This window comes from Doryrhamphus excisus, chromosome 5 (genome assembly GCF_030265055.1).
Source record: "Doryrhamphus excisus isolate RoL2022-K1 chromosome 5, RoL_Dexc_1.0, whole genome shotgun sequence".
Taxonomy (NCBI): domain Eukaryota; kingdom Metazoa; phylum Chordata; class Actinopteri; order Syngnathiformes; family Syngnathidae; genus Doryrhamphus; species Doryrhamphus excisus.
The window spans coordinates 16,150,406-16,294,584 of record NC_080470.1 but is presented as its reverse complement, the minus strand read 5'-3'; the positions used below and the strand labels follow the sequence as shown (position 1 = coordinate 16,294,584).

Here is a 144,179-nt window from a genome sequence, read left to right as displayed (position 1 = left end):
TCAGCTCTCTTTTCACCATGACGGCCCAGTACAGCGACCGCATTGCTGCCGCGGCTGCGCCGATTCGTTTGTCGACCTCACGCTCCCACCTTCCCTCACTTGTGAACAAGACCCCAAGATACTTAAACTCCTCCACCTGCAGCAGGACCTCATTCCCAACCCAGAGGGAGTACGCCACCCTTTTTCCAACTGAGAACCATGGTCTCTGATTTGGAGGTACTGAGTCTCATCCCAGAAGCTTCACACTCAGATGCCAAAAGTCTAGGTAATCGCTGGAGGTTGCAGCCCGAAGAGGCCATAGGCACCACATCGTCTGCAAATAGCAGAGATGAGATTCTAAGGCCCCCAAACCGGACTCCCTCAACACCTTGGCTGCGCCGAGAAATTCTGTCCATGAAAATGGTGAACAGAATCGGTGACAAAGGACAGCCTTGGCGGAGGCAAACGTTCACCGGAAACAGGCTCGACTTACTACTGGCAATGCGAACCAGGCTCCTGACCCGTTTGTACAAGGACCGGATGGCACGTAGTAGCGCGCCACCAATCCTGTACTCCCGAAGCACCCCCCAGGGACACAGTCGAATGCCTTTTCCAAGTCTACAAAGCACATGTAGACTGGTTGGACAAACTCCCTTGCACCCTCAAGTACCCTCGTGAGAGTGTAGAGCTGGTCCAGTGTCGCGACCAGTACGAAAACCACATTGAACCTCTTGTAGCAAAGGCTCGACCAATGGTTGTACCCTTCTCTCCAGCACCCTGGAATAGACTTTCCCAGGGAGGCTGAGGAGTGTGATCCCCCTATAGTTGGAACACACCCTCTGGTCACCCTTCTTAAAGAGGGAGACCACCACCCCGGTCTGCCAATTCAAAGGTACTGTTCTCGACTTCCACGCAATGTTGAAGAGACATGCCTGCCAAGACAGTCCCTCAACATCCACAGCTTTGAGGAATTCTGGGTGGAACTCGTCCACCCCCGGAGCTTTGCCACTGAGGAGCGTTTTGACCACCCCAAATACCTCAGCCACGGTGATGGCACTGTCCACATATGTGTCCTCAGACTCTGCTTCTTCTATGGAAGGTATGTCAGTGGGATTGAGAAGAGCCTCAAAGTATTCTTCCACCGTCTGACTACATCCCCAGTTGAGGTCAGCAGGCCCCCATTTCCACTGTAAACAGTGTGGACTGGACACTGCTTCCCTTTTGTGAGGCGCCGGACGGTTTGCCAGAACGTTGTGCTCCATGGCCTCACCAAATTCCTCCCTCACACGAGTTTTTGCCTCGACAACTGCCGAAACCACATGCCGTTTGATGATTCACAGAGGATTAGTATTAGTTTTATATTTTTTAAAATATAAACACAACACTTTTTTATTAAAGCAAATGTTTTTCTTAAATTTTATAAATTATTTAGACAATACTGCCACTACTACTACGAATAATAACAATATAAACTATTGTTAATAATAAGAGGAGAAATATGATCTCAGGGGAGAACTAAATTGAAACACTTATATGCGAGGATAACGTTGAAAAGCCACAACATTTCAGTATGTGGAATCAAAATATGGAATGGATTGAGGAAGGACCTCAAACAATTCCCAATGATGAGCCAATTCAAGATACAATGCAAGCAGTTGATGTTTGCAAAATACAAGGATGAAGAGTCTTGAACCAGTCATGTTGTGTTAAATTGTTATTATAGATCACTATTTTGTTGGGTATGATGGTCCCCATTATATCACTATGTTACATCTATATGGCTATATGGTTAAGTAGAAGTATATACTGTATGTGTAAAAAAAAAAAGAACAAAAAAATCCAACTCAGAAGGTAGGAAGTGGAATAAATGCAACAGTAACAGATTGTAAGAGTAATGAAGGGGTAGGATTCAATAAGCTTTGCTTCTTCCTACTCCTTTTGGACATGTAGAACTGTGAATTGATTATGTGTTTTTTTCCAATAATAATTAGTGATAACTTGCCTATTTCAATTTGTGCAAAATATTATTTAATTTGATTTATTTATACTAATTCAATTTACGAAATTAAATTTACATTTACAAAGCTATTACGGTGCATGTCTTTACAGTCAATCTAAGGATTTAAGACTGTTTCCTATTGATACAGGATGTCACGCCACACCGTGGCACCAACTTACTACTCTTGGGAGCTGCCCACTGGTTTCTCCTCAGTTGTCTTTTGCTCTCTCTCTCTCTCCCGTCAGGCCCAATAGAGTCTTACCTTTTTATTTGCTACCATCTCCTGCCTGTGTGCATAATTTTGGGTCCAACCCTCTCCTCGATGATATCCTCATTTTCTCCCCCTCCGCGTCCACTCACTTTCAACACTCACTTTGCTCGGTGCTCCAGAGGCTCTGTCTGTTTGTTAAGGCCGTTTTTAGGGTTTATCGTGGAGAAGGGCCAACTCAGACCCGACCCCGCCAAGATCCAGGCGGTGGTCGAATGGCCTACTCCTACATTAAAGAAGCATTTGCAGAGGTTTCTGGGATTCGCTAATTTCTTTAGGCGCTTCATACAAGACTTTAGCAAGGTCGCGGAACCTCTGAACGAGCTCACATCCTCCAAGACACCCTTTGTATGGTCCGTCATCGCAGATCAGCCCCTGACTACAGGCCCGGTGAGAAGGTCTGGCTGTCGTCACGGGACCTCACACTGGCTGGCGAATAGGAAGATGTCCCCATTTGTCCAGGAGTCCGCCAGACTCAAACTCCCTTCATCCATCAAGAGATACCCAGTGTTTCATGTGTCCCTCCTGAAGCCAGTCCCCTCCTGACACCACCTTACTGCTCCTGGGAGCCGCCCACTGGTTTCACCTCAGTTGTCTTTTACCTCCTACTCATGCTCTCTCTCTCTCCCCTCAGGCCCTGGTTCACCCTGATGGAAGGAACTACCTGGCCAGCCACAGGTGTTCTCAATTACCTCTTCTCTCATTTAACCTGTGGCAGCAGGAGGGCATCATAGTATTGTTCCTTTTGGATGCACGCCACATGCTAGACAGACGTGTCTTTCTACCACCTTTTTCTGCTGTCACACTGTTTTTTCTCCTGCAGCTCGACGCACTCCCCCCAACCAGGTAGCTGCTCCCTACCTTCATTCATCGGTAGCTATTTTTCCAGTTTTGTAGGACCTTGCTAGCCTCGCTCGTGGTGCCTTTTCTGTTTTGTCACTTTGCACCATAGTTTTTTGTTGTCTCTATTCTACTTGCTTTTAGGAGCAATAAAGACCTTTTTATTTGCTACCACCTCCTGCCTGTGTGCATAATTTTGGGTCCAACCCTCTCCTCGCCATCACACAGGAGGCTTCAACCGCATTTCTCACTTGCCAAACCGGATAATCTGTCTGAATATTACTGATTTTATTATGACTTTATCCCATCCAGATGTTTTTTCATGATAGCTAGATGGATGGATGGATGGATAGATAGACTTCCTTTATTGTCATTGCACAATAACACAGCAGTGAAATTGCCAAAGAAATGTCGCTGCCTGGCTCCCATATAATAATAATAATAATAATAATAATAATAATAATAATAATAATAATAATAATAATAATAATAATAATAATAATAATAATAATAATAATGTGGAAAATAAATAGATGACATCAAATATGAACAACAATGTACAGCGTAACCCGTAAATTGCACAAATAATTGAAATAATTTTGAATAATTTAAAGTTTTGTGTGTGCGTGTGGGCACGTAGAAGGGCTTATTTGGCATTCAGCAGTCTGATGGCCAGGGGGAAGTAGCTGTCTCTATACCTGGTAGGTTTACAGCTGCAGAGCCTTCTCCTCGACGGCAGGCAAGAAAACAGTCCATGCTGGGGGTGTGTGGGGTCAGAATAGATCCGATGGGCTCTTGATACGCAGTGGCTGTTGGCTATGTCCTTAATGGGGGGAGCGGGGTCCCAATGATCTTCTCAGAGTCCTCACCACTCTCTGCAGTAACATCCAGTCCGAGGCCTTGCAGCTCCCAGACCAGACGGAGATGCAGCTGGTCAGCAGGCTCTCGATGGTCCCTCTATAGAAAGTGGTAAGGATAGAAGGGATGAGGGAGGCTCTTCTCATCCGCCGCAGGAAGTACAGTCGCTGCTGTGCCTTCTTTGCCAGAGAGGAGGCGTGGAGTGACCAGCCGAGGTTGTCTGTGATATGCACCACCAAGTACTTGGTTGCGCTCACAACTTCTACGGCTGTGTCGTTGATGCAGAGTGGAGTGTGGCTGGGTCTGGATCTCTTGAAGTCGACAATGATCTCTTTTGTTTTGTCACCATTCAGGACCAGGTTGTTCGCCTTGCACCAATCCACAAGGTGTTCTTCACTAAACTTGATCTCCGCAATGCTTACCACCTCGTCCACATCCGGAAGGGGGACGAGTGGAAGACCGCATTTAACACCCTAATTGGCCATTTCTAATATCTCGTCATGGCTTTTGGTCTCGCCTTATTAATGACGTGCTACGCGATATGCTTGGTCGCTTCGTTTTTGTCTATCTTGACGATATTTTGATTTTTTCTGACTCTCTTGAGGAACACACCCAGCAGGTGCGGCTGCCAACAAACTCTTTGTAAAGGCGGAGAAATGTACATTCCACGCTCCGTCTGTTTCTTGTCTGGGGTTCATTGTGGAGAAGGGGCAACTCCGAGCCGACCCTGCCAAGATCCAGGCTGTGGTCCAGTGGCCCCCTCCTACATCAAGGAAGGACCTTCAAAGGTGTCTGGGCTTTGCTAATTTTTACCGCCGCTATATTCAGGACTTCAGTCGGGTTGCAGAACCTTTGAACAGGCTCACATCCCCTAAGAGTTTGTGTGGACCCCAGATGCCAATGCCGCTTTTGAAGACCTTAAATCGCGTTTCACCTCGGCTCCTGTCCTTGCTCACCCTGACCCCCTGTCTCAATTTTTTGTTGAGGTTGATGCTTCTGACACCGGCATGGGGGCTGTCCTCTCCCAGCGCTCCACCACCGACCACAAGTTGCACCCCTGCGCCTTCTTCTCACGTCGCCTGACCCTGGCAGAGAGAAACTACGACATCGGCAAGCGGGAATTATTGGCCGTTGTCTTGGCACTGCAGGAATGGAGGCACTGGCTGGAGGGTTCTGAGGTCCCTTTTGTTGTACTCAAGGACCATAAAAAACTGGCCTATCTCCGTTCGGCTCACAGGCTCAACCACCGGCAGGCACGCTGGGCGCTTTTCCTAACCCGGTTTGACTTTTCCCTGACCTTCCGCCCTGGCACCAGAAATGGCAAGCCTGACGCCCTCTCCAGGATGTACTCCCCTCCCTCAGACGCATCTCCCAAAGAGACCATCCTTCCTCAGTCCCGTATCCTGGGGGGCTTCAGTGGGAGGTAGAGAAGCAGGTGATGGATGCCATGGAGGACTCCTCCTCCCGGAGGGACTGCCCGGCCAGGCGTCTGTTTGTGGTTCCGGGCCTTCGCTCTCAGGTCCTTCGCTGGGCGCACGAGTCCAAGCTCGCCTGCCACCCTGGAATTGCACGCACCATCTTCCTCCTGTCTCAGCGCTTCTGGTGGCCTTCCCTGCGTGCTGACGTCAGGGAGTTTGTGGCCGCCTGCACTACCTGCGCAAGAAATAAACCATCCCATCAGGCTCCAGCGGGTCTTCTGCGCCCTCTGCCCATCCCCACCCGGCCGTGGCTTTGGACTTTGTAACTGGTCTTCCCCCTTCCAACGGCAACACAGTCATCCTCACCATCGTCGACAGGTTCTCGAAGATGGCCCATTTTGTTGCCCTCCCCAAACTCCCCTCGGCGCTTGAGACAGCTCAACTCCTGGTCCGCCATGTCTTCAGGCTCCACAGCATCCCCCTCGATGTGGTCTCTGAGTCCCCAGTTTTCTTCGGCCGTTTGGAAGGCTTTTTGCAGGGCCATGGGGACTACCGCCAGCTTGTCGTCAGGCTACCACCCGCAGACAAACGGCCAGTCGGAGCGAGCTAACCAGGACTTGGAGGCTGCCATTAGCTGCGTTTGCCACCAGCAGCCCGCCTCATGGGCCATCAACCTGCCGTGGATCGAGTATGCCCGCAATTCCCTCGTCTGCTCTGCCACAGGCCTTTCGCCTTTCCACGGAGTGTATGGGAGAGTCTGCAGTCCCTGCCGTCTCTGCCCACCTACACTGTGCTCGCCTGGCTTGGCGAAACACCCGGAAGGCTCTGGCACGCACAGCCGAGCGCAACCAGCATCTGGTCAATCGCCACCGCTTGTCTGCCCCCGAATACAAACCTAGCCAGAGGGTATGGCTGTCGACTTGGGATTTGCCCCTCCACACTAACTCCAGGAAACTACAGCCCAGATTCATTGGTCCTTACCCTGTGGAATGGGTCATCTGCCCCTCTGTCCTGCTGCGCCTCCCAGATGCCCTGGGAGTACACCCCACCTTCCACGTCTCCCTCATTAAACCTGTCAGCGTCAGCGACCTCAGCCCTCCAGAGGTGCCTCCACCTCCTCCCACGCTAATAGACGGCCACCCGGCCTTCTCGGTCAAGGCCATTTTGGATGTGAGAAGAAGGGGCAGGGGTTTCCAGTACTTGGTCGACTGGGAGGGGTACAGCCCTGAGGACCGCTCATGGGTTTCTCGTGCCCTCATTCTGGATCCTAAACTGCTCTCTGACTTTTACAGCCGCTTCCCGGAGAAGCCAGGTTGGCCGCCAGGTGGCGCCCATCCTTAAGGGGGGGATACTGTCACGTCCGGTTGCCCTTGTTTTGTGCCTCTGTCTCCCTCCTGTCCTTTTCTGTTGCTCCAGATCTCTTGCACCTGGCTGGAGGTGGAGCTGTTGAACACACCTAAAGCTGATGACCCTGGTCCTGTACTTAAGCTCACCTCAAACAGCTGGCCATCGCTGGATTATTCTCTTCCGCCACCCGATGCTACCAAACCCTGTTGTTGTAGCTTATGCGTTCAGCGGCTCGAGCCTCCACCAGCCCTGCTCTGTGTATTTTGTTCCATGGTGGACCCTTTTCTGCACCATCGCCTTTTGTTACCTTTTGGACTCAATAAACTGTTTGACCGTACTCACCTGCCTCCTGCCTCCTGCCTCCGCGTTTGGGATCCTGGCCCAACCGAGCCGTGACAAGGTGTTTCACTCCCACAACCGTCCGCGTACTTCAGGATATGGTTGCTGCTGTATCTGGGGTGACAGTCATGGGTTATTATGGTAAACAACAAAAGACTCAGAACATATCCCTGGGGTGAGATGGTGTTCAGGGAGATGACACTGGATGTGTTGTTGCCTACTCTGACGTACTGGGTTCTATCTGTGAGGAAGTCAAGCAGCCAGTTGCACAGGGAGGTCTTGAGGCCCAGTGGCTCCAACTTGCATACCAGGTCCTGGGGGATGTTCGTGTTGAATGCTGCGCTGAAGTCCAGGAACAGCATCCGTACGTGGGTGTTTCTTTTCTCCAGGTGCTCCAGGCTCAGGTGGAGAACAGTGGAGATGACGTCCTCAGTGGAGCTGTTTGGCTGGTATGCAAATTGGAATGGGTCGAGTGATGGTGGAGTATGGCAGTGATATGGTCCTTAACCACCCTCTCGAAGCATTTCATAATGGTGGATGTGAGTGCAGTGGGCCAAAAGGGTATTCAAAAAAGGGTATTTTTTCTGCAATATTTCAACTTCATTCTTCTAAACTGTTATTTTCCTCATATTACATTGTTCTCGTAAAACTATGACTTTTTTCTATTAGACTACAACTTTGTTCTCTTAACATTTGGACTTTGTTCTTCGTAATATTACTGCTGGTTCTTCAAATTTTGCTTGTTTTTGTTTTCTTTTTACATTTGTCACGGCTTGGTTGGGCCAGGATCCCAGACGCGGAGGCAGGAGGCAGGTGAGTACAGTCTATACAGTTTATAGAGTCCAAAAGGGTAACAAAAGGCGATGGTGTAGAAAAGGGGTACACCATGGAAAAAGAATATATATATATAGAGCAGGGCTGGTGGAGGCTCGAGCCGCTGAACGCATAAACTAGAGTAACAGGGTTTGGTAGCATCGGGTGACGAAGGCGAATAATCCAGCGACGGCCAGCAGTTAGAGGTGAGCTTAAATACAGGACAGGGGTCATCAGCTTCAGGTGCGTTCAACGGCTCCGCCTCCAGCCAGGTGCAACGGATCTGGAGTAACAGAAAATGACAGGAGGGAGCAAGAAGCACAAACAAGGGCAACCGGACGTGACAGTATCCCCCCCTTAAGGATGGGCGCCACCTGGCGGCCAACCTGGCTTCTCCGGGAAGCGGCTGTAAAAGTCAGAGAGCAGTTTAGGATCCAAAATGAGGGCACGAGAAACCCATGAGCGGTCCTCGGGGCTGTACCCCTCCCAGTCGACCAAGTACTGGAAACCCCTGCCCCTTCTTCTCACATCCAAAATGGCCTTGACCGAGAAAGCCGGGTGGCCGTCTATTAGCCTGGGAGGAGGTGGAGGCACCTCCGGAGGGCTGAGGTCGCTGACGCTGACAGGTTTAATGAGGGAGACGTGGAAGGTGGGGTGTATTCCCAGGGCATCTGGGAGGCGCAGCAGGACAGAGGAGGGGCAGATGACCCGTTCCACAGGGTAAGGACCGATGAATCTGGGCTGTAGTTTCCTGGAGTTTGTGTGGAGGGGCAAGTCCCGAGTCGACAGCCATACCCTCTGGCCAGGCCCAAGAGGCGGGCTGCTGGTGGCAAACGCAGCGAATGGCGGCCTCTAAGTCCTGGTTAGCTCGCTCAGACTGGCCGTTCGTCTGCGGGTGGTAGCCTGGCGACAAGCTGGCGGTAGCCCCCATGGCCCTGCAAAAAGCCTTCCAAACTGCCGAAGAGAACTGGGGACCCCGGTCAGAGACCACATCGAGGGGGATGCCGTGGAGCCTGAAGACATGGTGGACCAAGAGTTGAGCTGTCTCGAGCGCCGAGGGGAGTTTGGGGAGGGCAACAAAATGGGCCATCTTCGAGAACCTGTCGACGATGGTGAGGATGACTGTGTTGCCATTGGAAGGGGGAAGACCAGTTACAAAGTCCAAAGCCACATGGGACCACGGCCGGGTGGGGATGGGCAGAGGGCGCAGAAGACCGGCTGGAGCCTGATGGGACAGTTTGTTTCTTGCACAGGTAGTACAGGCGGCCACAAACTTCCTGACGTCAGCCCGCAGGGAAGGCCACCAGAAGCGCTGAGACAGGAGGAAGATGGTGCGTGCAATTCCAGGGTGGCAGGCGAGCTTGGACTCGTGCGCCCAGCGAAGGACCTGAGAGCGAAGGCCCGGGACCACGAACAGACGCCCGGCCGGGCAGTCACTCGGGGGAGAGGAGTCCACCATGGCATCCATTACCTGCTTCTCTACCTCCCACTGAAGCCCCCCCAGGATACGGGACTGAGGAAGGATGGTCTCCTTGGGAGGAGCGTCCGAGGGTGGGGAGTACATCCGGGAGAGGGCGTCGGGCTTGCCGTTTCTGGAGCCAGGGCGGAAGGTCAGGGAAAAGTCAAAACGGGTTAGGAAAAGCGCCCATCGTGCCTGCCGGGGGTTGAGCCTGTGAGCCGAACGGAGATAGGCCAGGTTTTTATGGTCCGTGAGAACAACAAAAGGGACCTCAGAACCCTCCAGCCAGTGCCTCCACTCCTGCAGCGCCAAGACAACGGCCAATAATTCCCTATTGCCGATGTCGTAATTTCTCTCTGCCGGGGTCAGGCGACGTGAGAAGAAGGCGCAGGGGTGCAACTTGTGGTCGTTGGTGGAGCGCTGGGAGAGGACAGCCCCCACGCCGGTGTCGGACGCATCAACCTCGACAAAAAATTGAGACAAGGGGTCAGGGTGAGCCAGGACAGGAACCGAGGTGAAACGCAATTTAAGGTCTTCAAAAGCGGCATTGGCATCTGGGGTCCATACAAACGGACTCTTAGGGGATGTGAGACGGTTCAAAGGTTCTGCAACCCGACTGAAGTCCTGAATAAAGTGGCGGTAAAAATTAGCGAAGCCCAGAAACCTTTGAAGGTCCTTCCTTGATGTAGGAGGGGGCCACTGGACCACAGCCTGGATCTTGGCAGGGTCGGCCCGGAGTTGCCCCTTCTCCACAATGAACCCCAGAAAAGAAACAGAGGGAGCGTGGAAAGTACATTTCTCCGCCTTGACAAAAAGTCTGTTGGCAAGGAGCCTCTGTAATACCAGCCGCACCTGCTGGGTGTGTTCCTCAAGAGAGTCCGAATAAATCAAAATATCATCCAGATAAACAAAAATGAAGCGACCAAGCATATCGCGTAGTACGTCATTAATAAGACACTGAAAAACGGCGGGTGCATTGGTGAGACCAAAAGGCATGACGAGGTATTCAAAATGGCCAATGGGGGTGTTAAATGCGGTCTTCCACTCGTCCCCCTTCCGGATGCGGACGAGGTGGTAAGCGTTGCGGAGATCAAGTTTAGTGAAGAACTTAGCAGAACTGAGGGAATTAAATGCGGAATCCAATAATGGGAGTGGGTATTTGTTCTTGACCGTGATGTTATTGAGAGCGCGGTAATCAACACAAGGGCGGAGTGACTTATCCTTCTTCTCGACAAAAAAGAAACCGGCAGCTAACGGGGAGGAAGAAGGGCGAATGAGACCAGCGGCGAGCGAGGAAGATATGTAATCTTCGAGAGCCTCCCTCTCAGGCTTAGACACGTTATACAGCCGCGAGGAAGGGAGCGCGGCGCCGGGGTGGAGATTAGTGCAACAGTCGTACGGACGGTGCGGGGGGAGTGACATGGCTCTGTGCTTGCTGAAAACGTCTCGAAGGTCATGATAGACAGGAGGAACCGAAGTAAGGTCGATCCTCTCTGGTGCGGGGGCGCGAGTGTCTGAGGGACGGGGACACGCCCCCCTGAAACAGTGCGTGTGACAAAAAATGCTCCAGCTAGCGATAGCTGGTTTAGACCAGTCTATGTGGGGATTGTGCCTGCTCAACCAATTAAGCCCTAATACTACCGGGGCGGAGCGCGAGGGAATGATAAAAAAAGTCAAGTTCTCAATGTGATTGCCTGCCAGGCGGAGCGAAAGGGGGCGGGACTGGTGAGTGACGTTAGCCAGATGACGCCCATCCAGAGAACGAACAACTTTGGCAGAGGATAACGGTATCACAGGAATAGAAGAATTAACAACAAACGCCTCGTCGAGGAAACAGTCGTCCGAGCCAGAGTCAATAAATGCCGTGATATCAACACAGATATCCGACCAAGAGAGTGTACCTGGCAACTGTAGTCGATTGGTCGCTGGCGTGATCGCGGAAGTGGGCGTGGTCGGAGGCTCCACCGGCGAACCAGGAAGAAGCTTGGCCGACGCTTGGGAGCGTTGGCTGTCCGGGCGGACGGGACAGTGGGAGATCGTGTGGTCCGCATGGCCACAGTAGAGGCAGAGGTGGAGCCGCACCCGACGCTTCCTCTCGGCCGACGTGAGGCGATGACCACCAAGCTGCATGGGTTCCTCCAGCGCCAGCATAGGGGGCGTGCCCGAGGGAATGGATTGCCTGCCGTCGGAGGGGAGAACATCGAAGGAGCCCCGGGCGACGGGGGGGTCGGCACGTCGGAGCAGCCTGTCTTGCTCCCGGAAGTCCAGGCGCTTCTCGATGCGCACCGCCAGGGCGATCAGGTCGCCCAGCTCACCCGGCGTCTCCAGTGGAATCATATGGTCCCTTATCCGCTCAGCGAGCCCATCGGAAAAGACGTCCAGAAGGGCCGAAGGGTTCCAGTCGCTCTTTGCCGCGAGCGCGCGGAACTCGATGGCGTAATCGGATACGCGACGCCTGCCCTGGCGAAGCCTCAGGAGGGAGCGGCAGCCTCGCGGCCGGGAGGGTCTCGTTGGAAAACCTGCTCCAATGCCCTCGCAAAAGTGGAGAAGGAGGAGCAGATGGCTGAGCGTCGTGGCCCAGGCCCCCGCCTTGCCCGTGAGGTGGGAGGTGGCGAAGGCCACTCGGGCGCGCTCCGTAGGGTAAGCGGCAGCTTGGAGCTCGAAATGTAGCTCGCACTGGGTTAAAAAGGTGTGCACGTCACCTGAGTCCCCAGAGAATCGCTCCGGTCTTGAGAGCAGGGGACACGGGGCTGCCGGGCTGGAGACTGCGACCGAGGGAGGAGGAGGATCCGGCGCTTGTGGTGCTGTGAGAGCCGGGTGGACCTGAATGGCGGACAGCACGGCGCCGAGCTGAGCCTCGAGTGCGGCCATGCGGGCGTCTTGTCGCTCTGCTAGGTTGTGCATGCTAGCTCCAAGTACGCCGAACTGTTCCTCCTGCTGGGACAGGCGCAAGGCTTGGAGACGAAGGGATTCCTTGACGGGGTCCGCGTCGACGGGGTCCATTCTGTTGGCTGGATTATTCTGTCACGGCTTGGTTGGGCCAAGATCCCAGACGCGGAGGCAGGAGGCAGGTGAGTACAGTCAAACAGTTTATAGAGTCCAAAAGGGTAACAAAAGGCGATGGTGTAGAAAAGGGGTACACCATGGAAAAAGAATATATATATATAGAGCATGGCTGGTGGAGGCTCGAGCCGCTGAACGCATAAACTAGAGTAACAGGGTTTGGTAGCATCGGGTGACGAAGGCGAATAATCCAGCGACGGCCAGCAGTTAGAGGTGAGCTTAAATACAGGACAGGGGTCATCAGCTTCAGGTGCGTTAAACGGCTCCGCCTCCAGCCAGGTGCAACGGATCTGGAGTAACAGAAAATGACAGGAGGGAGCAAGAAGCACAAACAAGGGCAACCGGACGTGACAACATTATCTTTTTAAAACGTGTTGCGGGTACATAAAACAACAGCTATGAGCCACTTCATTCATTTTCTATCACTTCTATCACTGAAGAGGGTTGCTGGGTTGTTGGAGCCTATCCCAGCTGTGTTGGGGCGAGAGGTGGGGTCCACCCTGGACTGGTGTCCAGCCAATCACAGGGCACATATAGACAAACAACCATTCACACTCACATTCGTACCTATGGACAATTTGGAGTGGCCAATTAACCTAACATGTTTTTGGAATGGCGGAGGAAACTGGAGTACATACACAGGGAGAACATGCAAACTCCACACAGAGATGGCCGAGGGGGGAATTGAACTCGGATCTAGCTGTGAGGCCTGCGCACTAACCACTCGTGCCCCGTGCAGCCGTTATATATGTTGTGCGTGCTTATTCACTACAAACACAATACACATAATGATGCCTGTCTGACAGTGAATTTTCCACTACACTTTGCAGGTTTTAAAGGTTGTGATGGGTGTTGATGACAAAGCAGTAGCCATAAACGTGCTTTCTGAAAGCAGCGGATTGGCCAGGCAGAGAGATTTGCTTCATTGCGGTTCAACAATTAACCATTGCTCTTTGTGCACAATGGATCATTAACCTAGCTTGCTCATCATGTCATATGGGCACACGCAAGTTCATTAACCTCCATTAAATACATGGTGATTGAAAAGTAACCACATAATTTTACATTTTTCTAATTCACTCATATGTTGTAATGGTTTTCTTTTTGTTGTTTGTATGTTCCATGATGTATGGAATTAAATCTATGTTATTGTTTTCTTTTTACATTGATTATTTGATTTGAAATTTGTAAGCCTGACAAAAATGGCTGGACCTCTGACCCTACGCCAGCGCTTCTCAAATAGTGCGATCCCCCACTAGGACCCATATGAATAAATTATTTTAAATACTTTAAAATTGGGAGTTACTTTTCAATGTTACTTTTCATCTTTTTGTGCCAGACCAGAATGTTTTTTGTCAAAGAACTGGAGTGAAAGGGACGGCACACTTTGTTCTGTGCTGAGCAAACAGAAGCAAACATTTTTTTCCACCCGGTGAGGTAAGCTCTCCCACATGAAGCCTGAACAAACACTTTTCCTCATTTTACAGTTTCCTCTGCTGGCAAGGCAGGTGAATTCAGGTGTGTCCTGGCTTAACCATTAAACCTGCAGGGACACTCCACTGCTGACTACCAAGCTCACTGACACAGTGTCTGTCACCCGCTCCTGCAGTGAGGACAAAATGTCAGAGAAGTTGCTTTTCCTGCTGTTTGTGGCACATTCATCAGCCAAGCAGCTCTGCATACCAGGTAAGACCCTATCAAAACACTCATTCACTTCATGGTTATTTTCCTCTTGCTGCTACACCACAATGAAACATGTGAGAACAGCAGTTTTCACAAATCTGTTTGCAATGTTACACAACTTGGACATTTGTAAAATCAAGTCTGTGATGAATTCTAACTGATAAGGCAAGAACTTTAATGCCTCACTCACTTCTCTACCCTAAATATTGAAGAAATTACCGCAGATCTTATGCCGCAAAATAGTGCCTTTGGTCCCCATATATCATTGAATCAAGACAAAAGCTGTGATTGACCCACATACATAACAACTTAGGCTGTGAAAATGTAGTTTGGAAGTCAACAGAGTAGCCATTTACATTTTTTGACAACTGAAACGTCCAGGGAAGAAAGTAAAGTGTCATATTTGTAATGTGTATGCCTCACACTGCAGTGCAGCAGAATGCTTGGTATTCGTTTTCACCACACATGAACCACAGGAAATACCAACCGAGCTCGCTACCATCAATGACAGGAATGTTGCTCCAACATCCACTCCGTTTTAAAAAAAAAATACTGTAATGCTTTTTAGTATGATTTTGTTAGAATGCAGTGGCATTATCCATATTTTATTTGCGTTTATGTTTAAAATCAGTGAATCATATCATCTTTGTTGAAAAAAAGGACAACAGTTAACGTGACATGTAGTATTTCCAGGCACAAAAAAACAACATATGTCGGACAGTTAAATTTTACTGTAAATTAATTTTCCATATACCTTTTATCTTCTTCCATAGCTCCAGTCACGAAATTCCAGTCAAGAAATTGACTTAATGTAGTCAAAATATATCAATATCTCAATATCAATTCGATACAAAATGATGAAGAAATTAAAGTGCACCCAATATCATAAGAAACAAATACATTTTTAAGGACATCCGCACTGTAAGATTTATCCTATTGTCCTACTTCCTGTCATTAGCAATACCACCATCTTTTTTTCCTCCTTTTATTGCAAACATTAAGTGTGTTTTTACAACTAAAATTTACACTCAAATATTCATGTAAAGTGAATATTTACAACATAGATGAGAAGGTTATAAAACAATGGCATAGACATAGGACGAGGGAGGGTGCTTGCGTGTGTGCGTATTGAGTGGATGGGGTGTGTGCGTATGTCTGAGCTATTTTTATGTATTTATTGTTTTAAATACTTATATAATTATTAGTTTTATTATGATTATATGTATATATATATATATGTGTGTGTGTTTGTGTGTGTGTGTATATGTATAGCTATAGAGATATAATGGGGGTGGGCTCTCCGGGGGTCTGGCGCTGGGCGTTCCATCTCTGCCGCCCAGTCCTCCATGGGGCAGTGGTCCGGGCCTCTTCTGTCCTGGCCGGGGTGGTCCTGTGTCGGTGGTCGGGCCAGGGGTTACCTGGGGCGGGCCGGGTTCCACTATCTGGGGGTGTCTCCGGCCGTGAACGGGCTCCCTTCTGGTTGGCGGGGGCGCCCTTGTGCCCGCAGGTGTGTTGCCCTCGATGCCCTTTTGTCATTCTCAGTGGCAATTACACATTCATGCATACAAGCACACTTATGCACACATATATGAATATGCACACCAACAGAAGTACACACCTCCATATGGGCACTCACAGCACGGGGTGCTTCTCTACGCAATCTACCGTCTTATCCTTGATGTTTTTATGCTATAAACAGTATGCTATGGTATGCTATACAGTAATAATGATTTTAAGCAGTGAGATTTTAATTACTGCAACTGTATCGCTGTAATTCTGTTTTCTATCACGGTTCTTCATTGTTACTGTTGCCACTGGTTGGTTTGACTGTTTCATTTCAGTGATATCATCTCATTGTGACCCTTAGCCATCATTGGCATTTAACTGATGCAGTCCTATTTGACACTGTTGTTCTTATGGGAATTGTTGTTGCTGCTGTTTTTGTCTCTCTCTCTCTACTGTCTCTCTACAGAACTTTTGGAATGGTTAGAATGTCTACAGAACTTCTACAGAAATTTGGCTTTGGAGACTCATTTAGAACATGGATCAAAATCAAAATATTATATCGCACCCCAAAGGCCTCTGTTCGCACCAATAATCTGATCTCTCCACAATTCACTTTACAAAGAGGTACTAGGCAAGGTTGTCCACTCCCTCCCTCATTGTTTGCTATCTTCATTGAACCTCTTGCAGCTGCAATTCGACAACATGTAAATATTAAAGGGATCCACACAAAAAATGTTCATCATAAGATAAGCCTTTATGCTGATGATATTTTACTCTTCCTAAAAACTCACACTCCTCACTTCACCAAGCTAATCACTTCAACCTTTTTGGGACTACTCCATTAACTGGTGTAAATCCACAGTATTGCACATTAATTTTGTTTTCCAGAGCACCCCCTCTATACCACTGCGCTCAGGGAATATCAGGTATTTGGGTATCATTTCCTCCAATCTGTCAGACCTGATACGCTTGAAATTAATTTAGGATAATCTTGACCGTTGGAGAACCTTGCCGATCTCTCTTATGGGCAGAGTATCCACTGTGAAATTGATATTACAAAGGATTAATTATCTGTTCTCTATGATCCCAACCAAACCATGTATAACTTGGTTTAAGTCATTAGATTCATAAATAAATACATTTCTCTCTCTCTCTCTCTCTCTCTCTCTCTCTCTCTCTCTCTCTCTCTCTCTCTCTCTCCCTCTCTCTCGGTCTCTCTCTCGCTCTCTCTCTCTCTCTCTCTCTCTCTCTATACACACAGACACACACACACACATATATATATATATATATATATATATATATATATACAAAAGTCTAAAGAATGTGGTGGCTTAGAACTCCCAACTTTCTCCATTTACTTCCTGGCAAACAAGTTACAGTATATCTTAACATGGATCAAATGTAACCATTGTAATCATTTAGCCAAGAAATCCCCATTTGTGCGGTGCTGAGGCTTTGGTTGGGTGGATGTGGGGTTTGGCTGGCTGTGGGTGTGTGGGTGGTGTGGCTGGCTGTGGGAGGGGTGGTGCTCTGCGCATCGCTGGTCATGGGGGGCCTTGGCCGGGGGTTTGAGGGCGGTTCTGGCCAGGGGCTCACGAAATTTGAGCTCAATATTTTAGAAACTGTGGCATATGAAAACTTGCTGCACAATTTGAGTGAAATATTTAGACAAAAACAAATCGTACAAAAACTGGGGTGTTTGAAAGCTGGGGCAACCAGGCAAAAACCGAGACACAATTTTAGTGACAGCTAAATCGTTAAAATGTGGCGTACGAAAACTGAAGCTAGACTGTAGAGATTTTTTTTACAAGGCAAACAGCCAGAGGCGCATACGGAACTGAACCAAAGTGAGCATGTCTTGAGAATGTGAATGTGTTTTATGGTTCCAGATGCGTTAAATGGCTACAAAGTTCGACTCAGCATCCAAACAGCTCTGGGAGACAAGGCAGTATGCATCATTTTCTTATGTTTGCGTGTTACTTGCTGAGGACAAGGTCCACATGCATGATGTGCTCCTCCTTTTGTTTTATTGCAGTATGCTTGGAATGACAATGAAATGTTCCTCTTCCAAGCAACACTGGCTTTCGCCATGAGGAATCATTTTGACGGACAGAACTTCCAGTAAGGCAAACTGTAAAATAGTAATAATACAACCATTAAAGCCAATCAGTCGGATTTTGTTCTGCAGAGTGTCCAACATCATAGTTTGTGATGAGACGCCGCGAGTGTCCTTCTGGTTTGTGGTGACGTCACCAACTAACACTTCCCGCCTTATTGATAAAGAAGAGGTGGAGCTGGCTGTCAGGTGACCTCATCTTATGCTCTATTTTTCTTCCCCATTCAGTCCATCTTATCAAAGCTATCTTACCCAAGAATTTTGAGGAAGTCAATTTAAAAGCTTATATTTCTCTTTTTCAACCAGTTCATATCCAATATTCACACATCAAAAGAAGATTTGCATTAAGATAAAAGGTAGAATCAACTCAAAATAAATAATGCAATTAAATAAAATATGAATATACAGTACATGATGTAAGAAAAACCTTTACTAGCAAGAGCCACATAGTGATAAAACAGATTGAACATTGATATTTTGTAAAGCAAACCCATGTAGATATACTAAGAAGTTATATACTGTAGATAAAAATATCCATCCACCCATTTTCTATACTGCTTATCCTCAGTAGGGTTGCAACGGTATGCTGGAGCCTATCTCAACTGACTTTGGGCAAAGGGTGGAGTACACCCTGGACAGTGTTGGGCACGTTGGGCATTAGTTATAGTTACTAGTTACTGTTCCAAAAACTACTTACTACACCACAAAAGTAACTAGTTACCAGTAAAAGTAACTATTGCATTACTCGCCCCTACACCCCCCCATTAGGTTTCTGTAGGTTTGAGTTGCTCACTCAAGATGTGGAGAAGTTTTTTTTCAGGGACATAATGTACATTTTACCTTTGACATCAACAAGGTTAAAATAAAAGAGGTTAAAGTAAAGGAGATTCAAACATGGATCTTCCCGATCTCCTGACTGTGTGGCCAACATACTACCACTTCTCCACCATGTGGCCCATATAAAAGATATATTTATGAAATCGTAATGATCGTAAATGCTTCAATTAACGTCTCCATTCAATGGTTTACAAATGCAAATAACCACTGGGGTCTCCAATTAACTCCAGATCAAAAAACATTAGCATTAACAAGTGTGGCTGTAGGCAACTTCCTGTGTACTTTTTTCTGTGCTCTGCATGCGCTCTAAAGTGTTGCGCCTCATTTGTTGTATCACGTCCTCGTCATCATCCTGGTAGGAAGTCAAGGAACCGCATCAATAGCGCCTTCCTACTGACAGACAGAACACTGGAATTTCTGGGCATTGCGTCCACGCTGGCGGCACCACTCCAGCCTGAGACGCCACCGTGGCTCATCGCCTTTGGGGTGGTCATGGGTGCCGTGGGGGCCGCCTTTGTCATCCTGCTTGCCTCCTCCATTGTCCAGAAAAAACGGTAGGTCGACGCATGGTTGACAGGAAATGTTTGACTCGCGGATACTCCCCAGAGACTCTATTTTCACTGTATTTGGCGAAGACTCCAGTTTCACTGGCTCATGGATACACAACAAAGACTCTAGATTTATGGGTATTCGATGAAGACTCACATTTGACTGACTCATAGGTGCTCAACGGAGACTCAAGTCTCACTGACTAACTGGCGCATGACAAAAGTCAAGATTCGCTGATTCACTGACTCAAAAACTTGTTTCACTGTCTCATGTGCGCAAGAGAAATTCAAGTTTCACTGACTCACCGGTGCTCAACAAAGACTCGAGTTTTGCTGACTCAAGGTGCTCGTTTCACTGACTCACGGGTACTTGACCAAGACACAAGATTGTACTGACATGCAAGACTCAAGTTTCACTGACTCACCAATGCTCGACGAAGGCTTGCGTTTCTGTAACACTCAGGGGTTTGCGTTTCACTGACTCAAGTGCTCGATGAAAATACAAGATTCACCAATTCATGGGTGCTCAAAGGAGACTAGAGCTTCATTGACTCACGGGGGCTTGAGTCAAACTCCAGTTTCACTGACTGATGAATCATCATCAGGGAACATAAGATAAGAAGTGAAGTCAGAAAAATGAATGGTGTTTCCCATCCCGAGTGTGTTTTTTTTGAAGCAACATCACCACCAACTGGCATTACACTGGCTTGTCGTCTTGCAACATTTCCAATGTGTTCCTGTTTTGACTTGTACAGGAAGAAGAAGAATACGAAGGAGGAGGACACTGAGGACATTGAGGACAGCGATGGTGAGACACAGGCGACTGTGAAAAGGCTGGAAAATGGCAAAGCCGGCCAAGATTTAGGCGGTGTTTCAAATGTCTCCTTTTTGGATGACGAACGAGTCACGCAAATGTAATTATTTTTCTTCAAAATCACTGGATTTGGGGAAATCATATTCACATACATTTTGATGCATTATTATTATTATTATTGTTGTTGTTGTCGTTGTTTTGATCAGGGTGAAAGCTAATCTGAGCTAAGCCATTTAGCATACAATTAAAATGCAAGCATCATTTTCTATTTTGCAAAATGCAAATGAATGCTTATTTTGTGTGGATGTTTTCAAAAAAGGTAAAAAAAAAAGCTGTATTATGTGACTTTACTGTTAACTCTTAACTGTTAACCTTCGCCAATATATTCTTTTTAAACATGACTTTTTCCATCTTAAAAATGTGATACTGAAATAATGTAGTCATGATTAAAAATAGGCTGAATTATGAGCTGTATCGTGTTTATTAACCTGCATTTTTCTGAGTTATGAGGCAGATTTGGATGCAGTCCCTTCGTGTAAATAATTGAAATGCCTTCCAATGTTGTGTGAAAATCAAGCCATCCCTAAAGCTCCTCGCTGGCTTTCATCTGTTTGACGTTGCAGGCTAGAGAGTGACACTGCGGTGGCACTGGGATTAAAACAAAGCAAAGCAGTTTACACATCTGGAAAGCCCATTTGGCAACTTCGACAGTCCAAATGTGTCTAAGAAACAGAAACCATTCATTCATTCACATCTATCCATCAATTTTCTAAACCGCTTATCATATTGCAAATTGTATTTTGTGTTGGCATCTGAGAGGCAAAAGAATGTGCTGAGTGGATGATCTGCCCCAGGGGTGTTAAAAACTATTTCTACTTGCGAGGACCACATTGTGAAAAATGAAAGGATTCCACTTTGCTACTTCAATATTTTGTAATATGCCACGACAGTGGTTCCCAATTACGTTTTCAAATTGCTTGTTGAGCACGATAAATTTCTACATTATATATATATTTCAAGAAAAACGTTCATCTCAGGTAAAAAAGCCTATTATCAAGATGACATATTATGCTCATTTTCTGGCCCTTTGTATTGAGTTGTAGACTCCCATTGAGCAACTAACTAGCTAGCTAAGCTAAGAATCTTCACCCATTCCAGCTGCACTTCCTTGGCTTTCCAAAATGGTCTTTTTTAATTTATTCCACCCATGGCACGCCTCTAGGCACGCCCACTCCGCTGTGGCTACGAGTCAGTGTTTCGAGCTGTCAGAGCCATCCTAAACTTCTTTCAAGGCTCACTTCCAAATGCGCAAACCTCATTATCTGAATGTTTGGCATCTTTTCACACAAAAATTCAACTTGTTAACAATATTTATAAGTCAGAAAAGTGGAAAAGCATAATAGGTCCCTTTAACATTTCTTCCATTTAGAAACACTCAAAGTTCAAATCTCCATTCTAATGATGAACCTACTAGATTGGACACAAGAATTTATTGACACACATTTATTTTGTTCCTCTGGCCGTGTCTTTTTGTTGTACTGATGCCGTTCTGCTCTATGTTACCTTTTTCGATCTCGTTGTTGTTTTTCTTCCTTTCGTCCTCCTTCCGTAATGGCGCCCTAAATCCGCAACTTCTTCTCCTCCTTTGCCTTTTGTGGTATTGCAGGTGTCTTTAACCGAGCAGAACATCAACATTGTGGGTGTTGTTGTCAACACAATGTTGTAAACACAGAACACAAGGTGCGGACCAATCGGGACACAGACACAACATGTGGGTTCTCCCTTAGCCAATGAGAGCAGAGCACAATACACGGTCATATGCTGTTTACAGCATTTAAAAAAAAACTTCTGCCATTGCTTTTTACATTATCCCAACAATTCGTCTTGTACATTTTCTTGCTGTGATTATGATTCTCATAACCTTATTCCATTTTACTCAACCTCATTTTCCAAAAATGACAACTTCAGTCAATGTTTTGTTTTTGATTTTTAAAAATTATTGTCTTTCTTTAATAGTTCAACTTTATGCTCCTAAAATGACATTCTTGTAAAATAAAAACTTAATCTTGTTAGATACGACTTTTTTCTCTTTATATATTTGACTTTAGTCTTGATGTTGATTTTTCCATTTCTGCTGCTGTTGTGGGTTTTCTGTAGTTTTCATGTTAAATTATATTTTTCACATGTGCCGCAAGCCAATGAAAGGAGAAAAAAACATATCCGTCCAGACGTGACTCATCCAGCTTGTGTGTGTGTCCTTTGGTTCACGGTTCCATTCCTGACCCACAGGTGACGAGTGCGTGCTTGTTCTTTACATTCCTTGCACATTGTGAGTCATTAGTGCGTAGCATAACGGCTTGTTCCTTTTTAACATCAATAAATTTCTCTTCTCTCAAATTTGCCTTCCAAGAGCGTCAGTCAATTAGCAGCAAAATTGCCTTTGGCCGTGAGGAGAAAGAATAATTACATTTCAGCAGGCTTTGGTAAAGAAAAGAAAAAATGACACAGCCTAATCAGGCCTTGTGAAGTGCAATAGATTTTCAAAGCGGTGCAGGAGTGAGTCATCTTTTTGCTGCTTCCTCCACAATGCTTTTTGTATCCTAACCTGCTTTGCCTTTTCAAAAGATGGGATGCTGATTATTAAAAACATCAACTCGAAAGGCTCCCCCACCTTCATGTCTCTTTTTGGAATGGAATGTGTCTAAAAAGCTCTACTTTTGCAAGGAGGTGCTGTTCCACTCCAGGCCTACAGGTGGTAATAATGCGCGTTAGGAAACAGGTTCAAGGCTAGAGCAACATCAACGCCATCTGCTGGACCTTGTTGATTGCCGCCCCGTTGCATTTGAGTAGTAAAAAATCTAACATCAACTTGGATTTGCATCAAAAATGGGCACATTTTACTTGAATGCATCCTATTCCTACGTACCTCAACAGTGTTTGGCAACAAGCAGTGACGTCCTAATGGAGCCCATCTGTGGTCGAGTTTGTGAATGGAAACACTGGTCGAGGTCACTAACAACATGGAAGTTCGGACACATTACCTTTAATATTAAGCAAGAGTGTAGTGTATTGCCGCACTTCTGTCAGCATTGAACAGTCCATCTGTTCTTTGGCTTTTGCCACCACATTTCATAGTTAAGTTAAGATTGCTGTTTTCTGGGTTTCACCTTTTACGGTTAACACTGCTTATTTTCTTTATACACTTGTATGACAGTTAAGCAAGTCGAGAGTGAGTGTTTTCTGTTTTTTCGCACGATACTGTTACCAATTGCTCACTTCATTTTTGCACTTTACAAATACTTTGTCTTTTATTATTAACACCGCTTAACTTCTGTTTACTCACTTAGGACAGTTAAGCCAGTCAAGGCCTGGCATTTTCTGTTTTTTGCCTTTTCTGTTAATATGATATATTGTTTGTGTTGCAAGGTGTTCACTTAAAAGGGTTACATCTGTTTAAAATGTGGTTTAAAATGCACTTTGAATCAGTTAGTCGGGGATCGATTGTCTATGTCTGCTCAGGCCGAAAGTGGGAGCTCTTGGCCGCAGCACTCCATTCTGGATGAGGATGCCAGAGGGAGACATCGTGTCTGGCCATCCTTATTCACATATTTCCCCCTTTTCAGGTATGTCACGGGCATTATATGTACTTGTTGCTGTGCTGCAACATGAGCATTTTGAGCATGTATGGTGCATTTTGGGAACTGTTTGAGACAGCGTTTGGTACCACGTTTTAGATGCAACATGGTACTGTAAGCTAGCCCAGTGTTTTTCAAACTTTTTTGAACCACGGCACATTTTTTACATTGGAAAAATTTTGTGGCACACCACTAACCAAAAATATTACAAAATGACACTCTGCACAGTATATTTAATTACAATATAATTTCGTAATTTATTTGTACTCAGTGTGAAACCTGGGCCTGTTTAGATACAAACACAATGCGATATCTGGGCGGGAATGGAAGAAAGAAGCTCTTCTTCAACAGCTCTCAGACTCTTTCTGTTTTTAGTTTTTATAGCAGTTAGGCTTGAAAAGCTCAGCTCACACAGATATGTTGTGGAAAATGGGAGCAATGTCAGAACAGCTTTGTTGGCCAGAATGGGGAACTCCTTTGCAGCAGTCAACCAAAAACTGTCCACAGGAAGATCAGAAAATCTTAGTTTTAAACCATGATCCTGTTTCAGTTCAGTTAGTTCCTCCTGCTCTTGTAAAGTCATGTCCTTTCCAACAACTGATGCTGAGCTGTATGGGTCCCTAACCCAGTCAAAGCATTCAGTGGATGCTGAAGAGAAATAACTTCTCCTCAAGACTTTTCAAATGTTTACCCATTACCTCACACAGTGCAGCAGTGGCACTTTGCCGTTTCTCTGTCAGTGGGAACATCTCCAGGTTGGCACGTTGCACATGTTGTTGCCAGAGGTGCACCTTTAAACGGAATCCTTTTACTTTATCTGTGCTTGTAAGCAGGTTTTCATTTCGGCCCTGTATCCTTGTGTTCAGTTCATTCAGATGATGAAATATATCAGCCAGGTATGCCAGCTTTGCGCACCACTCATCACTTGCAAACAGATTTGAGTAATCAGACTTCTCATTTGTTAGAAACATTTTAAGTTCCTCTCGCAGCTCATACACACGGGTCAGCACCTTACCTCAAAAAGGAAAGGAAGTTATCTCTAATGGTATCTCCATCCACAAAACACACATTGGCCAAGAGCTGAGAATGTCCACCAATATCCGTAGACTCGTCCACTTGCAACGCAAATTTCCTACTGAATTTCTTTTCCAAAACATGGCTTTCGATGTCTGTCGACACGTCATCAATACGCCTGGCAATTGTGTTATCAGAGAGCAGGACTTTAGCTATGTCTTTAACCGCTTCAGGGCCGCGTTTTGTTGACAATGGCTTTACAGGCAGATAGTATTAATGTCTCTGCCACAGTGTGCGACTTTTTTGATTTAGCAACGAGTTTGACAACTAGGTAACTAGCTTTGAGCGCTTTCTCATTTGCCTTTGTGGTTTTTCTCATAAACGTTTCCTGTTTCTCTGTGTTTACGCGCAAGCGAACAAGATAGTCTATTGGCTTGTTTTGAAGCGACGGGTGTTTCGTTTGGCGATGGCGTTTAAGCTTGCTTGGCACCATGGCGTTGTTGGATAGCTTCTCGCCACACACCAGGCACAATGGAATCGGTGTTGTCTCATCCCTGGTGAAAGTAAATCCAAACGAAAGATAGCTTTCACTATATTGCCTTGAGCTCACCGTCTTTGCTTTCTTTTTCCCACCACTCATACTAGGGCCTTCCTCCGGGACAGAATCTTGTCCAGGGCCCAGTTCGGAGTTTGCAGTTGTCCTTTTTAAGGACTGTTACCATGACTTCTCAAGTGCATCACTAATTCTGTTGGAGGAACGAGCCAATCAGCTTCGAGTTGCCACATGGACGAATATTACATTACACTGCCAGTCTTTACAGCACGGACACTCGACAATGACATAGCATTTGTAGAAAATGATTAATAAATGTTAATTGAAAAAAAAAGTGATACTGGATAATTTCTCTCGGCACACCTGATGATCTCTCACGGCACACTAGTGTGCCACGACACAGTGGTTGAAAATCACTGAGCTAGCCAACTGACGTCTGTTAGAGGGTAATGGCACTGTTTATGTTTAATGTATGTATTTGTTTAGGTAGACATGTACAGTACGTATAGTTCAGTTCTTTGTTTTAATGTTAAAATAACATGCAAATGCTTTGTGTTGTATAAAATGTAAAAAGGGACATTATTTGTTGTTTTGTTAATTTGCTGTACGTCTGTAAGTCTATTTGGGGGAAACAAAATGGTTATTGTGTGCTTGACATATACATGTTTTTATTGTGTGTGTAAAATAATTTAAAAACATTCTGGATGAGGATGTCAGAGGGAGACATCGTGTGTGGCCATCCTTATGCACATATTTCCCCCTTTTCAGGGTCCCCCTTTACACTGTTACTGAACTTTTTACATGTGAATGAGCTAAATGTTTTTGCCTTTTACTGTTACCAATTGTCGACTTGACTTGTATGACAGAAGAGTCAAGACTGATAGTTTTTTCCCTTTCACTATTAACACCTATTCATTTCTCTTTACACTTCTTTAATATCACAGTTAAGCAAATTGCAAAACCTCAGAATATCACACTTCGATTATCACTCCTGTCACAGTTTTGCAATAGTGAATAAATGATCACTGTTCATAGTTGAATACTTAAAAAATGCAAATGTAAGCAAATTGTACTTATTTCTGGCCTAAATGAAGCATTTTAAAGCATAAAGTGGTGTAATGATCTAACTGAATGCACTAAAATCGAAATACAAGGAAGAAGACGCATTGTAATTGTAAATGTATTTAACATTTGCCACAAGGTGTCAGTGTTCTGTGAGACAAGCACTAGACTTCCCACTAAGGTTCCCTAGGGGACACATTTACTGTGACACTGCTTGAGCAGTAGTTATTATTTACTCTCATTCTGTCTCCCATAGTGGGTGATACAAGTGTAAAGCCATTTAAAGTAGCAAGGAAGTATGCTGTCCAGGAAAAGAACAACAAGGAACCTCAAACGTGTAAATCTGTTATCTTACTTGTCTGTTTTATTTTCTTTGATTATACCTACTATATTGGGTAATTTAAATATAAAGGTGACTATAGGGGTGCTATTCAATTCATATAATATAATAATAATATCAAATATTCTAATAATATCAAAAACTGTAAAAGTTTAAAATTGACTTATCATGGTTGGGTCTGGAATGGCCGTTAGGAGACTGAGCATTTATAGGTATAACTTCTTTTTACACTTGTATGAAATTCATTCATCCATTCATTTTCTACTGCATATCCTCACGAGGGTCCCACGACCATGCTGGAGCCTATCCCAGCAGTCTTCGGGCGAGAGGCGGGGTACACCCTGGACTGGTGGCTCGCCATTCACAGGGCACATACAGACAAACAACCATTCCCACCCACATCCATACCTGTGGACAATTTGGAGTGGCCAATTAACCTAGCATGTTTTTGGAATGGGGAAGGAAGCTGGAGTCCCCGGAGAAAACCCACGCATACACGGGGAGAACGTGCAATTTCCACACAGAGATGCTAAACTGTGACAAGCGTACGACGTATGGCTAATAAGGGTTCATTCAGTTTGATACTGGAACAGATGTATTGAGTTGACCCGACATGAAGAATAAGCAGTAAGGCAAGTGTTGCCATTTCCAAGAGTATACACCACAGGTGTGAGAGACAACCATCTTTTAATTCATGTGCTTCAAACCACCACCACCAGGGGACAGCAAAAACGTGGCGAGAGCAACAGCTGCACTCAGTGTGAACATTCCTGCCATTTTCTTGTCGTTTCAATATTAAATATCACTATTCCACTCAATATTAAATGAAGGTCTATTTCCAACAATTTCAATATTTGAATCCTTGTACATTTTTCATGGGTCTTGTATTGAAATCCCAAGTGCTCATGAATATTCATGTGTAGTTATTCATATTCATTAATAGCTGCTGTGTAAAGGATTCCCGTGCATTAGTGCAAAGTGACAGTGGAGGTGAAAGTGATGTACTGCGCACGGCTTGTCACCAGGGACATGCCCCCCCCCCCACTCCCTAAAAGTCCCACCTCTGCACCTCCTTCCCTTGGTCCCAGGTGGTCCTTGGAGGAGAATCATCTGCCTCCTTCTCCTGCTCCTTTCTGCTCTTCCTGTCCCTGATGAGCTCCAGCAGTCGCTTGAACTTGAACACATTTAACTCGTCCACCCCCCCAGCCACTTTCCCGCCCTCGTCCTTTCCGTCCTCATCCTTCCCGCCCTCGTCACTCCCCAGCGAGCTCAGCGACTCGGCCCGGGAGTTGCGGCCCTCAAACTCGTAAGTCTGCAACGAGTCGTAGGGTGGCTGCAACGGATCCAAGGTCACCTGACCCAGGCGGAAACTGAGCAGGTCCTCTATGCGTAAGGGTTGTGAGGTCCTCACAGACCCGGCTCCTGCACTCCAACCCGTGTTGAGGCCAAAGGCCGCCCCGGGGAACGGTCTGGACGAAGGGGACCGCATGTTGTTGAGCAGTTGTGAGCCGCTCACTCCAAGCTCACCGCGGGCGCTTCCGTTCAACGAGCCCACAATGCTGTAAGTGTCCGTTGGCGGGTATGCAGGAACCCTGGCAGGAGCGCTCTCAGCCCCGTTTGGGAAACTTTGCTCGGAAACGGACGGGAGTGAGGAGTCGGTGTCCATGTCATCAATGGTGCAGCTGGTGGCGCTGGTGCTGATCAGGGTCTGGTTCACAGTTGAGCTGCTTGGACTTTGGCAGGAAGAACAGGTTGGCTCAGAACAAGTCAGACTGGTGGGACCACCAAGCAGCATGGACTGGACCTCTGTTGGCTTTATCTGGAGAACAAAGGCATAAAGATGGCAAGAAAGGTCCAGAATAATATGACAGCATATCATGTACTGTCAATGTCAGAACCCGGAAAAAACCCACGCATGCATGGGGAGAACATGCAAACTCCACACAGAGATGGCAGAGGGTGGAATTGAACTCGGCTCTCCTAGCTGTGAGGCCTGCGCGCTAATCACTCTCCCGCCTTGCAGCCTCAAAGGGGAACATCTCTCTTCAATTCAGACTTGACAAATACTTTTGTATTTTTGGACAATAATTACACATTGTTCATTAGGAGCAAGTGGAAGCACCTGTGGTGTCCACTCCCAGCTTAAGGTCTGACTAATCAGCAGGGCTGGGCAGGCATATAAGGAGCATTTGCTGCTCAGTTTCTTTTTCTTTTTTGTGAGTGTGTGAGAGTCAACACCCTCAGTTGACGCTGTTGGTATTTGGAAGAATAAATATTTATTCCCCTGCCACCTTTTAGAACCCAAGACCCAGTTTTGATTTACATGCAGTTTAGGTTAGGGGCCATCCATAATTTTCAACATTTTCACAAGAGTACAAAGAGTACTCTTTTGAGCAACCCCCCCCCCCCCCCCCCCCCAAAAAAAAAAGAGTACAATCCCAAATGAAAAATGTTGATAGGTCCATGACCAACTGACCCAATACAGCCATGAAATTCCAATAGTCCAATAGTGTTCTCTGGCTGTATTTTGGGACTCTGGTCAATCAGTCACTGCCCATCAACATTGTATTGAACACAAACAAGATTAAAAATTATATCAAATGCCTCTTTTTTGTATTTTTCTTTCAAGAAAATACAAATGTATTACAAATTTGGTCTTTTTGTATTGTTCTTTCTATCAAATGATACATGTAGAAACGTCCTGATGCAACAACCGTTTTCCACAGGATTTTTTAAACAAGGGAATACTTCTTGTATACACACATGATTACTCAAGGAGCAGTAGAGTTGCCCATGGTTTCCAAAAGCCCGAGGAGATAAAATCTTCTTTGAAATGATGGACAGAACCCTTTACTCAACTCAATGCGAAGTATGCAATAGAGATGCCACAACTGTTTTGAAAAGGCTTAACAATCACACCTATAGTCTAGTCAGTGTATCACAGGAAGTGAAAATCACATTGATTGTTACTGCACTGTCCACAAAGTCACATTCACCACCACAGAGTCATTCAGAAAATGGCAATCACATCAGGTCCATGCCCAAATATAGAAAATAAACACAGAGCTGGCGAATAGATTCAGGATGGTCGGTTTAGTTTTGATCTTCTCCATTTTCGCAACGGCACTTCGGAACAAATCTGCCCTGCTCGATTCCTTCGATTTGGAACCTTTCCAAGCCGCCTGGCCAGCCGCTACAGCGTCTTTTCCGATTTTCTTTCCGAACGCACAAAGCAGTAAACATTGATGTATTGTTCGTATTTATTGCTCGGTGAGCGATGAATGACAGTAATTCTCTTTTTGATGAACGAAAATAGGTAATCGAAATCACCGGGGTCGGCCATTGTCTGATTGTTGTGTTGGAATGCGAAGCACGCAGAGCTACGTGGAGTATCGCGTGGACTGGTACGCTCTCGCGCTAGCATACGACGGCAGGGGACCAGTCTATTCGAGCTAAAATTTGACTGTGTCCCGCGGTTCGAACATACAGACATTTTCTGGTTTTCAAAAAAGCGTACGTTGAATAGCTACTAAATATTTCCTCTTAAATTAGATGTTCACCAGAGAAAAACTGGATTTTTTGTTTCTCATGGAAATGTTATTTTGAAAATTGTGAAAAATGTTTGAAAATTAATATGAACGTTCTCAACTTAAGGAGAACCTGTCGCAAAACTGAACGTCTTTGGAAATCCACTAAACTTGAGGTTCACAGACTTCATCTCAGAGATCTGATCACCTCTATAAACAAAACCACACAGGAGGCACAATCTAACTAGTTTCTACAACTGATACTTTCTACAACTCAAATAAGAAAAATCCACCATAAATTCTATTGTGTCCCCTTCCACCCCTTGTGCTCCTGTGCTCTGTAAGGCTTTCCGTAATGATTCCATGAGATCTTTCATCAATAAGATCAGGGACATAAAAGTCAAAGACAATCCCACGTGTTCAGTACAGTTAAAGTGATGCTGAACCTCCCTCCCAGTCCTGGACCTCTTTGCTCCAGTTCTGTAGATGTGCTGCCATTCAAGCTTCTTCCTTCTGTCTTTGACACAATTGGACCATGGGTGACCAAACTGTTCAATTTGTCAGTCTCTTCTGGTGTGTTTCCAAGTTCTTTCAAGCATCGTGGAACCCAAACTCAAGAAATTAAACTTGGACCAATCAGATCTGAAGAACTTCAGGCCTATGTGGTGTCCCCCAGGGTTCAGTTTTGGGCCCCATTCTGTTTTTCCTGTATGTCCTACCTCTCGGTCGGATAATACAGCAGTTCAGAGATGTTTCCTACCATCTTTGTGCCGATGATCTTCAACTGTACTGCTCATTTAAGCCATCTGAGACCCACAAACCGACCTCCTTAATGAACTGCTTGACGCAAGTGAAGCAGTGGTTCAATGAAAACAGTTTCCAATTGAACACTGAGAAAACAGAGACCCTTGTCATTGCCCCAGATTCTGCTGTCCCTACTGTTAAACAGCATTTAGGTGATCTGAGCCTCTCTGCTAAAACAAAACTGAGAAACCTGGGAGTGATCTTTGATAAGAACACGTCACTGGAACATCATTCTAGGCAGCTGGCAAAAAACTGTTTCTTTCCGTTGCGCAATTTAGCGAAAGTCAGGTCCATGGTTTCTAAAAGTGACCTTGAAATAATAATTCATGCATTTGTGTCCTCGCGGTAGGACGACTGTAACTGTCTCTTCATATGTCTCAACAAGAAGGACCTGGCTCGTCTGCAGGTAGTCCAAAATGCTGCAGCGAGGCTCCTGACTAGCACCAAAAGGAGGGCCCACATTACACTTGTGCTAAAATCCCTTCACTGGCTCCATGTTGTCTACCATGTCCAATATAAAATGTTGGTGCTTACTTTTGGAGCCTTCCATGGTCAGACCCCTGTATACTTTTGCCATCTTATCAGCCCAACACCTCAGCTTGCCATCTAAGGTAGTCTGGGCAGCATTTGTTAATGGTTCCACGAACTTCCTTTAAAACTCGAGGAGGTAGCTCATTCGAGGCAACTGCCGTGGCTTTGGAATTAACTTCCTCTCAACCTGCATTGTTTGGACTCAGTGGAGGCTTTTAAAAAGGACCTATTTGTTTAGACAAGCATTTTAACTTATACCGACTCATATTTGCTGATTTTATTTTATATGTGCATGATGTTTTTATGTTGTGAAGCGCTTTGTGACTTGTGAAAAACACTATAGAAATAAAGCTTACTTACTTACTTACTTACTTACTTGGGAGGGGAAACATAACACACACACATACACACAAACACACAAACACACACGCTGACCTTAGCCTGGTTCTGGGCCACATTAATTTCACCGCAGGCTAGACTCCTGACCGGCGATCTGCTCAGCTTGTGCATCGCCGCCAAAGTACCGGCACCCGTCTCTGGAGGGTGCTGACGCACCGGCTCCGAGGTGTCCTGGGCACTGTTGAAAGGACCTACGGTGTGCTGACCAAGCTGCACGCCGGCCTCCAGTGGCCCGGCGAGATCGTCCCTGAGCACGGGCAGCGTATGGATACTGTAGCAGAGGCGCCCATAGAGCGGCGCTGAACCAGGCCGATGCTGCCGCAGCTGAGGATCCGGGCACGGGTACAGGTTGCGACTCATGCTGTACGTTCTGGACCGCGGCGCTGTCTGTTGTGTGTACCATCTGCGGTCAAAGACAAACATTCATTAGAGCGAGCCCCAACGCCAAGGCTTCATTTTTTTAATTGGGGACAGAGCTCACATGTTCCTGCTCGCGTGCACGTGTTGCATTCTGTGCATGCTCTGCAGCGCCGCTATGTCAAAGGCCGCTGTGTCCGCCTCCCCTCCCCCCTCGTCGTCATAGGAGATGATGTTCTCCCTGACGTCATCCTCCTCCAAGGCCGAGTGGATGTCTTGCTTCTGATGGCGCAGCGACAGCGAGAGCGCACACACCACTAAAGGGCAAGAGAGCCGTGACTATGCGACTCATCACGTCCTGACACAAGTGCTCAGCGTCACACACGCGCACACAAACATGGCCGGCGTGACCTACCCAGAAGAGTGGAGACGCAGGCCAGCAAGGCCATCAAGGTGACCAGGCTGAAGACCAGTGAGGATGAGGTGGAGGGTGCCGGGCGACACACCGCCAGTCGTTCCCAACGCCGTTCCCGTGCTTTGGCTTCTGTCCGCATGCCCCCCCGCAGACACGGACAAATGGTCACCGTGACCGTGCCCGTGTTGGTGAGGCCTGAGGCTCCGTCACGCAGCACCACTGGCACATAGAGGGTGACCATAGACGAGGAGTATCCGGGGAGTGGCTCCAAGGCCGACCTGAGCACCAGGCTGGCTGTCACACCTCACAGCCACAAACCACATGAATGAGTGCGCCTTCGCCCAACCACCAGCCCGCCCGCCCTCGTCCTGCTTACCTCCGCTCTCCCTGATGGAGACATTGAGGGCAGAGCTGGACTCTGGGGGGATGCTGAAGTGAACTGGGCTGTCCTGGCCTCCTGGGTCCCGGTCGACAGCTCGGAGAACCTGAACGACCTGTGGGGCACAGACATCACATGACTAAGAGGCGGTAGGGGTCAGGGAAACAGAGGAAAACATAAACAAGCCTCCATTCATATTTGTCTCTAAGCTGAGTTATTTCCTTGCCTCCCTCGCCAAAGTAGCCCTTAACTTTAAATTCACTTTGAAATAATAACATAACAATTAACATACAATACGATTAACATGATGTTGTAAATAATTACTATATACATCACAATACATCAAATGATAATACGGTGGTGTGAAAAAGTGTTTGCCCCTTTCCTGATTTATTTTTTGTCACACTTAAATATTTGAGATCATTGAACATTGTTACGGGAGGAAAAAAAAATAAAATAAAAATTCAGGAAGGGGGCAAACACTTTTTCTACACCATTGTATATAATACAATAAATAATAAAAAACAACAGAAACAAGCACTTTGACAACAGAGGCGAAGAAAAACGTGCCTTGAGATGACGGTTCTGTTGTGAATTGGTGCTGTGAAGGTAAAATTTTTAAAAATATTTAAAAAATGTAATTAAAACAATCATAAATATATTAAAATACATAAACATGTATACTATTAATACATAAAATAAAACACGTTATATATAATTTGCAATAAAACCGGAATTAATAAAAACAACATAACATAGCATAATAATATTATATACCATAATATAATAATTAGGGCCGTCAATCCATTAAAATATTTGATCATAATTAATTAATTGATTTGATTTGTGTCCATAGTTAACTTGAAGTTAATTGCATTTAATCACCGATAGCAATACGTTTTTTATCTATAATAAGTTGGGGAAATCTCTTTGTGGTAAACGATTCGATGGGCAATGATATCAATTGGATATCAATTTGGGAACTTTGGGCCATTATTTTAAAAAATACAGTCAGCAAGCATAATTTTGCATTACTATTTATCTTTATTATTAGCATATTACCTCTTAAACTCGCTCACAAACATTCAGCAAATACAAAATGTGAGAGAGTGAGACCTCTCACACTAACATGTTTTTGTTTATTTGTGTCAGCTCAAAATAAGATTTGTTTATTTACAATACTGGTTTTAAAATGTTTGTGAGTAAAAAAGCTGATTTAAGAACATTCAGAAAGGATTATTTTTAAAGAATTGCTTCAATGCACCGTTCCTTCATGAAATGTACAAATGAAAATACCTAAAACAGGGCAATAGTCATAAAACATTTCATGCCAATTGCAAACTCAATGTAATTTTATTCCTCTCTTACACACATTTTGCGAAGACATTAAAATACATAGAAATTCATCATTGTATCTCAGTAAATATCATTTTATTACAATACTAATAATATTTCCAAAGTGTTTGAAAGTTTGTGATTTGCAAATTGTCCTATTTTTTCACTGAACGCCCCATCTACCGTTCTCCGATGCAAAGAGGGCTGTATGGATGTATTTGGATGTATTTTCCCCCCTTTTCTTTCATCTCATACTTACTCCCGAATGCTGATACGATGTGGGAATGCATAAAGGTAAGATTTGATGACTTTGTGCATCATTGTGGTAGTTCCATGCTAAATGGCGCGAGCAAAACACTGAACTTCAGCCACGGTCATTACATTGACAGCCCGTCAATAACAGCTGGAAGTCCAATTTAGCTGGCAGTTCAATGCCAAAATCATCAGAGAGATGTAAAAATGTCAAAAGCACTGGTTAGTTGGGCCACTCTTATGCCTAGGTAGCACTGCATATGACAATAAAAACAATACCTGCACTGCTCCAGTCTCTGGCATGCCATTCGGGAATAAGTCAAACACAGCGACAATAGATACAAATAACTTTGGTCTTGCTACAAGAGCCATCTCCCAGGGCTTTGAAGCTAACTTTACCAAACTAAATACTCTTTTCGTTCTCCATTTCCCATCAATATTTGTTCCAGCTTGTGGCTACAGAGTACCGTGCTTCAATCAAACTACGGTGGGGGCCGAGGGTGAAACAGGAGGAGCGCATGTTTGTCGCACATCAAAAGAATTACTGCTGTTAAAACAATGCACCATTAACACGCCATTAACACATCATTAACGCGTTAACTTTGACAGCCTTATTAATATTTTATACAACTCAACCTCACATAAACAAGCACCAGCCTTTGTAGAAATAAAATTCTGTTTTAAATTTACAATACATGATGAAATATAATACATACATATATAAATGCACAGTATTTGGGGGGGTCAAAGATCACGTGTTAACGCCGTTAACTAATTTATTTCATTAATTCTGTAAAATTGTTCCTGTAATTAACACATGCTCACTAGTGCAAGCACGCCTGGGGTCAGACGTCCAACACACAGTAGAGCACATAGTATGAAATGATGAATTGAAGCACAGTGCAGCATCCTCACACAGTCACACAGCGCCTGATACTGTTTTATAACTTAGCCTGTTATACTTATACTGTTTTATAACTTAAGTGTTACTTTTGACAGCACCAGAAATAATTAGTATGGGAATAAAGTCATATTATGAGAAGAAAATATGTCAGGATTATTCAAATATTTTGACAATTAAAATAACATAACAAATAGCTGAGAAAAAAAAGCTAAGTTCATAATATGGTATGCTTTTTCACATATGACATAGATAGATAGACTCCCTTTATTGTCATTGCACAAAAACACAGTAGTGAAATTGCCAACGAAATGTCGTTGCCTGGCTCCCATATAATAACCGACACAAAAGAAGATAAGTAATAAATAATAATAATAATAATAATAATAATGTGGAGAATAAATAGATAGAATAGACACCAAATATGAACAACATAATGTAAAGTGCAGCGTGAACAGTAAATTGCCCAAATAATTTAAATAATTTAAATAAATAATAATAATGTAAGTAAAGGTAGAGGGGCTTATTTGGCATTCAGCAGTCTGATGGCCAGGGGGAAGTAGCTGTCTCTGAACCTGGTCGTCCTACAGCGGATGCTGCAGAGCCTTCTCCCCGATGCCAGGCGAGAGAACAGTCCATGCTGGGGGTGTGTGGGGTCAGAGCAGATCCGATGGGCTCTAGATACACACCGGCTGTTTGCTATGTCCTTAATGGGGGGGAGCTGGGTCCCGATGATCTTCTCCGCTGTCCTCACCACTCTCTGCAGTAACATCCAGTCCGAGGCCTTGCAGCTCCCAGACCAGACGGAGATGGAGTTGGTCAGCAGGCTCTCGATGGTCCCTCTGTAGAAGGTGGTAAGGATAGGAGGGGAGAGGGAGGCTCTTCTCATCCGCCGCAGGAAGTGCAGTTGCTGCTGTGCCTTCTTCGCCAGAGCGGAGGTGTGGAGTGACCAGCCGAGGTTGTCCGCGAGATGCACCCCCAAGTACTTGGTTGTGTTCACAACTTCTACGGCTGTGTCGTTGATGCTGAGTGGAGTGTGGCTGGGTCTGGATCTCCTGAAGTCGACGATGATCTCCTTTGTTTTGTCAACATTCAGGATCAGGTTGTTCGCCTTGCACCAATCCACAAGGTGTCGCACTCCCTGTAAGCCAGTTCGTTGTTGTCCTGAATGAGGCCCACAACTGTTGTGTCGTCCGCGTACTTCAGGATATGGTTGCTGCTGTACTTGGGGCGACAGTCATGGGTCATTAGGGTAAACAACAGGGGGCTCAGAACACATCCCTGGGGTGAGCCGGTGTTCAGGGAGATGACACTGGATGTGTTGTTGCCCACTCTGACATACTGGGTTCTATCTGTGAGGAAGTCAAGCAGCCAGTTGCACAGGGAGGTCTTGAGGCCCAGTGGCTCCAACTTGCGTACCAGGTCCTGGGGGATGATCGTGTTGAATGCTGAGCTGAAGTCTAGGAACAGCATCCGTACATGGGTGTTTTTCTTCTCCAGGTGCTCCAGGCTCAGGTGGAGAGCAGTGGAGATGGCGTCTTCAGTGGAGCGGTTTGGCTGGTACGCGAATTGGAAAGGGTCAAGTGATGGAGGAGTATGGAGGTGATATGGTCCTTAACCACCCTCTCGAAACATTTCATAATGGTTGATGTGAGTGCAACGGGCCGAAAGTTGTTCAGACATGTAATAGATGGTTTCTTGGGCACTGGAATTATTGTGGCGGACTTGAAACACGGGGGAACTACAGCTTGGGCCAGTGAGGTGTTGAAGATGTCTGTGAGCACGTGGGCCAGCTGGTCTGCACATTCCTTGATCACCCGTCCTGGAATGGCGTCTGGGCCTGCAGCTTTCCGCACGTTGACCTTCCTCAGGACTCTCCACACAGCAGCAGTATCAAACTTGACTGCCTGTTCATCGGGGTGGGGGGTAGCCTTCCTCGCAGGGTTATTGTTCAGAGCCTCAAACCTTCCGAAGAAGTTATTTAGCTCATTGAGGAAGCTGATGTCATTCTGGCAGGGTGCAGGTCTGGCTTTGTAGTCAGTGACAGTCTGGATGCCCTGCCACAGTTGTCTGGTGTTGCCGGGGTCCTGGAAGAAGCTTTGGATCCTCCGGCTGTGGGCACGCTTTGCCACTCTGATGGCACGGTTCAGATTTGCCCTTGCTGATCTGAGTGCCATCACATCACCAGATTTAAACGCACCATTGCGTTCTCTTAGTCTTTTACGCACCTCCTGAGTCATCCAAGGTTTCTGGTTGGCCCGTGTGATGATCGTCTTGGTGACTGTAACCTCCTCCATGCACCACTGTATGAACATGTCCCATTCGGTGCAGTCAAAACAGTCTTGCAGTGCAGACATAGCTCCCTCTGGCCACACCCTCACCTTCTTCACAGCAGGCTTTCCCCTGGTGAGCAGGGGCTGGTATACTGGAATTAGCATAACAGATCTGTGATCTGAGGAGCCAATGTGTGGGCGGGGGACGGCTTTGAATGCTTCCTTGATGTTTGTGTAAGCCAAGTCCAAAGTATTCTCACCTCTAGTAGCAAAATCCACATGTTGGATTGGACAAAGCTGAGATGCACTTTTTCTTTGAAAAATTATTAGGCTTCCCTTATTTCTTCAGTTATTTGTTCTTTTTAATGCCTGGGACAAATAAAGGTAACTTTATTTGGACAAATATAATAACGACAAAAAAAGCTCATGAGTTGATTTTTTTTGGCAGTACAATGCTATAGCTATTGATGAGTGATTTTGCTTATTAAGAAAACAATGGAAGTTGTTAGATACAGTATCTTGCTAGATCACTCTTATGAGCTATTTTTGTTATCATCATTATCTATCCAAACAAATGTACCTTTAGTTGTACCGGGCATTAAAATGTGGTATGTAACTTCTTAGGAGGTCTCATATTAGCTACTGAGGAACGAGTGAGCAGTGGTGAAGGTTAGGCTGGAGCGTTACTCAATAACCACAAAACATTAAAGTTGCATCCTTTCACTTTTCACTATATGTGAATCACTTCATGATTGAAGGTGAATGCAAAGTGACTCATGAACAGTATTGGGCACGTTACTTACTTTAAAAAAGTAATTAGTTATAGTTACTAGTTACTTCTCCAAAAACGTAACTGAGTTATCAACTGAATTACTCCACTAGAAAAGTAGCTAGTTACCAGTAAAAGTAACTATTCCCACCCAAGTTCTCTGATTGGCTGAAGATTACTCGTTACTGAAAATAGTAACGGTGTTAATAACGCTGTTATTCCCATCACTTCTCATGAATATGGCTTCCATATTTAAAGAGCCCTGATTGCATTGTTACCATGGCTGCTGTCATTATGAATCATGGCTGGTGGGAAGATGACAAGGATGAAGAAGGAGACTTTCATGGACATACCATGCAGGTAAGACAAATAAATGTTGCCATTGAAGACATACCTGACATATGCAACCAAGAACTGTATTTCAGATAAACTGTCCAACGAAAAGCGCTGAGGACATGACAATATTTTCCTGATTATGAAATCAAATGGTGAAATATTGTGTGCTGGGTTGTTTTTGTCATGTATCGTTTAGTGTGGATGGAACACTGGTTCATACTTTGTATGAAACTTCAGGACTGATACCACGACTATAAATCTATTTGCAATCAGCCTATGCTGACCAGCACATTGATTTGATTGACAAATGGTGTACATCTGTGTCACGTAAAGCAGCAATGCTTTCCACAAATGTTTTAAGTCAGCATGGTGTTTACATGCAACCATGGACAAATCTTTATTGGCTACTATTGCATGTTTATATCCAACATATAGTTTCACTTCACCACTTAATATGTGTGTCACCTTTGTGCCATATCGCCAAAAAGTTGGTGCCCCAGCTACAAAAGTGATGGACCACTCTAGCACCAGGTTGTGTTTCTATAGATCACATATTTAGCATGGAAAATGCCATATGCAGCTTTTTGGCCCAGATTTATAGATGAGCGCCCTGGTCTATGAATTAAACGAGACAAAAATCAATCCACACCTGTCCCGGGGCACTGGAGTCGCACACAGATGTTGCATAATCTCTGTCCAGCTCAGGCGCGTTGTCATTCTGGTCCAGCGTCTCCACGGCAACCACCACCCTCGACACCAGATTGGGGTTGTCTAAACACAAAATGGAGACGTTCATCACGTCGACCTTGGAGTCATTCCATCGCTCACTTTGCAGGTGATGCCCGAGGGTGCTGCCCTGGCGACGCACCTCTTTGCGTGGCCATGACAGTAATGTTGTGCCACTGCTCCCGCTCGCGGTCCAGCTCCATCACTGCACTGATGAATCCTGTGTCAGAGGCGATGCGGAACAGAGCCTCTGGGTCCGACTGAGGATCGATGGAGTACCTGCGGGATGGAGGAAAAGTGAGCGAGCCTGGAGCTAGGCAGGGTGAGCAATGGCGCCATAATTACCTGATGTTGCCGCTCTGGCCCGTGTCAGGGTCCACGGCGTGCACTCGACCCACAGAGCAGATGGGGGGACAATTTTCCGACACATCCAGATGGTACCAAGCCTGGGAGAAGCGGGGCGGCTCATCGGCGTTAAGGACCATCACACGCACCATCGCCTGGTTCTTAAGGGGTCCTTTCTTCAGGTAGCGGGGGTCCACCAGCGGGTTGACCACCTCCACCGTGAAAGAGTAGGAATTACGAGTCTCATAATCTAGCAGCTGTTGGATGAAGAACAGCAAAACCAATGTCATTCAGGACACTTCATTAAAAACACACACGTACCCGCTCGTCTTATTAACCACCAATCACTGTGTGTGTTCAGTAGTGTCTGCTGTTTTACTTGTCCTTGTCTGCTTTTACATTTTTATTCTATATGCTGCTCTTTGTGTCCTTTAAATTGCCCCTTGGGGATAAATAAAATGTTTTGAATTTGAATCATCAATCACTTTTTATTCTCACTTTGTTCAGCACAATGATGGCCTCCCGTTCCTTGGAGCTGACGTTAAAGATTTGGGCCTCCTCGACGTCCAGGATGCTGAACTCCAGCAGTGCATTCTCCCCCACGTCGGCATCTGTAGCAGTGAGGCGGCCCACCTCCACCCCCGGAGCTGCCAGCTCTGACACGGAGAAGGACCACGCACCTGTAGGGACGCAACATGGTGTCGTCATGACCTTGAGGATACGGATAGCACTCATCCATCAGGGCGATTAACCCCCCCCCCCCCACAGGAAGCCAGTACTGCAGTTGGAGCAGCGCAGGAAGAAAAACATAATAATAATAATAATAATAATAATAATAATAATAAAAATATGTATTTGTGTTGAACCCATCCTCTTCAGGAGTAGTGGGCAGCGGTTAATAATAATACACAAGAATACATACATACATAATGATATACACAATAGAAATAATTCATTAGAATATGAACAATAGTTTTATAAGAGAGAGTAATAGAGAGAGGTTTATGTCAAAATTTGATGGATGGCCCCCTGGTGGAACCCAGTTGACCTTTTGACCCCTGTCAAAATCTGATGGATGACCGTGACGACCTTGTTTACCCTGTCAAAGTTTGATGGATGACCATGACAACTTTGTTGAGCCGATCAAAAGCGGGTATGTTTTTCCAACCCTGTCAAAATGACATTTATGACACCCCAGGGCACCCCATGGGCGGCATCGCATGTGATTTACGACCCCCAGGGGCGACATTGTTTCCTTTGCTGTATATATGACGCCATCGTCTTGCGATTTACGACCCCCCAGGGTAGCATCGCACCCACCACCGCCGCCGTATCAGGATATGACGTCATCACCCGGCAAAGGCCTAGAATCAAAAACACCGGAAATGGATCATGGGAATGGAAAGGATCATTAGGATTAAACATTGGAGTTGGCTTAATATATGCGTGTGTGTGTGTGCGTGTGGGTCTCTTGTCCCCCTTTACCCTCGTTTAAATTAAACAAATGAATATCAAAATTAAAAAATACATGATTGAATTAAAGAAATAATCCCTGCGTTGGGCCCTAGATCGACCATCCAGGGCCCAACGCAGTTGTAGGAGGGGTACCGCAGGACCCCCCTGATATATGAATAACATATTGTTGAAAAAACAACAACCATAGGCATTAGCGGTTTGACCCCCACCCACCACAGACTCAAGTCAGGATAAGGATGAGTCTCATAGGTGTAAAATACCGGTTGCCACAACTCACATTTTGTATATTAAAATGCATTTCTTTCTAGCAATCTTACATGAATAACCAGAAACCGAAAGAAAAGCCAGCCGAGGTCGTGCGGGCTACCTGCCCACGGGCACCACATTGGCGCCCCTCGATGTAAACGTTTGAAAACGACTTTAGATACAAAACAGTAAAGCTCTCAAAATATTTGCCGGTGAAGTCTATTCTATATTAGTGCTGCTATTATAGTGCTGCTACAAACTGGTGTCATTCCTTTGGTGTACTACGGTGCACTTACCGTAGTGTGCGGCATCACTTACAGGAATTTCAAGGCTTTTCAGTTATGCGGATTTTCATGATTTGAGGCAACAGGACGCTCCGTTTGTTGTATGAAGTATCATAATGTCAATTTCTCTATAGTAATGACGTGACCGATTTTTGTTGTACATTTCCATACACAAGGCAGTTTTACTGTAATTGTTCAAATACAAGAGTGTTCTTTCATCAGTCCATCCAAATATTTCATTGTTAAGGCATGGGATCTGCTTCTTAGACATCATTCAATGAACAATAGTGAGCGGGAATTATACTTCTAAAGCAGTAAAAAATGGTCCGCATAAAAAAAAACATGTATTTTCGGACCAGTTATACATGAATAATCAGTTCCAGGGTCAAACTGTTATCAGCATATATGACTTTTGAGACAAACTTAGTTGAATATCCCTGGGGTCCGATGACCCGTTGGGCCGAAGCTGTCATGGTGCGGCTTGAGAGTTGTAAGGTTCGACCCCAGGATGCAGAGATTAGGACCCAAATGCAGGTAAAAATGTATTTATTGTCGCTATGCAGCAGGATGGCGCACTAGCAAGACAAACTCAAACCAAAGACAATGAACCGACAACAAAGGGAGCATGCACCTGAACTAGGGGACAAGAGGAATCTGGGGAGTCACGCAGCTTGGCACGGGAGCCGGGGTTTGTGGAACCTTAAAGCCGCATGGCTTGGGCACAGGAGGAATCTGTGGCGTCATGCAGCTTGGCACGGGAGCCGGGCTTTGGGGAACCTTAAAGCTGCGTGGTTTGGGCACAGGAGGAATCTGGGGCGTCACGCAGCTTGGCACCGGAGCCGGGCTTTGGGGAACCTTGAAGCTGCGTGGCTTGGGCACAGGAGGGATCTGGGGCATCACGCAGCTTGGCACGGGAGCCGGGGTTTGGGAACCGTTGAGGCTGCGCGGCTTGGGCACAGGAGGGGAACCTGTGCTGCGCTCCTCTTCGTGTTGCGCGGGAGGCAACGGGGATTTGGAAGAGGGCGGCGAGAGATCGGCGTTCTTACACGGAGTGGGAGCCTTCTTGCACTTGATTGTAGGCCGGCACTCTGAAGCAGCGTGAGCGGGGGGGTGCACCCCGGCTTGGCGCGGAGGTGAGGGAGGAGACGGCTTCGCCCGCTGAAGCCTTGCTGGAGCTGGCCGCGATGGCGTCGTCGTCGGTGGGCTGGTGTGTCAGCGCTGTGTCCGGTGTACACCCACGCCATGGGGATAAGCGTGCCGTCCGGCCCCCACACCATGTCTTCCAGCTCCTCCCGAGTGATGGATCCATTTGCGCACTCCTCCTCCATCGCCTTAAAAATCTGCAGGGTCCAGAAATCCATCTCCGCGAGGTCATCATCTGGTCGGTTCATTCTGTCATGGTGCGGCTTGAGAGTTGTAAGGTTCGACCCCAGGATGCAGAGATTAGGACCCAAATGCAGGTAAAAATGTATTTATTGTCGCTATGCAGCAGGATGGCGCACTAGCAAGACAAACTCAAACCAAAGACAATGAACCGACAACGAAGGGAGCGTGCACCTGAACTAAATAGCAATCACAAATTGAAAACAGGTGCGTGAGAAAATGGAAAGGAACGGAAAACAGAACAGAGCAACACAGGAAGTGAATACAAAATAAGGGCACGGACGAGGAACAGAGAGGAAAGACGAAAACTAAGAAAGCTATCACGAGGGGGTGAAGCCCGATCGTGACAGAAGCAGTCATTCAACATAGTCCGCAACCTCAAAACCCTTATTTTTTCATTAAAAGACAAGAAATTCTTCGACTATCTCTGAGACGCACAAGTGCACCCATTCACTTCCTTAACCCATTTTTGGATCCCCTCTTGAAAGAGACAGTCGTCCGGATGGAGGTTTACGGCAGAGGCGAAGGAAAAGGAGATCATATTTGATCAAAAAAACAAAACATGTCCTGACTTGAAGGCCCCACCCTCTTTCACCAATACTCAAAACATCCTCGGCTGTACTCGCTACATTCTATCATCTTCAGGAACTTCACTGAAAGGAGGCGACTCTTCTTTCCGACCTCTTTTTAATTCATCATGCTGCAACAGAAGTCTTCAGGTAATTTTGTGTTTCGATAACTTTATTTATTTTATAACTTTATTCACCCATAATTTAACCAATATTTCACCGTATTCTCACCCCTTTTGTAAACTTTGAGTTATATCTGTTTAAAAAAAGCACTCTTTAGATAGATATGTAATATAGATTTTGTTTTAAACGCTGAAATTGTCATTGAAATAGTCTTGATACGGCCGTGCAGATTCTTAAGATGTGCAATCTACTGGTAAATAACAGGTGCATGGTCCATAGCAAAACATTTTCTCTTCAATACATTCAATTTTATAATTTGAAATCACATTTTCTTTGTATTGGTACAGGAATCACCGGGAGTCCGAACAATAAAACTGCCAATAGCACCAACCTCGATGCGGATTCTACAAATCGGAATTATGCCGACAATGAACTGACCTACGCCCCCGTTTACCAACACGATGATGCAACTGCCTCTGAAGAGATTGGACGGGAGACAAGATTCAGCACAGACATAATCAACCTCTTCCGAACTTTGCTGAAACAATGTCTGAATCACACAGCGTGGGAAATGACGCAGCATCCCAGTCGACTGCAATATTCATGTCTAACTGAACAAGGAAGCGTCATTCACACCAGCCACTACAGCAAGGTAGTTGAGAGCGTTTACCGACCTAGACTCAAAACCGCGCTTCAACAGCTCTCCCATGTCGAACCATGATGCGTTGTTGTAAGTACAGAGCGACTTCTCAGTGCTGCTGAGGCAATAATATATGACCTGATGGAGAAAGCATGCTTCGGTCGCACTCAGGATGACGACAAGGGGCAAGGAAATGCCACTTTTCAGAGAAAAATATTCATGGCTTTCTTTACATGGTTAAACTAAAAACCATGATCTTTACCAAGTCTCTTCTTTTGTTTTTATTCGCTTTATGTTCTGCTTCAATAAAACATACCCATTTTCACTTGGACGATTACATCGCTTGTATATTTGGACTTTCAATTAGCACAAGCTTCCTCTCAGTTACACTATAGATAGGACCATTTGTTTTGCTGGAAACTGGTCTGTGGGATACGTCTTACATAGATGGCGTGGAAGTCTTTGCAGCGGTATGAAAGAAACATCTTCTGTTTCTGTACTGTGTTACCGACGCTTACCAGTCCACTTACGAAATAAATACATTTTTAAACTAAATTATTACATTTTCATTACATGCCAGTGCTGCATGAACATGGGAGGTACATGAAATCGTGGAAGCTGAGCATCTCGTGGCTAAAAACATGAAGGTGCGAGTTTCATCGAAAAAAAATATAGTAAAAGTTCATTTGATAACCAAAGGGGACACCGCTGATATCGGTCTGTCTCGCCATCTCTCACAAAAACAAAGAAAAAGTCTAATCACCTTTTTGGATGGTGACAGCTTCTCACAATGACGTTGCAGTAGAGTTTACGCATGTAGGAAGAAGCAGAGCTTAAGTAATGCTGCCCCTTATGCATGAGCCACCGATAGTTGTTCACTTTCCAAGTTGAACATGTATCCGTTGTTTATTATATTATCCCAATTTGATTGAAAATGTTTAATGGTGCAGTTTTGCCAACTTGTGGATAACTCCTTTGGTGATTTATAACAGCAAAAATGAGACGATAATCAATTAACTAAAATGTAGGAAATCGAACCGCAACAATTTTGCACGGGATAAATAATAACCGACATAGCAATATACAGTATGAATAATTCAAGAGTACACAAATAATACGAATAAGTCAATAAATCAATGCATCTGATTTAGCATTGTATGGTGACTATATGGTTGTCTACTCCGGGTAAAACTGAACATTGGATAGTGAATGAATACATGAGACATTTATATGTTAACAGTCAAACCCACCTACAACATTTGTGTGTTATTTGTAAATGAACAAGATACAACAAAGCATTAGGAAAGATGACATCAGGTGTTGTGCTTCAGCATTACTTACACAGGTCCTTGTCGACATCATCTGCTTCTACTGTCTCCTAAATGGCTAATATTAGTGGATTTTTCCCCTTTGCTCCACTTCTTTGTTCTCTTGGTTCCATACACATATTAGTGAATTTCACAAAGTAGGACTCCGTATTTCTCAATCAGATGTTTTGGTAGTTGGAGAATACACTGTAAAAACTCAGGCAGACTATCTATTATAGTAAAACAAAAATACAAAAATAAAAATATATATATTAAATACACCCTTGCTAAGTAATATTTCTAATATATTGATTTCAATTAAACTACTATGTTGAAAACTTTATCATTGCGAGTTTTATTAACTTAATAATGCAGGTAATTGCATTAACTGAATATTTCCGCCGAACAAGCCCAGGCAAGTTTGAATCTGAACGATAACGAGTATTTTTAAGTGAGCCTCTTTTCATTTAGTAATATATTTTGCAACATACAGGTACATCTTATGATGGATTTATCTACAAACACACTAGTTGTAAGTAGTTCTACGAGTACATTCTCTACTCAATGAGGAAGCTAATGCTACTCTTTAGGGTTTTAGTATTACAACTGTCCAGTTAGTTTCTCTCACCACAAATATTAAAGAACTTCATTTAACACTACTTTTAACACTTATTCTGACATCTAAACGGCTTTCATTTGGTTGTAGTGATCATTGTACTGCAAAAAGGATGGATGTCATTTCACCCAGGAGAAACGGACAAACTAAGGATACTCAGGTGTGTTTACAGTACTGACGCACTGAGAAGTAGCTGTCTGCAGCCTGGTTGCCTTAGGACATTTGAATGTACTTCAATGGAAGTACTCCAAGTACAATAAAAATAGTACATACAAAGCAACTGTACACGAGAAAACACTAGCAACTGTAAAAAAATTGTGCCGTACTGTGTTAAGTTATGTTAAAAGTGGTGTAATGTTAAGTATGAGTTTCTTTTCATGTAAATTTTTGAATCTTAAACTGGTGCGAGTTTCATCGAAAAAAAATATAGTAAAAGTTCATTTGATAACCAAAGGGGACACCGCTGATATCGGTCTGTCTCGCCATCTCTCACAAAAACAAAGAAAAAGTCTAATCTGCAGAAGTAGCTGTCTGCAGCCTGGTTGCCTTAGGACATTTGAATGTACTTCAATGGAAGTACTCCAAGTACAATAAAAATAGTACATACAAAGCAACTGTACACGAGAAAACACTAGCAACTGTAAAAAAATTGTGCCGTACTGTGTTAAGTTATGTTAAAAGTGGTGTAATGTTAAGTATGAGTTTCTTTTCATGTAAATTTTTGAATCTTAAACTGTATTTGTTATTACATTTATCCCTTGTTTGCCCACTGAACAGGATTTTTGAAAATGCTTCCTTAAAAATATTGACACAGATCATGAATTTGTTCGTTGACACAGTGTATAGAAAACACTTGTTCAGAGCTTTCTACGTACCCGATTTACTTTACTAGAGCAATGAGACTTGAATTGACACCCCCTTTTACACTCCTATTACCCAATATATTAATATGATATGTACAACATACAACATAAACATAAATAAGACTTGTGGTAGTGTGTGTTTAAGTAAATGTCTAAATCAGATGCATTGATTTATTAACTTGTTTGTATTATTTGTATACTCTTGAATTATGCATACTGCATATTGCTTTGTCGGTTATTATTTATCGTCATTACAACGCAGCATCTATTATTTAATACCGTGCAAATACTTGTTGTTGCGGTTCTATTTCCTACATTTTAGTTAATTATCGGCTCATTTTTGCAGTTATAAATCACAGAAGGAGTTATCCACGAGCTGGTAAAACTGCACCATTAAACATTTTCACTCAAATTGGGAAAAATCGGTAAATATCGGATACATGTTCAATTCGGGAAAGTGAACAACTACCAGTGGCTCATGCAAAAGGTCAAGGGTCGGGATTACATAAGCTCTGCTTCTTCCTACATGCGTAAACTCTACTGCAACGTCATTGTGAGAAGCTGTCACCATCCAAAAATGTGATTAGACTTTTTCTTTGTTTTTGTGAGAGATGGTGAGACAGACCGATATCTGCGGTGTCCCCTTTGGTTATCTGGCGCCGCTCTGGTGGCAGCCTGCTACAGCAACTCTCGCTCTTTGTTGAGTTTTTTCTTCTTTATTCTGTCTTTTTCACTCTTTTTCTAAGTTATTCTTAAAGAGACTGCTTCGCAAATGCTCAGTTCAACTGTCCACCATAGTGATAGTGTTGAGCTGGCATTTCTCATATAATTTTTCAACGATGTTTTCGACCGCACGCCGAAGCCCTATTGTTTACAGTGGGGACCAGCTGTTGGCGCTCACAGTGGCGCTGCCCCACAAAAGGCTCGAGGTTCCCCGGGAGGTAAAGAGGAGAAAGCGGGGAAGCCGTGCCGGAGCCCAATGCCGCGACAATAGGAGGCGATACAGACCAGTTCTCCCGTCCATCATCATGAGGAACGTAAGATCTCTCCCCAACAAGATGGACGAGCTAGCAGCGCTGACCCGGCATCAGAAGCAGTACCGGGAGAGGTAGCGTCATGTTGTTTACGGAAACGTGGCTGGATAGACGGACCCCAGACACGATCGCTACACTACACGGATTCACACTACTGCGGGCGGACAGGACAAAGGAGAGCGGTAAGAGGAAAGGTGGCAGTGTTGATAGATGGTGTAACTCTGGGCACATCACTATTAAAGAGCAACTCTGCTGCAAAGACATTCAACTGTTAGCCGTTAGCATGAGACCGTACTATCTGCCGCGGGAATTCTCGCATGTTATCGCGATAGCGGTGTACATTCCCCCGGCGACGCGATCTGTGACGTCATCCACTCTGCCGTGGGCCGGCTACAGACACAACATCCGCAGGCTCTCCTTCTTCTCTCCGGTGATTTCAACCACGCCTCTCCATCCTCCACCCTGCCCACCTTCACCCAGTATGTCACCTGCGGCACCAGAGACAATAAAACACTGGACTTGTGTTATGCCAACACCAAGGAGGCATACACTTCAACAGCACTTCCTCCCCTGGGAAGATCAGACTACAAACCTGGTTCATCTCCAGCCTGTGTACAAACCTCTGGTACGCAGGCTGCCAGCTGTGTCCCGCACAGTGAAGAGATGGTCTGATGAAGCCCACGAGGCTCTGAAGGACTGTTTCAACACAACAGTGTGGGAGGAACTCTGCCATCCTCATGGGGACGACATAGACAGTCTCACTGACTGCGTCACAGACTACATAAAACACTGTACCCACCAGGACTGTATGGTGTTTCTCCAACAACAAACCGTGGATTAATCCGGACATAAAGTCTCTTCTAAAGGAGAAGAAGAGGGTCTTTAAGTCAGGAAATAGGGACGAGCTGAAGGCTGTGCAGAAGCAGCTGAGGAGGAAAATCAGGGAGCGGAAGGACTGCTGCAGGAAAAAGATGGAGGAAGAGCTGAAGCGTAACAACGTCAGAGGAGTCTGGAGAGGCCTGAAAACCATCTCTGGCCACAAGGGGCCCGACTCCCAGGCTGCTGGGGACCAGGCGTGGGCAAACGATCTGAACCTATTCTTCAACAGGTTCGATCAACCATCTGCCCATCCCCCGGCCTAGCACCTTCTGCCGAAACTCCCCCCATCGACACCTCGAGTGGACAGCCCTACCCCTACCTCCCCCTCCTGCACACAGCCATCCCCCACCACTTCTCACCTAATCAGCTCAACCTCTTCGCCAACCTCCCCCCGCACACAGCCCCCCTGCTCCCTTCTGACCCTCACAACATCCCAGGTGAGAAACCAGCTCCGAAAAACTAAGGCGAGGAAGGCGGCGGGACCAGACGGCATCAGCTTCAGGCTCCTGAAGTCCTGCGCGGACGAGCTGTGCAGGATTGTTGAGCACATCTTCAACCTGAGCCTGAAGCTGGGGAGGGTGCCACAGCTGTGGAAGACATCCTGCGTGGTTCCTGTCCCCAAGACGCCGCACCCCAAGGACCTCAGCAGCTACAGGCCGGTGGCACTTACATCACACCTGATGAAGACCCTGGAGCGGCTGATCCTTGACCATATCCGCCCCCTGGTGGGTCCTTTGATGGACCCGCTTCAGTTCGCCTATCAACCTGGCACTGGGGTGGACGACCCCGTCATCTTCCTCCAGCACAGAGCGCTCTCTCACCTGGAGAAACCTGGGAGCACTGTGAGAATCATGTTCTTTGATTTCTCCAGTGCGTTCAACACCATCCAGCCAGCACTTCTGAGGGACAAGCTGGAGCACACAGGGGTGGACCTGCACCTCACATCATGGATACTGGACTACCTCACCAACCGTCCACAGTATGTGAGGACACGGGACTGTGTGTCCGACACGGTTGTCTGCAGTACGGGGGCAGGAGGAGGCAGTGTAGAATGTCGACTCGTCAAAAGAAACCTCAAGCTGTAGAGAGTGTTCCAGCACAAGTTCAAGATGCTGAAAACCAGCAGGGGGCTGCAGTTGGGCCTCATCCAGAGAGTGGAAGCATTGCGGAACCCTCAATCCTTTTGCGGAGCTTGATGCAGCAGCAGGCGGACCGTGATGTACAGATGGAAGAGGAGCGCAACCGGCAAGAGGAAGGTGGAAGCACATCCAGTACAAGTTTGAGAAGCTGCAGCAGGAGGTGCGTCAAGACCACCAACGCCGGAGAGAAGATATGGCCACTCCTCAGGTACCATCCCGGGTGCAAACGGCACCAGCAGCTCACAAGTCAACAAGTCAAGACAGGCCCGAGTCGCAGATGGCTAATATGGGCTACAACCCCAATATGGTGAGGTTGTCCAGTTGCAAAGGCCACAAAAAGCAGCCCTACAATGAGAGTGAAGATATTGAACATTATTTGATCACCTTTGAAAGAATTGCTCATGCCTGTCAGTGGCCTAAAGCAGAGTGGGCTCTGCATTTAGCTCTCCTATTGACTGGTAAAGCCCGATCAGCATATGTGGCAATGGACAATGAACTATGAAAAAGTAAAGTGTGCAGTGTTGCAAAAATATGAAATCAGTGAAGAGACCTATCGGGTGAGATTTCGCTCCAGTGTGCCAGAGGATGGTGATGCCAAAGGAGCTGCAAGTTCGCCTGAAGGATTTGCATGAAAAATGGATGGGACCTAAGTTAAAGACTAAAGAGCAAATAGGTGACACAATTATTATGGAGCAATTTCTTAAGGTCCTGAATCCAGAACTTCGTACTTGGCTTAAAGAACGAAGTCCAACTACTTCCAAGGAAGCAGCTGGTTTGGCTGAATCTTTCCTGGCTGCTCGCCGCCCATCAAGAGAGTATCTTCCTTTCAAACCCCGCCTACCCATGCCATCAGTGGACCCAGGTGTATGAGTTTAGAGCAAGGAATTTAAGATCACAGGGCCCCGTGCAGTCAGGCAAATGGGAGACTCGGAGTAAAGCCGGGTTAGCATGTCATACTTGTGGTCAGACAGGGTGTTTTAAGGCAGATTGTCCAAATGTTTACAGTAATAAAAATTATGTGTTACGCTCCCCAGTCACAGTACCTTGAAACAAGGTGAAGACCTTACGGTGGGGGTATTAATTGAAGATAAACCCTGTGTGGCTCTTTTAGATTCAGGACGCAATCAGAGCCTAGTTAGGCAGAGTAGTTCTCCCCAAGAATGTCATTTTTTGTGGGGGAACAGTTGATATACTCTGTGTTCATGGTGACAAACTAGGCTATCCTGTTGCACAAGTGCCTATACAGGTGGAGGGTCAGTGCTACATTCTGACAGTGGGAGTGCTGCAGCAACTGCCTTATGAAGTTGTTTTAGGCAGTGATCTTCCTATCCTTGCGGAGTTGATTGCCAAGCAGTCTCAGATGAGGGCTTGTGCTAAGAGTGAATGTTTCTTGGCTGTGACGAGGTCTAAAGGCAGACAGCAACAAGGTTGTTTAACTGGGGGTTGGGAGGAGTTGCCTTTTGTAAATGAGGAAGTACTAGAGAATGAACAATTTAGACCAATTAGAATTAAAAAAAAAAAAAGCAAACGGCAGAGGAGACAGGACAGAGTGAAAGGAACAAAGATGGGGGAGAAGGTACGTATTTATGCCTTCGGAAGCAGATCTTGTGGCAATAGCGAGTGATGTTGCAAAGCTTCAGCGGGAGGATGTCACATTTGCTAGCTTATTTTCAAAATGTGTACCAGAGTTAACTCAAGTGAAGGGGACAGCTTTTGTGCTCAAAGGAGACAAGCTATATCGTCGTAGTCAGAGGGGAGACCGATTAGTTATTCCCCAAAGTTTGAGGTCCACAATCCTAAAACTTAGTCATTCCATCCCCTGCGCAGGACACTTGGGTCACTCAAAAAAACCTTTGCTAGAATGGCTCAACGATTTTACTGGCCCCAGCAGTATGATGATGTAGTGAAATATTGTAAGTCTTGTCCCCAGTGTCAGTTCACAGCTCCTTGCAAAAAAGGGGACAGGGCTCCCCTGGTTAATATGCCTATTATTGACACACCCTTTTCCCGCATTGCCATGGACATTGTTGGCCCTTTAGAAAGGAGTAGTGCAGGGCACAAGTACATTTTGGTAGTATGTGATTATGCCACAAGATATCCAGAAGCTTTTCCCTTGAAGAAGATCAAGGCACGCCAGATTGTAAATTGATTAATCCAGCTATTCTCCAGAGTTGGAATTCCCAGAGAGATAATTACTAACCAGGGTACCTATTTTACCTCAAGCCTGCTTAAACAAATGTACAGCATGCTGGGGATTCAAGGTGTGAAGACCAGCCCATATCATCCACAGACAGATGGCCTTGTGGAACGCTTTAACAAGACACTAAAGTCCATGTTGAGGAAATTTGTGAGTGACTCTGGGTCAGATTGGGATCAGTGGCTTCCATTCTTGTTGTTTGCATACAGAGAAGTACCACAGTCGTCAACTGGATTTTCACCATTCCAACTACTGTATGGACATTCAGTGAGAGGCCCAATGGATGTCTTAAAGGAGGCCTGGGAGAGTCCAATGGCACAACAGCGGTGCAGTGAACTCTCGTATGTAAACAATGTCGCCCCTGGGGGTCGTAAATCACATGCGATGCTGCCCATGGGGTGGGTGCCCTGGGGTGTCATAAATGTCATTTTGACAGGGTTGGAAAAACATACCCGCCTTTGATCGGGTCAACAAGGTTGTCACGGTCATCCATCAAACTTTGACAGGGTAAACAAGGTGTCACGGTCATGCATCAGATTTTGACAGTGGTCAAAAGGTTAACTGGGTTCCCCCAGGGGGCCATCCATCAAATTTTCAAATAAACCTCTCTCCATTACTCTCTTATAAGTAACAAAGACAATGCAAATAAAAACACTTTTATAACTTTTAAATAATTATAAAAGTATGACAATATGTGATGTGAAACGCTATTGTAATGTGCAAATAATGGCATAGTTTCCCAATCACAATCATTTTTAATAATTTAAAGCTTAATACATCACATTATCAATGCAATGGACGTCATGTATCCTATTTTTGTCTCTTATGATAAATGTGACATGATCTGTGTTTTGTCTCTCTTCTGCCACCTGCTGCCCTTTCATTGCAGCGCATTACCAGCAGCAGGGCAGGCCACGCCTGCACACACCTGAGCTCAATCATCCATTGGACTACTTAAGCCCTGCTCACAGCTGCACTAATTGCCAGATTGTCCCTCAACCTTCCACAGTCTTCGTCTGCTGCTCGCCTCACGCCATGTGCATGCTCCCATTGTTCCTTTGCTTTCTGGCTTTTAAGTATATGGTCATGAGTATTTACTGTCGTTTTCTGCCATAGTGTTTTCTGTTGTTACTTTTGTCCGCCGACCTTTTGTCAGCTGTGTTTTTCGTTCCTGTCCTTGTGTTTTATCTATATGCCTTTTTCTGCAGTGTTTTTTGTTACCGGGTTCTGGCTAGTGTTGTTTTTGCCTAGCAACCTCTGTTTATTTGCACTTTTACCTTGTATGGACTCTTTTGTTAAACATTTTTGTTTTACTTCCTGCCTCCGCATCTTGGGTTCCAGACTAGTTCATAGTTCTTGACAATATTAATACAGTAGCTCAGTATTGCATTATACAGTGTCACCATTTCTAGGACATATCAATATACAGTACCAGCGTCAACACACCGTCATTTTTCCAAGAGCGTTGAACTGAACACGAGGTAATTGTAAATAGCAAACTTGAACATGAAATTGTTCAGATTATGTGAGAATCCGCATCGTTTGGGTCCAGCTACTAACTGATGAGAGACATTTGCACTCCTATAGCATGTTAGTGTCACTGTCACGGGGTGTCAGGGGTTGGGCCCCAGATGCAGAGGAAGGCCAACAGGAGTTGCAGTTTAAGTCCTTTAATATGCAAAGTCCAAGAAAAAACTGCCCAGAGGGCAAAACAAGGTGGTGGCGAGGAAAGACACGGTGACAAACAAAAAATATCGCCACAGAGCACAGCTAACAGAAACTATCATATAGATCAGCGGGAGGCTGGCTGGACGGCTAGGGAGAGCTGGGTTGACCGAAGCACCAGTAGGTAAGCAGGATACAATTACAAGGAACCAGCGACTCCCGCTGCAAGCGGCGGCCTTAAATGGGCAGTTGATTAGATGGGCTTCAGGTGTGCCCAGTCCTCCCGCCTCCAGCCCGCTCCAGGACATCTGGAAAACATGGAAAAGCAAACCAGGAGGAGGCAGGAACTAGCAAGCTGGAGGCAGGAGCAGAACTGTGACAGTACCCCTCCCTCTAAAGGTCGCCACCTGGCGGCTTACCTGGCTTCTCGGGAAAACATTTATAGAAATCAGAAAGGAGGGTGGGATCAAGGATGAGGGAGCGGGAAATCCAAGAACGTTCCTCCTGCCCGTACCCCTCCCAGTCCACCAAATACTGGAAACCCCTGCCCCTTCTTCTCATGTCTAAAATGGCCTTGACAGTAAAAGCGGGGAGGCCATCGACCAGTCTGGGCGGAGGGGGAGGAACTTCCGGAGGGCTGAGGGTACTGGAGGCAACTGGCTTGAGGAGGGAGATGTGGAAGGCTGGGTGTATCCGGAGAGATTCAGGGAGACGGAGCTGCACAGAGGAAGGGCTAAAGACACGTACTATTGGGTATAGGCCGATGTACCTGGGTTGGAGCTTCTTTGAATCCGTGTGGAGCGGTAGGTCCCGAGACGAGAGCCACACCCTCTGTCCAATCTTGTACTCTGGAGCGGCCGAACGGTGGCGGTTGGCCAACCGCTGGTTCCGCTCGGAGGTGCGGCCCAGCGCGGCCCGGGTGTTGTGCCATGCCCGGCGAGCACGTCTAAGGTGGGCTGCCACTGAGGGGACAGCAGACTCTGACTCCAGTGAGGGGAAAGCCTGGGGTTGGTATCCGTACGCCACATGGAATGGTGAGAGTCCCGTTGCTGAGCTGACCAGCGAGTTGCGAGCGTATTCAATCCAAGAGAGATTAAAGGACCAGGAGGCAGGTTGCTGATGGCAGACGCAACGGATGGCTGCCTTCAGGTCCTGGTTGGCTCTCTCCGTTTGGCCGTTGGTCTTGGGGTGGCAACCCGAGGACAGGCTGGGTGAAGCACCAAGGGACTTGCAAAAAGCCTTCCAGACTGCTGAAGTAAATTGGGGGCCCCTGTCCGAGGCGATTTCCAAGGGGATACCATGCAGTCTGAAGGCATGGAGGACCAACAGATCAGCCGTCTCCAGGGCAGACGGGAGTTTGGGGAGGGCGACGAAATGAGCCATCTTCGAGAACCTGTCGATCAGCGTGAGTATGACCGTGTTGCCATTGGATGGAGGGAGGCCAGTGACGAAGTCCAGAGCCACATGGGACCACGGGCGGGAGGGAATGGGTAGTGGGTGCAGCAACCCAGCTGGAGGCTGGTGGGAGGCTGCCACAAACTCCCGTACGTCCGCTCGGAAGGAAGGCCACCAGAACCGCTGTGCCAAGAGGAAGGCGGTGCGCGACGCCCCCGGATGGCATGCCAGCTTGCACTCGTGTGCCCAGTGGAGGACCTCAGGTCGGAGTCCTGGGACGACGAACAGGCACCCCGACGGGCAGCCGTTGGGCGGGGTGACCTTCTCCATGGTGTCGCCCATTTGCCTCTCCACGTCCCACTGGAGGGCCCCCAGAATCCGGGATTGTGGGATGATGGTCTCCGGGGGGGACTCCTCCGAGGGTGAAGAGTGCAGTCTGGAGAGGGCGTCCGGCTTGCTGTTCTGTGAGCCTGGACGAAAAGTCAAGGTGAAATTGAACCGTGCGAGAAAGAGCGCCCACCGTGCCTGTCGGGGGTTGAGCCTCTGTGCAGAGCGGAGGTAGGCCAAGTTCTTATGGTCCGTGTGCACGATGAAAGGTGGTTCCACGCCCTCCAGCCAGTGCCTCCATTCCTGCAGAGCGAGTACAACGGCCAGCAATTCTCTGTTGCCGATGTCATAATTCTGTTCGGCCCCGGTCAGGCGACGAGAGAAGAAGGCGCAGGGGTGCAGTTTCTGGTCAGAGCGCTGGAAGAGGACCGCCCCAACGCCCGTATTAGAAGCGTCAACCTCGACAAAGAATTGGGCAGCAGGGTTGGGGTGAATGAGTACCGGAGCGGAGGTGAATAGACCCTTAAGCCGGTTGAAAGCTGACTCAGCCTCGGAGGTCCAACTAAACGACTCCTTCACCGATGTAAGCCTCGTGAGGGGTCCTGCGACCCGACTAAAATTCCTAATGAATCGCCTGTAGAAATTGGCGAAGCCCAGGAACCTTTGGAGGTGCTTCCTAGTTGTAGGAGCAGGCCAGTCGGCCACAGCCTCGATCTTGGCTGGGTCGGGTTTAATCTGACCACGCTCCACAATAAACCCCAGGAACGCGACTGAGGAGGTGTGAAAGGCACACTTCTCCGCTTTGATGAATAGCCTATTCTCTAGGAGTCTCTGGAGGACCAACCGGACTTGTTGCACATGTTCCGCGAGGGAGGAGGAGAAGATGAGTATGTCGTCCAGGTAAACGAAGACGAACCGACCCAACATGTCCCGCAGGACATCGTTTATCAAGTTCTGAAACACGGCCGGGGCATTGGTAAGGCCGAAGGGCATGACCAGGTACTCAAAATGCCCGAGGGGAGTATTGAACGCGGTCTTCCACTCATCACCCTCTCGTACGCGCACCAGGTGGTAAGCGCTACGCAGGTCAAGCTTAGAGAAAAAATTGGCGGAGTGAAGCAGGTTGAAAGCGGAGTCCATAAACGGCAGAGGGTACTTATTCTTCACCGTTATGTCATTGAGTGCGCGATAGTCTACACAGGGGCGGAGTGATTTATCCTTCTTTTCTATAAAAAAGAACCCAGCGGCTAACGGTGACGAGGAGGGCCGGATGAGACCAGACGCGAGGAAAGAGGAGATATACTGTTCAAGTGCCTCCCTCTCAGGCCGGGAGACATTGTACAGCCGTGACGACGACAGCACTGCTCCTGGGAGCAGATTAATGGCGCAATCATACGGCCGATGAGGTGGGAGAGATTGGGCTCGATCCTTGCTAAATATCTCCCGCAAATCGTGGTAGGCGTCAGGGATGGAGGAGAGGTCGATCTTCTCGGGAGGGGCAGTGTAGGAGGACGTGGTGCGAGGCCACGCTGATTTGAGGCAGTGTGTGTGGCAGAACACACTCCAGTTTAAGATGGAGGATTTGACCCAATCGATATGCGGGTTGTGCTTGAGTAACCAGGTAAGCCCTAATACGACAGGAGTGGAGCGTGACGGGAAAACAAAAAAACACATGGACTCGTGGTGGTTACCGGACACACGTAGTGAGAGAGGAGCGGTTTGGTGAGTAACCGTGGCCAGGTGACGCCCGTTGAGGGAGTGCACAACTTGTGCCGCAGACAATTTAATAACTGGAATGGCGAGGCGTTTAACAAATGACTCGTCCACAAAACTATCATCAGCTCCAGAATCAATAAAGGCTGAAATGTCAACGTGTCTGTCGCGGCAGGAGAGCGTACCTGGGAGTTGTAGTCTGCTGACTGCCGGGTCTGCTAGTGACGTCATCCCAGCAGGTTGTTCCATCGTTGCGCCACGAGGAGGCGATGCTTGAGAGTGTGGGCGATCTAGGCGGACCGGGCAGCGAGAGATATAGTGTGGCCCGCCTGACCACAGTAAATGCAGAGCCGCATCCTTCGACGACGGTCCCTCTCGGCCGGGGTGAGGCGACTTCCTCCCAGCTGCATGGGCTCGTCGTTTCTTGGTGCAGATGCCGGCTCGACGGCGGGAAGGGGCCGCAGCGACGACGACGGCGAGCGGTCCCCGTGCTCGCGGAGATAGCTGCCGGGAAGGAGGCGGTCCTCCTTGTGGTCTTTGCTGCGCCTCTCGATCCCGATGGCCAAGGCGATGAGCTCGTCGAAGTTGGATGGAGTCTGCAGAGGAATCATTCGTTCCCGGATGTTGTCCGACAGGCCCAGGAAGAAAGCGTCCGCGAGGGATGACGGGTTCCAGTCGCTCTCGGCCGCCAGAGCCCGGAACTCGATGGCGTAGTAGGACGCGCTGCGGCGTCCTTGGCGTAGCAGGAGGAGAGCCCGCAGGGTTCACTGGAAGTTCTGCTCCATGGCCTGGGAGAAGGCGGCTCCACTCAGCGGTGGCCCAAGCTCCAGCCCTTCCAGTCAAGTGGGACGTGACGAAAGCCACGTGCGCTCGCTCCAAGCGAAAAGCCGCTGCCTGCAGTTCAAAGTGTAACTCGCATTGGGTGAGGAACGGCCGTACCTCCCCAAAATCACCAGAGAACTTCTCCGGCTTGGAGAGCAGAGCGCCAAGAGCAGGTAAGGAGACGTCCAAAGTCGGCGGGGGGTCGGTGGGCTGCTCTGGGAGCGCCGGGGGGGTGGTGACGGGAACGTCACGCTGCAAGGCGGACACCAATGCGCTTAGTTGAGCCTCAAGTGCCTTCATCCGTGCGTCTTGCTGGTCGGCCAGGCTCTTAACGCAGGAGCCCAAGGCGTTGAGCTGCTCCTCCTGTTTACCCAGACGTTGAGCCTGGTGGCGTAGAGCCAACTTAATCGGCTCTGGCTCCGCGGGGTCCATATTTTTTGGCTGGTTCCTTCTGTCACGGGGTGTCAGGGGTTGGGCCCCAGATGCAGAGGAAGGCCAACAGGAGTTGCAGTTTAAGTCCTTTAATAGGCAAAGTCCAAGAAAAAACTGCTCAGAGGGCAAAACAAGGTGGTGGCAAGGAAAGACACGGTGACAAACAAAAAATCTCGCCACAGAGCACAGCTAACAGAAACTATCATATAGATCAGCGGGAGGCTGGCTGGACGGCTAGAGAGAGCTGGGTTGACCGAAGCACCAGTAGGTAAGCAGGATACAATTACGAGGAACCAGCGACTCCCGCTGCAAGCGGCGGCCTTAAATGGGCAGTTGATTAGATGGGCTTCAGGTGTGCCCAGTCCTCCCGCCTCCAGCCCGCTCCAGGACATCTGGAAAACATGGAAAAGCAAACCAGGAGAAGGCAGGAACTAGCAAGCTGGAGGCAGGAGCAGAACTGTGACAGTCACTGCCCACATTTTACCAGCGGCTGGCGCGTAACATGAAGTACTCGACTTCTTTCACACTGCATTAGCCACAAAGCATTGCGCACACTTATTAAAGGGGACCTATTATGCTGACTTCCGGTGCTTTGTATAGAGTTGTGGACTCAATATGTGTTGATAGAACAACAACACACAATAACCCGTACAGAAAGCTTTCAAGACCCTCCAGATTCTGCTCTTTCTGCAGTATTTCCATTGACTTCCTGCTTCTGACCCAAACATCTGTTTAATTTACTCCACCCTCTGGGTACGCCCACTCCACTGTGATTGGTCACACTCCCAAGAAAACTACTTTATATCCAACCTCGTTCTAAAATTTCATTCCCAGTTAAAAAGAAAATTAACTGAACTGAACTTTGAACTAGTGCAAAAGTCCATCTGTCCATTTTCTATGCCGCTTATCTTCACTATGAACACGAATATACTGGAGCCTATCCCAGCTGTCTTTGGGCGAGAGGTTAGGTACACCCTGGACTGGTGGCCAGCCAATCACAGAGCACATAGACAAACGACCATTCCCACCGACATTCATACTTATGGACAATTTGGAGTGGCCAATTAACCTAGCATGCGAGCCCGTTGTGGTGTAGTGGTTAATGCTCTGGACTTCGGGTTTGGGCTTGAATCTCAACTAGCAAGCATCATTGGTGTTCGTCTGGAAGGGCATCCGGAATATAAAGGGCTCAAGCCAAAAATCAGTATGTGGATAAAAAAGATCCGCTGTGGTGACTTCGTAATCAGGAAAAAGACGAAAGAAACAAACAATTAACCAAGCATATTTTTGGAATGTGGGAGGAAGCCGGAGTACCCGGAGAAAACCCATACACACATGCGGAGAACATGCAAACTCCACAGAGATGGCCGAGGCACTACATCACGGTCAAATATTGCTGTGATGTATTGTATAATCGTTGTCATGTGCCAGGGCCAACAGGTAGCACCAAATCCATTCATGATGGTCCAAACAGATTTGTGGCTGGCTGACACATATTAAATGATATTATCACAAATGCTTGCTAGATTTTGAAAGCTTTGGACTCACTGCAAAGGTGCTTCATATCAGCGTTCATTCAATCGATACTGTGATACATAAAGTCATCATTTCTTATGATACAGTAACGATACACACAGTCAAATGTCCATAAGGTGATGCATAACGTTGTAATTTTTTATGATGTAGTAATGCTACACCAGTGTCAAATGTTGATACTGTGGCCCAGAACATATTTTTTCAAGATACAGTAATGATACATGTGATACAAAACATAACATTATCTTTTCTAATACAGTATCCATACACCAGTATCAAAAACTAACGAAGTTTAAAGAACATTAATGGTGTCATGGGTGTCAAACACCGAATCTGTGATGTGATACAGTACTGATACACCAGGGTCAAATATTGATACTGTGATGCATATCCTCACAATAACCTATAATACAGTATTAATACAGAAGGATCAAATATCAATACGGGTGATGCATATCCTCATGACCACTTAGTATCGATACACCAGAGTGTGATGATATCCCCATGAACAGTTATGATTCAGTATCAATACACCAGGGTCAGGTATCTTTCAGTGAGTCATTTTCCAGTGGAGACGATGGCTTGCAAAGCCGTCAGTGTTCATCAGGTGAAGCATGTGTTTTAATGAACTTTTAACTCGGTTGCTAACTTGCTCTCTCTCTTGTTTAATGAGAATGATGCAGATGGTTAATGATTGGAAGCGAGGAAAAACAACAACCTCAAAGAGAACGCTTTAAGCGTGACCTGGGGGGAAGTTACGAGTGAATAAATAACGTGCGAGAGTGTCTCCATGGCGGAGCGGTACATCAGGTGGACAAGTGAGGCGGCGGCTTTAAATGGTGAATGATGATGATGAATGGCAGCAAATGGCAGCGAATAGCAGTGGGCAGGTCGTCTGATGATGGGCGGGGGGGGGGGGGGGTACACAAGGGGGTTGATGAATAGACGGATGCTGCATACATCTTGCGGGGTCCTTTTTGCACTGATTTTCACTGCCTATTCAAGTGAAAAGCACTGAACTTTAAGATGAAATATTAATAGTGCAAAAGAAGGGGGATGGAAAATGGACATTATATTTCTCTCTGGGACATAGCACCGTCCATTTCAGGCCCACCGAGCAAACACCAACACAGTTATGAACCTGAGAACAACCACGCCACCAAACATCATTATCAGCATCAAACCAGCCCTTATTGTATGCCCAAATACATTCCTGATCAAAATCTTACCACCAGTTGAAAAATTGCTAGAATATGCATATTTGCTTAATTAGGTTTTAAGTAGAGCTACAATTTGCAAAAGCAAGAAAGGGGAGATGCCCTTGGTGAAGCCATCTTCACCACTAACCAATGTTACCAATAGCCTCCTGGAAAAACTCACATCAAGCACGCCCAAACCAAGTTTTGAATCGATTAACAAGCTCGTTGGAGCTACTCATTACTGAGTCCTACTGAGACTTTTTTTATTGTTGTGGTTAGGAGAGATTTTTTGTCACTGTTTTCAGTGATGGTCTTAAACTTTTCATCAGCTGATACATATATTACATCAGTTCCATCAGTGCCAGAACATATAATCTCTTAAAGTGGACTGTTTTCTACTTTTCTGACCCATGAATGTTGCTAGAATGTTGTATTCTAAGGTTTAAAAAATGCCAAAGTTTCAGATAATGAGGTTTGCGCATTTGGAAGTGAACTCAGAAAGAAGTTTGGGATGGCTCGGAACGCTCGGTCTTCAACACCTATAATGTCACAGGAGCCAGACTTCCTTATATGGGCATATGCTTGCTCCCCTCCCCGCTCTGCTGCAGTCTTTTGAGGAAGATTTCACTGTGTTTGCACAGTGTTTATTTTGTGTAAGTAAGATAAATATGTTTGGGTGTGTTTAGAGGTAGGAGAAAATGGTTTCAGGTCAAAATGTCTGAAGGGTTATACAAAAGTAAAAAGTTTGGGAACCACTGTCAGTGATGATGATTGCAATAGATTGACATTACATTGCAATACGCTACATTGCAAGTGATAATTGACGCAGGAGTACTGTGGGCTGATGGGCTTGAATTTTGTGGAGCAAGGCGACAGGGCGTGTCGCAGCCCACACAGTGCTAATTTGGTGCAGTGTACGACTGTAATTTGGCAAATTGGAGTGCTCAGAGATGGATGTGGCGGTGTACAAGCGTCGGAGTCCACGTTTTCAGTTTGGCACTGACTATTTCGCGACAAAACAGCCTGCCAAAGATGCGGAGAAAGCTCGCCAGCTGTGACTTGGTTTATTCGGGGCACAGGTGAAGCGCAGCCTGCGTAATGGTAAATTGGATGACAGGCGCACAGTGCAGACACAACACCAAAACTTCACAGGCAAATTTTTCATAGTGTTACGCACATTTCAGTGGAAAAAAACAGTGACAGCAACCACTATTTAATGTAAATGTCTGAACCAGCATGTATACAACCCCCTCTAAATAAATGGGGTGTCCCCCGAAAACAACATTTTAGAAGTGAAAACTCCGCCAGACAAAAAGCACAACACTGCTCCACTCACATCTTCGTGGTTGTGCTGGAAACACGCCAGATGACCCCTCCTGCCCCTCCCTCAGCATGGACTTTGTGGAAACGGAGAAAGTGACCCATTAGATGACTAATAATTAACAACAACTAAAAACAACGACTACTATTAAGTTGGTTGTTAACAATCTGGCTTTAGTATATATTTTTTTACTGTTCATTTTTTCCTGAGGATGATGAGCAGGACATAACATGAATATACCATCAAAGGTTTTCCTATTTGGCCATGCAGAGCAGGAATGCTGGTGGAAAACAAGTAAGATGCTTGCATTAGCCTGCTGCTGTGTTTAATGCATTAGCCTGCTGTTGTGTTTAATGTAACTGTCAGGTACAGATGATGTGTCACACGTGTGGCGTATGTGGTGAATGATGTACATGGTGGTCTCTGATGTGCAAGCCAGTCCGGTGGATTTAAAGGCAATGAGAGTCGTTCATTTGATTGGTTAAGATTACACTAGGCTGTGTTAAACCCTCTTGTGGGTGCGTAGCATTGTGCCATACTGCGCTGCTCACGAAATATGCAAAGTGCGCTGACCACAACCCGTTTCTGCAGCGTGGCTGTGTCGCAATGCAAGTGCGCCACGCCTGCGATTGGTCTACAAAATTAGGCCCTGGTTTCTTAAAGGGGACCTATTATGGTCAATTTCGGCCCTTTGTATTGAGATGTGGACTCCTACAGAGCAGCTACACACAATAACCGGTAAAGAAATCTTTGTAGAGCTCCCGGAATCTGCACCTATTCCAGCTATATTTCCTTGGATTTCCAACAACGGTCTGTTTTAATTTATTCCACCCACGGCCCGCCTCCAAGCGCGCACATTTCTGTGATTGATCACACTCCCAAGCAATCCGGAGTACTTCTGAACTACTGCCGAGCCCCACTTTCTAATTTGGTCGGCGTAGGAGTTGGAAGAAGGCAATGCTCCTTGAGTGTGGTGCCTGGGGGTGGGGCATGCAGCTTGTGCTCTCACTGTCGGTGCACTGTGACATCACAAAGAGCTGGTGTTAGAAAAAACTGCCTGAAATTGAAATTGATTGATGAAGGTCAAACGGACAGAAATTTGAACACTTTGTTGGCTACGCCTGCTTTCTATGCACCTGTGAATCTTCAGGTGTGCTGAGACGCTGCATTCACTCTTTGTTCAATATTGAAATGTATCTTGCCACCTTATGTTGTATATTTGTAATATGAGGCTTCTAGCTCATATTTTCATCTATTGTGATCCCCAGAAATGTATTTTCATTCACCCTTTCAATGCAATATTTTTGACAACGAGCACACTGGCTTCCGGTCCTCCATTTAACTTAATGAAAATTTAGCAGTTGGCACTCCAAGTAGCTTGAATCTTTCCCTGCTTTCTTTTTTTTATTTATTTATTTTTGTCCCGTCCAGCCATTGGGGCAGATAGTATTGTTGATCTAAATGCCCTTACATGCTAAACAGATTTGCTCTGTGTCAGGAAAGGTGTTGGCTACAACTTCCCTGTACCATTAAATTTTATTTGCCGTTATTTGATGTTTTTGTTATGCGCATTTGTGACCGGACCGGAGCAAGAAGAAACACAGAAAAGAAGAAGAGAAAGGTGTGGGGGGGGCAGTAGAGAGAGAGACAAAAACAGCAGCAACAAGAATTCCCATAACAACAACAGTGACAAACAGAACAGTTAAATGTCAATGATGGCTAAGGGTCACAATGGAGATGATATCAGTGACATTAAACAGTCCAACTTACCAGTGGCAATAGTAACAATGAAGACATGAACCATGATAGTAAACACAATTACAGCCATACAGTTACAGTAATTAAAATCTCACTGCTTGACATCATTTTTACTGTAATAATAGCATATCAATAGCATATAGACATCAGGGATAAGATAGTAGATTGTGTAGAGAAGCACCCATGTGCTGTGAGTGTCCATATGGAGGTGTGTACTTCTGTGTATATATTCATATATTTGTGCGTAAGTGTGCTTGTGTATGTGAGTGCGAGTGTGTGAATGTGTAATTGTCACTGAGAATGACAAAAGGAGAGAGACTGCCTTCTACCACCCAGCAAACCCCGCCCCGCGCAGCCAGGCCAGGCCCCCACCGCCAGAGATCCTCCGGCCCCGTGGGTGTGGGCAAAACCAGGGCCAACTCCCCAAGACCCGCCCCCGAAGCAACTCCCCGAAGAGACCAGCAAGAGGCCATGGAGGAGCAATCCCAACCAGCAACAGAGCGCCAGCAGGCCACCCCGCCCGCCCCAGGTAACCCCAGGCCTGACCACCGACATAGGACCGCCCCGGCCAGGACAGAAGAGGCCCGGGCACACTGCCCCATTGAGGGCCGGGCAGTAGAGATGGAACGCCCTGCGCCAGACCCCCGCAGAGCCCCCCCCCCCCCCCCCCCCCCCCGTATATCTATATAGCCATATACACACACGCACACCCATATATATATATATATAATTAATTAGATATATATATATGTATATATATATATAATTAATTAGATATATATATATATATATATATATATATATATAATTATAATAAAACTAATCCTTATTAGCAGTGTGACAGACAACGGAGCGGGCGAGGGGAGGAGGCCCGCACATGAGCAAGCGGAGGGGGCGAGCAGGCGAGTGGTAAGGCCGACACCCGCCGGGCAGCTCACCCCCGTGAAGGAGAGCCATAGCTCCAAGTCATGTGGAGGCCAAGCACCAGAGCCGAGGAGTTAAGACCAGCGCAAGGCCACCGACGGACCCCACCATCCACCGGGAGGGCCGTCCTCCCCCCTGCCCCCAGAACCAGCAGCGCTCCACCCACGTACCGGAGAACCATCCCCGACGAGCCCTAAGGCAAGACTGGGGATGGGCAAAGACAGGGACAGCGATGCAGCAGAGCATAGGACCAGTGGCAGCAGACACCCAAACGCCCGGAAGAGCACCGTCCCCCCAGCAGGCCCCACTCCGAGGAGCATGCCCCCCATCCCCACACGCCACTTAGGCCCCCGTCCCCATGAGCACGTTGGTGCCTGCGACCCAGGACAGACCCAGGGAGGTAGCACCAACCATGACCCTAGGGCAAGCCTCGGCGTCAGCTGGTTCCAGCGAGACCCCCAGGAAGGCCAGGCAGACCAGACCAAAATATCCTGCAGCCCAGGGCACCCCGAGCGAGCCTCCAAGCCCCAGCAGCCAGCGGGCCAATTGCGGAGGTAGGCAGAAGGCTCTCCGGTCCAGCCCGCTACACCTGTGTGTGTGATGATGGTATTGTGTAGATTGTGCAATTAAAAATAGGCCTGCCCCATAGGGCTGACCTATGTGTGTGGTGTATGTGTATGTGTGTGTGTGGAGGGAAGCTGAGCAATGGTGGGTCCCATGCCTGCCCAGATCCCCCCCAGAACTGAGTGTCTAAGGTGCGGTTAAAATTGAAGGGTGACCAAGCCAGACGAATGCCGAGGACAAAAGGGCATCCGCAAGGAAACCTCTCGCCCCCGGCATAACCAGTTGCAGGACACCCCCCAAAGTCCTACATGTATGTGAGGTGGTGCAGTGCAGCAGGGAGGACCGGGGCCCCACACACGCCCACCCCGCACTACCGACCCTTTCCCTGCTTTCTAAGATCACGTGCTTTGTTCGCGATTTCAGCATTACGTTTTGGTCAGGTGGTCATTCATGTAGACATTTGTACCTTTCAGCTTCTTTCCTTGTTTTAGTACAGTGGTCTTGGATTTCCTGTTAGTGAACTTGACGATGACGACGGGTGTGGTTCTGTTCCTGCCATACAGTGGGATGCAAGTGTCGATGGATTCGATGTCAACATCTACCTCTTTAGAAGTTAAGAAATCCACTACTTGTTGCTCCGTTGAGGCGACATCCATTTCTTCTGCTTCCTCACTGTTCCTGACTGCCCTGGCATAAGACCTGGGTTTGATTTTCAGCCCCGTCACTATTATGTCGTTCATTCTTGTATTCTGATCCATGTCGTCGATTAAATTTTTCAGTTCCTGAATTACTTTGTCTTTCTCCTCATTTTCTTTTTTGATGTTGGTATGACTCTCTTCTAATTTTTCATATGTGTCTTTCAAATCTATAATCTCCTTCATCAGGGTTTAAACGTGCTCGTCCATCTTCTGTTCTGTTTTTTCCAACTTGAGAGCCACCTTTTGCAGTTCATCGCCATTTTTCGTAATTTCTTATCCATGTGATCCGTCCCCTGGGTTAAGTAATACACCTTATTTAGCAGCTTTGATAGCATCTCTAGTATGCTACTCTCCGTTAGCAGCTATCGCTTTCAGTGGGAATCGGTGGCGGATCTTTGAAGACTTTGTCCGTGTTTATAATTGTGCACTGTATAGTATATATACTATGGTACCCATTATGTAATTGTATGGTCATATCACCTTGTACTTCAGTATGTGGCAAAAAATAAAAATAAAATGTAAAAAAAAAAATTTAAAACTAAAATGTAAAAAAATTAAATAAAGTTAAAAAAACAACTTAAATTATATTAGGAAAGCAGGAAGTGAACAAATGTAAGTTACTGATTGTAAAAGTACCAGATGGAGGGGTAGGATTTAATAAGCTTTGCTTCTTCCTACTTTCTTTGGACATGTGGAACTGTGAATTGATTATGTGATGCACTCAATTGTAATCTGATGCATGTTCAAATGAAATAAAACCATGACCATTACCTTGTGATATTTTTGCACAAGGTTGTCACACTGTCAGAATCTCATGTCAGCCCATGCCTAACTGTGATACAATACGCTCACATCACCATCTCATCAAATATATGCTCCTAATATATGGTACCAATACATCTGCATCAAATATTGACATACTGCAATGTAATGTCAGACCAATACTGTATTGGTCTCTCTTGGCTTGGCTTTGCAAACAAAGATTTCATGAAGGAGGTTTCCCACGTCGACTGCAGGCACGCAGGTGGCTGGCAAGGCCAATGCAAGATAGACAGGTGCGGCCGCAGCGGCTGTAGTCAAAGGTCATGTCAGGTACGACTGCTGAGGTTTTGTGGGTTTTCCTCCTGCAGCGTTTATCTCTCAGGTTGTTTTTGCGGGAATCCTCGAAAGAGGAGGCAGTCTGGTGGATGATGTGGCGTCAGGTGTCGCGGTCAGCGCCAGAGCAGACCACTGGCTATGGTCAATGTGGCAGGTACCAAGGGACTTTGTAACGCTTCTTTGGAGCCCCTCTGTCACGATGGCCACTAGAACGCTCATCATACAGGACTATCTTGGGCAGGTGATGATCGTCCGTTCTGGAGACATGTCCTGCCCAGCGTCGCTGTGACTTCAGCAGCTGGTGATCTCTGCCTGTTCAAAAACCTCAACATTTGGGACATAGTCGCTCCAGTGAATGTTGAGGATAATGCGGAGACAGCGCTGATGGAAACGCTCCAGGAGTCGCAGGTGGTGACGGTACGTTACCCACGACTCAGAGCCGTACAGTAGGGTTGGTGAGTACGACGGCTCTGTACACGCTGATCTTAGTGCCCTTCTTCAGATGCTTGTTTTTCCAGACTCTGTTGCACAGTCTGCCGAAAGTGCTATTTGACTTGGCCAGTCTGTTGTCTACTTCCCTGTTGATCTTGGCGTCTGATGTGATTGTACACCCCAGGTAAGTGAACTGGTGAACGGTCTTCACAATCACACAGTCTCGCCAATGGTGATGTGAGGAAGGCGATACTGTTCTCGAGGTGCAGGCTGATGGAGGACTTCCGTCAAATATCAATATCATATCTGTATCAATAAACTATTGATACACCGTCAAATATCAATACTGTGATGAATCACATTGTTGTCTGGTCAGATATACGTAGAGATACTACTAATACACAGTATCAAAAGACCTGTATCAAATATTGGTATATGGTGATGTATCATCAGAGTTGCTAATCAGGTATAGTGGTTTTGTTGTTGTGCTGGGAGATTTGTGTGCTTATTTGGAGAAGTATATTTCAGATTGAAGTATAGATTACTTTTTAATTTTTGTTTTTTTGAAAAACAAGAATAAAGTCTCTATCAAGTTCATAAAAAGGGGGGTGGGGCCTTACTGCGTCTGAAGTGAGGCGGGTTGTCATTGACATCGCTCAGTCTCACAGTCACGGTGGTGGTCCCAGACAAGCCACCCAGGTGTCCACCCATGTCTTTGGCCTGGAGCACCACCAAGTATTCCTCCTGAGCCTCACGGTCCATGTTGGGCATGGCGGTCCTCAGGATGCCTGGCGGAAGAGCAGGCAGAAAGTGACACCGCGTCTCTCAAGAAGAACGTCAGGAAGGATGCAAATTGGGACAATGAGCATGACACAGAGGGATATCATCTGAGGTGGGGAGGGGCACTTCAGTTATGTGAGTGACGTGTAACACAGCAGACCTGTCTGAGGGTCCACGGAGAAATAGTTGTGTCCTTCAATGATGGTGTAGACCAGCTCGGCGCTGTTTCCATATGCGGGATCATCGGCATCTCTGGCTGTCACTTGGATGATGGACGTGCCTGTGCATGCATGAAGACGGGGTCAGGGGTCAGGTTCGAGTGACACAGTGGCACCCTTGCACTATGAAATGGATGGAGAGGATTAAGAGGATCATCTCGCTCCATCCATATGTTTGTGGGCTTACCGATATGAGCCATCTCGGGCACGGTGGCGATGTAGGGCTCGCTGGGGAAAATGGGAGGGTTGTCATTGATGTCCTGCACTCTGATGATGAATTCAGAGGACGGCTCCAGTGCCCGGCCCGTCAGGCGATCTGTGGCCGTGGCGATGAGACGGTACTGGTCCTTCTCCTCGCGGTCCAGAGATTTGGTTACGTGGATGTTGCCCGTGTTGCTGTCAATGACAAACACAGAGCCCACCCCCTCACCCTCCAGCGTGTACTTGGTGTGTCCATCCCCTCTGTCCATGTCCGTGTGCAGCTGGGGGACAAAAAAGACATCTTCTGACCTCATTATACAATCTTACGGCAAATAAGCAGCCACTCGTGAGTGGGCATACACAATATTGAAATTGTGCATTCATCTGAATTATGATACGTCACATACTATAATCTATATTATAGATTATACGGATATGTATATGTTCCATTTATATATAAGCTATATAAAAATATAAACACATATTGATACTGTGCTGTATCAATAAGAGGCATAACATCACAATGTCAGTATCAACGCTGTCAATACTGTGATGCATAATGTCATGACTGATCAACCAGTGTTAAATATGGGCAGTATCATTACACCTGCATCACATGTTGATAGTGATACATAATGCCACAATCCATTATGATATGGGATCGATAGACCAGTCAAAATTATCGATACTGTGATGACAACTGTGATGCCTACATCATGTCTTATGGTACAGTATCGATTCACATGCGTAACGTTACCATCTGTTCAGATACAGTATCGATACACCTGCTCCAAGTGTCGACGATGCCTCCATGACTAATACACCGGCATCAAATATTAATACATTTATGCTTAACCTCATGTCTGTGATACAGTATTGATATACTGTACTAGTGTGGAATAAATATACTGTGACACATAACGTAATGAAGTATTATAGTACCAATGCACTAGCGTTGAAGATGGATACTGAAATGTATAACGTCATGATCTCATAAGATACACTAGTGTCAAATACTGATACTGACGTGTCACAGGGTTTTTGTTGTCAATGTCGATGTGCAATGTCCTGCATGTGACTCATGGATCCATCCCAGAAAGACTGGGAGATGTTTTCCTGTCTTTCCGTCTCTTCGTCCATCTTCAACTTTCTGTTGCATATTTAACGGCAGGGAGGCTGTTGCTAGGTAAAAATGTGCACAGAAACGTGCCAGCCTGGCAACTTTTACCTGATAAAGCGGCCGCAATGTCTACAAGATTTTCATGGACATTTCTGCCTGCTCAGGATGTTGCACTCCTGCCCCCGTAGGTGGCGGTAATGATTAATGCTCCAATTCATTTCACTGTCTACAAAAACTTATAACCACCCGGGTCTACAACTAGTCGGATACAAACCATTTCAAGAATTTTGTTGTATTATATTGTATATATGTTATTGTTGTGTATATATATATATATATATATATATATATATATATATATATATATATATATATATATATATATATATATATATATATATATATATATATATATATATATATATATATATATATATCTTATTGTATCATCAAATATATTGTATTATATTGTAAACAAAAAAATATATATATTTAAAAAAATAGTAAAAATAATGTCTAAACAATGAAAAATATCTAAGTGTCTGTAGTAATAGTATTCAAAAGTCTATTTTTCAAAATTGGAAACACCAAACATTTTTCTAAACATATTTTGCCCGTCTTTCTTTCATATATACAAATATTACTTTTTTAAATTATACAATTGGGAATGTGTAGGTTCTAACTGGAGCCACAAAGCCCTCTATCCCATGTTCCACCGAAATGTGGGGCAGATGGAGGATTGAACTGAAAATGGACTTGTGTGTGAGCCAGTTTCAGTTTTAAGTCTGGTGCCATGGCCTGGAATGCACCTTGCAGCTCTGCCTCACCAACTTTGAAATTCGTACCACAATCAGAAGTTCAAATGGTTTGCCTTTGCGTGAGACAAATCTCCTGAAGGCCATTAAGAAGGTACACTTAAAGAAATTATTTGTGGGGTGAACGTAATAAAATTATGGAAAGAATTTCCACCTAATTAAAATGCTGTCATTTAATGGGACACAATTTTGTTGAACTGACTAATTTCAAATATGTTGAGTGAACATGTCTGTATTAAATATTGGTGTTACCATTACAATGTTTAAATCCAACTTAATTTGTATAGGTTGTTTTAACATATTTACTAAGGTAGAAGCTGACTTATTTTTGGTTACATTAACGTCTATATGATTATGGGTATCTCATTTTTACAGGGTAGGTGCAGCTACAATTTTAAAAGGTAAAACTAGAAAATTCCCGCGGAAATTTTGAGGCTTGCCACCTGTGCTGTGAACCTCGGGCCGGTGTCTGCCATGCCGCGCCGCCGAGCAATGCATTAGACGAGGAATTGAGCAACAAAGCTGACATGCTGAAATGCCAACATGCTAACAGTTAGCATTGTAGCGGCTAAAAAGAAAGCACAGAGTCTCAAAAGTGAAGAGTCAGTCCCATAGCGTCCCCACATCATGCCATGTGTGTATTTGCCTTTAGAGAGCGGCAAATTAGCTAAAATGCTAACATGCTGAGAGCAAGCTTGGTAGCATCTAGCAAGTAGGTACCATGTCCCAAAAGTGTTCAGGCGGTCCCATAGTGTCCCGACATGCCATGCGTGTATTTGGCTTTATAAATGAGTAAATTAGCCACAATGCTAACATGCTACAAGACAAAACACAAGAGTTTGTATGGTAGCATCTAGCAAGACAGCCTCAGGTCCCAAAAGTTTGCAGCAGTCCCATAGTGTCCCACATCATACAATGTGTGTATTTTCCTTTGGACATGAGTAAATTAGCTAAAATGTTAACATACTAGCACCTAACAAGAGAGCCTCAAGGTTAGAAAGTGCCAAGGTTGTCCTATAACCTCCCTGCATCATGCCATGTGTGTATTTGCCTTTAGACATGAGTAAATTAGCTTAAATGCTAACATGCTAACAGCTGCCATGATAGCACCTAGCAAGATAGCTTCAAATCCCAAAAGTGTTAAAGCAGTCACACAGTGTCCCCACATCACGACATGTGTGTAGTTGCCTTTAAACATGAGTAAATTAGCTTAAATGCTAACATGCTAGCAGTCATCATACTAGCACCTAGAAGAGAGCCTCAAGTTTAGAAAGTGCCAAAGTTGTCCTATAACTTCCCTACATAATGCCATCTAGGTATTTGCCTTGAGACATGAGTAAATTAGCTTAAATGCTAACATGCTAACACCTACCATGCTAGCACTTAGCAAGACAGCCTCAAGTTTAAAAAGTGCCAAGGTTGTCCTATAACTTCCTACATCATGCCATGTGTATTTTGCCTTTACACAATGAGTGAATTAGCTTAAATGCTAACATGCTAACGGCTACCATGCTAGCACCTAACAAGAGGGCCTTAAGTTTAGAAACTGCCAAGGTTGGCGGATAACCTCCCTGCATCATGCCATGTGTGTATATGCCTTTAGACATGAGTAAATTAGCTTGAATGCTAACGGCTACCATGATAGCACCTAGCAAGATAGCTTCAAGTCCCAAAAGTATTAAAGCAGTCCCACAGTGTATCCACATCATGCCATGTGTGTAGTTGCCTTTAGATATGAGGAAATTAGCTTAAATGCTGACATGCCAACAGTCATCATGCTAGTACCTCGCAAGAGAACCTCAAGTTTAGAAAGTGCCAGGGTTGTCCTATAACATCCCTGCATCATGCCATGTGTGTATTTGCCTTTACACATGACTAAATTAGCTTAAATTCTAACGGCTACCATGCTAGCACCTAGCAAGAGGGCCTTAAGTTTAGAAACTGCCAAGGTTGTCCTATAACCTCCCTGCATCATGCCATGTGTGTATTTGCCTTTAGACATGAGTAAATTAGCATAAATGCTAACATGCTAACAGTCATCATACTAGCACCTAGCAACATAGCATCAAGTCATGAAAGTTGCCAGGTACTGCTGTGGTGTACATGTCATGTGTTGTTTTCCAATTGAAAGCAGCACTTGCCTTGTCATGGAGCACTAAAGAGCAGAGAGTGTGTGACATGCGGGTCGATACTGAACTATCGATTCCTGACATGATGATAACACAGCTTATTGCTGTATCATGGATTCTATAAAAATGTTGATATTTTGATACTCTGGCCTTTGAGGTGCCTGGAGTCACTGTGCTTAATTAGAAAAATCTAACTTTTAAAATCCACACAATAAATGAGCTGTATGGTATCAGCTGGGAAGGGAATCATTGTAATCGCACATGTCGACACACGGTGGTTTTTGAAGGGAGGGGCTGTGATGAGGAGGAGGAGATGGTGGCCATGACAGAGAATCAGCGCACAGGACTGATAAGGCTGAATCGCTCATGTCGAACAGAAGCTTCTTACGGCCAAACGATTCGAGATATCGACACCACGAGACGACCGTGAGCGGCCTGAGGGTCGGGGCTTCGCATAGATCTGCTCGTTTTGCATATCCGTTGAGAAACGACCGCAAGAGGACGAGTCGAAAACATAGAAAATTAAAGATTTGGAAAAAAAAAAGACGGCATCTTAAACATGGGAGTGAATGGGAGAAATGTTTGCGCTCTTCTCGCTTCTGAGGGCCCAGAGGGCAATCCGTACATCTCTCAGACATACTAAGAGTGACATTTTTGGAAAGGGGACAAGAATTCCTATGTTTTCACCAAATTAAATCAAGCTAGCTAAAACGGTGTGGCCAGGAAGAGGAGTTGTTTGCAAAACAAAAAAGTTATCTTTTCGCCTCCCCTGCCAGAGTGGAAGTCAGAGTGGGAGATGATGGCCCTGCGCACACCTCCTTCTGACGAAGAGCAAAAAACTAAACATCCGACGAAAAAACTAATTAGCCACAGAGAGAGTTGAGAAGTTTATCTCAAAAATGAGCCATTAATCATGTTTCTACGTGGCCGTATGGCTGAGCTACAAGGCTGTGAAAAGTCTGTAAATTCTCGTTTTTTCACTGGCATGTGTTGTTCTAAAAATAGCACAAAGTGTACCTAATCTAGTGGCCCATTTTTGAACGTTTTGGTTAATAGTGTCGCCATGGTTACACAAAACGTTCCAAAACCTAAATACTGCTGTAGTCCCGAGCTCCACGTTTCCGGCGGTGTAACATGTAGGGGTCCTTCTTGCGGTTTTGGCCGCATTACGCGCGCAAAAATGGGAAGATTAAGACATACGGAATAATAACTAAACAGCAATAACAATATGGGCTTGCTCAGCATGCAAGCCCCATAGACTGCTGCTTTGCAGCTGTCTATGCGGCTTGTAGGCTGGGCAAGCCCATAATAACACCAGTTATTTAATCCTGACTTGACAAAACTGACTTGACAAAAAGTTAAACTGAGAAAAAACTTTTTAAAAGGAAAATAAACTCTAAAATAGTACTTATTTGGAAGAAGACCACAAAACAAACTTGATTTGTAAAATGACTGTATTTTTCAAAACAGGCAAACAATGACAAAAATGCATATCTTGATTTGATTGCCACTACATTTATGAACTTAAAGTACTCAGTCGTGAACCTGAGACTGGCTGATGACACGCTCTCTTTGCAGTAACTCTTTGGTTTAATGAAGCTGAAGAACCAGTCCCTTTCACAGGTGGATGCAGATGTAGGTAACAGAATACCCTTTTAGTTGGTGACACAGGACATCTTCATAGTATCAAGTGCCTGGGATAAATTGAGACAAGAGTGAGGACAGGTCAGCTTCGTTTGTGACGTGCACTTCAGCCTAACATGACCACTTTAGCTTCAATTGTTTTTAACCTCATCTGTAATTGAAGAGCTTGCAACCAAAAGGCGCTAAATCCAATTTTCACTAAGTTGCATGTTTTTCATGAGTTTAATAGACCTCTGTCATGTGTATCCAAATCACATATTTTGGTCTTGAAATCATTTTATAAGTATGAAAAAAAGTGATATGAAATTTATGCTTTCAACCAAAAGGCGCTATTTCCATTTCAGATTTCAACTAAAAGGAGCTAAATCCCTTTCTTTATTCTTTATTCTGATTGGCCCAAGTTTCCATCTATTGATAATCTGACCAATCAGAGAGAAGAATACAATTGGCACTGCACATACAGAAAGCCAGTATCAGTGCGCATCCTGTTTTGTTTGTGTACATTAAGTACACGTATGATAGTTACAGTATGTTATGCAATTCAGGACAACACAAATTGTGTTTTTACAGTATTTGGTTGCAAGCTCTTCAATTGACCAGTTAATTTTTACAGGCGTGTGAACAGCACATTGTCTTACAATAGTTCATTTTTCCACCTACCAATAAACATACTTTAGCTTGTCTAGTATGTGTTGTCTATGTGGTGTTTAACAATGGGCAGCAATTTAGTTTTAGCTAAAAGGTAACAACACAAAAACTAGCAGTTATAAGTATGTAAAATACAATAAAAACGAAAGAAAGAAAGATCACAGAATTAAAAGGGAAAGTGAACTTACCAATTGAGATCTTTCTCCATCAGGGATGATTTAACTTTTGATGGATGCAAGAAGATTGTCGTGAGGCACGTATAGGCTAGCTCCCCACTCTCTGCTATGGCGCTTCTCCACCGGAAGCTACCTTAGCTGATGAATAGGGCCTGTCACGTGTTACTGCCACCTTCTGCTCTGGAGAAGTATTGCAAATGGGATTCCAATCTGAACCCATTAGGTTGTGCTGACATAAAGCAATCAAGTAGTTTTAAGGATTTTGCTTGTCATGTTAAAACTACATGATTGAAAAATGTCTAACCACTAAACATGAATAAATATAGCAGAAACTACATGTTACACCTTTGTTGATAAAGCAGACACCCACGTTGCTTTTTTTGAGTGTATCTGAATCCATACTGTCAAGGAGTTCAAGGTTAGGCAACGTGTTGTTAAGCATTTGAAGATGATACCCCATCTTTTTTCTGTTTCGTGACCAATCTTAACGATGGAGGGTCCAAAACAGTCCATGCCTGTGGACTAGAGAAGGGGTTTAAACAGCCTAAGGCGGGCTAGAGGAAGGTCTGCCATTTTGGGAATAACTGGATTTGCTCTCCATTTCTGACACTCACGACACTGATGCTGATGTAGTACCTGCGTCTCATTTCTACTCGGACATGCTCAGGGCCTGGGTGGACAGGCTTCTCATCATAATGCTTAATAAGTTTGGTTATGGGATGATTAGGATTCAATATAATGGGATGGATGCTGTCATGGTCGAGGGACTCTGCCCTACGAAGCCGACCTCCCATTCTCATGAGGCCAAGTTCAGGGTCGTATTCAGGAGACGGGGGAGTCGTTTTTTGCAATTTTTTTTTTTTCTTTTTTGTGTCCCATCCAGCCATTGGGGCATAGTATTGTTGATCTAAATGCCCTCCTCCATCCAACCCTGTCTTCTACATCTGTCTCTCTCACACCAACTACCCTCATGTCCTCCTTCACTACATCCATAAACCTCCTCTTTGGTCTTCCTCTACGCCTCCTACCTGGGAGCATCCTTCTACCAATATATTCACTATCTCTCTTCTGGACATGTCCCAACCATCTCAGTCTGGCCTCTCTGACTTTATCTCCAAGGCCTCTAACATGTAATGTCCCTCTGATGGACTCCTTCCTGATCCTATCCATCCTGGTCACTCCCAATGAGAACCTCAGCATCCTCATCTCTGCTACCTCCAGTTCTGCTTCCTGTCGTTTTCTCAGTGGCACTGTCTCTAGACCAAATAACATGGCTTGTATCACCACAGTTTTGTATACTTTTTCTTTCATTTTAGCTGAAACTCTTCTATCACACATCACACCTGACACTTTTCTCCACCCCTTCCATCCTGCCTGCACATGCTTCTTATGCTGCATGTGTGGTGTGTTACAATGTTACTGAATGCAGCGGCAACTTGTGTCCAGGGATGCACCGTAATGCACCTGAATGTACCATTTTAGAAAAAGCTTGAGAAACACTGACAGCAGTTTGCTAGTTTTGATCCTGCTTGTTGAGTGTGAAGTGTCCATTATCTGACTGTAATGTTGTCCCAACTCTAAAAGAACCAATACTCCCTTCTTAAAGGGGACCTATTAATGTTCCCTATTGTGGTCCCCTATTATTATTTATTTTCCACTTTTCTGACCTATAAATGTAGTTAGAATGTTGTGTTGTTGGTGTTAAACGATTCCAAAGTTTCAGATAATGAGGTTTGTGCATTTGGAAGTGAGCCCGGAAAAAAGTTTGGGATGGCTCAAAATGCTCAGTTTCAGAAGGCTTGGTAAGACTGTCCATTTGTGATGTCACGTAGGAGCGGACTTCCTTATATGGGTGTGGCCATAAGCCAGATAAGCTCTCTGCCCTCCCCCCAACTCTGCTTCTGTGTTCCTTTGCTAGCAATGGCTCATCAGAAAAAACATTTGTTTCCGATTCCTAAAGACGACACCATCAGGCACAAGTGGTTGGAGTTCCTGATTCCCTACCAGCCAAAGAACTGCATTTTAATCTGTCAAGGGCATTTCACACTGGACTGTTTAGTGAACAAGGGCCACTATACAGCTGGACGAGTCCGCAAACTTGCTGAAGCCCGATGTCTTATCAGTGTTACTTGATCATGTAAAAGGGTCAGAAGGGAAAGCAGTAAGCAATTTATCATTGTGCTAACTGTGTTCATTTTGTGTAAGTCATGGAGCAAAAGCACCTGTCTGTGTAGCATTATTGAGTCGGCATACAGGGAGCGGGGTTGCTGGTAGCTGTTTCCCACACCAATTAGTGGCTGTAGAAAACGCTAAAATGGTAAAGCTACATACCATGTAGTAAGTAATGTTCTTTTCTTAAGAAAATATCACATTACATTCGAGATCCAACACATATGGCTGTATGTTAAAAGCAGACATTTTTAAAAGCTACATCGCTGTTTATTAGCAACGCCTATAAAGTTAGGTTTGCAGCTAGTGGCTGCAAGTCTTTTTAAGCACTTGTGAGTGTGACCAACCACAGTGGGTGTGCCTGGAGGCGGGCTGTGGGTGCAATACATTAAAACAGACCAATTTTGTGGGAAGCACAAAATCCAAATAAATACAGCTGGATAGGTGCAGGCTCTGGAAGAACTACAAAGCTTTCTGTGCTGGTTATAGTGTGTAGCTGTAACTCCAAGTAGCTCCACAACTCAATACAGAGGGCCGAAAAGGATCAGCATAATAGATCCCCTTAAAGGGATCCTTAAACATCTAAAATACAACAATACATACAGTAAATCCATCAATAAAGCTACGCTCACAGTGACAGGTTTTCACCGCTAGGGGGTTAATTGGAATATCAATATAAATCAAATGTTCAAGATGAAACACTCTTAATGCACAAAGTAACAATTCAAAGTACTTATTTGTTGATATGATTTACACAGAGCAAGGAACAAGTTGAAGCTGTCGCCTTCGTGCTACAGTCTCCTCGCACTGTGAGGTGTTCAGGCGCAACCATAATTTTTTGTGTTAGGCGCTAATTGTTTTTCATTTTTATTCACGTACCCGTTATGGCAATTGATGTACTCACTTTGGGAACCACCGATTTACACTATAAGCTAAGGTTCTTTCTCTACCAATTCAGACCGTTCAAACACCAAAGCATTCAACTAATTAAGGACATTTCATTTTCATTTTCTACATAAAAATAATTCCCACTTTTCTTGACATTCCCATTTTTCAGAATGCAAAATGCCTTTGATCGAAAGAGTTCTAACAACTTCCACATTTCTTAACAGATTCAGACCGTTCCAAACTCTACATCTTCATTCATTTAGCCTTCCCGATACATTGCTACATCCATATATCATGCTAGGTGTTAACATGTTAGGATTGATAGCATGATAACGTTAACATTTAGCCATTTTCATAGTTAGACAAATATATAAACACTTAGCACGATCATGCTCGGTGTTAGCATGTTAGCATTGCTAGCACATTAGCATAGTAGCAAAAAGAAATTTCAGGATAAGAATGGCAAAAATACAGTACACACTGCTACTTGCAGCTCTCAAAGTTTACCAAACGTAAACATAATTGTACATAGCTGCTCTGCCATTGGCTATAGGCTAGTGTCTTCCTTGCATCCCATTGGCTTGGAGTGTGTATCCCAGCATCCCCTTCGTTTTCCTGTCGGGTCACGAAGTGTCCGGACAGATTTACATGTGTGTATTAACTTGATGGCTAAGGGTCACAATGGAGATGATATCACTGAAATGAAAAATTTGGAATTTGAAATGAAATGAAGTCAAACTTACCAGTGGCAATAGTAACAATGAAGACATGAACCGTGATAACAAAATTACAGCGATACAGTTGCAGTAATAAAAATATCACTGCTTGATATCATTATTACTGTGAAAATAGCATACCAATAGCATGAAGACATCAAGGATAAGACGGTAGATTGTGTAGAGAAGCACCCATGCGCATATGGAGGTGTGTACTTCTGTTGGTGTGCATATTCATATTTGTGTACAAAAATGTGCTCATATGTGTGAATGTGTGTGTGCGAATGTGTAATTGTCACTGAGAATGACAAAGGGAGAGGGATTGCCTTGCAGAGGGCAAAAGATTTTTGTAAAGGGCTATGTTCCGATTTTTGGATTTCCAATTGATGAGAATGGTTTTCTTGGCGATGCTTAACGCTGTGATGAGGAGTTGTGTGTGATTTGTTTCTACATTGATTGTAGAAAGCTCGCCCAACAAGCATAACACAGGTGAGGAAAGAATAAAGGTCCCAAGTGCTTTGTATTGGTTCTTTACAAAACATCAGGCAAAAACCACTGCTGAGAGAGAATATGAACCGAAGAAGGCAAAGGTGACTACGATAGCAGTTAAAAGGTAAATGAACATACTGTAATTTGTATTCTTTGTTTTTAACATTATGAACAACCCTATGTTTATTATGCAGTAATCTAATTGTAACATGTATTTGTTATATGTTTTGATGCATTTTACTGATTTATAAAAAAATTTGGTCCTAATTTTGGGGTGCTTGGAAAGGATTAGGGCATTTACATGGAAAATGCATCTCTACTAATTTTCAGGTTACGAAACTACTTCCAGAACCAATTAATTTTGTAAGTAGAGGAACCACTGTCCAGGAGATGTATAAAGTAAGAGTATGGCGAGGAGGCGAGCCATGTGTATTATCAGCCAGGTGGAAGAAGCTGGTGGCGATTCCAAGGTGTCAGCTGTAACAGCTTTAACCGCGTTCAGGCAAAAAGCCAAAGCAAAGCAAAGGCAGGAAGGCCGACTTTATTTCATGCAAGCAAGCAGCAGTCCTGCACGTCCTGATTGCTTTAACGCAGCTCCCCAACTGTATCAATAACAAGCAGCATGGGAGATGAAACATTTATGAGGCCTACGCTGCACTGCCAGGAAAGCAATCTAAGGCGTCATTACAAAGTAGAGCGTCAGCTCCAAAACGGCTGGTGCCACTCCCTGTTAGCGTTACACCTCACAGGTCTCACGCCGCACAGCTGCTGGAAACTACATTCCTGCCACAAGTGGCCCCCCCTTGGGGCAGAAAGGGTGGAAAGGAGGAGAAGATTCCTGCCTGTGATGCAGTAAATTTAGCTTGTACTTTGTGATGTGTGTCACTTTAGGTGCAATTTTTCTGTCATAAAGGAGGACAAAAAAACCCTTCTGTTAGGGTACCTGTGGTGCAGTGGGAGGCTACCAAAAGGTCGGGGCTCGCTGCAATAGAACCTTGTTTTTATGAACTCAAGTACAACAACAATATTGGTAAAAGTGCTGAGTCGGCATTCAGAGTGGCGATGAGTTGTCTGCAAACACTACGGCAAGTGGGACACACCACTTTCACTCTGATGACATCAGATATCGCACAAAGAGCTAGATAAAGCTGCTGGATACTAACCAGTCACGATGTTTCACTTGCAACTACTGCCATCTTGTGGGCAGAAAAAGACAGCCAAAGCTATAGGCTGTTAATGTTGGCTTGGACAGCAATTAATGTTGGATTTAGAGACCCCGGCGGTGGTCGAGGGCAGGCGCCTGGGTGACCTGGTCTTCGGCTGCCGTCAAGCTGATGAGTTCTATCGAGCATGGATGGCTTGTGGGACTCCTGAAGCGGCACACGGCTTTGGTGGTGAGACAATCGAGCGCAACTTTGGAATGGTCTCAAAGAAACCTTCCGACATGTCAGAATGGGGAAGCAGTGCCTGCTGACCTCGACTGTGGATATAGTCGGGTAGTGGAAGCAATACTTTGAGGCCCTTCTCTGTCCCACTGACATTCCATCCATAGAGGAAGCATAGTCAGAGGAAACATACTCGGACAGTTCTGGGGGTATGTCTGGGGTAGTCAAAACGCTCCCCAGTGGCAAAACTCCAGGAGTGGACAGGTTTTGGGGTCTTGTTCACAAGTGAGAGAAGGTTGGTACGTTAAAAGATAGTTGAAAGATAGTTGTTGCTAGTGAGGATCGCGCTGTGAATTGATTTGCTTCACTGTTCACTGGCTCGCTTTTTTTTAAAGAAGTGCAGAGATGTTGGTTTGACATTAAGCATATGTCAAGTTCTCTGATTGGTTTATCGCTGCCAGTGTACATACTGTGCGTACGTACTATACGTATTACGTACTGTCCTCTGATTGGTTTATCGCTGCCGTGTTACGTCAGCTACAAACAATTAAAGGCTTGTAAGTAGACTTATAGTGCGGAAAATATGGCATTTCTGACAATGTCTTTCTTATTTCTGCTTTATTTCACAAATTTGCTCAACATCTCATGTTCAGAAGTATTTATACCCCTGTTTATGACACAACTTGACAATCAATGCCATAGCCTTTGTTTGCAATTACATATTCAAGACGTCGCCTGGAGTTAACTACAAGGTCCTGGCATGTTTCCACAAGAATTTTGGTTGATTCCTCCTTAAAAATTCTCTCCAGATCCTTCAGATTGGTTGGCTTTCTTCCACTGACATTCACCTTGAGTTCCCACCACAGATTTTTAAATGAGTTGAGGTCTGGGATTTAGCTTGGCCACTCCAAAACATTGATTGCATTGTCCTCAAACCATTTCTTGACTTTTTTGGCAGCATGTTTGTTGTCCTTATATAGTAGGAAGATGTGGCTAATGTGGCCCTAAACCAACTTTTACAGCAGACTGATGTTCTGCTGGACAATCTCAATGTGCCTTTCCTTCCGCAAGATGCCATCCACCTTAACCATGTTCCCCGTCACACTTGTGTGGTTGACAATGTGACAATGTCACACCGTTCTAGATGCAGCCTCTTAATGATAATTTTGTATTTTGTATTCATTATTAAGATAATAGGCACCATGCAGTGGAGAAGGGGCATGTGCGTCGGTCCACTTACCCGTCCAATTAGCACGGGTTCAGGGCCTCGATACTCCTCGATGACAAAGAATTGGTTCCACAGCCAGCTTCTCTTGGGGCGAGAATGCACCCTCTGTGGATCATCAGACGACTCTGAGAGCTCAGGCAGGAGTGCCGACTGCTCATTGGATCTCAGCATTGGTTTGTGAGGTTGTCCATTCTCTCTAAAAGCTACATCGCCATCGGGAATTCGGCTCTCCGGGTCCGAGGAACGAGGCCATGCTCTTCTCAGGTCGTCCTCGGCCAAGGAAACAACATTCAGCTCCAAAAAGAGGAGAATAAGAAGTAGAAGAAGGTCTTTGGTCATTGCTAAACTGCAGCAGTTTCAGTGAAGAACTTTCAGGTTATGACGATGCTGGTGGTCCATCTTGTCCCTCACAGCTTATGTCTCACTGTCCTCATGCTTTACTGGATCACCTGGGAGAAAACATCATTAGCTCATTAAAAAATGTGCTTCATTTTCTTGTCGGCAAATACAGCACCCCCCAGCCTCCCCCACGCACACGTCGTGTTTGCTGCATCCACGCCTCAATTTAGGCCTCAGATTGGTGGAAGCCAAAAAAAGCATTTTCATTTTCATTTTGAAAAGTGTATAAAATATTATTATTTAAGAACAAATAAAAACATTTGTCAAATGTATTTAATATTATAAAATGTATGAAATTGACATAATATTCTGTTATAATTGAATCCCTACTCATTAGAGAAATAAGTGCTTAAAATCTGCTTGGATATTATTTTACTATAATAAAACAACAACAAAAACTCTTCTTCAAGTTTAGATATTACGTGTGGAGTACCACAGGGGTCAATACTGGGACCAAAATTTTCTTCTTTCAACTTTTCAATGACATTTCCAAAGTCACAAAAGACTTAAAGCTGGTATTATTTGCGGATGATACCACTGCCTTTTGTTCCGGAGAGAGCACTGAAGAAATCATTAGAAAGGTCAGAGAAAAAACATTTCAATATTGAACAAAGCAAAATTTGTTCTCAATCAGAAATCACTCCACACTCTTTATTGCTCTCTGGTTCTACCATATCTTACTTACTGTGTGGAAATATGGGCTATTAACTATGAAAGCAATCTTCACTTGCTAAATGTACCAAACAGGTCAGTAAGTATAATTCATAATGAGGGAGCTGCCAATCCTTCCTCACTGATCAGGTGTATGCCCCACCCACACACTGTCATGTTTTCTATTTGTGTATATGGTTTGCTTCTGTTATTTACACATAGACATTCTGGGGTTAGTACTTCAGTTATATTACATTTGTTTGCCATTTATGTTGTTGTTTAAGTTAATTGCCACTTTAGTTAGTTAGTTTTTCATATATAAGTTATTGGTTTTGTTTCTAATTTCTCATCAGTTTCTCCTTTCTTTGAGGTGATTGGTTGGGGCACAAGCATGGTGGCGCGCCCATGTGAGTGCAGGTCAGATGCATGTCACCTTGATTGGACTCTCCCAAGTATCACCTGAAGGAGGGGGGGTTAACTGGGTAGTGTATCTTTGTAAATGTAGTTAAGTGTAACATAGGGGTTAAAATATATACAGAAATTAAAACTTAAACGTAGTAATATTGAAATGCTTTTGTAACATAAAGGAAGGGTGTTGAAAATTTAGATATGGTACCTTTTATAGAAATTGCCTCATCCTCTCATTGGGGATTTATGGTTGGACTTTCACTGGTAAAATGGGCTGGGTGAATTGTTGGGCGAGGGCCAGTTGTGTGTGCTGGGGGAAATACTTCTGGACTGTACGGTAAAATAAACCGGAGGATCAGGTGTACCTTTCAGAGGCTACAGCAGACAGCAGAGTTAGTATGTTCTATAAAGAACATACTAACTCCTTATTTCTAAAATCACAAATATTAAAACTTGCTGATAGTTAATTTTCAAACAGCTAAAATAATGCGTAATGCGTAATTGCGTAAATGTCATCTAATACTTCTCTACAAGAGAGGAGAAATATGATCTCAGGGAAAAACTAAATTTGACACTTCTACACTTCTATGCTAGGACAAGGTTAAAAAGCCATAGCATTTCAGTATGTGGAATCAAACTATGGAATGGATTGAGTAAGAAAGTCAAACAATGCACAACGATGAGTCAATTCAAGAAACAATACAAGCAGTTGATGTTTGCTAAATACAAGGATGAAGAGTCTTGAACCAGTCATGATGTGCTATATATATATCACTATATTGACGGTTACTATGGTACCCATTATGTCATTGTATGGTCATATCACCTTGTACTTCACAGTATGTGTAAAAGTAAATAAATATAAAATAAAATTAGAAATAAAAAAGGGCTGCACGTCGGTCGAGTGGTTAGTGCGCAGGCCTCACAGCTAGGATACCCGAGTTCAATTCCACCCTTGGCCATCTCTGTGTGGAGTTTGGATGTTCTCCCCATGCATGCGTGGGTTTTCTCCGGGTACTTTGGTTTCCTCCCACATTCCAAAAACATGCTAGATTAATTGGCCACTCCAAATTGTCCAGCTATGAATGTGGGAATGGTTGCCCTGTGATTGGCTGGCGACCAGTCCAGGGTGTACCCCGCCTCTCGCCCGAAGACAGCTGGGATAGGCTCAAGCACCCCCTACAACCCTCGTGAGGATAAGCAGTAGAAAATGAATGAATGATAAATAAAAAAATAAAAAATAAAACATCATATCAGAAAGTGAACAAATGTAACAGTTACTGATTGTAAAAGTACCAGATGGAGGGGTACGATTCAATAAGCTTTGCTTCTTCCTACTCCTTTTATAATAATAATAAGAAGAATACATTTTATTTGTATAGCACTTTTCAAGATACTCAAAGACACTTTACAAAAGAATGAAGTTGAATAGAGCAAGTAAACAGAATAAAAGACACACCAAAATACAACATTCATTGGTTAAAAAAGCGGGGCGGGGCACAGCAGTCAGATATAGAAGGTTAGACATTAAAAACAGATTTAAAGAGGTGGGTTTTGAGTTGTTTTTTGAAGGTGGGAAGGTCAGGGCAAGCACGGAGTGAGTGGGGCAAAGAGTTCCAGAGAGTGGGGGCAGCGATGGAGAAGGCTCTGTCTCCCCAGGTTCGGAGCTTGGTCTTACAGGGGAGTGCCAGGAGGTTTGAGTCTGAGGAGCGAAGGGGACGCGGGGGATTATGTGGATGGAGGAGGTCTGTGAGATATGGGGGGTTCAGATCGTGGAGGGCTTTGTAGGTGATGAGAAGAATTTTGAAGTGAATGCGTTGGGGGACGGGAAGCCAGTGGAGGTTTTGGAGGACAGGGGTAATGTGTTCACGGGAGCGGGCAGCGGAGTTCTGAATATATTGTAGTTTGTTGAGGGTTTTGGATGGTGTACCGTAGAGAATGCTGTTGCAGTAGTCGATTCTGGAGGTGATGAATGCATGGATTAGGGATTCAGCGGCAGAGAATGTAAGTGATGGACGGAGTCGGGCTATGTTCTTAAGATGAAAGAATGCAGTCCGGGTTAACTGTTTGATGTGGGGTTCAAATGAAAGGGTGGGGTCTAGGAGGATACCAAGGTTGCGGATGAGCGGGGATGGAGTGAGGGTGGCGCTGTCAAATTGAAGATGGAAATTATGGGTGGGCGCTGTGGTGTTTTTGGGACCAATAATGATAATATCTGTTTTGTCACTATTAAGTTTGAGAAAATTTTGTTCCATCCAAGTTTTGATATCAGCTAAGCAGTTGGTGAGGGTGGAGTAGATATTGGAGGTGATGGAGGTGGTAGAAATGTATAGTTGAATATCATCGGCGTAGCTGTGGAAATTGAGGCCATGTCGACGGATGATATTGCCAAGTGGAAGGATGTAGAGGATGAAGAGAAGAGGACCAAGCACCGAACCTTGGGGAACACCTTGAGGTAAAGGGGCTATGGAGGAGGAGCAGCTATTTATGTGCACAAACTGTTGACGGTTGGTGAGGTATGATTGGAGCCAGGACAGAGCAGAATCGGTGATATTGAGGCTGGTTTTTGAGGCGGGACAGGAGGATAGAGTGGCTAATGGTGTCAAAGGCTGCGGTGAGGTCTAGGAGGATGAGGATGGTAAGATGGCCGGAATCGGAGGAGAGAAGAAGATCATTGGTGATTTTAAGAAGAGCTGTTTCAGTACTGTGTTTGGGACGGAAACCGGACTGGAAGGATTCAAACAGGCTGTTGAGGTGAGATTGAAGTTGAGCAGCTATGACACATTCAAGGATTTTGGACAGAAAGGGGAGGTTGGATATGGGACGGAAATTGGAGAGGTTATTGGGATCGAGACCAGACTTTTTGAGTGTGGGGGTGATTGCCGCCAGCTTGAGAGACTGTGGGACGGATCCAGTGATAAGGGAGGAGTTAATGATACTTGTGATCAGCGGGGAGATAATGTGGAGGCAGGGTTTGATGAATGAAGAAGGGATAGGATCCAGGGAGCATGTTGGAGTCTTCATACCGGTTAGTATTTCAGTGAGTTGCACGGGTGAGATAGGTGTGAATTTGGAGAGTCGTTGGGTGGAGCCAGATAGTGGAGGGTCAGGGGGAAGCGAGTGAGCCGAAGGGGGGTTTAGGGAGCTGTATATTTTGGTAATTTTGGACTGGAAGTAGGTTAAGAAGTTGTTGCATTTGGTGGTGGTGAAGGATGAGGAGGAGTTGTCATTTGGCTTTAGCAGTGTGTTGATTGTTGAAAAGAGGGATTTAGGATTGTTGGAACTAGATGTAATCAGATTGGAGTAGTATCGTGAGCGGGCAGTGTTTAAGGCATCTTTATATTGCTGTAGAAAATCTGTGTAAGCTTGAAGATGAACAGCCAGATTTCTTGTACAGTCTCTCAGGCTGGCGTTTACGGGTTTTCATATTATGGAGCTGAGGGGTGTACCAGGGGGCAGTGTGGGAGAAGGAGACCAATTTGTTTTTTTTAGGGGCCAGTTCATCAAGACAGGAGGAAAGGGTATTGTTGTAGTAGGAGACAAGTTCAGAGGGGTCCTCAGACAGCGGGGGAGGGGAGATAGCAAATTTTGTGGTTAGAAGTGAGGTAAGGGCATGAGGGTTGATGGATATGAGATTCCTGAAGGTTATTTGACGTTTGATTTTTGAGACACTAAGAGATGTGTGTAAATCAAATGTGATGGCCAGATGGTCTGATATGTGCAGGTTATGGCTAGTGAGGTTGTGAATATTGATACCAGTAGTGCAGACAAGATCCAGGATGTGTCCTCTGGTGTGGGTGGGGAAGTTAACTTGTTGAGTGATGGAGAAACAGCTGAGAAGATCAAGGAATTCTGTTGCAGGTTTGGAGTTGGAATTGTCAATATGAAGGTTGAAATCACCGAGCAGAAGGATGGATGATGAGATCGCATTTAATTGGGTGATGAGGTCCGTAAAATCTGATAGGAAAGAAGAGTTTGGTTTTGGGGGGGCGATAGATGACAGCAGTGACAAGGGGGGATGGACCGGACAGTTTGAAGGCAGTGAATTCGAAGGAGTGAACATTTTGGAGGGATATTGGAGTGACTTTGATGTCCTTTTTATATATGACTGCTGTGCCACCGCCACGTCCGTCAGGACGGGCGTTTTCAAGGTAAGTAAATCCAGGAGGTGTTGCTTGGTTTAGGGAGAAATAGTCCAAAGGTTTGTGCCAGGTTTCTGTCAAACAGAGGAAGTCCAGTTTATTTTCAGTGATGTATTCATTTAGAATGAGAGCCTTGTTGTTGAGAGAGCGGACATTTACACTCTAAAAAAAAATATAGTGGCTCAGCTTAATTCAATTAAGGTAACAATTTGCGTCAATCTTTTTAAGAAATTCCAACTAAAACCTTTCAGTAAATCCAACAAGTCTTTTAATGTTAGAAACTAAGTTATTTAAGGACAACCAACATGATTTACTTCATCCTGCAAACAGTTAATTAAGGTGAACCAACTTAATTTTAATAAAATGGTTAAAGTTAAATTAAGGTGAACCAACTTAATTTTAATAAAATGGTTAAAGTTCAATTCAGGTAAACCAACTTAATTTTAATAAAATGGTTAAAGTTAAATTAAGTTGTCAATATAATTAATTTAAGCTATTCCAGCTCATTTGTTTTTCATTTCTCATCACAAATATTTCAAATTGTTTTCTCAATTTTTTTTATCAATAACATTAATTTTATTAACATAAATACAGTTCAGTCAGTTTAATGGTCAAACTTGTTTATTACATATAATCAGTGGTGGAAAGTAACGGAGTAAATTTACTTAAGTACTTTACTTGAGTACAGATTTTAAGGATTTGTACTTTACTCGAGTAGAAAATTGATTTAATACTTTTACTCTTAGCTTTTAGAGACATTACCTTGGGACTTGCTCTCAGAGCATCCAGCTCAAGGAATATCTTTTGAAATACCTCAAAAGTGCTTTTCAGTTCTTTTGGGTAACTCAGGTTGAGTGCATACATTAGTCCCATGAGCAAGGCACATGCTCTTGGGACAGTCAGGCCATCCAGGACTTCTGCTCCCTCAATCACCACTGTTGCGTTGGCTGGTTCAGATGCCCCTCTGCTCACAACAATCTTCATCACTTCATCACCATTCTGGCATAAGTAGATCAGAGTCAACATCAGTGTTTTTTGTCTTATGTAAAAACAAGAATAACGTACAGTGAATCTGCACTTAGGTTAACTTCAGGATTTAACGTGGGCTTTGGGGGTGGCCGTTTAGTAGCAAAACAAACATTTTTAATGACATACTTTTGACAAACAAACACTGCCCATAAAGCCCTGATAAAACTTACTTTCACTTAAAACAAAACTTCCTGAATATATCACTGATCGTCCTGATTTTGGTTCCTATCATTCAGTTGCACTGTCTGCCACCCCTAAATACTGCCCAGGTTAAATCCTTGAAGTTGAAGTGTTGGATTACTTACCAGCTGTTCTTTAAAGAGATCCTCCTCCTGTTCTCTCAGGTACACGATTAGGCTACGGATTGCAGCTTCTCTCCTACTTTCTACCGACTGGTCCTGTAAAATAATACAAGAAAATGAAATTGAAAAAAAATTAAACAATCTTTAAAAAGATTAATTTATGATTTATTTATTTAAATATTTATTTAACTAACCCATCAACACCTCCTAAAAATAAAGTGATTTTTTTTTCTATTTTAAATGAACCTTGTTACATTTATTTATACCTCTAGCAGCATGTTCTTTATGTGCTGAATCTTCATTTTTGCAGCTCCCCCTCTTGAGGACACCAGTGCCATTATTTTTGGGGTATACTGGTCCAGTTTTGCCATGAATGTTCTCTCAAGGCAACCAGTGGTGATCCTTCTGAATTCTTCATTTATCTGTATAAAATACAAATAAAAAGGTGCAATTTGTTAATGTAGTAAATTGACTGACATAGCACATACTGCAAACCATTTTATAAAACAATATTAACCTGAGTTGCATCGAAAAGAGCCGGCCATCGGTCTCTTATGTCACAGATTTGTGGTGCTTGATTGACAACTTCCTGCCTGCGAATGGAGAAAGTCTTTGCCATTTTCTCACTGATGACCTGGCAGTTGTTCCTCTTCTTTACTTCATCAAGGAGCTCCAATCTTACATGTTCCAAAGTTCCTTCTGTTTCTCCTTGTGGGTGAGGAGGTAAATAGTTCACCTCTGCCCTTCTTGGCTTTTTGATATTCTTTGCAGGGGCTTTCTCATGCGCTCGCTTCTTTCTGAGAGAGTTCACATCAAGCTCAGGGCATCCTAGCCCTCTCAATTTAGATCTATAGCTGGCCATTTTATACTGTATTTTAGTCTTTGTTGCCATGCGTAGCATCCATTATATGACCCTGGTTCTTTAAGGCAAGGATGCTTCTGAATCAGTGCCTCAGCAACATTGTTAAACTGTGCACTAGTGGGGTAGGCAACATACAGAAAGATGCTTTCAGCCAGCTTCTCAAGGATGTCTGGAAGGATTGTGGCAAAGTTGAGCTGAATTCCATCCTTCTTGAAAACTTCATTTCCTGAGGCCAGCACAAGCTCTGTGTCGTAAGCAAAATTAGGTACAGGAAATGTAGTGGGCCAACACTGTGTACGGTGAGTAACCTGTTCAGGTGATGAAAGAATCAGTGTGTCCTGCGATCCAGAGGAACAGCTGCTGCTAGCAGGATGGACAGAGGTCTCAGAATTAGGGAGCGAGGCTACTGATGCACTTTCAAAGGAACTGTCCCCATCAGTAAAGGTCAGAGTAACTGTAGGAGGTTCAACAATGTTAACCACCTTAATGGTATCCTTGTCCTTGATGTCACTTGTTGAGGTAAGAGAAAAATATTCCTCTCCAAAGTCAGCATCCTTATAATGCAAGGTAAAGTTCCCATCAAGCCCAAATTTCTCCCTCACAATAGACTCAAGTTCATCCACAGTATCAGGGATTCCATCCGGTAAGTCCAGTTTGCGAATTTCATGGTCCTGAAGAATGATCCGAAGTTTGGCTTGAGGAGACATCAGGGTATCTATTAGAGAAAACATTACATCAGTTTGGGTTATAGAATACATGCAGACACATCATATAATCATTCAGTATGGGAGAAGAATATGACCACTAAAAATTACTCTAGATAAATAAAAGCTTTGGACTTTGAATTTTCATCACATTTATCATATAAACTAGTATGCTGAGAAGTACTGGTTGATTCAGTCTCCAAGAAATTTTACATCACACTGACATTTCCTCATCATCAAACTTCACACCAAGTCTTAGATTTGTGTCCATAAGTATACTTCTACAAAACCCAATGCAAAAAATCCTATATGCCTGCTTATACTATGATTAAATGTTGAAGACTTTTATTTCTGTGGCAAAGACAAGGATAGGAACAAAGCTTTGTTCACTTTAACATTTCCCACTGAAGAATAATGTAATAAAAGTAAAACTACAAAGATTACCACAGAAACTACTAGCTGGCCAAACTTCATCAATGTAGTCCAAACTTTAAATTTGAACAAAACAATACACTAATTTCTCTTACCTTTGCAGTGATATAACTAACGTTTACCGCTAATTAAAATCGTTCGGCTGCCACAGTAAACCAAACATACAAACCTGCAGCAGAAGACGTCTTTGTCTGACGATAAACGGTCGAGGGGCGGCGCTGGGCGAGAGAGCGCGGGCAAAAGGACATTTCGAAATGTGCGCGGAAGTCGGCTGTATGAACACAAAATGGCTAAATTAGCTTAACTTCAATTATGTCTGTGTTAACACGAATTAGTGCAACATTTGCTGATACAGTTAGTAGCCGTTATGAACAAAATAAAGCAAAAACAGTTACTTACCTCGTATTACTCCATAGAAACTCTTGTTTTTTTCTTCTGATTTTTTTGATTTTCCAACAGGCATTAATAGCAGTCGCAGTCTGGCTCCTCTCTGTACGTGATTGCAGGATAAAACCAGAAGCAGGAGCAGAGCAGCTTCTGAAAGCTGTTGAACATTTGGCTCTAGCTGTGGTAATATGTCATTTCATCAAGTTTTAACAACCTTTTAAGTGAGAATGTGACCCTGTAGCTTACCAATATGTGTTCACTTCATCCAGAAAATTCGGAGAAACGTTCGGTCCTGACATCTCGGAGACATCGTACAATAGAACGTCTTCCCTGTTTTTTTCAAAATAAAAGCTCCCATTACTATGAACATGAGCGGTGCTCTTGTTTTGAAACGGCATGTTTAATGTGGCCTTTGAATTACCCCTGGGGACAGATAAAGTTTTTGTATTTGAATTTGAAAGTTTTGTTCAAAATATACATACATATTTAAGTTAACATGGTTTTCTATTTTCAGCTGGACCAACTTCTTAAAATAAGTTAACAACTTGTTTTAATAAGTCAGTGACACAAGTTTATCATTTTATGTTGAAAAAGCTCTTGATTTTAAGCTCAACTAACTAACCCCATATTTTCAGCTGGACCAACTTCTTAAAATAAGTTACCAACTTGTTATAATAAGTCCATGTAACAACCTTATTCTTTTATGTTGAAAAAGCTCTTGATTTTAAGCTCAACTAACTAATCCCATGAATCATTTTTTAGAGTGTAGGAGGGATAATTTGAGATTATAAGAGTTCATCATTTGATCTTGGCTGCGGGAGAGTGGGCGGAGATTTATCAAATTTATTGTTGTAATAGCGGAGTCCAGTCGGGCGGTATGACCAGTGGGATGGGATCTTGTTTGTAGGTGAAAGAACAGGCTGAAAAGTAGAGCCAGCAGTAGCAGGGTGCAGTGAACGCTGTGGCCTGCAGGAGGAGCTGTGGGTAAAATTGTAGCCGGATATGGAAGAAGAAAAAGAAAAAGGGGGGCGTGTCTGACTAAATGTAAATAGTCACGCACTGTGAACAGCGTGTTGTAAGTGTACTGTTAAAATCCGACTGCCAAGCTTGCTAGGATGGAGGCCGTCAGGATTAAAAAAGGATTTCCGGCCCCAAAAAAGATCGAAGTTGTCAATATAGTTAAGAGAGAGGGAGTTTGTAGCAGACTGGAGCCATGTGTGGAGGGAGAGAATACGACTGAATATACCATACCCGCGGTTGTGAGGTGAGAGAGGGCCACTAATGAAGATAGTCTTGCCAGTTTTGCGAAGGAACTGAAAAATATTATTGAACTGCACTTTGGTAATTTCAGACTGACGGCGGAAGGCATCAACGCAGCCAACGTGTACAATTATTCTACGGACAGATGGGGGGAGAGATCGCTCAACAATGTCAACAAGCTTTGAGTGGATGAGGGGGACAGTGGCTCCGGGGAAACAGTATGTTATGGCGTTGAAGAAGCGAATGTTCCTCGTGATGGAGTCCCCAATGATGATGGTGGTTGGAGGGAAGAGGGGACGGGGCGGTGCCGAAGAAGCCTGGACAGGTGGCAGCGGCGGTGTCACATGGGGTGGCGAGGTCACATGGGGTGGGGGCGACTCCGCAGCTGGAATGGTAGAAGTTAAAGAGGCAAGATGGCGCCGTGGTGCAGGGGTGAAGTTCACAACAGAGACGCGACCAGAGCTTTTTGGCCTGGGTGACAGTTTAGCTGGGGTGGAGGTCGCCAAGGACTTGGGTTTATCCCCCGGCAAGACGGCTGCGGCGTTGGGAGCTGCCGGGGGGACAGCGAGGGAAACATCCGGCCGATCGTGGAGGACATCATGCAGCGGGAGAGGTGGACTATCCGTTGAGGCAGCGAGAGAGGCTTGATGTGTGGTAGATTCGGACCGTGGAGATGGGAGACGGAAAGTGATGGTGTCCATTAGGAGTTCAGCCTCGCGGACCCTGTGCATGGTAGTAATGCGCTCCTCCAACTCGTGGATTTTTCCCAGGAGGATCGAGCAGTCAGGGCAGCCGGAAGTGGAGGTAAGTGGGGCCATGGGGGGTAAGGTTGCTGAAAAACAGTAGGCAGACGGCCAGAGCAAGGCTGAACGTGCACGATTCTGCTTATGGCAGGCAGCAGTGGAGTAGAAGAGTGGTGGTTAGCGGAGACAGAGACTTACACGCAGGGGCTCCAATGGAGCCCTCTGTGTAGAAACGGCGTCGTGTTCACAACTGTGAAGTAGCAACAGTGCAGAATATGAAAGAGCGAGACTTACAGACAAGGGCCCAGAAAAGGGCCCAACTGTAGAGAATACACTTCTGACATTCGCGGAAACTCAGAGCAGCAGGTAGAATGAAGATTTCAGGAGATCCACGTTAGCCAGTTAGCTGGTTGTAGTGACAGCACTTCCGGGTGTAGTGACAGCGATAGAAATAAGTTATTATAGATAATAACTTATTTCTATCTGGGATTAAATATGATTAATTCTGAGTTAACGGTAGACAAAATGTTATTAATCACAATCTAACATTTTAATCGATTGACAGCCCTAGTTTTTGTCCTTCTCGCCTGTCCGTTTCAAACCTATTTTAAAATTTGTAATAAATACATTGGAGGCTATTGCTTTTGGAACTCGGAACTGATTATGGGATGCACTCAATTGTAACCTGATGCATGTTCAAATGAAAGTAAACCATCACCATTACTTTTTATTCAATATAATTACAGTAGCACAAGCATTAAAATATAAAATATTTTATTCAGTATTTAAAATATCACAATCTTTTTTGCTACAAATATAGAAACTAACTACCCCGCCCCAACAAACATGTTTAAATATTAAATAATTATACTAACAACAACATAAGACGTTTTCAAACAAATTATTAAACAAATTATTAAAAAGTTTCAGCATATTTTAAACTTCATATTACATACATATTACCACATATTTTATAACTTGAAGAAAGTAGAGCTACTTACTTTTGAAAGCTATTTTATTGTAACAATAAAATATTGAATATATTGAAAAGGCATTTTGATTTAAAAATACATGAAAACAATTTAAATGATAATTTATAAAGAATAAATAAGCACAAAAAACATGCTAAAACAATACATGTAATGATAGTTATTATTGACACATATTCTACATGAATTAATTATTGTCTGGTGGTTCTCGCCTTCTCTCTCTCTCCTCCTTGCAGTGTACCGCCCTCCTGGAACCAGGACAGCCGGACGCACCTGTTCCTCATTTGACCTGGCTCCTACTTAAGCTGAGTGGTGGCAGCTGGGAGTCGCTGGATCTTTGCGCTCCGTCCTGACGTCCCTGCACGCCACGCTCTCGCTGCCTGAAATTCTCCTTTCGTCCAGCTGTGCCTGTCTCCCTAGTTTGAGTACTCTTGTTTAGTTTTTCCACCCTGGTGTACTTAGCCACCAGCGCCTTTTGTTCTGTCTGCTGTTCCAACTAGTCATTGTTTTCCTGGTGTGCAGTCGGTTGCTGCCACCAGCGCCCTTAGTTGTCTCTCTGTGCTACCTCAACCATTAAAGACTTTTTATTTACCACCTCCTGCCTTGGCATTCTGTGGTCCTCCTCTGGGGAATCATAACAGAAAGATCCAGCCAACTATGGACCACGCTGAGCAGGACCCCATCAAAAAGGCGCTGCGCTCCCAAGCGCAACGCCTCAGCAAACAAGAGGATCAACTTAGCGCCATGGGAACTTGCCTCCAGGAACTGTCGGTCCGCCAGGACGCCATGATGGAAAGTCTGGACGGCCGCCTCAATACCCTACTCGCTGCGCTTCCCTCGGACGGTCAGTGCCGTCGCGCCATCTGTGCAAACCAACCCACCCGCCAGCCCACAGCTGTCCAGACCCGAGCACTTCACAGGCGAATCCGGTGACGTGCGGCCCTTCCTCGCACAATGCGAACTCCATTTCGAGTGGCACAGGGGTTCCTTCCTCTCCAAACGAGCGAAGGTCGCCTTCGTCATCTCCCATCTCTCGGGGCGCGCCGGAGCATGGGCATGGAGCCGCCGTGCCCCCTCTTGTGACACGTATGCCGCCTTTGCAAAAGCCTTGGAACAAGTCTTCCAGCGTAATCCGCCGGGTAGGGAGGCTTTCCGAGCCCTGTTTACACTGCGCCAGGTTTCTGATTACGCCATCAAGTTCCGCACGCTGGCTTCCCAAAGCGACTGGAACGCCACCGCCCTTCTGGACGCATTTTTCCTTGGGCTAGTGGGCCACATTCGGGCTCTCATGATCCCGCTCGCACTTCCGGCCAACCTCAATGACCTCATCGAGTTGGCTGTGCATATTGACAAGCGGCTGCAAGACCACGAAGAGGCGAGTCACCATGTTTCCGCGAGGGACGAGCGACTCCGGCCATCGAACCAACACTGCCACCCTGCCACTGACATCGCCCTGGCGTGGGCACTGGAGGAACCCATGCAGCTCGGAGGGAACCGGCTTACCGCGGAGGAGAGGGAGCGAAGACTCCGCTTACGCCTCTACATATACTGCGGCCAAGGTGGCCACCTCATCTCCTGCTGTCCCACTCGGCCCTCCCGGGCTCCTCCCCGTCGCCCCCGTCACCTGTCGCCTACCGGTTCCTCCGCCAGGGGGCAGTCGCCATCTCCTCCTGCTGCAGCCGGAATGCAGCTCCAAGGTACGCTGTCATGGGCTACAGAGCATATTGACGCTCACGCACTAGTTGATTCTGGTGCCGATGACTGTTTCTTGGATGAATCCCTTGCTAAGCGTTGTGCTATACCCGTGGTTAAGCTTCCCGAACCCAAAAAAGTTCACTCTCTTGATGGTCGTCTCCTGGCTTGCATTTTTTTCCAGACCAAACCACTCAACCTCTTACTATCTGGCAACCACCGTGAATCGCTACGCTTCTTTATCATTCCCTCTCACTCCGCACCCGTAGTTCTCGGTTTAACGTGGCTCCTCAAACACAACCCATACATCGATTGGTCACGTTCCACCGTTCTCAACTGGAGTGTTTTCTGTCACACCCATTGTCTCCGCGCCGCCGCCAGCCACCCTTCTGCACCCGTACCCACTCTACCCGAGACTATTGACTTGTCGGTAGTCCCATCGGTTTATCACAACCTCAAAGCTGTTTTTAGTAAGGACAAAGCCTACCCCCCCCCCCCCCCCCACCGCCCTTATGACTGTAGCATCGACCTCCTCCCAGGAGCCGCCTGTATGATCTGTCTAAGCCAGAGATGAAAACCTTGGAGGATTACATCTCCTCCTCTCTTTCTGCCGGCCTCATTAGACCTTCCTCCTCCGCCCTTCCGTTCAGCTGGACCCCCGAAGCTGATTCCGCATTCAACACTCTTAAGCTTCTCTTGACCTCCGCGCTTGTTTTGGTCCACCCCAACCCTGCTCTCCCCTTTTTTGTCGAGGTTGATGCCTCTGACACAGGTGTAGGGGCTGTTCTTTCCCAGCGCTCTGCCTCCGACCAGAGACTACACTCCTGCGCCTTCTTCTCCCGTCGCCTGACCCCTGCTGAACGGAATTATGACATTGGCAAAAGGGAACTCCTGGCCATCGTCCTGGCCCTCCAAGAATGGAGGCACTGGTTAGAGGGGGCGGAGCTCCCATTCACGGTCTTCACGGATCATAAGAACCTGGCTTACCTACGTTCCGCTGAGAGACTCAACCCCCGCCAGGCCAGGTGGGCTCTGTTTTTCACTTGCTTTAATCCCGTATCTACGCCGCTCCCACAGAACAGACTCCCCCGGAACCTATCATCCCTAATTCATGCATCCTTGGGGGCCTCCAGTGGGACATTGAGAGGCAGGTCACGGAGTCCCCCGAGGGGATCCAAGTCCCCAAGTGTTGCCCACCTCAACGCCTGTTCGTCCCTCCAAGACTCCGATGTGTTAGGCTGGGCTCATGGTTCTAAGCTGGCATGTCACCCTGGGATTAGCCGCACCATATTCCTCCTGTGTCAACGCTTTTGGTGGCCCACTCTGCGAGAAGACACCAAAGGATTTGTGGCCGCCTGTCCGGTCTGCGCACGGAACAAGGCCTCCCACCAGGCTCCCGCGGGACTCCTTCACCCCTTGCCCATCCCTCCCGGCCTTGGTCCCACATCGCCGTGGATTTCGTTACTGGCCTCCCACCCTCAAGTGGCAAGACCACGATCCTTACCATTGTGGACAGATTCTCCAAGATGGCCCACTTCATCGTCCTCCCCAAGCTCCCCTCAGCCCTGGAAACCGCCCATCTCCTGATCCGCCATGTTTTCCGTCTCCATGGCATCCCTTCGGAGGTGGTTTCCAACAGAGGGCCCCAGTTCTCGCTTGCTGTTGGGAGGGCTTTCTGCAAATCCCTGGGGGCAATCCCTTGCCTCACCTCCGGCTACCACCCACAAAGCAATGGTCAAACTGAATGAACCAACCAGGACTTTGAGGCTGCCATCAGGTGCGTGTGCCACCAACAACCCGCCACTTGGGCCACCAACCTCCCCTGGATTGAGTATGCCCACAATTCTCTGACCAGCTCTGCTCGGCATGTAATGGGGAATAGCCCATTCCATGCCGCATATGGCTTCCAGCCACCAGCCTTTCCGTCCTCTGAACCAGACTCCACAGTTCCGTCAGTGGCCGCCCACCTCAGGCGGGCACGTGCGGCCTTGCGCAACACCCGGGCCGCCCTCGCAAGAACTTCAGAACAGAACCAACGGGTGGCCAACCGACATCGCACACCGGCCCCCTGCTATCAGGTGGGACAAGAGGTGTGGCTATCCTCCCGTGACCTGCCCCTCGCTGTGGACTCTAGAAAGCTGGGCCCCAGGTTTGTCGGCCCCTATCCCATCACAAGAATCATCAACAGAGTCACCGTAAAGTTGTGCCTACCGGATTCCATGAAATGTAACCCAGTTTTCCATGTGTCCCGCATCAAGCCTGTCACCTCCTGTCCTCTCAGCCTCTCCGAGGTACCTCCCCCTCCTCCCAGGCTGGTCGACGGTCACCCGGCATTCACGGTCAAGGCCATTTTGTATGTGAGAAGAAGGGGCAGGGGTTTCCAGTTTCTGGTCGACTGGGAGGGTTACGGCCCAGAGGAGCGCTCTTGGGTCTCGAGGTCCCTCATCCTCGACCCACAACTCCTCACTGATGTTTACAATCGTTTTCCTGAGAAGCCAGGTAAGGGGGGAGGGTACTGTTATGATCACCTGTGTCGTGTCTGGTGGTTCTCGCCTTCTCTCTCTCTCCTCCTTGCAGTGTACCGCCCTCCTGGAACCAGGACAGCTGGACGCACCTGTTCCTCATTAGACCTGGCCCCTACTCAAGCTGAGTGGTGGCAGCTGGGAATCGCTGGATCTTTGCGCTCCGTCCTGACGTCCCTGCACGCCACGCTCTCGCTGCCTGAAATCCTCCTTTCGTCCAGCTGTTCCTGTCTCCCTAGTTTGAGTACTCTTGTTTAGTTTTTCCACCCTGGTGTACTTAGCCACCAGCGCCTTTTGTTCTGTCTGCTGTTCCAACTAGTCATTGTTTTCCTGGTGTGCAGCCGGTTGCTGCCACCAGCGCCCTTAGTTGTCTCTCTGTGCTACCTCGACCATTAAAGACTTTTTATTTACCACTTCCTGCCTCGGCATTCTGTGGTCCTCCTCCGAGGAATCATAACAATTATGGTTATAATCACAATAGTAACAACTAAATAAAACATTTATGAAAGATATTTTATTATATTAAAATACATTACAGAATGAATGTAACAATATTATTGTTTTTAGTGCTTTAAATGTTAAAATGTATAAGTGAATATCTGTGAATATTTTTGAATGATTGCAAACGAAAATTTATCATCATTGATCGGTCCCAACCTACAGCAGTTGATCGCCATGGCAACAGAGAAGAAACTACAGTATTTGCCAATGACAAAGCCATTCATTCCGATTCTTCCATAGTGCTGTTTTAATCCAGCGCTTGCTGACTGTACTTTTTTCTTTACAAAGTAGGTCAACATGAGCGGATCCTTTTTCTATAAGAGCAGATCCTTTTGGATGTGGTGTGACAATGTATCTGGTTGCTGTACTTGGTGGTGTTCACGGCAAGCGTGGGGATGTTGTTACTTTATGCTCATTTGCATATAAATGGATCAAAGCACACTGAACTCCAAAAAGAACTGAAGTGTTATTTACGGTGTTTAGCCGCCGCATTGATCATGTGTGAAGAGCAATTTCAATCCGCGGTGGAGAGACCACACGCACACGCAACGTGTGTACCATGCACGCGTGTGTGTGCACGTGTGTGTGGATAATGCCTGCGTGTGTGCAAGTGCATGCAAAGAGAACATAACAGATGTCAGCAAATTAGGATTCAGGGCAGGAAAGGAAGGGTGGATTCAGGTGAGGCGTGGACATTGTGGAGGTGGGGGGGCAATAAAAACAACTTCCAAACATCCACAACCTTAATACGACCTAACAAACACACATGACACCATTAAATTGTTTTTTTTTTCCCAGAAAATTGCCCACCCAAAATGTCCATGTACTAATTGAAGATGCTGAGTTTTTCTTTTATTAACAGTGGATCCCCACAAATTAGTGCTTCAATGTTCACAACCCATTTCTGTGTGGAGTTTTCATTTTCTCCCTGTGTGTGCGTGGGTTTCCCCCGGGTACTCTGGTTTCCTCCCACATTCCAAAAATGTTATGGTTAATGTTAATATTAACGACTCCAAATTGTCCATAGGTATGAATGTGGGTGGGAATGGTTGTTTGTCTATATGTCAAATGGCAACGTCCCCCTAAATAAAAGGTTTGTCCCCCTCAAATCACCAATTTAGAAGTGAAAACTCCAGAAAAAGCACAAGACAGATCCATTGATGCTCATCTCTGTGGCGGTGCTGGATGCTTTTTCAAAGCCCGGTTCGCCCCTCCTTTCCCTCAGTAACAAATGAGCCAACATGCAGTGCGGACTTTGTGGAAACAGTGACCCATTAGACAAGTAATAATTAACAACTACAAACAAAGATTAATATAAAGTTGGTTGTTAAAATCCAGCTGTAGGGTATATTTTTTCACAGTTCTTTTTTCTCTCAAGGAGGATGAGGAGGAGACACCGTCAATATACCATCAAAGGTTCTCCTATTTGGCCATGTTGAGCAGGAATGCTGGTGGAAAACAAGCAAGATGCCTGGATTAGCCTGCTGCTCTGTTTAATGTAACTTTCAGGTACAGATGACGTGTCCACCAGGTGGTGTATGTGGTGCAAGACGCAGTTCTCTAATGTGCAGTCCAGTCCTGCGCATTTAAAGGCAATGAGAGGCATTCATTTGATTGGTTAAGATTACACTCGCTGTGTTAAACCCTCTCCCACCTTCTCCCCTTCCTCTTTGCCACTTGAGCTGGTGGGAGGGACTGGGGCATGGCTGCGCTGTGCTGCGCCTGACTGCGCTTCTTACGAAAATTGCAAAGTGCACCGTTGTGCTCCTGGTCTACGAAATTAGAGCCCCTACTGAGAAACTTTTTTCGGATAAAGTTGTCACAAGTAGAGATGCTCCAATCGATCGAGCAATATGATCCAATTTCTATCAAAAAGCACATGAATGTAAGTTTAGTTAAATAAATAAAAGTGTATCCATGTGCTGGTATTGGTGCAGCAAAACCCTGACCCTGATTGGCGCATCCCTAGTTACAAGAATAAAGTCCAAATTTTGCAATAAATATTGTAAATATGACAAGAAGAAAGTTCAAATGGTTAGAAAAAAGCTATAATTTCATGAGAAAAAAAGTCAAACTATAAAAGGGCTCATTTTCAGCCCTTTGTATCAAGTTGTGGACTCCAATAGAGCAGCTACACAAGATAACCCACACTAATCTGGCTGTATTTTCTTGGATTTTCCAAAACGGCCCGCCTCCAGGCATGCCTTTTCCATTGTGATTGGTCACACTTCCAAGTGCTCCTGAGGACTTCCGGACTAATGCCAAACCCTGCATTCTTATTTTTTTGGTATAGGAATTGATAATAAATGCATGTCTCTGTTTTAAAAACAAATAAACTGGTAGACACACTGATTGTGGTGGAAATGGCTATTAGCAACTCCAGACATCGGTGAGCTTGTCGATGCACACAGACAATCGCTTAGTTACATGAAATAAACAATGTTAGGACACTGATAAATTGTTACTTATGGTGTGCACTTCTGACTCTTCCACATGACCAGGTGGGCTTCAGTTTGGCAGTGTATGCTCTAGCAAAACAGGGGAAAAAAACAGTTATTTTACAAGAATAAAGTAAAAATATATTAAGAGAAAAAAGTTGTAATTTTAGTTGTAAAAAAAGTAGTCAAAATGTAAAGTGTAAAGTGTCAAGTGTAAAGTGTATGGCCCCGGGTGGGGCGCCTGGTAAGCTCATACGGGAGGGGGGGTCTCGTTTGTGCAGCTTGGGCTCTGGGTGGGGAGGTGCGGTGCTGGGGTGGGGCATTACCTGCTTCCCTCCCTTTGGTGGAGGGATGGCTGGGTTGTGGTGGATGTGGGGCGGGCGGGTGGGGGGCTGGCTGTGGGTGCGTGGGTAGCGGGGCGGATAGCGGTGGGGGTGGTGCTCTGCGCGGCGTGGGCCGGGATTAGCGGGGGGCTTGCTTGGGGGGCGGGGTGGTGGGCTCTGGGTCGTGGGGGGGCCTCGACCAAGGGTTGGGGGGTGGGGCTGGCCGGTGGCTCACGGGCGGCCCCTGCTATTTGCCGGTGTCTGGTTGGCCCCTTCTGTCTCCGGTCTGGTGGCGGTCTTCCCGCCTCCGGGGTGTCCTACTTGGCGGGTCCGTGGGTGGATGGGAGATGTGGTGGAGACGGGTCGGCGCTGTGGTGGAGGGTGGGACTGGGGGGGGCATTCACTTTTTGCGGCTGTTGGGGTATCGTCTGCCTGGTGGGCTCTGCTGCCTGGTGTGTGTGTCTCTGTCCCGCCCTGGCACTCTTGGCTCACGAGCCCGGGGGGTGGGGTTGGGCTCTTCCCCATGCGGGTCCCGGTTCTCCTGCGGTCTCTGTGGTGTCACTCCCTGGGCTGCCATGGTGACGGATGTGTTGCCGGGGCGCGGTTCCTGCTGTTCTGGTGGTTGTAGGAGCAGCCTCGGGGCGTGTGGTTTGTCCGCGGCTCCTGGTGGTCCGGGGGTGGCATAGCTGGCTCAATCTCTGGTGGGGCCCTCCGGGGGGGAGCTGGCAGGCCGGACTGGCCGCCACGATGGGCTGGGTGGGGCCCGTGGTTGGTCCCGTGGCCCAGGGCTTGCTCCGGGCGGCTGGCTTGCCCGGCTCGGTTGGCCGGTAGTGCGGGGTGGGCGTGTGTGGGGCCCCGATCCTCCCTGCTGCACTGCACTACCTCACATACATGTAGGACTTTGGGGGGTGGCCTGCAACTGGTTTTGCCGGGGGCGAAGGGTTTCCTTGCGGATGCCCTTTTGTCCTCGGCATTCCTCTGGCTGGTCACCCTTCAATTTTAACCGCACCTTAGACACTCAGTTCTGGGGGGGGTCTGGGCAGGCAGGGGACCCACCATTGCTCAGCTTCCTTCCACACACACACACACACACATACACCACACACATAGGTCAGCCCTATGGGACAGGCCTATTTTTAATTGCACTATCTACACAATACCATCTTCACACACACAGGTGTAGCGGGCTGGACCGGAGAGCCTACTGCCTACCCCCGCGATTGGCCCGCTGGCTGCTGGGGCTTGGCGGCTCGCTCGGGGTGCCCTGGGCTGCAGGATATTTTGGTCTGGTCTGCCTGGCCTTCCTGGGGGTCCCGCTGGAACCAGCTGACGCCGGGGCTTGCCCTGGTGTCATGGTTGGCGCTACCTCCCTGGATCTGTCCTGGGTCGCGGGCGCCAACGTGCCCTTGGGGGGACGTTCACCGGCCTCCAGGCAGTGGGGTCCGCGCTGCTGGTGGCCTGAAGTCTACGGTGGTGGCTTGGGGTTGTTGCGCTGTGGTGGCTGCTGCGGGGACCGGGCTGTGTGTTGGGAGGGGACCTGATCCTGCTCGTGGGTACGGGGGCCGGGGTGGCGTGTGGGGATGGGGAGCATGCTCCTCGGGGTGGGGCCTGCTGGGGGGGCGGTGCTCTTTCGGGCGTTTGGGTGTCTGCTGCCACTGGTCCTATGCTCTGCCGCATCGCTGTCCCTGTCTTTGCCCATCCTCAGTCTTGCCTTAGGGCTCGTCGGGGATGGTTCTCCGGTACGTGGGCGGAGCGCTGCTGGTTCTGGGGGCGGGGGGGGGGCTGGCCCTCCCGGTGGATGGTGGGGTCCTTCGGGGGCCTTGCGCTGGTCTTAACTCCTCGGCTCTGGTGCGTGGCCTCCCCGTGACTTGGAGCTATGGCTCTCCCTCACGGGGGTGAGCTGCCCGGTGGATGTCGGCCGGCGCAGTGGAGCGACTCACCACTCGCCTGCTCGCCCCCTCCGCTTGCTCATGTGCGGGCCTCCTCCCCTCGCCCGCTCCTTTGTCTGCCACACTGCAGTAGCCCTGATGCCGTGGTCGAGGGGAGTCTGGGGGTGCTATGCCTTGGCGGTCCGTACCTCCCTGGGCTCGGGGCCTGGTTGTGGGTCTGGGACCCTTGGGTCCCCCACCCTGTGATGCCCCGGACGCCCCACCCGGGGACGTCCACAGCATGTGTGTGTATTGAGTGGATGGGGTGTGCATGTGTCTGAGTTTATTTTATGTATTTATTGTTTTAAATACTTAGATAATTAATGATTAGTTTTATTATAATTATATATATATGTATATATATATGTATATGTGTGGATGTGTATGTGGGTATATGGCCATGTAGATATACGGGGGGGGGGGGCTCTGCGGGGGTCTGGCGTAGGGTGTTCCATCTCAACCGCCCGGTCCTCCATGGGGCAGTGTGCCCGGGCCTCTTCTGTCCTGGCCGGGGCGGTCCTATGTCGGTGGTCGGGCCTGGGGTTACCTGGGGCGGGCCGGGTTCTGCTTCCTGGGGGTGTGTGGGGGGCGGGAGGCGGTGCCTCCGGCCGTGGACGGGCTCCCTTCCGGCCGGCAGGGGCGCCCCTGTGCCCACGGATGTGTGGCCTTCGATGCCCTTCTGCCCTAGTAGGGTATGGTCTCCCGCTGGTCTCGGGGGTGCGGCTCTCCTCCGGCCTGCTGGCGCCCTGTTGCCGGTTGGGATTGCTCCTCCATGGCCTCTTGCTGGTCTCTTCGGGGAGTTGCTTCGGGGAGTCGGCCCTGGCTTTGCCCACACCCACGGGGCCGGAGGATCTCTGGCGGTGGGGGCTTGACCTGGCTGCGCGGGGCGGGGTTTGCTGGGTGGTAGAAGGCAGTCTCTCTCCTTTTGTCATTCTTAGTGACAATTACACATTCACACACTCGCATTCACATACACAACACACCTCCATATGGGCACTCACAGCACATGGGTGCTTCTCTATACAATCTACTCTCTTATCCCTGATGTTTATATAGTATTGGTATGCTATTATTACAGTAATAATGATGTCAAGCAATGAGATTTTAATTACTGTAACTGTATGGTTGCAATTGTGTTTACTATCATGGGTCATGTCCTCATTGTTACTAATGCTATTGGTAAGTTGGACTGTTTCATTCCACTGATATCATCTCCAGTGTGACCCTTAGCCATCATTGACATTTAACTGTTCTGTTTGTCACTGTTGTTGTTTTGGGAATTCTTGTTGCTGCTGTTTTTGTCTCTCCCTCTACTGCCCCCCCCCCGACCCCACCTTTCTCTTCTCTCTTCTTCTTTTCTGTTCTTCTTCTTGCTCCGGTCCGGTCGTCCCAAATGGCATAACAAAGACATCAAATAACGGCAAATAAAATTTCATGGTACAGGGAAGTTGTAGCCAACACCTTTCCTGACACAGAGCAAATCTGTCTAGCATGTAAGGGCATTTAGATCAACAATACTATCTGCCCCAATGGCTGGACGGGACAAAAAAAAAAAAAAAAAAAAAAAAAAAGTGTAAAGTCCAAATATTTTGAGAATAAAGTAATAATGAATAGAGAAAATATACAAAAAAGTATAAATGGTAGGAAAACTGAAAACATATTTGAATTTTTTAAATGTAATGTATACATTACAATAAATTATATGTATATATATATATATATATATATATATAATTATAGTAAAACATGTTTTATTCTCTTATTTTAGCACTTATCCATTAAATTAGTAGATAAGTTAGTTTATAATAGTAACAAAACATGATGGTATTGTAATTTTGTTATGGATTTTAAAAAAATAATAATGCATTTAAAACAATGTTTTTATTTCATTACCCCACCATGCAGCCATTCCTCAAATATGAACTGGTAAAATGTTCAAGGATGAGACTTTTTTCCAAACATGTTATTTACTTTGAATGCCGCTGCTTTTGTGATGCATAAACACCTAGAGTACGCCAACTAACAAATCTACTTCCTTGGAGGACTTTTTCCATCAATGCCGCCTTGTTTTGGATAAGCACACAGATGCTGCGAATACGTAGCACGTCACGCAATATGACGCAGCCGCAATCTGTTTGCGTGCCTCCTTTTAAATCTCCCAAAACACAAAAAACATGTTTTGTCAAAGACAGCTATTGTGCTCGAACAAAGCTTGTATTTTTTCCCCTCCAAAAAGCATGCTTGCTGTCCAATTGCAGTTCCAGTGTCACTAAGAGAAGGGTGTGTCAGATGCGTAAATGGAGCAGGAAAAATGGGGGCAAGGATGCAAGCGTGAGGCCCGATGAGTGGCGACTGAGCCCCAAATGGCAAAGAGCTGTTGTGCTTGCACTCTCGCTGCAATAACCGCAGTTTTATTAATAAAAATAGAGCCTGGAAATACTAGATGGAGGCGCTGAGAGAGGGAGAATGGATGGATGAGAGGTAAAAGGGGGGAAGGGGGCGGGGGTTAATGGTTAAAGTACATGAGAGGGTGCAAGCTGGCCAGGATGAAATGACCAAAGCGGAGACACTTTCTGTCCCATTTCAGCACATCTCTTCGCCTTAATGCTTACAGAGCTCTCATCCATCGTCTCTCACACACACAAACGCCCACACACACACACAGACACGCACACATACACATCACTTATGTAGACCAGCTAGCATGTCCTAGCATGTCCTCACAAACTCCTCGCACTAAAAGTGTGGAATGTCAAAGCTTGTCCGAGGCTGTAAATACCTCACATGAAGATTCCATGTAGTCACATTTGAATGAAAATAATCATTTGGAGTGCATGAGAAAGTGGAAAGGCGCACCTCTCTTTAAAAGTGGGAGAACAAACTCTTATGTACTGATCACTGATTGAACATTAGGGACGAGAGAGTACACCACTATCTGTATCCGTATCTGTACTTGGAGTGGGCGGGGCACAAATGCAAGTGGGTGTGGCTCAACCAAAAATGGTTAAACCTACAAGGGCTAGATGTATTGAGTTGCTGAGTGTCTGTGCAGCGAAATATACTCGTTTTATACTTATATCCGGCAAAAATGCACTCTGTAACGGATACTATTCCTTTTTTTAGTTTACATTTTCATTTTTTTCACAGAAATATTCATGATCCAAGATTTGCAACGCTGCAAATTTTGCAATTTTGGGGGAGTTAATTTTAGCTTTTTTTCCTCAGAAAATTTAAATAAGCCTTTCTTTGGTACCCTGATTATAGTTATTCATTATTTTGGATTTTTTTTATATTTTCAGTTGATTACTTATTCCATTTATTTATTACTCATTTTTTACTATCCAATCTAGAATTCAGACACTACAGACAGATTATTGCTGACATAGTTAAGATCAATATTAATTGTAGTTATTTCATTTATATATTTGTGTATATATATATATATATATATATATATATATGTGTGTGTGTGTGTGTGTGTATATATATATATATATAAGTGACTAAAAGTATTATTAAAGTATTATTAAAAGGGGCTCTTTTCGGCCCTTTGTATTGAGTTGTGGATGTCACAATCGGGCTTCACCCCCTAGTGACAGCTCGTTTAGTTCCCTTTTTGCCTCGTTTTCCTCTGTTCCTCGTTCGTGCCCTTATATTGTATTCACTTCCTCGGTTGCTCTGTCCTGTTTTTCGTTCCTTTCAATTATCTCCCGCACCTGTTTGTTATTTTGTGTTGCCTATTTAGTTCAGGTGCGCGCTCCCTTTGTTGTCGGTTCATTGCCATGTCTTGTGTTTCAGTTTGCCATGCTACTGCGTCATCCTGCTGCATAGCATTAATAAATAATTAATAAATATTTTACCTGCATTTGGGTCCTCATCTCTGCATCCAGGGGTCGAACCACTAAGCTCAAAAGCCGCACAGTGACAGAATGAACCGACCAGACGACAACCTCGCGCAGATGGATTTCTGGACCCTGCAGATCTTTAAGGCGATGGAGGAGGAGTGTGCAAAGTTCACTCCGGAGGAGCTGGAAGACATGGTGCGGGGGCCGGACGGCACGCTTATCCCCATGGCGTGGGTGTACCCCGGACCCGGCGCTGACACACCAGCCCGCCGACGACGCACGTCTTGGCCGGCACCAGCAAGGCTTCAGCGGGCGAAGCCGTCTCCTCCCTCACCTCCGTGCCAAGCCGGGGTGCACCCCCCCCGCTCACGCTGCTTCAGAGTGCCGGCCTATGATCAAGCGCAAAAAGGCTCCCACTCTATGTAAGCACGCCGATTTCCCGCTGCCCTCTTCCGGAACCCTGTTGCCTTCCGTGCAACACAAAGAGGAGCGCGGCGCACGTTCCCCTCCACGACCAGCTGTGCGTCGGAGGATGCACATCACACCCCGTCCGTGGAGTGTGGTGCCCTCTGCGGGTCGCCCGAAGAGGAACAGCCCGCCCTGACCTCCAGCACAACCGTTGTCCGGTGTCCGCTCTTCCACGGCGGGATGCCGCTCCTCCTCTTCTGGTGTCCGCTCTTCCACGGCGGGATGCCGCTCCTCCTCTTCCGGTGTCCGCTCTTCCATGGCGGGATGCCGCTCCTCCTCTTCTGGTTTCCGCTCTTCCACGGCGGGATGCCGCTCCTCCTCCAGTGTCCGCCCTTCCACGGCAGGATGCCGTGCCTCCTCCTCCGATGTCCGCCCTTTGACGGCGGGATGCCGCGCCTCCTCCTCCGGTGTTCGCCCCTTCCACGGCCGGCCTCCCCGGCCAGGCCCACGGCCCTGGCCGCCCCCCAGAGGGATCCACCCATGGCTTCTGTGGGGCCTGCCGTCCTGGGCGCCCTCCAGAGGAGCCCAGTCCCCTTCGGGCCGCTCACCCTTTAGGCCGCCCTCCTGCGTGGCCCTGCCACCCTGGCCGACCTCCGGAGAGGTCCGGCCAGCAACCCACCTCCGGCCCCCCTGCCTCCCGTCCCTCTTTGCCTTTGGACTTTTTAGACGTCTTGGATCCATCCTTGAGAGGGGGGTACTGTCACGGTCAGGCTTCACCCCCTCGTGACAGCTCGTTTAGTTCCCTTTTTGCCTCTAGTTTTCCTCTGTTCCTTGTTCGTGCCCTTATTGTGTATTCACTTCCTCGGTTGCTCTGTCCTGTTTTCCTTCCTTTCAATTATCTCCCGCACCTGTTTCTTATTTTTAGTTCAGATGCGCGCTCCCTTTCTCGGTTCATTGCCATGTCTTGTGTTTGAGTTTGCCATGCTACTGCGTCATCCTGCTGCATAGCATTAATAAATATATTTTACCTGCATTTGGGTCCTCATCTCTGCATCCTGGGGTTGAACCACATAGCTCAAAAGCCGCACCGTGACAGTGGACTCCTATAGACTCCATCATAACCAGCACAGAAAGTGTTGTAGTTCTTCCAGAATCTGCATATATTCAGTGGTATTTCTTGGGATTTTGTGGTTCCTGAAAAAACGGTCTGCTGTGGCACGCCCACTCTGCTGTGGCTGGTCACACTGCTGTGGGGCTGCAACAGTTTTTCGGACAATTTGGATAGCTTGATTACAAAAAATAGTTGAGGGGGTTTTCCACGTTTCGAATAATGGCTTACGTCACCAACGTGCCTACATCACCCACGTGGAGGACAAAGAAGCAAGTGGGTGTTTGAAGACGCGGGAAGATTGAAGCGGCTCGAAAAAGTGTCAAGACAACAAAGGACAAGGAAAATCAAATGTATTAAAAGACAGAAAATGTGGCTAAACAGCAATTGAAAACAACACAGTGGCGTGCATCAGTTTCAACGCTGCGCTTCGCAGTCTCTGTCGCCGCTGTGCGCCAACAATGAAATCCCAGCGGTTGCTAAAGGATAAAACAAGTAAGATGTACACACATTTCACAATTGACACTCGTACAATTGGCCGCTATGTTGTGTGGAAAAGTGACTTGTTTGGTTGTGCTGTTCATGCCATGAATGCCATTGCAATAATGTATTTTTCTCATGGACTTGTTAGTTCATTTATTATTGCGTGACTGGGTGACTTGTGGTGTCATTGGCTCATGTTTTTGTTGTGTTATCTTCATTTTGGGACTTACACTATGTACTATACCATTAAAGAAATAAAACACTCCATTATATAAATAATTCAACCAATTGCTCCTTCATTACTTAGTCAAATGTTTTATTTTTTTCTTGTGAATTTATTATTTCTCTTGTCACGTTCCGGCTTAGGAGCTTTGCGGTTCGACCCCAGGATGCAGAGAGGAGGACCCAATTGCAGGTAAAAATGTCTTTATTGATGCTATGCAGCAGAACAATGCACTAGCATGACAAACTCAAACATGGCATTGACCTGACCAAGAAAGGAGCGTGCACCTGAACTAAATAGGAATCACAAATAATGGGAAACAGGTGCGGGAGATAATGGAAATCAAGTGAAAACAGAACAGAGCAACACAGGAAGTTAATACAAAATAAGGGTATGAACTCGGAACAGAGGCAGATTAAGATATGCCTTTATTCGTCCCTCAGTGGGGAAATTTGTAGGAACTAAAAGAGAAGGAACTAAAAGAGCTGTCACGAGGGGGTGAAGCCCGATCGTGACATAAACAAGCAAAAATATGTTTTATCCGATTACTCGACACAAATTTCTGCAAATTTTCTAGCAGAGTGCATAGAAAAACTTCCGGTTTATAGGTGTTGAGTTGATGATAATCTGCGATTTATCTTTTTAAAATGTCCCCATTTAACATACAGCCATATATGTTGTATTCGGGATCTGGAAGTGGAAACCGTATAGTCTGTATAGTTATTTCTAGACGTCTCTCCATGGTAAGTAGCTTACCATTTAAACACGTGTAGTGTGTTTTTGCGGCACTACCAGTGTGTAAAAAACCCAGCCACTAATTGTGGTGGGAAAAGGATACTAGCAACCCTGCTTGCTCTATGCTATAATGCTACACAGACAAGTGCTTTTGCGCCATGACTTCCACTAAATAAAGACAGTTACAAGGCTGATAAACTGTTACTTACTGCTGGCCCTGCTGACTCTTCCATACCACCAAGTAACGTTGGAAAGGCGTAGGGCTTCAGCACATTTGTAGGCTAGTCCAGCTGCATAGTTGCCCATGTTCATGAAATGCTGACACATTAAAATGCAACATCTTTTGTGTTGTTTATGTTGGTATTTCAGCTGTCGCACAAAATATATGCATCAAGTTATGCTTGAAATTTGGGCTGTCAAATGACAGCATTTTAAAATCAGATTAATGCCGGTTTTCAAATTAATTAATCATGATTAATCACCATATCTCACTATGTCTGAAATATGTCAATTTTTACCGTATTGTTATTGAAAGAAAGACACATTATAGGGCAAGTTTATGTATATTAGCATGTATTAACAGAGCCAAAATTTTAATCTAATGAAGAGATGGCACACATGTCTGAAAATCTATTTACCTAACAGTGCTTTAAGTCTCGCCTGAAGTCAGTTCGGATAGGCTCCAGCATACCCCCCCCGACCCTAGTGAGGATACGTGACACAGAAGATGGATGGCTGGATGGATGGTTTCCTTAATAGCAGATTATTTGAATCAGGCATTAACTGTTTTATTATGAGTAATGAGGAGTTGCGTTCAAAAACACCACATCATTTAAGATGAATTCACATGTTTTGAGTGAATTTTATGGGATTCATGCATTTCATGAAATGCAGTAAAATGTCCTGAGCATTAAGGGTTACAAAGTGAGTGACAAGAATATCCACTTATTGTTTTTGCATTTCTGTTTTAGACCGGGGTCACCAACCTTTTTGAAACAGAGTGTTAGAGGGCTATCAGTTTGATACACACTTCTCAAATAGCCAATTTGCCTTTAACTATATGTTATTGTGAATAATGAATGATATTCATCTACCCTTAGCTAGCTAGCTAATATCAATTCGTGGCAATGGCTAACTTAGCTCAACAGTTAGCGACCAGCTCGGTGTCTGAATCTCAACAAACTCCAATATCAAAGAATGCAAACAGCGTCTAGCATTGAAGGAATGAGGAATAACCAGGTTACTTACGTTCATAAGCCACAATGTTAGTTGAACATCAAATTTTACGACAACTCTGACACCTCGGCAGCTGCTGTGGCGCAGTCAGGTGCCATCTAGTGTTGGAAATGGGAACTGCATTTATTCATGTTCACGTAAAGAGAATGGACACTAGTAAACTAGTCTTTTGTACAATTTTAAAATATATTGTCCTTTCCAGTTTACATGTAATAGTGATTTAAACAAGAATAACAACGGGAAAAAAGGAGATGCAGCTCGCAGGAAGTGGTCCTATTTGGACTATTTACCATTACTATTTTATTACTATTACTATTTTACTATTTTTTATTTAACAGGCTGCCAGGAGACTCATGTGCTCTTAGGAGCGACCCGGTGCAAGAGGGTACCGTGTTGTGCCAGGGTGTCAGTGAAAGCATCTTGCAATCTGTTTAGTGAAGAAGTGTTGCATAACGAATCACACAACTGTTGATGTATTCAGCTCAGAATAAAGTTAGAAAGAGGTGATAGAGTCTGTGGGACTCTGAGGGGAGTGACACTGTTCCGCCGTTTGACGTCATAACAGAGAGAGGTGGCTCGCCATGATGCACATGTGTTAATTATGCTAATTAATGAAAAAAAATGTTACGCCGTAATTTTTGACAGCCATAATTATTATTATTAATAAAAAAATTATTATTAAATTATGGAAAACACATGTCACAGTTATTGTACAGCCAACCAAAGCACCCAGACGTTGGGGACTCAGATGAAGTGGTTGTTTAGAATTGGGACACTATAGACAGATTGCAGCGGAGAATCAAAGTAATTATCTTTTTTTGTGTGTGCAAACAACTCTGTCCAATACATTGTTTTATGGTTGACATTAGAAAGGATTATTTGGCTTTCTGTGTGAAGGTAAAGATGTGCACTGTAACTAAGAATAAAATTGCGTACAACATGCACATTATCTTGTTAAATGCAGAGTAATGTATCCTTCAATGCACACGCATCCTCTTTTGTGGTCACACACGCATACCCCTCATAAACACACATGTGCGCACACACACACACACACACACACACACACACACACACACACACACACATCTGGCCTCCTTGTTAGTGCTTCCCAAGTTAGTGGTAGGGTTGCACTAAACAGCCTGGAGCATGACCTTGTCTTGTTAGAGAGGATGCATGTATAATAAGAGGAATACAATAATAAAAAGTGACCTACTTGATGCATCCTGATGTGATTTACACACTCAGCCTGAGCGTTCTTAACAGCGAAACCTCCCCAAAACGCTGCTGATGGCGCCAAAATGGGGATGCTGATGTTGGTATGGACACGCTGCTGATGCGGCGGGGATGATGATCACCTCTGGCGCGCAGCATCTGCTCCGTGAATGCGGCTCCTTTTGCCAAAGTGCTGCAAAACTGCTAAGAAGCATCCAATGGAGTCAGTGGGAGGATGAGTCTTAAGATGCAAGAACAGAAGCCAGAGCAGAAAAAGACATTTACTGATGTAAAGGGTACCAGGCTGTGTGCGCTGGTTAGGCTGCGCGTCCTGTCAAATGGAGCTCAAGTGATCCAATGTGTGTGAATGGATGCTGAGGGTGATGCGAGCTCTGTGAGGTCCAGCCCCCTCCTCACTCTCTCACTCTCTCACTCTCTTTTCCCTCCATTAGTCTTCATCTCTCTGCATGGAGGACCACGGTGACGACTCTCTAAAAGCTTTGCTATTTTGGATGAGGGGACACTTTGCCAAGCATTTAGGGGCTCTCTCTTAAAACCACACACACAGACACACAAAAACACACACACCTTATTCCAAACAGTCTGCAGACTCCGACCTATTGCTGAATGATTGAAGATGTCATCATGTGACCTGGGACAAATAAAAATGTACAAAAAATATGCATGTGGCAAATGCTGAATTGCAAGTATCCAGGGATGAATTAAACAATCTTCATCTTTGATTACTTAGAAATGTCAATTTTTTGCAAAACAAATGGCATTTTTTAAATATTATTAACACCAAAAATATATGGTGTTACGAAATATGCAGGGATCTATTGTAAAATCAGCATCACCAAGTACATAAAAAGTGACATTTGTGATAATTAAAAAAGATTTTAGATATAATAGATTTCTCATATATTTCCAATAAATTTCAAATGTCAAATATTCTTTGACCAAAACAAAATCCATAGATTTGTATGTTGCCAATGCTGAATGTGTCACGATTGGGCTTCACCCCCTCGTGACAACTCTTAGTTTTCCTCTTTTCCTCTGTTCCTGGTTCATGCCCTTATTTTGTATTCACTTCCTGTGTTGCTCTGTTCTGTTATCCGTTGCTTTCCATCATCTCCCGCACCTGTTTCCCATTTTCTGTGATGTCTATTTAGTTCAGGTCCTTTAGTGGTTGGGTCATTGTCATTTTTTCTGTTGGACTTGCTAGTGCGTTGTTCTGCTGCAGAGCATCATAAATCAATTTTTACCTGCAATTGGGTCCTCATCTCTGCATCCTGGGGTCGCATCGCAAAGCTATCAAGCCGGAACGTGACAGAATGGCACATATGCGGGGATCCCACAAAAAAAATCTGCATCTTTGAGTACATAGAAATTTTCAAATAAAATCTATTTTGTCCAAATAATTTATCCAAGCAAAGAAACTGCAAATGTAAACGGTAATACTTTGTACATACATGTACACGGAAAAGTACAGTTTTATTCTCACTTTGAATAAACAAACAGTTACATTTTTTTTTAAATAAAGTGCTGGGAATTTGTGGGGTTGCCAAAGCTGAATTGCAAATAGCAACCACTGTGAACAAAAGAATCAGTATTTTTTTAGTCACATAAAAGTGAAATTTTTCACAAATGTTTTGATTTTTTTTTTTATGTAATGTTTTTGGACTAAAACCGGTGAAAAAACCATCAACATCAATTATTTCACATATTTGTGAAAAAAAATAATTACATTTTTAAATTAAATATTTGAAAAAAAAAACACAATCCTTACCTTTCATGCTAACTCGTTAAATTTATGAAGGATTAAACGTCATTAATTCCATTGCTTTTTGTGGTAAAGTAACATGTAATTGTAATAAATTTTTGAAAACATTGTTTATGAAGGAGCCATTGTCACTACTAATTCAATTACTACTTTGGAAGAAAGTAACTAGTAACTATAAGTACGACCCCCCCCCCCCCCACCTCCCCCAATTCACACTGGTGATTATAAATTGTGCAAGTGTACCTAATTTTGTGGCCAAAGGGGCTGCTAGTCAAGGATGTGTGGGATGACGGAATTTAGTAGCATTTCACAGCACAGCAATGTAGTGTAATGTAATTCCTCTGCGCTTCACACTTTGATGAGATTTTTATTTCCCGGCCAGAAGAATACTTTTAATGAAGTAATGAAGTGAAAGTTGTTTTTTTTGTTGTTGTTTTTTATTATTTCCATCAAGTGTTGCTGGTTGTAAGCAAAACTACAGTGCAGTGAAATGATGGCAAAATAGTACAAGAGTGATTGCCATCTCCCTGGGGGTCCAAAAGAGCTGCTCCTGAGCAGAATTCCCTGTGGAAGCAAAAGAAAAGGCTGCGACAGAACTCCTGTGAGCCAGAACAAGACGTTTAAGACAAAACACAAATCCCATAAGGGCGTGGGGGTTGTGGGGGACAGAGTCTGACGTGGAATGAGACGCGACAAAGAAAGCACGCTATCTCAGTGCTCGGCTGGCTTTGGATGAGGTGTCTTGACTTGCACTAATCCCTGGGATTACAAGACGTTAATCCTCATCAAAAATGTCGGGAGATCTCGGTGCTGTCTTGTTTAGACAGGGAATTTAATACAATTGTTTTGGCTAACAAAACAAGCTAGCCTGGAAGAAAGAAAATCTTGTTTTTAAAAAAAAATCTTATTATTTATTATTCGTTTTATTAATTTTATTAAAAAAATACACATTAACATAGTTTCTTTCTTATTGGGGCAGGTGTGTCCAAACTGCAGCCCCCAGCAAAACATATTACAAAACAAGAATACAATATCAATCAATCACATTTTATTTGTAGAGCACTTTTCATACATAGAATGTAGCACAAAGTGCATGTTGCATGTTAAAAAAGAAAGACAACAACAAGACACATATGCACACACACATACACAGACACACACATAAGAAGTTTGTTTGCGTGAGTACAGAGGAACCAGTTCAGGAAGCGCTGCCATCTGCGCTGGGGGCTGCCCACGGCCTAGGCCATAATGCCGCAACTCAAGGGCCCACCACACAACAGGTAGGCAGGGGACCCACAGCGCTGCAGTGGGGCACCGCCACAGAAAGATTCGATGTCTGAAATACAGTTAAAAAGGGTATCAAGTGGACCTTGTCACCAGGAGACATGGAAATATACAGCTGTGTCTCATCAGCATAACTGTGAAAATTTATCCCATGTCTCCTGATTACACTGCCAAGTGGGAGCATATATAAATTAAAAAGAATGGGGCCTAAAATTGATCCTTGGGGCACACCACATTTTATCTCATGTATTTTTGAGGAGCATGTATCCAAGCTTACCATGAATTTTCTCACTGTGAGATAGGATGTGAACCACTTAAGAACAGTGCCAGAGAGGCCAACCAGGTGTCTGAGTCTATTTAAAAGAATAGTGTGATCTAATGTATTGAAAGCAGCGCTTTGATCCAGTAGCACAAGGACCGAAAACGTGTGTGTGTCCAAATTGCACCTGAGGTCATTGACAATTTTCAACAGTGCAGTCTCTGTATTGTGATTCATCCTAAAACCATACTGAAACTTGGCAAAGATTGAATGGTTAATTAAAAAAATATTCAGTTGAATAAAAACAATTTTTTTCTAAAAATTTACTTCAAATGGTAAGTTGGATACAGGTCTGTAATTATTAAGAATGCTGGGATCCAAGTTTTTCTAATACAGAAGGGACCTCACTACAGCTGTTTTAAAAGCTGCAGGGAAGACGCCGGTCTGAAGAGAAGAATTGACAATGTTTAAAAGCTCAACTTCAAAGAATCCATACAATGTTTTAAAAAGTGATGTTGGGATTGGGTCTAAAAGGCAAGTTGTTGGTTTGACTTGGGAACTTATTCTACCAAGCATGTCGACATCAACCAAGACAAAACTGTCCAGTGTTTCCTCAGAGTAAAACAGACATTCAACTGAATTAAAATTACCTAAAATTGTGGATCTGATCGAATCAATTTTACCTCTGAAGTCTGAAGGACGCAAAGTGGTTGCAAAGAGAGTTTGTTGGAGTGTGCTGGAATTTGCAGGAATCCGGATTTATTAAACGCTCAATGGTGTGAAAAAGGATTTTGAGATTGTTTTTGTGAAATGAGATTATTCTGCTATTCTGCTATTTCTTGCGTTTCCTCAGAGCTTTATTATATATTTTAATTGCTCACGGTATGTCTGGTAGTTTAATGTTAATTTGTTTTTCCTCCATTTTCTCTCTGCCACCCTGCAGTTTCTCTTCAGTTTTTTGATTTCTTCATTTCACGGCGTAGTATGTTTAGCTGGGACTTTCTTTAAAACCAATGGAGCAACAATGTTGATGGTTGTCTTTAATTTACTGTAAAAATCATCAACAATAAAATCACAGGGTGCAGGTAAAGAAATGGATGTTTGTCTAAAATGTCAATAAAATTTGCAGCCACTTCAGAGGTAATATAGTGCTTCCTGACAGTTCTCACTGTTGTCTTCCGCTGAATAAAACTGGTGATATTAAAAAACACGCAGTAGTGGTCGAACACAGCCAAGTCAACAACAAAGGACACACCAGCTGAGAGGCCATGGCTAATGACCAGATCCAGGGTGCGTCCCCTGTTGTGAGTTGGCCGTGTGACGTGTTGGGTAAAATCCATGCAGCTGAGGAGGTTTAAAAACTCTTTGGACATGCGATCTGATGGATTGTCTATGTGTAAATTAAAATCACCGGATATAATGATAAAATTATAAGTGGCATGCAGAAATCACTGATAAAAGCAGCATCATATTTTGGTGGTCTGTAGATTGTGATGCAGAGAATGGATAAAAACTTACTGATCAAAAACAATGTTTATTGGTCTAAGTGAATCATTGAATATTGTTGCAGTACCACCACCAAAAATGTTTTATCTTAGACTCTCGTTCGTGCTACATTTGGAAAGGTACTGTTTGTGTTAAAAGTTGTTACTTTAGGTTAGACATGTAAAATTGTTTTGTTTGCAGATAAATTTAGCTAAATCATAGCATAGACCTTCTGGAAGATCTAGAAAATGTCCTGTGCGAGTTATTGTGTGCAGCTGCTCTATAAGAGTCCACAACTCAATACAAAGGGCAGAAAATTAACATAATAGATCCCCTTTAATATAAAACAAAATCACCCAAAGAGTAATTTTTCAGTGAGACTTTTCTTAGACAATAGAGTTTGAACATTTTCTCAAGTCTTCTAGAACAACATCAGAAAACTGGAGTAGATATTGGAAAGTTTTCAACCAAAGTATGTTTTCATCACTGCTGCTTGTAACACTGAGTTATCCCCCAGCAGCTAACAAGAGAAAGTCCCATGTTATCAATAAGCCAAATGCTCCTTGCCATGTCCTTGGGTGAAAGACAGTGGTTTCATGGGATTTTTTTATTTCTAAGTTTATTTAAAATTTGTAAAAGGGTTCATAGTCGTTAAATAAATATGTTATAATGTACAGTAAAACTGCTTAAAAAGCAATGACTTAAAAAAAAGTGAGACATTGCTTCCAAAAACAATCGTTTCAGTGACAGGAAGAGTGAGTGCTCTTTTCGTGGTCAGAGAATCTTTGAAGTTTTTTCTTCTTTCTGTGAAGCACAAGCTAACAACAGTAGAAATTAAGTTTGAAAAGCTCATAAAAAACCTGTGTTTGTTCTAAAACGTTGGAGCCTTGGGAAACTTTCATCTTTTTGAGTAACTGTGTAAAACCCTTTGAAATGGCGATCTGCAGAGAGATGTTTCAAGCTAATGTCAACAATGTTGTCAATATAATTAGTAAGCTAAAATGCCATTTGACGTGGTACATACACTATGCCCTTAGCATGCATTTATACAGTAAGTGTACATTCAATACATTAAAACGAAAATGGTTAGAGCTACATGCTAACAATAGTGGGTGAAAAAGAATAGTGATTATTCAAAGCTACTTGCTAATATTCACAATGAGAAACACGCACAGATGATTTAAGATAACCACCTCTACTCTGCTCCCCGCTACACATCTACACAATTGCTAAAGAGTCAGATATCAGGCAGAAGTGGTTGGGGCTGTGCTGTGAACATGGGCGAAGCTGTACTATGCATCAAACTGTTGCTGAAGTCCAATGGCCTTCCAATGTTACTTGGTCATGTTGAAGAGTCAGACGCGCAATCTGTAAGTAACAATATAAGTAACAATAAAAGTGTACCAACGGTTGTCTGTGTAGCATCTCCAAAGGGTTTATTCATTATTTATATCGACAAAAGTAGAAAGTGGGGTTTGCCAGCAGTCCAGAGGTCTTCGGGAACGCTTCTGAGTGTGACCAAACACACTGGAGTGGGCATGCTGTTGTTTTAATTTAATAAATTAAAACAGACCATTTTGGACATCCAAGGAAATATAGCTGGCACAGCAAGCCCTGTTAAAAAAAAAAGTATGGAGCGAGTACTTTGCAAATCCAAGCAGCTATTGACCAGGCGCTTAGCTTTCAGAGGAATCAGGTCAGAATGCGAGAGGTTCAGGATATTTAATCATTTTTAATCAATATTTAATCTTTACAATACATTTTGAAATGAAACAATCTGATAGTTCCCCGCCTTTCACCCAAAGTCAACTGACATATGCTCAAGCATGCCCCGCAGCCCCTATGAGGCTATAATGCATAGAAAATGGATGGATGAATGTTGATCGGATATATTGCAACCCAAAAACGTAAAACGTTTCTTCTCAACAAGAGAGGAGACCTATGACCTCAGGGAAAATTTTACTCAAAACACATATGTGAGAACAATGCTAAAAACCTTTAGCATATCAGTATGTGGGCTCAAGTTATGGAACGGATTGAGTAAACAATACACTAATCAGCCATTTCAAAAAACAGTACAAGCAGTTGATGCTTAAAAAGTACAACGAAGAATCACTGTGCACATACAATACCATGTCTGGTCACTCTTTTACTGACCACTAACTTTTTTCTGTGAGTACATACATGCCAGTACTCCAAATTTTTCTGTTAGCTATTAACCCTTTGTCAGTTATTATATATTTATTATGACTGTCATTTAATTTACAGTTATTATGAACCTTGATTCCAATTGTATCACATTATGATACATTGCCTTATCTTTTCCTTTGTATTTAAAATGGGCAAAGAATACATTTGGAATACAGAGGTGAACAAATGTATTGAAATTGAAATGAAGCAGACAGGCGGAGGATTTAGATCAGCTTTGGTCCTTCCTATTTCTTTATGGACAAGTGGAAATGTGAATTGTTCGATGATTCCAATGTAGCTTTTATGCATGTTGAAAATAAATATTACCAAAATATTCTGGTGGCAAAGTTGCATCCTTTCATTTTCCACTATGATGGCTCTGGCCAGAAGGACGTTGGGACTCCCGTGCATTAGCGCTTATGGGATGAATTTGAGCAGCGGATTGACAAATGAAGGAAGAGGCTGGCAGATAACAGAGATAGTGGAAGCACTGGTGGCTGCTGCTTGCAAGTCCCATTTCTCCAAGCTTGTACGCATGCCAAGTCGCTTGTAGTCATCACGCGGCGTGATTCATCCGCGTCCAGATCCAAATGCCACTTAGAATGCAACAAAGCACGAGCAGTTCATTACAACATGGACTCATAGCCTGGAGAACGTCAGCGCTTGTCCTCCTCTCTTGTTTACTGTGAGCCGGCGAGACGCCATCATGCCTGTCCCATTGCACGTGAGGACGCAGCACCCCTTCACCTTTGGAAACACTTTTAAATATAACAATGACGAAACATCATCAATAGAGTTGTAACCAACACATCAACGATTTACCACAGGAAGTGTACTGTAGTCTAATTATTTTTTTTAAACAATTGTCTTTTATCTAGGGTAGATGAGTATCAAGTTAAGCTGTGACCAGTGCAGGTCAAGGGTCAGATAACAGAAGGTCAGGGCACAACATCCTGTGTTGTGTTTCTTCTTATCTTTGCAGAAGTCAGTGGTGGAGAACCAAAAGGCCTCTCTGGAATTTACCATTATTTACTCATGAGGCAATAAAGATAATGGGGTGAAGTAGGAAGAATCTGGTCTGGGAACGGGATCCTGGTCCATCCCCCACACATACCCCCAACTCCACCCCATCTAAGGCGATCTACAAAAAGCTCTGGGATACAAGAATCGGGGCTGACTTTCCTTCTTATCGTCGGGAGGCTGCAGGTGGACATTGGGAGAGAAACTCAGCCCAGGATCCTGTTTTTTTGTGATTTTATTCTGTCTGACCAATTTTACAAAATATGATGTTAACTTTTACAAGTGTGTGAGTTTTATTCTTTCCCATAAGTGGATATTAACAAATATGCTCTGGGAGATAAAATTTACTTAAACAAGTGGTCTTAGAGGCCTCAATTAGGTTGTGGATAATTTCTTCTCCAACAGTACCTATGGCACTCCACATGGCATCTGTGTTTACTCATTTTGCCTAAATATACTGTATATGGCGACATTTGTGTCAAAGTGAAACTTAGGAGTCTAAGTGGGTTTCGAATTGAGGATAAAGAAATCTTAAAGAACCAAATTATAGAATGAGAACCAGATTGTTTATTCCTGACAACAATACCTAATACAGACCTCCGGGCTTATCTGTAGCCCCTGTATGCCTACAAGTAAGCGCGTCTTATTACAGCTCAGCTGCAAAAAAAGCACCCTTCCTTTCCCTGCCCGGCCTTTTATATTTCCACCTTAACTGTCAGTTGTCACGTTTGTCCCCTTTTTTTGTGTGGGTGCGTGTATAAGTATCTTTTGTCTGTATTTGTGAGACTATGTGTTTGCTTTTATCTTTAGCTAGCAAAATTGAGTAAATACCTTCAGAGTATAATCTTTCTTTTGGTATATACTGTACCATGACTACGTATATACCGTATTTTCTTCATAGGTTGGCTGTTCCTGCGACTTATACTTCAGAGCGACTTATAAATGAAAAACCTGTTTATGTTACATAAAGACTGGACACCTTTTCTGTTAATGTTTATATTTTGTGTAGCTGAATAACCATTGTGTTAGCATATCTTACACCTATTCAGCCTGTTCACTATTCCTTTATTAATATTAGAACTTGGCTACCAAGAGGACGTAATATCTGTTTTGGTCAAGTAGTTTGTATATTACCACCAAAAAATGTGACTTATACTCCAGTGCGACTTATGTATGTTTTTTTCTACCTAATTATGCATTTCTGGCCTTGTGTGACTTATACTCCGGAGCGACTTATAGTCCAGAAAATACGGTAACTCTTGGGGAAAATAATCAAAAATGGCCGGTACTAAAAAGGAAAGGCTTTTGACAAATGGCTGGGATTACAGCTGTTTTTCTTTTTTTTCAAAGTAAAACCTATCATTATTTTATGGATGCGAGCCTCACTAGATAAAGTTCAAAAAGAGATCAGAAAATTAGTAACAACAGAAAAATGGAATTCAAATTACGCACATTTTATATTTGTCCGTGTCAAATTATTGGCTGAACATCTCCAAAGAGTGTTCATTTTTGACATGGAAATGTTACTTAAACTTGCCTAAAATAGGGAAAATGCACAAAAAGCGCCACATACAGATCTGCCAATGGTAAAGAAATTGGAACCATTTATCACAACCATCAATTTTATTGCAAATGTTGATCCAAAATCAGAGAACAAGGTGTTGGGGGAGCCAACTTATCACAGCCTTTACGGTCTACGTAGCCACAGTGCGTGGTCAGATTTTTGTTCTTCTACTTATCCAAACATCCATTGTAGAGTCCAGAAAAAGCCAAAGAAAAAGTTAATAGCTTGCCAAAGGAATGACATTTTGGATCATATTAGATATGCATTTTGTCCAAATTCTTGGAGCTCACTCAATAAAATAAAAATAGTATAAAAATTAAATAAATAAAATAAAAATTAAAAATTAAACATGAATTAAACATTAATAAAAATTAAACATGTTAGATGACGGGCTCATGGAAGAGATCAGTGGAATTACTGTTTCTATTGCTGCATAACCAATTTAAAATCAATAAAAAGAAATGTGAAAATATGATGACTAAGTCCATCCCAGTGAGCTCATTCTAAAGTTTCCTTTCTGGTCTTCTCTCTGTAAAACTCATCTCTCAAGTCCTCTCGTCTCCTGCGGGTCCATCCCTTTGAGGAGATGTGATAGACGTCCACACAGTTGCCGGAGTACGCATCCCGGTGGGCTGCTCGATACACGGCCTCCCTTGCAACCAGCGTGGCCTCGTCCACTGTCATCCCCCATTGAAGTGCTTGATCCAGGATGCCGTAGGCGTAAGGTGATCCCGAGCCCACAGAGAAGAGCGTTCCCTGGAGGCGAGTCCCATCGCTGCACACGTAGAACAGGCCGGGCCCCCGGTCCCAGCCGCACAAGGTGGTGGCCATGCACAACTCGCTCCCCTTAAACGGGAGGAGCATGTGCCAGAGCAGCTTGGCGACACCGCCGGTGGACAACCGGCATCCGTGTCTGAGCTGGTACAGCCACAGGTCCCGTGCCAGTATCCGCTTCCAGAGGGCGCAGTCGGCCGAGGTGCCCGAGCTCGTGCTCACCAGGTGGCTGTGGATGGGCTCCACCTTCTGGGAGTCCGGGCTGGCCACCAGGCCACTGCAGCTGGATCGAGTGTCCGCCGCTGCCAGTATGCCGTCCTTGAAGGTGAAGGCCAAGGTGGTGGTGCCGTGAGACATGGTGAAAGGTGGTTGAGAAGGCGTTGAGGTGCTCCAAGATAGTGCAAAGTGCATACTTATGTGAACACACTCTGCAGCTGGGATATAGAAGTCAAACGGTGCATTATGGCTAACAGACCCACAAGTCACACGTCCAGTTTTATGTCCACTGTGGAAGTTGCACAGGTCTTGTAACGCCATCGCATGCAACATATCACACCAAATGTTAAACCGTCGTTAGTCAGTTGGCGTGTTGTCCACAGTCGATAAGCAGCCATCAGCTCTTATATCTGGCACGATGACACCTTCAGGTGGCATCAGCATTTCTCCATGCGCCACTCTCTCTTTTCAAGCAAAACAGCAAAACAGAAATGAGTAATTCATCTGGGCTGCACTATCAGGTTCATTTTCAGATCGCATTTCTGCAAAGTTTAGTTGAGGTGGACGCCAAAGTGTTGGCGGCGGCACGGCGGCTGAATCAAATGACGTTAGCTTCGGCGCTTTGATGAGTCTCTCCTGTGGCGTGCTCTCCAATACGATCCCAAACAGGATGAATAAAGCAGCAGTAGCGCTCCAGCCAAGCGTATACACAGAAGTGAGGTGTCCCATTCCAGGCGCACCATGTCAACATGCAAACACTATAACTCAGCAGGGTGAGGTGCGCGCATGTGCCGGCGGGCGCCAGTGGCAGGGAGGAGGTCCCACTGGACCCGATGGTGGATTCATGAGGATGAGCTCGAGGATGAGCTCATTGAAATTTTGCTGTAAATATAAAAAAGAAAAAACATGAGGTTGGATTTATGATGAGCTAATTGTAATTAGTGTTAGTGCTGCAACAACATGACGCAGCATTTTTACTGTATCTCCCATTCTTCTGAGTAAAGAAAACAGGATGCTAAATTACATTTTTCTTTATGTTGGCTTTGATCAAATAAAATATGCAAATTTTTGCTTTCCTGAGCACGCATGATGTTAGCAGTGCAGCTCACGCAGTTGTGTTCGTGTTCATTGGCGATGCAAGCCTTTTACACAGCGAGGTGTTAATGGTCTGTTTGGAACACTGAAGTTATAGTTGGCTCCCCGTGGCCGACAATAAAAGGTGTTTGGTGTAATAACGTCAACCTCAGCAGCTTTCAATATGACTTGTGTGCGCTTGTTTTATTGTGGCCACGTGACGGCGAGGTCAGTCATTTGGAATTCAGCCTCACGCCCGACTGCCTGAGAGGCGCTGGGCCGAATCAAGTTTCAGCCTCATACAGCTGAGCGTCCAACATGTATCACCTCGCAGCGTCCGTGACTGCATCGTTGTGGAGTTGGGCTCTATAGTAGCTGGTGTCCACCTGATCGCAGTTTGGGAGATGGAAGGCAGACGTATGTGCGATGATGAGTAATGATGTGTGTTTTGTAAGAGTGTGAAGCGTGTGGCAGATATTTATCACGGGCCGGCCTGTGAAATATATACGAGCGTCATATCTTCTGTGGCGAGCGTTTCATAATTCAGGCGTGAGCGCGGCGGCCCTGCAGAGATGCATCCATGCTTCCATAGAGGAGACATTCAAGTGCTGTTTTAGTCCTCAATGTGTATGTTATATGTTCAATCCCCAGAGAATCCTTCCTTTCCAACTGGCAAACTCCACAACCATATGGAGCTCGTCACACTACAAATGTTTTCTTTTTTTGTACTTCCTGGATTTTTATAACTCATGTGACTTTAAGGTGGACTGGGGGGGACCTACTATACAGCAGTGGTGTCCAAACCTTTCTCAATGAAGACCACATAGTGGAAAATGAAGGATACAACTTTGCCACTTTGATATTTTGTAGCGCAACAATATATATTTAAAGAAAAAAGTCCATCTTTAAAATGTTCAAATACTTTATGTATTTCAACTTTCTTCTTAAATAATCTGCACAAATTTCATTGCCATATTAAAATTACACCCTTATTTTGTTGTATTTTTGTAGTTTCTGAAATGTTAAAATAACAACATTTTTCTTTATTATTCTTAAAATTATCCCTTTCTTGTCTTGCTACAAGAGCCATCTGCCAGGGCTTTGAAGCTAACTTTACCAATCTAAATACTGTTTTCTTTCTCCATTTCCCATCAATATTTGTTCCAGCTTGTGGCTACAGAGTTACCGTGCTTCAACCAAACTACGGTGGGGGCTGAGGGTCAAACAGGAGGAGTGCACGTTAATCGCGCATCAAAAAATTTGCTGCCGTTAAAGGAACTTCTGTTAATGTCATTAAGGTATGACATATGACAGCCCTAATATATATATATATATATATATATATATATATATATATATATATATATATATATATATATATATATATATATATATATATATATATGATATATACACACACACATAAATGTGATATATTATAATAGATACAATACATTTATTTAAAAAATTGCAGCCGTTTTTTATTTCAGATTTTCATTCATTCATTTTCTACCGCTTTTTCCTCACGAGGGTCGCGGGGGTGCTGGAGCCTATCCCAGCTGTCTTCGGGCGAGAGGCGGGGTACACCCTGGACTGGTCGCCAGCCAATCACAGGGCACATATAGACAAACAACCATTCACACTCACATTCATACCTATGGACAATTTGGAGTCGCCAATTAACCTAGCATGTTTTTGGAATGTGGGAGGAAACCGGAGTACCCAGAGAAAACCCACACATGCACGGGGAGAACATGCAAACTCCACACAGAGATGGCCGAGGGTGGAATTGAACCCTGGTCTCCTAGCTGTGAGGTCTGCGCGCTAACCACTTGATCACCGTGCCGCCCATTTTTACCATTTCTTTTTTTAAATTTTTAAATTTTTTCCCCAAACCTAATTTTCAAAAAATTACAGCTTTATTAGATTTTGTTTATTTCTCATAGTATTATGAAAATAAAAAACTTTAGGCTAACGAATGACTTTTTAAAATTTTCATAAACTCATAAACTAATACCAATATAGCATTTTTATGTTGATATCAGGGGGTTAATTATCAATACCAATAATTATCGGTACCAATAATTATCGGACATACCTATATTTTCACATTAGATTACAAATTACAGAATAAAGTAAAAATATCACGTGAAACTCTTAAAAGAGACCTATTATGATTATGAGTTGTGGACTTCTATAGAGCAGCTGCAGACAATAACCAGCACAGAAACCATTCTTCTAGAATCTGCACCTATTCAGCTGTTTCTTTGGATTTCGTCCGAAAAACTCAGGTAGAGCGATGAATTGTGATTAAAAGGCTATTAACTCGCAACGTAAACAGAGAAAGAGAGCTTGGGGACAACACAAAGGGGCAGTTTTTACCAGTTTTAAGTAAATTTTACTCTTAGTCTTAAGTATTTTACTTTTGTCTTGAACTATGTACGTATATATATTCTTAGTATATCTACAAGTGTTGCTTTACTAAATGTCTAAGTGGCATTTTGCATCCTTTTATTTTTCATGGTGTGGCCCTCACTCGGGGGGAGGGAAATAAAATTAAATTAAAAAAAAGCAAATGTTGATTTACCTCCACACATACTGCAGCTGTCCATTAAAATATGATGGTGATTTTAAACATAAAAAGATATCCACAAAAGCAGAAAGTGAAGTATGAGTTTGGTGAAGAGGAAAACAAATATTCCTTCCTGGCAGGATTGTGCAGGTATGCCGAATGTAGTGTCCTGTGACATGACAAACGAGCCCTTTATCCCACTTCTGCCAAAGAAGAGAATATGGTAAAAGGTGTAAAATATTAAAAGAGCACTCAAGCAAGCCACCCTCATCGTTCAGCGAGCCACTTTGTGCTCTTTATCACTTCAACTGCTCATTAAATCATCGTCGGGCAGATGTTATTCAAAGTGTTTCTATCAGATGTTCTTCATCATTCATGCACTCCCACACTTTAATGGCTGCCATATTTCTCAAAGGTGGAAAACACTGCTAAAAATGCTAACTGTTAGCATGTTAGTCATTTTACACACTCGTGTTATATGTATATTGACAGTTACTATGGTACTCATTATGTGTATACTCATTTTATGGTCACCTTGTACTTTGGTATGTGACAAAAATAAATACCCCCCCCCAAAAAAAAACAAAACAAAACAAAACTTAAATTATATTAGAAAGGCAGGAAGTGAACAAATGTAACAGTTACGGATTGTAAAAGTACCAGATGGAGGGTTAGGATTTAATAAGCTTTGCTTCTTCCTACTCCTTTTGGACATGTGGAACTGGGAACTGATTATGGGATGGACTCAATTGTAATCTGATGCATGTTCAAATGAAATTAAACCATTAACATTACCATGTTATTGTTTAGGTACATTGTACATGTATAAATGTCAAGTCAAACATTGCATGATGTAGGGGTACAATAAAACTGCCCTGGCACTTTCAGGCTGACCCTTCTCCTTTCCCGAACTAAAAAGGGTCTCAGACAGCGGAGTGAAGAGGGACAAATGAAGATGCTAAAAACTCAGCACTTCCACTCTAGCCATCGATCCATCATCATTATTATTATTATCATCATTGTTATTATTATTAATGACAGTAATCGTAAAGAGAGATGCTTTTAAGATGTTTTTAAGCTTTTAAGTTATTGCTGTCTCTGCTGGTATGTCTCAACCTCTTCTCTCCCTGTCCATCCCCAGCTTCCCCATTTTTTGAAAATTTGGTTGCAGAAAAAGTTATAATTTTATAAGAATAAAGTAAAAAAATATATATAATGATATTATGATCATAATTATTAAATGAAAATGTACAAAATGAAAGTTGAAAGTTGAAAGTTGTGATATGATGGACAAAAGAAAAGAAAATTAGGTTGCAGAAAAAGGTATAATATTGCGAGAATGAAGTCAAAATATTAAGGGAATAAAGTGATCATTCAGAAGAAAATATACAAGAAGAAAATTGACATACAGTACTGCCTTGCTACATCGTGCACATCGAGGAACATTAGATGAAAAAGTTTAAATATTCTGGGAATAAAGTCAAATTATTACAGTAATGAAGTAATTGTCACGATTGGGCTTCACCCCCTCGTGACAGCTCTTAGTTTTCCTTTTTTCCCCAAGTTCCTAGTTGCCCTTATTTTGTATTTACTTCCTGTGTGGCTCTGTTCCGTTTTCAGTTGCGTTCAATTATCTCCCGCACCTGTTTCCTATTGTGTTGCCTATTTAGTTCAGGTGCGCGCTCCCTTCTTTGTCGGGTCATTGTCATTTGTGAATTTGCAAAAATGTAAAAAAATACATCCAAGTAAATATGAACACTGTAGAACCATTTAAGATGTACTTTGACATTTAACATATGTAGAAAATGATTTTTTTTAAAAAACGTCACAGAAGTGCACCTACTGTGGATGCTGCAAACATGCTATGCTAAGTTTGAATACTTATGTTTTCTTGTTGGAAGCAGAAATGAGTGTTATGAATATAAAATGAGACTAGCATACACTGACTGCTGGGTTGATAGACCGTTACACGGGCCACAATGTATGCATGTATGTGTGTGCATGCAGTTGATGGCCACCGCATACATACCTCTGAAATGACGATAGTCTTCTCTTTAAAGCTGTAAAATTTTCAGGTCTTGCATCCTTGTCTCGGTGCGGTCTTTCTTTTTTGTGAGGTCCATGTTTTCGTTCTCATGAGCTCTTGAACTCATGTGCACCCCCTGGTGGCAGCCATACGCCTATGAACTGCTCTGCTGGGAATTATGGGAAGAAGTTAAAATAATTGCTGTTTTTTTGTTAAACTCGTATTGGTACTTGTCTTGGCATATTTCCTTGCTATCTTTTGTTATATTGCTGTGATGATTTTTAAATCTAAATCAATCAATCAAACTTTATTTGTAGAGCACTTTTCATACATAAAATGTAGCACAAAGTGCTTTACATGTTAAAAAAAAAAAAGAAAAACAACAAGACACACATACACATACACTCAACACACATACATACACACACAGGATGTTTGTTTGTCTGAGTACAGAGGAACCAGTTCAGGAAACGCTGCCATCTGCGCTGGGGGCTGCCCACGGCCCAGGCCAGAATGCCACAACTCAGGGGCCCACCACACAACAGGTAGGCAGAGGACCCACAGCGCTGCAGTGGGGCACCGCCACAGAGCTCCCACCCACCCCAGCCGGTGAGCCCCACGAGAAGAGACACCCAGCCCCCAACCGAGAATAGCCCCCAGTGCAGAGGGCCCGCACTGAAAAAACACTGGATATATAGAAATAAGATATAGAAGAATATATATAAGAATATAGAAAGTATATATAGAAATAACGACATAAAAAGTAAAATATATAATGTAGACCAGAAAGCAGGGCATTGCAATAGTCAATACGACTGGAAATAAAAGCATGCATCAGCATCTCTGTATTTGCCCAAGAGAGAAACTGGCGAACTCTGGCTATATTCTTTAAATGCTAAAATCCTGTTTTTGGAACATTTTTAATGTGTGGAATAAAATTGAGCTCAGAGTAAAAAAAAAATGACACCCAGATTTTTTCGTAATTGGATGTGTTTAAAGACAGTGTTTGTAATTTTGGTAAAAGTTTCACTCTCTGGGCCTCAGGACCGATGATTAAAACTTCAGTTTTGTCCTGATTGAGCTGCAGGAAATTTTCTGTCATCCAAGATTTGATGTTTGAAATACAGTTAAAAAGGGTATCGAGTGGACCTGTGTCACCAGGAGAGGAGGATGGAAATATACAGCTGTGTGTCATCAGCATAACTGATTGATAATTGATCCCATGTCTCCTGATGACACTGCCAAGTGGGAGCATATATAAATTAAAGACGCTGATGAAGGCGCCTTTGAGATCACAAAAGATCCAATTGGATGTTTGATGTTTTGCGTCGTGTTGTGGCACTTATTGATCTACTGATTGATGCTCCTTGGAGGGGGCTCGGCAGGAGAAAATATGCTACACCCGCGGCCGTGACGCTTACGAGTGCACTCATCAATCTGCTCGCCGTTGCATGAATAGCACTTCCGTTTTCTGGCTCAGGGGCTCAATTAGCGCCTTGAATGGTTCTAGTCGACACCGCTGGGATTGGACTTAACTACCATAAAAGTGGAAGGGAACAAGCCGAGCTAAAAGGGAAGTAAAGACGGTACATTTAACCTGGGAACCTTGTGGCGTCTCTGTGGGAATATGACGCAGACGTTTCATGGAGGAAGTCCACGGAACATTAAACACACCACCATGGAAGTCAGCCAATGTTTCCTTCATTTGCAATTTTATTCCCCTCAATGCAGCGCTGGGGGCAGTGCCCCACCCAGCTGATGCCACTTTCTTGCTTTTCAATATAGATTTTATATTTCATACAGAGTGAGTTGATAGAAAAATGTATTTGTTAAATATACTTGAAGTGAATTAGGTACTCCATTGACAAGTTGCACCTGTGAGTCAACTTGAGCCTTTGAGAAGCACCGGTAAGTCAATTCCACTTGCTTCTTTGCTAATCACCCATGAGCCAATGATACTTGTGTCTTCCTTGAGCACCAAGGTGTTGGTGGTGCAGCTGTGGGCCAGTGAGTCATGATAAATAATTGCTGAATGACAATCATCCTCCAAAATTCCAATAACAGATATTATTGTCAACCCCACTCCGGGTACTCCGATTTCTTCCCCTATTCCAAAAACATGCTAGGTTAATTGGCCACTCCAAATTGTCCATAGGTATGAATGTGGGTGGGAATGGTTGTTTGTCTATGTGCTCTGTAATTGAAGAAGAGAGGTTACTTCAAGATGTGTCTCGATGGTAAGTAGCTTTAGCATTTTAGCGTCAGGTTTTCTACAGCATCTGTAAAGTCTAATGTGTTTTGCAGGACTACCAGTGTGTAAAAAACTCAGAATGAGCTATTAGCAACGCTGCTTCCTCTATGCTATAATGCTACACAGACAAGCACTTTTGATTGATTTACACAAAATAAACAGCTAGGACACTGATAAACTGTTACTTACTGCTGGCACTTCTGACTCTTCCACACCACCAAGTAACGTTGGAAAGGCGTAGGACTTCAGCAGGTTTGTGGGCTAGTCCAGCTGCATAGTAGCCCATATTCACTAAACAGTCCAGTGGGAAGTGCCTTTGACAGATGAAAATACAATTCTTTAGTCGGTAGGAAATCAGGAACTCCAACCACTTGAGCCTGATGGTGGCATCTTTAGGAATTGGAAACAAATGTGGCGTTCCCTTTTGAGGCACTGCTAGAAAGTAAACAGCGGAGCAGCGCTTGAGTCTGCAACAGGAAGCCTGCGAGAGCCCGAAGCTCTCTCTGCAATGACAGCAGCTCCTTCAAGGTCACAACCTCTTATGGTATTTGCATATCTGCAAATGCACTCACTGTTTCGCCGCTATCTTATGAATATTAAAGAAGCTGCGGCCACAGCTCTATGAAAGCTTTACTCTCGTACAGCCTTAACACGTAGGAGGCATTTTAGGGATGGTGTGAAGATCTTTGTCATCCATGTGGGGTGAATTATAAGTCATCCCACTCCTTTTTTTGTACCTACTGTGCAAGAGGCTAAAAAAAGCTGCCTTCAAATGTTGGATTTATGACCTCAGGCACGCCTATAGGGCCCCATTGTCAGGACATTAACTTTACTTTCAGGCGTTCCGCTCTTCTTGCCTTTCAAAAATGTTGAAATGGAAAATGCAACTTTGTCACTTTGATATTTTGTAAAGCAGATAATAAGAAGTTATATATATTTCAAGAAAAATGTGCATCTCAGCGTTGTCATATACAGTGGTGTGAAAAATTGTGCCCCTTTCCTGATTTCTCTTTTTTGGCATGTTTGTCACACTTAAATGTTTCACATCGTAAACTAAATTCAAATATTAGTCAATTACAACACAACTAAACACAAAATGCAATTTTTAAATGAAATGTTTATTATTAAGGGAGAAAAAAGAGAAAAAAAAGTGTGAAAAAGTGATTGCCCCTTGAAGCTAATAACCGGTTAGGCCCCCCTTAGCAGCAACAACTGCAATCAAGCGTTTGTGACAACTTGCAATGAGTCTCGTCATGGCCCATCCTCTGTGCAAAATTGTTGTCATTCAGCCACATTGCAGGCTTTTCCAGTATGAAGCCTTTTTAAGGCTTCACAGCATAGGATTCATGTCAGGACTTGGACTAGGCCACTCCAAAGTCTCCATTTGGTTTTCTTCAGCCATTCAGAGGTGGACTTGCTGGTGTGTTTTGGATCATTGTCCTGCTGCAGAACCCAAGTTGGTTTCAGATCACCAACAGATGTCCGGACAGATTCTCCTTCAAGATTTTTTGTTAGACATGAGAATTCATGGTTCCATTTATCACAGCATGTCTTCCAGTTCCTGAAGCAACAAAATACACTACCACCATATTTTACTGTTGCTATGATGTTCTTTTCTGAAATGTGGTGTTACTTTTACGCCAGCAGTAAAGGGATACATACACCTTCCAGAAAGTTCAACTTTTGTCTCATTACACTACAGAGTATTTCCACCAAGGTCGTGAGGATCATCAAGATGTTTTCTGACAAAATTTAGACTAGCCTTAAAGTTCCATTTGTTCAGCAGTGGTTTTGCTCTTGGAACTCTGCCATGCAGGCCATTTTACCCAGTGTCTTTCTTATGGTGGAGACATGAACTGGGGCAAGTGAGGTCTGCAGTGCTTTAGATGTGTTTGTGGGGTCTTTTGTGACCTTTTGGATGAGTTGTTGTTACGCTCTTGGGGTCATTTTGGTTGGTCGGCCACTCTTTCAATGTTCACTACAGTTCCAAGTTTTTACCATTTGTGGATAATGGCTCTCACTGTGGTGGTAAAAAAGTATATACAAAGTAAATTCAAATAGCATAATCTAGTTCATAGATGTAGTGACATCAGGAGAGTTGGTCAGCGGCAAACACTTTTTACATAACTGTAGCTAAAAAAGCCTATTAATATAATGTTCACTCTTTACCTGCATGTGGTATTCTTAGATCTCGCCAATGCGTTCGGGTCAGTGCCTCATAAGATGTTGTGGACAGCGTTTAACTTCCTCCAAGCCCAACAGGGCATCACAAGACCAGTCAAAGCCTACCTCCAATTCTGCATTACAGCACAGTCTGGAACTGTCTGGCAGCATCTCGAGATAGGCATCATGGCTGGCTGCACCATTTCGCCACTGGCATTTACCATGGCAATGGAGCTCATCCAGATGGGTAGTTGGAGGTGAACGGATGAAGAGTGGGCTGCATCTTCCTCCAATCAGGGCGTACATGGATGAAAACAGTAACAACCACAAACACCTGCTGGAGAAACGCCAGGGAAACAACAAATGGGCACGAATGGAGATTAAACCCAGCAAATCCCGTAGTATTTCCATTGTCAAAGGCAAACTCATCAATAAGAGGTTCCACATTAACAACGAGCCAATACCAACAGTTCTGGAAAAGCCTATCAAAAGCCTTGGCCAATGGTATAGTGCAGAACTCAAAGACTCAGAACAAGGGTGGAACAACTAATCAGTGGCCTAACAACACCACTCTCCCAGGGTAACGAAAGCTTTGGTGCTTTCAGTTTGGGCTACTACCCAGTCTAATGTGGCCAATATAAATCTATGAGGTCACCCTATGCAATGCCAAATGGCTGTAGAGACTGGTGAATGCCCAGGTGAGGAAATGGCTTGGTCTGCCAAGATGCCTTACCACCCAGCCAACATGTACATGTGGTCCCCATATGGGTATCAAAGGGGCAGCATGGGTACCGAGTGGGCATGGCCTTGAACTGGGCAAATTGTCTGGGCCCCATATGGTTTCAATAACATGATTCCTATATAGGAAGCCCATGTGGGGTAACCATATGGGTCCCATAGGGGATGTGAGTCCACAAAATGGGCATGAGATGTAATTTGACATGAGCCCCACATGAAAAACCCATGTGGGCCAACTCCATGGGTCCCATAGGTGATATAAGGGGGCAGAGTGGGCATGGGTCAGAACTGGGTATCATTTCTTGGGCCCCACATTGTTCCTTCACCTTGGGCCCACATGGTTAACCCATATGGGCTCCCCATGCGGGCCCTGTAAGTGACAAGAGTGGGCTAAGTGGACATTGGCTGGAAGTGGGCAGGTTTTGTGGGCCTCATACGGTTTTAGTAACATGGGTCCTATATAGGAAGCCCATGTGGGCTGATCACATGGGTCCCACAGGGGATGTGAGTCCACCAAGTGGGCATGAGATGGAAGTAGGCAAGTTATATGGGTCCCATATGCATAGCTTGACATGAGCCCCACATGAAAAACCCATGTGGGCCAACTCCTTGGGTCCCATAGGTGATATAAGTGGGCATAGTGTGCATGGGTCAGAACTGGGTATCATTTCTTGGGTCCCATATTGTTCCTTCACCTTGGGCCCACATGGTTAACCCATATGGGCTCCACATGCGGGCCCTGTAAGTGACAAGAGTGGGCTAAGTGGATATCGGCTTGAAGTAGGCAGGTTTGTGCAGGCCCCATGGGTCCCATAAGTGATACAAGTGGGCAGAGTGGGCATGGGTTGAAACGGGGTATCATTTTTGGGCCCCACATTGTCCCTTCACCTTGAGCCCACATGGGAAGCCCATGTGGGTTGACCACGTAAGTGAGAAGAGTGGGCTATGTGGGCATTGGCTGTAAGTAGGCAAGTTGTGCGGGCCTCATACGGTTTCAGTAACATGAGCCCCACATTGGCTTCCAATTTGGCCTATGGGTCTCGGACTTAAACACTCCTACAAGACGCAACCTCAGAAGTGAGTTTTGAGACCAATTTCTTTAAGATTCTGGAGGGCTGAGACTGGCATATTTCAATTAATCCACACTTGTTTCAGGGCAGGTGTAATTTATAGTAGGCTGTGTTAAATTCTCACCTTGATCCCAAATATAAATTCTCCAGTGCTCGTTCCTGTGGCCAGAGTACAAGCTTGGACTGCCTTCTTCCACCTCTGAAAAATCTCTGCCCATCACTGTCCCAATTCAGCATCAAAATCCCGGTTAATGATTTGTTACCTGCTGCATTAACGACTGCAATGCCTTCCTCGCCCGGCTCCCTGCTAAACTCAACAGACTGCAAGTTATTCAGAACTCAGCTACATACAAATTGTTTGACGCGTCTCCCCTATTCTCATCCAGCTTCAATGGCTCCCAGTACAATACAGTAATAATAATAATAATAATACATTTTATTTAAAAGCGCCTTTCAGGACACCCAAGGTCGCTGTACAGGAGATAAAAACACCAATATAAAATACAAGATAAAAGACAACAAACAATAAATAAGAACATACAATAAATAGGGAGAGGGGGGACCATGTGAAGCTGTTAAAGGGAATAGGCAAGTTTAAACAGATGGGTTTTGAGTTTAGATTTGAAAATGGGAAGGGTGGCAGAGTTACGGAGGTCTGGTGGCAATGAGTTCCAGAGTTGGGGAGCAGAGCGGCTGAAAGCTCTGCTCCCCATAGTGCTAAGACGTGCACAGGGTACAGTGAGCTGGAGGGACGCGGAAGATCTGAGGGAACGGGATGGCTTAAGAATGTGGATGAGGTCAGAGAGGTAAGGGGGGGCAAGGTTATGGATGGACTTGAAGGTGTACAGGAGGATTTTGTAGTTGATTCTATGTGTCACGGGGAGCCAGTGGAGTTGCTGCAGGATGGGGGTGATGTGGTGGAATGAGGGGGTCCTGGTGATGATCCGGGCAGCAGAGTTCTGAACCAGTTGAAGTTTATGGAGGGATTTGTGAGGGAGGCCGAAGAGGAGAGCGTTACAATAGTCAATGCGGGAAGTGACAAGGCTATGGACGAGGATGGCGGTGGTGTGGGGGGTGAGGGAGGGGCGTAGACGATTAATGGAGCGCAGATGGAAGTAAGCTGACCTGGTGACGTTATTGATGTGGGATTGGAAAGATAGAGTGCTGTCGAGGATGACACCCAGACTCTTGACCTGAGGGGAGGGGGAGACTAAGGAGCTGTCGATGGAGAGAGAGAAGGAGTCAACTTTAGATAGGGTGGATTTGGTGCCAATGAGTAAGAATTCAGTTTTATTGCTATTAAGTTTCAGAAAGTTGGAGGTGAACCATGATTTTATTTCAGAGAGACAGGAGGTGAGGGAGGGGGGTGGGAGTGTGGAGTTGGGTTTGGAAGAGAGGTAGAGCTGGGTATCATCCGCGAAGCAGTGAAAGTGAATGTTAAATTTACGGAAGATATGGCCGAGGGGGAGAAGGTACGTTATGAAAAGAAGGGGCCCCAGGACAGAGCCCTGGGGCACACCTGTGGTGACTGGGGAGGGGTCGGAGGAGAAAGACTTAAGCTGAATGAACTGAGTGCGGTCTGTGAGATAAGAGTGGAACCAGTGGAGGGGGGTGTGGGTGATGCCAATTTCGGAGAGTCTACTGAGGAGGATGGGGTGTGAGATGGTGTCAAAGGCCGCACTCAGGTCAAGGAGGATGAGAATAGAAAGTGAACCGGTGTCAGCTGCAGTGAGGAGATCGTTAGTGATTTTGATGAGTGCAGTTTCGGTGCTGTGACGGGGACGGAAGCCGGACTGGAAGGGTTCATACAGATTGTTAAGGGTGAGATGTGCGTGAAGTTGGGAGGAGACTATTTTTTCAAGAATTTTGGAAATGAAAGGTAAGTTGGAGATAGGGCGGAGGTTATTGAAGTTGTTGGGATCTGAACCAGGTTTTTTCAGGATTGGGGTGACAGCAGCAGTTTTGAAGGCTGGGGGGATAGTACCGGTAGACAGTGAAGAGTGGATAATGGCAGAAATGAGAGGAAGCAGAGAGGAGAGGCAGGATTTGACCAGGATTGTGGGGATGGGGTCCAGCTGGCATGAGGAGGGCTTGGATTTGTGGATGAGGTCAGATATTTCAGAGGCAGTGGGGAGTTTAAAGGAGGACTGTAGAGAAAGGGTTCAGGTGTGGGGAGAGGAGGCGGTTGTGAACAGAGGTGCTGATGAATAGAGTTAATTTTGTCATAAATGTCAGTATCCACGATACGAAAAAAAAACAGCCCCTTCCACAACCTCTGCTGGACTAACCATCCCCATATTACACGTAGGTGCCCAAGCCTTCAGCTATCGGCACCCAGACTACACCTGCCCAAACAATCAGACTCCATCACAACATTCAAATTTCAAACTGATATACTCACTGTTGTACATTGCGCACTTCACTTGTTTTTTTTAGATTGATGTTTTAATAATGAGTGGTTAGCATGTATAGGCCACACAGGAGATCGGGAAGACCTAGGTTTGATTCTCCGCTTGGGCATCTCTGTGTGAAGTTTGCATGTTCTCCCCATGCGTGGGTGGGTTTTCTCCGGGTACTGAGGTTTCCTCCCACATTCCAAAAACATGCTAGGTTAATTGGCAACTCCAAATTGTCCATAGGTATGAATGTGAGTGTGAATGGTTGTTTGTCTATATGTGCCCTGTGATTGGCTGGCCACCAGTCCAGGGTGTACCCCACCTCTCGCCCGAAGACAGCTGGGATAGGTTCCAGCATATGCGCGACCATAGTGAAGACAAGATAAATGGATTTAATAATGTTTGATGTTATTTTAGGCTTTTATTTTCTGTAAGGTGACTTGGGTGACTTGAAAGGCACCATCAAATAAAATGTATTATTATGATTATCATCATCATTATTATTAATATTATTAAAGCACATGACCCTGTGCTATACAGGCCAAAGCTTAGACAGCTTTGCTGTGTTGTTTTTATGTGTTTTGTCTGCTGAACAGCTGTTCCATTTGTTGTTTGCATCTTTAAAAACACCAAAATACCAGTTAAACATTGGTTGACTATTTTGTAATCATAATTAACATAAATAAAGACAATAAGATACAACTGAGACACTCCCAGTTCAGAATAAAACAGGGTAGGAACCTTGATTGCTGTACGGCAACAGAGTGATTAGCACGCAGGCCTCACAGCTAGGAGACCTGAGTCAATTCCACCCTCGGCCATCTCTGTGTGGAGTTTGCATGTTCTCCCAGTGCATGTGTGGGTTTTCTCCGGGTACTCCAGTTTACTCCCACATTCCAAAAAACATGTTAGCTTCATTGGCGACTCCAAATTGTCCATAGGTATGAATGTGAGTGTGAATGGTTGTTTGTCTATATGTGCCCTGTGATTCGCTGGCCACCAGTCCAGGGTGTACCCCGCCTCTCGCCCAAAAGACAGCTGGGATAGGCTCCAGCACCCCCGCGACCCTCATGAGGATAAGCGGTAGAAAATGAATGAATGAACCTTGATTCATTATATATATATATATATATATATATATGGATTGATATAATGAATATATATGTATATATATATATATATATATATATATATATATATATCAAATGAATATTATATATAATACTATATTTTCCTAATAATACGGTAACTATAGACATTAACTGTAGATACTGTACAAGGTGAGGTGATCCAAGAGCAGCCCCCGTCCTGTTTTTGAGAATTATTATTAATATTATTATATTTTGTTGTTGTTGACATGTGCTGGCAATTTGCTCCATATGTGCAGGAATATTGCTGACAAATGGTGTGAAATTATTATACGTTTTTAGATTGTACGTAACCGTCACTTGGCGCGCACACTTTTATTTTGAATTTCTTCCAAACCCCGCCGACAGCAGCAGTCCAGTCAGTCCACAGTCAGCAGCAGCAGTGCGCTTTCGTCACTGGTGAGTAGCATATCTTTATCTCTATCATGTAATATTCATGGATTAAACCATCATTACCATAGACGTTGTGAGCTAAGACACTGGGAAATTTGCAAAAGTGCCTGTTTGAACTCTGCTAATGTTCTAGCTAACAAGTGTTTTGGCTAACCTTCGAGCTAACAAATGGTTTAGCTACCAGCTATAGTTAATTAAACCTAATTAGTCGACTGGTCTAGGGTATATATTGATGTATATAGTATTGTGTTTTAGCATTGAACGTTCTGCCAATCACTGTCTATGACAGATAGTAATCTGGTTCCAAAGTGAGGTGGGTTTGATTGGAAAGCTCATTTTGAGTGGGATTTTTTGGAGGGAATTTCATCACTGCTGTTAGTCAAATGAAAACAACTTATTATATAGACAGAGCTGCTCAAGCCTTGGACATATCTTGCTAGAGTACGGAAACAAAGGTACAGTAGTACTATGGTGGCAGATATTGATCATTTATGAAGGGACATTTTTGTCCTTTTTTTGGTCTTGTTTATGAGAGTGTTACTTAACAGCTTAATATGTAGCTTTTAGGGATTCAATGAGTTTAATTATCATCTCGTCAGTTAATATGTGTGAGTGCATCTGACATAATAACTTGGAAAACCTGGAGAGAAAAAAGTTACCCATTGTTCAACCTCTAGGCTGGCTATACAGTTATAGCTAGTATACAGTTTGTGCTAAAATTGTGAATTTGACCTCAAATTGTATTGTAACGTCGTAGAATGACGACAGTCAGGATGGCTCTATCGTTGCATGGTTTTTATTTCCAAGGCAGCATGAGAAAGAACTTACTGGCCTATTGCAGACTTAACTAACTAACTCGGCGCACAGCAACCGAACTTCCCCTTTTTTTTGCTCTCGTTCTTCTTCCTTGGTCCCAAAACGCCCGCTCCAAAACCGCGAGCTGAACATGACTGCCCCCCAGCGTCCATGCATGAAACTACAGCCCGGAATACAACACACACGCAACGCTACACTACCCCCGCCCCACAAAGGTGCAGCTGCACTCGGTACACGACTTCCCCGACTCTCTCCAGAACTCTGCACGGCCCCGTCCAAGGGCTGTCCAGTTTGGGGCACCGTCCCTTCTTGCGCTGTGGGAGGTAGACCCACACCTGTTCGTCCTGTTGGAAATGCCTCCCTCTTGCTTTCAGGTCATAGTTCCTCTTCTGTCGCCTGCCTGCCCGCTGTTGCTACTGCCGGGCAAACTCGTGAGCGGCCTCCAGCCGGTCCTGGAGTTTCCTGGAATACTCTGGACCAGGGACTGGCTCTGTGGTCTCTGGGGGGCGGCCAAAGGACAACTCGGCTGGCGTACGGAGCTCCCTCCCCAGCATGAGCAGGGATGGCGTGCAGGCTGTAGACTCCTGTACAGCAGAGCGACAGGCCATGAGCACCAGGGGAAGATGATCATCCCAGTCCTTCTGGTGCCGTGATGTCAAAATGGCCAGCTACTCACCCAGAGTGCGATGAAATCTTTCCACCAACCTGTCACTCTGAGGCCGCAGAGGGGTTGTGCGCGTCTTTCTGATGCCCAGCCGCCCACACATTTCTGCAAACACTCGTGACTCAAAATTTCTTCCTTGGTCACTATGCAGCGTCTCTGGAACTCCAAAGCGGCTAAACATTCCCTCTAGCGACTGTCTCGGCTTCCTGGTCGGGTAGCGGGTACGCCTCTGGCCACCGTGTGAAGTAGTCGATGGCTGACAGGACATAACGATTCCCGCGATCAGAGCGCGGCAGCGGTCCCACAATGTCAACTGCCACTCTTTCCATGGACGCTCCCATGAGGGCCTGCTGCAGTGGGGCACAGGAGCGGCTGACTCCTTCACCTCCCACGCGGTGACCCAGGAATGTCACTTCTCTCTGCATGAAGTGGCACTTTCCTGGGTGTAACTTCAGGCCAGCTGCTCTGATGCTCTCCAATACCACCCTCAAGGACTTTAGCGCTGTCTCGAACGAGCTGCCATGGGCCAGGATGTCATCCAAATACACGAGGCACTGCTGGCGAGGGACCCCGGCCAGCACTCTGTCCATCAACCTCGAAAAGGTCGCTGGTGCATTGCAAGGGAGGAACTTAAACTGCCAAAGGCCCCTCCCGGTGGAAAACGCTGTTTTGGGTTGGGCCTCCTGGGAAAGGGGCACCTGATAATAGCCACTGCGGAGGTCCAAGGACGAGAACCAGGATGAGCCCGAGACGAGGTCTAAGGACTCGTCAATGCGCGGCAGTGGGTAAGCATCCTTCTTGGTCACCCCATTGACAGTCCGGTAGTCAACACAGAGACGCCATTCCCCAGACTTCTTTGGCACCATGACAACTGCCGATGTCCATGGACTGTTGGAAGGTTCGATGATACCCGCTCGCAGCAGCTTAGCTACAGCCTCCTCACAAGCTGCGTGTCGGGCCAAGGGAAGGCGACGGGGGCGGCATTTAATTGGCCTGGCCTCCCCCGTGTCAATCTCATGCTGTGTCAAATGAGTGAGACCCCCTTCATCGTCGTTCTTGGCGAAGGTATCACTGAAGTCCGTCAGCAGGAGTAGCAGCCGTTCCTCTTGCTTGAGGGTCAGGCCGCTGCAGTTCCTTTTCCACAACTCCCACAGCGTCCTGTCCACAGCTCCCTCTTTCACAGAGTCTCTGCCTGCTGTCTCTGGTTGTCGGCGGGGCTCCCTCGAAGGTGGAGGTGGGCCTGTGGCCTCCAGTGCACATGCCATATGCTTGGCCCGGGGATCGAGGGAATCCAGGGAGGTCATAGGAATGGTAGGACCCCCCTGAAAGCTGATCCACCCACTTCCGATGTTCATCACAGAGTCAGCCGCCTTCAAAAAATCCAGACCCAGGATGCACGGGTCTTGTATGGCTGCTTTCCATACCGGGTGCTGGAGTGACATGCCCCCCACCGACAGTGCCAGTCGTCCTTTTCCTTGGAGAGGGCACCACTCTCCTGCGACTGAGCGTAGAGCTACCGCTGTCATTTCAAGATGGGCGTTCTTCGGCCACACGTCAGACCTTATCAGCGTCACCGTTGCCCCCGTGTCTATGAGGGCCGGACAGAACACGTCCTCCACTTGGATCATCACGTAGCTGGAGCCTCTGTCCGACGTGCGCCCCACAGCTCCAATCGCCTCTACGCCCATGCTCACTTGGCACCCCCTGGAGGTGGTAGACACAGCAGCTTGTGGGGTGTTAGCCTCTCGGGTCCGCACATCCCCCACTATGCGGGCCCGTGGTCGTTTCCCGACGACTGGGGCGAGCGAGGGCATTCTCTGATCAAGTGACCGGGCTGGCCACACCCCCAGCATACCCTCACTCCAGGGCGTGGGCGTTGTGGCCACTGTAGCGACACGGACCTGATCAGTTCTGTGATTTCGGCCACCCAAGGGGGTTTATAGTCAGCCTCTTGACTCCCTGCTGCTGACCTCGCTGTGGGCGGCAGGACCCTCCCCTCTGCCACGCTGGAGCTCTCCACCATTTCTCTCTCCACAGCCAATTCTAGGGCTTCTTGCAGGGTGCGGGGGTGTAACAGATTAACTTAGCTCTTAGTTCTGGGGGCCGAAGAGCTCTGACAAATTGGTCGCGTGCCAGCTCACTTTGTACCTCTGGCGACATGTGGGAATATGCCCGCCTTGACAGACTCTCAATGGCATAAGCCAGAGTTCGCAGCGGTTCTCCAGCAGTGCGACACCTG

The 144,179-nt window shown here is 45.1% G+C and overlaps 5 protein-coding genes across 10 annotated transcripts; 2 read left to right on the top strand and 3 right to left on the bottom strand.

Annotated features, from left to right (window-relative positions):
* The first annotated feature begins 13,820 nt into the window (after positions 1-13,820).
* On the top strand, positions 13,821-22,205 carry cltrn (collectrin, amino acid transport regulator). Its single transcript, XM_058074166.1, has 6 exons — positions 13,821-14,069; positions 17,465-17,523; positions 17,611-17,696; positions 17,764-17,880; positions 18,888-19,082; positions 19,832-22,205. The coding sequence occupies exons 1-6, from the start codon at positions 14,003-14,005 to the stop codon at positions 19,992-19,994; spliced, it is 687 nt and encodes a 228-aa protein (XP_057930149.1). The 5' UTR covers positions 13,821-14,002; the 3' UTR covers positions 19,995-22,205.
* Positions 22,206-27,542: 5,337 nt separating this feature from the next.
* LOC131129439 (cadherin-24-like) lies at positions 27,543-114,425 on the bottom strand. The gene is made up of 15 exons (XM_058073010.1): positions 114,340-114,425; positions 114,056-114,255; positions 83,102-83,538; positions 69,669-69,963; positions 69,424-69,543; positions 69,104-69,271; positions 40,342-40,523; positions 39,844-40,100; positions 39,641-39,777; positions 39,422-39,543; positions 32,904-33,021; positions 32,528-32,830; positions 32,237-32,429; positions 31,792-32,158; positions 27,543-28,313 (listed from the first exon to the last, which is right to left on the bottom strand). The coding sequence occupies exons 3-15, from the start codon at positions 83,426-83,428 to the stop codon at positions 27,543-27,545; spliced, it is 3,360 nt and encodes a 1,119-aa protein (XP_057928993.1). The 5' UTR covers positions 83,429-83,538; positions 114,056-114,255; positions 114,340-114,425.
* Positions 89,198-95,240, bottom strand: LOC131129192 (sterile alpha motif domain-containing protein 3). 6 transcript variants are annotated; one of them, XM_058072445.1, is made up of 6 exons: positions 92,418-95,240; positions 92,188-92,289; positions 90,538-91,597; positions 90,287-90,442; positions 90,024-90,116; positions 89,198-89,688 (listed from the first exon to the last, which is right to left on the bottom strand). In XM_058072445.1, exons 1-3 carry the CDS (start codon positions 92,479-92,481, stop codon positions 90,858-90,860), a joined length of 906 nt encoding a protein of 301 aa, XP_057928428.1. In that variant the 5' UTR covers positions 92,482-95,240; the 3' UTR covers positions 89,198-89,688; positions 90,024-90,116; positions 90,287-90,442; positions 90,538-90,857. The 6 variants fall into 6 exon arrangements, with proteins under 6 accessions (XP_057928428.1, XP_057928426.1, XP_057928425.1 ...); XM_058072443.1 differs by having other exon boundaries at positions 92,418-95,238; XM_058072442.1 differs by having other exon boundaries at positions 92,188-95,238.
* On the top strand, positions 98,961-99,869 carry LOC131129193 (uncharacterized). The gene is made up of 2 exons (XM_058072447.1): positions 98,961-99,588; positions 99,667-99,869. Exons 1-2 carry the CDS (start codon positions 98,961-98,963, stop codon positions 99,867-99,869), a joined length of 831 nt encoding a protein of 276 aa, XP_057928430.1.
* A 9,251-nt stretch (positions 114,426-123,676) lies between the features above and the next one.
* On the bottom strand, positions 123,677-130,454 carry LOC131129700 (proteasome subunit beta type-11-like). Its single transcript, XM_058073485.1, has 2 exons — positions 130,305-130,454; positions 123,677-125,511 (listed from the first exon to the last, which is right to left on the bottom strand). The coding sequence occupies exon 2, from the start codon at positions 124,960-124,962 to the stop codon at positions 124,138-124,140; it is 825 nt and encodes a 274-aa protein (XP_057929468.1). The 5' UTR covers positions 124,963-125,511; positions 130,305-130,454; the 3' UTR covers positions 123,677-124,137.
* Positions 130,455-144,179: the final 13,725 nt, after the last annotated feature.

Bases quoted from the DNA above. Each gene is read 5' to 3' on its own strand.
- cltrn (XM_058074166.1), top strand. From the start codon at position 14,003: ATGTCAGAGAAGTTGCTTTTCCTGCTGTTTGTGGCACATTCATCAGCC. The intron at 14,070-17,464 runs GTAAGACCCTAT...TTATGGTTCCAG, and splicing joins CAAGCAGCTCTGCATACCAG to ATGCGTTAAATGGCTACAAA. The intron at 19,083-19,831 runs GTAGGTCGACGC...TGACTTGTACAG, and splicing joins TCCATTGTCCAGAAAAAACG to GAAGAAGAAGAATACGAAGG.
- LOC131129439 (XM_058073010.1), bottom strand. From the start codon at position 83,428: ATGACCAAAGACCTTCTTCTACTTCTTATTCTCCTCTTTTTGGAGCTG. The intron at 69,544-69,668 runs GTAAGCCCACAA...ATGCATGCACAG, and splicing joins GCCCGAGATGGCTCATATCG to GCACGTCCATCATCCAAGTG. The intron at 32,430-32,527 runs GTAGGTCACGCC...CTTGCCCTTTAG, and splicing joins CTGCGTCTCCACTCTTCTGG to TGGTGTGTGCGCTCTCGCTG.
- LOC131129192 (XM_058072440.1), bottom strand. From the start codon at position 94,483: ATGGCCCCACTTACCTCCACTTCCGGCTGCCCTGACTGCTCGATCCTC.
- LOC131129193 (XM_058072447.1), top strand. From the start codon at position 98,961: ATGGGGAATAGCCCATTCCATGCCGCATATGGCTTCCAGCCACCAGCC. The intron at 99,589-99,666 runs GTAAGGGGGGAG...TCCTCCTTGCAG, and splicing joins TCGTTTTCCTGAGAAGCCAG to TGTACCGCCCTCCTGGAACC.
- LOC131129700 (XM_058073485.1), bottom strand. From the start codon at position 124,962: ATGTTGCATGCGATGGCGTTACAAGACCTGTGCAACTTCCACAGTGGA.